This window comes from Pristiophorus japonicus, chromosome 8 (genome assembly GCF_044704955.1).
Source record: "Pristiophorus japonicus isolate sPriJap1 chromosome 8, sPriJap1.hap1, whole genome shotgun sequence".
In the NCBI taxonomy this organism is placed as follows: domain Eukaryota; kingdom Metazoa; phylum Chordata; class Chondrichthyes; family Pristiophoridae; genus Pristiophorus; species Pristiophorus japonicus.
Genome location: NC_091984.1, coordinates 213,319,124 through 213,463,302, shown reverse-complemented (window position 1 = coordinate 213,463,302; position 144,179 = coordinate 213,319,124). Strand labels below are relative to the sequence as shown.

The 144,179-nt window shown below is 46.8% G+C and overlaps 2 protein-coding genes and 2 pseudogenes across 2 annotated transcripts; 3 read left to right on the top strand and 1 right to left on the bottom strand.

Moving 5' to 3' along the window:
- Positions 1–42,554: 42,554 nt before the first annotated feature.
- On the bottom strand, positions 42,555–135,435 carry scarf2 (scavenger receptor class F, member 2). The gene is made up of 11 exons (XM_070886366.1): positions 134,835–135,435; positions 133,501–133,559; positions 133,297–133,398; positions 125,940–126,456; positions 95,108–95,326; positions 93,052–93,180; positions 68,744–68,847; positions 56,433–56,550; positions 53,223–53,347; positions 45,111–45,263; positions 42,555–44,584 (listed from the first exon to the last, which is right to left on the bottom strand). The coding sequence occupies exons 1-11, from the start codon at positions 134,966–134,968 to the stop codon at positions 43,332–43,334; spliced, it is 2,913 nt and encodes a 970-aa protein (XP_070742467.1). The 5' UTR covers positions 134,969–135,435; the 3' UTR covers positions 42,555–43,331.
- LOC139269939 (U2 spliceosomal RNA) lies at positions 98,937–99,174 on the top strand (annotated as a pseudogene).
- Positions 99,821–100,039, top strand: LOC139269931 (U2 spliceosomal RNA; annotated as a pseudogene).
- On the top strand, positions 107,507–117,370 carry LOC139268355 (serine-rich adhesin for platelets-like). The gene is made up of 12 exons (XM_070886429.1): positions 107,507–107,517; positions 110,098–110,337; positions 110,534–110,758; positions 110,819–111,111; positions 112,025–112,122; positions 112,235–112,263; positions 112,310–112,533; positions 112,580–112,865; positions 112,926–113,368; positions 114,240–114,298; positions 116,457–116,622; positions 117,243–117,370. Exons 1-12 carry the CDS (start codon positions 107,507–107,509, stop codon positions 117,368–117,370), a joined length of 2,202 nt encoding a protein of 733 aa, XP_070742530.1.
- Positions 135,436–144,179: the final 8,744 nt, after the last annotated feature.

The following is a 144,179-nucleotide window of genomic DNA, read 5'->3' as shown; positions in this document are numbered from 1 at the left end:
CCAAGTTCGCGTTAGAAACCGACCACAAGCCCCTCACTTGCCTCCTATCCGAGAGCAAGGCAATAAACGCCAACGCCTCGGCGCGAATTCAACGGTGGGCACTCATGCTGGCGTCCTACGACTATACCATAAGGCACAGACCAGGCACAGACAACTGTGCCGACACGCTCAGCAGGCTACCCCTGGCGACCATGGAAGGGTCTGACGAACAGGACTGTGAGATAGTCATGGCAATCAATGCCTTTGAGTCCACAGGTTTGCCCATGACGGCTCGCCAAATCAGAGCCTGGACAGCTAGCGACCCCACGTTATCCTTAGTAAAAAGATGTGTCCTAACCGATGCCTGCCCCGAGGAATTAAAACCCTTTCACAGACGCATGCATGAGCTATCACTACAAGCAGACTGCCTGATGTGGGGCAGCCGAGTAGTCATGCCTCTGCGAGGCAGAGAGGCATTTGTCCGGGAGCTCCACCGTGGGTACCCCAAGATCGTTCTCATGAAGGCCATAGCCAGATCCCACGTCTGGTGGCCTGGTATTGACGCGGACTTGGAGCTCTGCGTCCGAAGGTGCACCATTTGTGCCCAACTCAGCAATGCCCCCAGGGAGACTCCACTGAGCCCCTCGCCTACCAAACCGTGGCTGCGAGTGCACGTAGACTATGCGGGCCCATTCATGGGCAAAATGTTCCTCGTAGTTGTAGATGCATTTTCAAAGTGGATCGAATGCACCATTTTTAACTCGAGCACAATCTCCACCAATGTGGAGAGCCTCGCAACCATGTTTGCAACGCACGGAATCCCTGACATATTGGTCAATGACAATGGTCCGTGTTTCACCAGCGCAGAATTCCAAGACTTTATAATTGACCACTGTATAAATCACATCAAGACGGCACCGTTCAAGCCAGCCTTCAACGGCCAGGCGGAGAGAGCAGTGCAAATCATTAAACAAGGCATGCTTAAAATCCAATGTCTCATGCTGCAGGGTCGCCTGTCGCGACTGCTGCTGGCATTCAGATCTCGTCCACACTCACTGACTGGGATCCCCCCCCCGCGCAACTGTTGATGAAAAGGACTTTAAAAACAAGGCTCTCATTAATCCTCCCAGACATGCACGAAATCATTGAGACAAAGCGCCGTAAGCTGACTGAGTACCATGACAGAAATTCGAGGGGGAGATGGAATAAGATAGGGGATAAAGTGTTTGTACTAAACTATGACAGGGGTCCCAAATGGCTTGCAGGGACAGTAACAGGCAAGGAAGGAAACAGGCTACTGGTAGTACAAATGGACAATGGCAAAACCTGCCGGAGGCATGTCGACCAAGTCAAAAGCAGATTTACCAACAACACTGCGGAACCAGAGGCAGACTACAATGTGGAACTCGCACCACACCTGGTGGACAGACAGAGGGAACAACCTGAGGAAAGGGCAATCCCAACAGACAGCCCAGGCGAGTCAACAACAATCACACCAATCGAAACAGACAGCCCAGGCGAGATACCAACAACCACACCCAAAGAAAAACAGACACCAAGGCAAACAACTGAACCACAACTCAGACGTTCCACGCGAGAGCGTAGACCTGAGAGAGTGAACCTATAAAGACAATAAGACCTTGGGGGAGGGTGATGTCATGTACCTTACATTATTATATATAACTGTATCCTAACATGCTATACATGACTGTAATAAGATATGACCTGTAATCACCAGCATACCTTACCACCAGGGGTGGTATATAAGGACAGAGCTCAGGCAAATGCAGCATTCCAGAGCTGTGAAATAAAGGTGCAGGTCCAGAGTGACCTTGACTTCACTACATGCCTCATGTGAATCTGTACTGAGGGGACAGGACTTTACAGGGTGGAGTTGGAAGGGATGGGCAGATATCCAGCACCGCGGCTACTCTGCTCTGACGAGAAGGACCCTGCCTTGAATCTCTGGAGTAGATACGGTAAATCGTACATGAGCTGAGGAAGGAGTCTGCTTTTTCAGTCATATGGCTTTTTTTTATTGTTCTGAGTTTTATGTATCTGTTCAATCTGGGAATCCGAGAGTTATTACCAATAGTTTCCAAATATGCTTCTACTTTATGAACTGAGATTAAAAAACATGTAAGTAAGCATGCAAAGTGTTTGGTTACAGTGACCTGTGCATGCAAAACACAATTAACAAATGGAAAATATAAAATAGCTAAGCTTTTTAACAAACAATAATCAGTCTGCATGATATTAGCAAAACCACAACAGAGAATTAGTTCATAGCAGACATGACATCACTTCCCTCAAATATCTATTTCTAAATGGCTAACGTCGGCATCCTACATCCCACATGGTACTGATATTGTCGGTTCTTAAAGGTCGCATAACCGAACTCCAACTAAAACCACAATATTCAGAGCAAATTATATTAATCCCTCTGAGCTGTGTGTGTTGGTAAACACTTTAGTGCCTGGTATCTCTGGTCAAGGAATTGGGGTAACCCACTGAGATATGTGCCTGTGATTTCTACTAGATGTGGAGTTGAGCCGTTTATCTAAGTTAGTATTTCAAGCTCCCTTTACAGCACGCCATGAAGCATTCCCAGGTTAGGTACAGCATGGGCTAGATGCAGAGTAATGCTCCTTTTGCACTGTCCTATCAAACACTCACAGGTCAGATCCAGTGCAAATTAGATGCAGGGTGTAGCTGCATTGGTCATGATAAGGGCTGTATTTCTGCAAATTTCCAGCACGCAGCTCTCTTGCAGCCAACTACAATCTAATATCATCCTTGTCGGGATTTGCTAGGCCAGTGTCCGGGAAGAGCCAGTAAAATCAGGTCTTCCCGGTTACAAGCCTCAGTGAATCCCAGGAAGCTAACTTCCAGGTTACAGTCGGTGACATGAGATCCATGTGTCAGAAGCTGGCGCCACTTGCAGAAGGTAAAAGCATCTTAGATGCAGAGTCCAGCTCCATTTATGCTGGGGCAGAAAGTCGTTTAGGGCCTTTTTCCGACCTGAAATGGTTGATGTGCTCGCAGCCCGCACGAGAAGCCAGAGGCTCGAGGCTCATCTGAAATTGAGACCCGGGCCTCATCTGAGTAATTTTGCCAAGCTGCACATGCCTCAGGACTCCTCAGGCAGCTCGTCAACTTCCTCTGCACCAATTTGGGTTGGCTGCGATGCCAGCAGTGGGACTCAGGTAGGTCCTGGGGAGCAGGGACAGGAGTGAACTCGCTTATAAGCAAGGTCCCTTTAAGGGCCGTTGGTTAGGCTGGAGAAAGAACCATGAAAACTGAGAACACATTCTAAAAAGTCTGACGTATATTACGTCGATTATACTGGATACACGCATTTACTCCTGTGCTAATGCATTCTGATGGGCCAAACCTGTATAAAACACAGGTTCGGCCTCAATTGGAGTAATCTGTCCAATCTTGAGTACCGCACTTTAGGAAGTATGTGAAGGCCTTAGAGAGGGTGCAGAAAAGAATTACGAGAATGATTCCAGGAATGAGGGACTTCAGTTACGTTGATAAACTGGAGAAGCTGGGGTTGTTCTCCTTGGAGCAGGGAAGAGTGAGAAGTGATTTGATCGAGGTGTTCAAAATCATGAGGCGGCAAGACAGAGTGGATAGAGAGAAACTGTTCCCATTGGCAGAAGGGTCAAGAAGCAGAGGACACAGATTTAAGGTGAAAGAACCAAAGGCGACATGAGGAATCACTTTTAACGCAGCGAGTGGTTAGGATCTGGAATGCGTTGCCTGAAAGAGTGGTGGAGGTCGACTCAATTGTGGCTTTCAAACGGAAATTGGCTAAGTACCTGAAGGAAAAAAAATTTCAGGGCTATGGGGAAAGGGTGGGTGAATAGGGCGAATGGCCGCTTTTCACACTGTAACCATTCTATGATTCTATGAAGCCTATGCTTTTTCACTCCTGATGAACGAAAGCTCTTTCTATTCATTTCAATGATTTTAACCCGGCTTGCATGTGCGGTGTCTGGGGTGGGTGGAGCGAGGAATGAGCTCCCTCAGTCGTGCCAGGGTGAGATCTGCCCAATGTTAACCCTCGGGCCTCATTACCATTTTCCAGGAGAGTTTGCTGCCCAATCCTGGTGGGATGATGAAGAGGCGGCAGGCAGGAGCGGGATTTCGTGGTCGAAGTGAGGTGGAGAAACCTGGGGTGGGGGGGGGGAGGCCCAAATGTTCTTTCCGGGCCCCAGAGGAGAATTGCTGGTCCTCCTGGTCCACCAGGGAACCTTACTTGGGCCCTCTTCTGGCTCCGGGTCCTTCTGGTGCCAGCTTTTGCCGAGCTCGATCGGCAGTGTGCATGAGCCATGAGCCCAGGGTTGAAATAGTGGAGGGGTCCAAATGTCCTTATTGGTCTCCAACCTCTGAACATTTATGAGTTCCTCGCCTGCCTGCAGAGACTGTTAACCTGCCCCTCCAAAACCCGGGGGTTAAAATAGTGGCTGGCGGGTGTGCAATGCCAATGGGGAGGTAAGCATCCAGCCCCTATTTTAACACCCCATACCCTCGTTCATGTCGGGTGAGGTTAAAATGGGGGCTGTGGTGCACAAATAGCAATACGGACTGTTGGGTTGAACAGCCTGTTTGTGTGTTGTCATTTCTATGTCGTTCAATACCATCACAGTAAGAGAAATGCAATCAATTGGCTGCATGGTTGGGCCTGGAGACAGCAGCTGCCTCGGGGACACTGAGCGCCCTGGTTAAAATGTGCTTGGGTTGAGATGGAGCAGCTGCACAAATGATTTGCTGGGCTCGGGGATGAAAATCTACAAGCTGGAGTTTAGAGAATGTTTGATCCAACCATAATCCTGTTCCCGTATATAATATTTCTTGGAAAACGGCTGGCTTGTTAATCATGGATTAAGTGTGTGGCGACGTTGCCAGCAACGTGCTGATTTAATTAGCATGGAAGTCAATTCCACATGAATGTGATTCCAGGGGGAAATCTGTGGATGCTTGTCCTGCCCCTGGACATGTGCCCCCCATGTGTGTGTATGTAAATATATCAAGCATGTTGACTTAGAAATTCATTGGCGCCATGACCGTTTTACAGGCTTAAAACAGATGCCGAAGCGTCCAATATGGGAGGCCTGGTGTGCCCACATAGGTAACCAAAGCCTGTGCCTAAGTGTATGCTTCTTTGCAATAGGAGCTTCTTGGGACTGAGGTGACCCTCACCTCATGGCAGCTAAGATCTTTTTATATAGGATTACAGAGGATATACGAAACTGACTATTTGGCCCAACCAGTCCATGTCGACGCATATGCTCCTCTCGAGCCTCCTCCCATCTTTTCTCATAAATCTATCAGCATAACCCTCTATTTCCTTCTCCCTCATATGCTTGTCTAGCCTCCCCTTAAATGCATCTATACTATTCGCTTCAACCACTCCCTGTTGTAGTGAGTGCCACACCTGAGATGGACCACATGTACAGACATCAGAGGGGGTTAACATGGGAGTATGCACGTGCTGCTATCTGGAGAAATAGCACCATTATCTGTGCCTATTCCTGCCATGCCATTAGAATTGGGCACTGGCTCAGCAGGGTCACAGAAGTGACTGAACGCAAATTCAATGGTCCCAATGGGCTGGTCTGTAACTCAGCACTAATCCTTTGGAGCCAGAAGAGACATTTGTTCCAATCTGGCAATCAGGCTCCTAGGACAGCAGTCTGAGCATCTATGTCAGAAGCACAAACAGCCCTTAGGGCCTCTGGCATGGGGTCTTTGCTGCAACTGTGCCTTGGGCCAAAACATGCCCCATAGTCGGCTGTCAAGTTATGAATCTACCCTCCAGTGTATTGTGCATGATACGAGTGGACACCTCCTATTTGCACCACTCAGTTTGGCATGCCATCTAATGCCCGCACCAATACTCCATGCTCTGAAGATATCTCTTTTTGAAAAAGCTGGACCTATGCGATCCAGATCCCCAGGTTCTTCAGCTGAGGGGCAAACTGACCCTTCATCGAGCAATGTCTTTCTCCTCATATACCACGCGCAGCTGCTCCTGCTCACTGCCTGGGACGGATTCAGTCACTCACATGGTCTACTGAGTGCTGACAGGGCCAGATGCACTGGAAGAGGAAGAGAGGTTACAATGCGCCCCAAGTTTGCATGTAACTTACAGTAGAGAGTGACATGACCTGCTTCACGATATAGTTTGCTGACAGTTAATGCGCACCACAATAGGATGAGAAGCTAGAGAAGCAGAAGTTCATTACAAACCTCACAGCTGACCTATGCCTTCCTCAGTTCTGGCAGTCTCGATTGTAGTCTATCGCAGGATTTGCATTATTTCTCCTCATAGAGGCTGAGATGTTGGAGGTTTTGGGGGGAACACTACCAGTTATAGCTCTCTCTCTCTCTATATATGGGCTGTCTTGTCCTTGAAAATTAATGGAGAAAGTGAAAATGACTTTTGTTTTCATTGGAAACCCAGGTGGCAACATGTCGAACAATGGTATGGTGACAGGTGTACGCAAGAGGCATTTACATTCCCCTTGAGTCTTTGAGTGAGGTAAAGCCGTGTAGGGTTGTGAATGAAGGAACATGCCTGGGTGAAGGCTGTAACTTCTACATAATGAGCATTGATAGCAAGTGATTCAAGTACTTGAACATGGTGCGAGAGGAGGTAACTAAGTGGCAGACATGCTTAGCTCAAGAATCCTTGGGAGGAGTACCTGGCTCCTCTTAATGGGCCTGACCTGGAATTCTTTACTGCACTGTATAGCCATGTGTGTGTGTGGGGCGCGGGTGGAGGGGGGAGGAGATGTTGAGTTTACATTCATTGCCCTGCCAACCTCTTTCAATTGGCACAAGACAGCTTTCCTTGGGTCTGTGTCAATGAAGGTCTTTCTCTTCAACTCAAGTCCTGAAACAGAATTTCCACTGCTAGGCCTTGGCAGACCTGCCGGACAATCTTTCTCCTCTCGACTTTCTCTGCTGCACCTAAAGAAATTAGGATGACGCTTGCCCATTTAAGCTGTTGAAGGCCTTTAAATCCCGCAGCAGCCCACTATTTCCCATCCCCCGCCCTTGCCGATATACAGGATCCTAATCAGTGACATTTCTGATGCCTAGACTTTGCCCAAAATATCATCATGAAAATTACAGCAGGGTTAGCATTCATTAAGTCAGATGGGAATGTCTGCTGATGATTGCTCAGTGATCAGTTCCATTCGCAACTCCTCAGATAATCAAGCAGTCCATGGGGCGGATTTTCGTGAGGTTTATGCCTGGGTTTTCACCCTGATTTGACTCTCCGCGGCAAAAACCGGTCGCAAAGCCCGGACGGGATCCTCGGTTACCTGTTTGCGGCAGCGCTTCAAAGTACCGCCGGGGTGAGGTGCGCTGACATGCAATGACTCGGATTGCGTTTGTGTCCGAGATTTGGCTCTCTCCCTACCTGTCGCCGTGCCCAGAATACCGATAGGATCAAACCTGTCGGTGCAGCCCTGCCAGCAGCGGTAAGTATGAAAACCTGCCAAAAAGGTAAGTTAAAGTTTTTATTTTTTTATTTTTTTGCAGCGATTCAATTAATAAGGGTCTTGTAAATGTTTTTAGAATGTCTTTTGGAATTTTTTTTCTTTTTTCCCCCCTCCCAAGGCCTCTCTCGCAGCGCTCCCGGCCCCAGAGTAAAGTTGCCGAAACTCACGGTTTGCACCGCAAATGCTTGTGCAACGCCCCCCTTACCTATGCTCCCCGGCACAGACGTAAAGGCCAAAAGTTCAGGCTAAAAACGGTAGCGCAGCGAAAATGGTAAGTTTCACGTATCGCTACCGTTTTCACCGAAAAACCCCGACAATCCAAAATCTGGCCCCATGCCCGCAAGCAGCAAGACCTGGATGACATTCAAATTTGGGCTGATAAGTGGCAAGCAACATTCTGCCACACAAGTGCCAGGCAATGTCTATCTCCAACAAGAAAGAGTCTAACCACCATTCCTTAACATTCAATGGCATTACCATCGCTGAATGCCCCACCGTCAACATCCTGGGGGTCACCATTGACTCAAAAATTAACTGGACCAGCCACACAAATACTGTGACTACAAGAGCAGTGCAGAGGCTGGGTATTCTGTGGCGAGTGTCTCACCTCCTGACTCCCCAAAGCCTTTCTACCATCTAAAAGGCACAAGTCAGGAGTGTGATGTAATACTCACCAGTTGCCCAGATGAATGCATCTCCAACAACACTTAAGAAGCTCCGACACCATCCAGGACAAAGCAGCCCGCTTGATTGGCACCCCACTCAACACCTTAAAGCTTCACTCCCTCCACCACTGGTGCACCGTGGCTGCAGTGTGTATCATTTACAAGATGCACTGAGGCAACTCACCAAGACTTCTTCGGCAGCACCTCCCAAACCCGTGACCTCTACCGCCTAGAAGGTTAAGGGCAGTAGACATATGGGAATGCCACCACCTCCAAGGTCCTCTCCAAGTCACACACCACTGTCATTTGGAAATATTCATCGTCGCTGGGTCAAAATCCTGGAACTTCCTCTCTAGCAGCTCTATGGAAGTACCTTCACCACATGGACTGCAGCGGTTCAAGAAAATGGCTCACCACGAGCTTCTCAAGGGCTATTAGGGATGGGCAATAAATGCTGGCCTAGCCAGTGATAGCCACATCCCAGGAACAAAGTTTTAAAAAAATAGGCGTGAATCACACTCCATCCCAGGTCCAGTCGAGCTTATGGATTAAAAAATCCAGGCTTTCCTCCTATTACAGATGCAGCCAATCATGTTTTAGATTTATGCACCTTTTTTTCTGTCTCATCCTATTACATTGAATACGATTCCACTGTATCTGCATGTGGCTGTTGAGATCTGCTCAGTTCTCTAATGGAAACACCAAAGGCAGTTGAAACAGAAAACAGGTTCACGTTTTGAGTGGAGACTCTTCATCAGAAGGCAGAACTTTTCTGAAGAAGGATCCCATGTACAACATTCTTCAGTGCTAACCCTTTTCAGAAGCTGGGTGACCCTGCTCTCTTATTCCAGCATTTGCTTTTCAGTTCAGATCTATAACTGATCTGTTTTCACTTCTTCTCTGAACCTAACATCAGCTCTGGGATTGTTGATGTGGGTAGGAACCAAGGGGCAGAATTTAGTTGGCTGATTTTCTCTCGAGGTAGTTTTTGTCATTGACCCTCAGGTTTTCTCTTTCTCTGACCATGGTGGATAACTCATCATGTTGCAGTTATTGATGATGTTGGTGAGATGGAGCAGAAGTCAGAAAGTTAGCTCCTCGCAGCAGGGATGTAGGTTGGGCCAGTGCTAGTTTAAATCAATCAGGACCCCTCACTTTGACAGGCCTTGGCTCTCACTCTGCACTAACCATGCAGCCGTCTTGGAGCCAGTCGCACTTAGCTGTGAGTATTTGCCCGTCAGCTGTACGATTTGAAAGTGGGAGCCTCAGGTCTTCGGATTAAATGATTGGTTTTGCGCGTGCAATCAATTACAGAGCATCCAGCGCTACTGGTGTTGGCTCGTGGGGAGAAGGCGATCAACACCCGATCCATCAGCAGCTTCCACTCTGAGCTGAACAAAAATTTGGCCACGGGGATCAGCATTTGCTCACTTGGTGTCGTTCCAGCAATCTCTTTTTGGCTCCAGCTGCAGTTCCGATCGGAAAATAAATTGTCCTTTTGTTTTACCCTCCAGGACTGCACCCAACAAGATCGCTTTTTTAAATTAATGGGCTGGCTGCTCCGATTGTTCAGTGACGTAATAACGTAAGAACTAGGAGCAGGAGCAGGAGTAGGTCCTTTGGCCCCTCGAGCCTGCTCCGCCATTCAATAAGATCATGACTGATCTGAGCTTGGCCTCCAATCCATTTCCCTGCCCGTTCCCCCACAACCCTTGACTCCCTTATCATTCAAAAATCTTTTTTCTCCACCTTAAATATATGCAATGACCCAGCCTCCACAGCTCTCTAGCGTAGAGAATTCCAAAGATTCACGAGCCTCTGAGATAAGAAACTCCTCATTTCCGTTTTAAATGGGCAACCCCTTATTCTGAAACTATGCCCCCGAGATCTAGATTCTCCCACAAGGGGAAACATCCTCTCTGCATCTACCCTGTCAAGCCCCCTCAGAATCTTATACGTTTCAGTTAGTACGTGCACTGTGGTACTCAGCAATATTGACATATGAGATCCCAGGTCCAAAGTGCAATCTATGGCCGAGTCAGCCCTGGTGGCGTGGAGATAGCCTTCGGCTCAGCAGTAGCATTCCCACCTCTGGACCAGAAGGTACCAGGTTCGAAACCCACTCCTGACAGTCCCTGCAAGCGGAGTTGGAGCTCTGACTCTGAATCCTGGATTAACATCCAGCGGGATACTTGTGACCGGTGGGTGTGGGGTGCCTCCCCCCCCACCCGCCCCTCATCGTATGGGTTGTGGGAGCCCATGAAACCCTCCCGCCGTGTAGGACTGACCACCCTATTGGCAAGTAGAAAGATGGTTACAGGCATGGAAGGAGAGCTAAAGCGGCCAATCAGACTGTTAATCAGCCTGCGAATCTTTCCGCTATTTGCAAAGGCAACGGAGAGAAGAAGCATCTCTGGTATCAGTAGGGGTGCTACAGTTAGTCTCAGCAACCTAGAAGGTTGAGAGTAAAACTACTTTAGGGTTCCTGTTGCTGATTGATATCTAGTGACACCTGTTGGAAATTATGTGCGGACATTGGGTGGAGACAGTAATGGCCACAGCTGTGATGCCTTCCACCCCCGTGGTGGGCAATGGTAGCCGACTGAGAGCATCCACACAGTTCTCGGTGCCTGGCCTGTGGCGGATGGTATAGTTATACACTGATAGCGCGAGTGCCCACCTTTGTATGCGGGCTGAGGCATTACTGTTTATCCCCTTGTTTTTTCAGCGAACAAGGATATGCAGAGCTTGTGATCGGTTTCCAGCTCAAATTTGAGGCCAAACAGGTACTGATGCATTTTCTTTACCCCGAACACACATGCTAATGCCTCTTTCTCAATCATGCTGTAGGCCCTCTGCCTGCCTTAGACAAGCTCCTGGTTGCATAGGCAACAGGTTGCAACTTGCCCACAGCGTTAGCTTGTTGTAATACACACCCAACTCCGCACGACGATGCATCACATGCTAGCACAAGTCTTTTACATGGTTTATACAATACAAGCAGCTTGTTGGAGCATAAAATGTTTCTGGCTTTCTCAAAAGCAATTACTTGTTTTTTTCCCCATACCCAGTTCTTACCTTTATGCAATAACACATGTAGGGGCTCTAAAAGGGTGTTCAACCCCGGTAGGAAGTTACCAAAATAGTTGCAGAGTCCCAGGAACGACCGCAGCTCCATGATGTTCTGTGGCCTGGGCACGTTCCTGATAGCTTCTGTCTTGGCGTCTGTGGGCCAAATGCCGTCCGCCGTGATCTTTCTCCCCAAAAACTCGACTTCTGTTGCCATGAAGACACATTTCGACCTCTTCAGTCGCAGCCCTACGCGATCCAGTCGCTGGAGGACCTCCTCCAGGTTTTGTAAGTGCTCGACGATGTCCCGTTCCGTGAACAATATGTCGTCCTGAAAAACCACCGTGTGTGTTACCGACTTGAGTAGGCTCTCCATGTTTCTCTGGAAGATTGCTGCAGCCGACCGAATTCCAACCGGGCTTCTGTTGTAGATGAATAGTCCCTTGTGCGTGTTGATGCAGGTGAGGCCCTTCGAAGACTCCTCCAGCTCCTGCGTCATCTAGGCCGAAGTCAGGTCGAGATTGGAGAATGTCTTGCCTCTTGCCAGCGTCGCAAATAGATCGTCTGTCTTAGATAGCGGGTATTGGTCCTGTAGCGAGAAATGATTAATAGTTACTTTATAATCGCCGCAAATCCTGACCGTGCCATCACTTTTGAGTACAATCAGACTGGCCCACTCGCTGAATTCCACTGGGGAGATGATGCCCTGGTGTTGCAGCCTGTCCAGCTCGATTTCCATTCTCTCCCTCATCAGGTGAGGTACCATTCACGCCTTGTGGTGTATGGGTCGTGCACCGTGCCCTCGTAGGTGACCTTGACCATGGTGCTGCCCAGGACAGTGATAAGCTCGTTGGTGTACATTCTCCGTTTCGTGTGGATGGGGCTCAGGGCTGGTCTGAGTGCCTTGTTGCACCACAGTCTCTCAAACATCTTTTTACTCATGATGGATTGGCTAGCGCCAGTGTCCAGTTCCATGGCTACGGGTAAGCCATTCAATTTTACATTTAGCAATATAGGTGGACATTTTGTCGAAAATGTGTGCGCACCCCATGTACTTCAGCAGCTGCGTCCTCTCTCTGAGGCTCGAATTGCTTTGATCCACCATGGACCGATCTTCCTCTGCCACGTGGTGGTTAGCAGGTTTTGCAGAGCTTGCAGCTCATCTGCAAGCTCGTTGGAGGTGCCCCATTGTTCCACAGCTCTTGCAAACATACCCTTTGAAGCAGCATGCATAGGCTGAATGGAAGCCTCCACAATGCCAACAAGGTGTGAATTGCCTTGCATTCATCCTTTGTTGCGGACTCTGAGTCATCTGGGTTACCTGAGGTCTGCTGGCAGTTGCAGACTCGTGGTTTCTGCCCTGTACATTTCTGCTCGCAAACACAGTTCCAGTTAATTTATGAACATTGCTAGCACTTGTGTGCTAAGAGATTTGTTTGTGTTATCACTGGTGGACATAAACGCCTGTGCTATCGCAATGGCCTTACTGAGAGTCGGTGTCTCTACAGTCAAAAGTTTTTGTAGGATGGTCTCGTAGCCAATGCCCAGTACAAAAAGTCTCTGAGCATTTGCTCCAGGTAGCCATCAAACTCACATTGTTCTGTAAGTCGCCTTAGCTCGGCGATGTAGCTCACCACTTCCTGACCTTCAGATCGCTGGCACGTGTAGAACCGATACCTTGCCATTAGCACGCTCTCCCTCGGGTTAAGATGCTCCTGAACCAGTGTACACAGCTCCTCCTATGACTTATCTGTGGGTTTCACCGGAGCCAGAAGATTCTTCATGAGGCTGTAGGTTGGTGCCCCGCAGACCGTGAGGAGGACCGCTCTCCTTTTTGCAGCGCTTCCTTCTCCGTCCAGCACGTTGGCTACAAAGTATTGGTCTAGCCGTTCAACATAGGCTTCCCAATCCTCACCCTCCGAGAACTTCTCCAGGATGCCCACAGTTCACTGCATCTTTGCGTTGGATTCATATACTCGTCGCCAGTTATTGTGTTCCTAACACAGATGAGGCTACACACAGGGAGGTTAAAGTAACAGTGACCTCAGTCTTTATTAAGACACTCCAGAGTGAGGAACAGGCCTTAGGGGCCGGCTTATATACAGTGCTCCCAAGAGATGTTGGGATCCCTTGGGACTTCAGGGGATGCGCTCCCTGGTGGCTGCACATGGGAGTGCATGCTTTGCAGATACACAACAAATTCAATGCCAGATCAAGCACAGAAGGAAAAATAACGAGAGGGAAACAAAGATTGGATTAAGAGTGAGAGAAACGAGACAGAAAGGAAAAATAAGATTTTTTAAAAGTTTGACATTTTTAAAATCTATTAAAACAATTCGCAATCTGAAGGAATGAGACTCCAAATATTAATTGTTTCCTCAATTAAAGAGATTGATTGGCAGTCATTAACAATGATCATGTCGGTAAAAGGGTATTTACGCTGATAATTACTAGATGTAACTTTCTGTGGTGTGTTTGATGCGTCATCATAGGCAGTCCCTCGAAATCGAGGAAGACTTCCTTCCACTCTAAAAGTGAGTTCTTGACTGAACAGTCCAATACGGGAATTACAGTCTCTGTCACAGGTGGGACAGACAGTCGTTGAAGGAAAGAGTGGGTGGGGAGTCTGGTTTGCTGCACGCTCCTTCCACTGCCTGCACCTATTTTCTGCATGCTCTCGGCGATGAGACTCAAGGTGCTTAGCGCCCTCCCGGATGCACTTCCTCCACTTAGGGCAGTCTTTGGCCAGGGACTCCCAGGTGTCGGTGGGGATGTTGCATTTTATCAAGGAGGCTTTGAGGGTGTCCTTGCAATGTTTCTTCTGCCTACCTTGGGCTCGCTTGCTGTATAGGAGTTCCGAGTAGAAGTATTGTATCCGGCATGCAGACAATGTGGCCTGCCCAACGGAGCTGGTTGAGTGTGGTCAGTACTTCGATGTTGGGAATGTTGGCCTGATCGAGGACGCTAACGTTGGTGCATCTGTTCTCCCAGGGGATTTGCAGAATTTTGCGGAGACATCGTTGGTGGTATTTCTCCAGCGATTTGAGGTATATGGTCCATGTCTCTGAGCCATATAGGAGGGCGGATATCACTACAGCCCTGTAGACCATGAGCTTGGTGGAGGATTTGAGGGCCTGATCTTCGAACACTCTTTTCCTCAAGTGGCCAAAGGCTATGCTAGCGCACTGGAGGTGGTGTTGAAGCTTGTCGTTGATGTGTAATTAACGTGAAAATACAGCAACTTCATGAAAACACCATTGTTTACACGAAGCTAATGGTGGAGTGGCACAAATTGGCCACCAACCTATGGTGTTCCACAATCCACAGGTATCTCTTCCTCACTACAAGTTACTGGCCGATTTGTGCATCAGTGCACCGTTATTTGTTTGAGCAAAATATATTTGAAAATCGATGAAGCTGTTTAGTTGCAGTGAACTTCTGTGCAGAATGTTGGTTGTGAGGGTCTGCTGAAGTTAGTGAGCCCATTTTTATTTCCATATTCCCGGTCTGATGACACGCTGCCCATTCTTTCCTCTGTTAATTTCACGGAGCCTATTTACTTTAAAAGGTTTTGATGCCACCTTTAAAATGGCAGAGAGAGAAATTTGATGGGTGCAGGTTAAGCATTTCCAGACTAATGTCACTCCCAGTAGTTCCTCAGATCCTGGTCTTTTTATGGAAACTGCTGTCAAGCTATAAACACAAGGGAAAGTGTTAGGAAATGTCTGAAACTGTAATGTCTCCTTATCTCCAATCTAGTCTGTTCTAGTTTGTGTATTGAATTGCACCAATAGCCAGACCACACGCTCTATCAGGAACACTCCTAATTCCTTTATACTGGCACTTACAGCCCATCATATACTTGTTGAGATTAACTTATCTCTCGTCTTTCAAATAATCAGAATCGACTGCAAACCATATTGCTTTCATCTGAGTTTAGGACAAAATATAACATACTAGTTATACAGCAAAAACATACGACCGTGATAAATAGTTAATACTGGACCCAATTGGACAGGCGGCTGGCATGTGCGAAGAACTCTTCTTATTCCTTCTCCGTCTTGTCTCACGTGTCTTTCTCGCTCTCTTTTTGAACTATCCAAGAGTGTTAGACCACCGACTCACTCTTGGGATCCCTTCACTTCACTGTTTGTCTAAGGGTTTTTCAGGTCTTCCTTTTATTCTCTTTTTAGGGGTGGCCTAGAGTAAAATATGGACAGTACCATTTAACCGACAGGGGTTCCCCTTAAAACAAGGTGCCTAATGGCATGTCGAGTTCTTTGCTTAAGCCATGGATGAAGAACCTCCCTCAAGGGGTCCTACGTTTTCCCCTCACATGTCTTTCCTGTTTATACATTTTGAAGGCCAATCCATCTTATTTCCTCTTACCTGTCCTGTCCTTCCTGGTTAGAGTCTTTTATCTCGTACTTATTTTCCAGGAAAATGAAAATGATGCAGTGCCAGTAAAACATAACATATACTTTAACCCCTTATTTGTCTTGAGCTCTAATACAATCATTTAAACACAGTATTATTCGCATCACAGTTTCATTCGCATAAACATATATTATGCCCCTAATTTCTAACATGCTATAGCACCGAGTAAAGAATCATTTCTCTGAACGATGACTCTTGCAGCCCCATGTTGGCATTTATTGAACATAAAGTCATACTCTTGGTACTAAGGCTCAGGTAACCTAGCAACACTCGCCCCGCAATTTCTGGGCCAATATGATCCGAGTGATGAATAAAACCAGGCAGACGACCCCCATCTTTGGGGATCAAGTTTCTCTCAGTCTATTCTGCCTCTCTCCTGTCCATTATGTTCTGATGCTCTTTAATCACGATAAACGGGCGGTTCTTAAAATGTTTAAAAAAATTTACTCCAAGGCTGTGGTTGGGCCTAGGGAGGGGAGAAATCTTTAAAAAAAAACTTTCACGAAAAAAAAAGTTAAAAAACATTCCCAAGACAGTTTTAAAGCTAATCGCCGTTTTACAATTAAAAAAAAAGAAATAAAGAACCTTTAATTTACCTTTCTTTGCAGAGTACTCACCTACCATCCTGTTTAAGCAGCTTTCACCAGGTGGTTCACTCGGCGATCTGGACCGGCTTCCGTTGAGGCCAAACTTACACCCTGGCGATTTTCTCAGCGGGGCACGTTGGCGGTTTGATCCTGCCAGGTGCTTCAAGATTTGGCCGATACCATTAAAAAACTAAGGGGGAAACTTTCGCTGGGCTTTTTCTCTCCCACAAACAACTGTATCGCTGAGAAAACCGCCGGAAATGAAGGTGAAAATCTGGCCTATTATTTCTTTCCAAGGAATGATAAAGTCAGATCTGAATGCAGACTGTTTATAAACATTGGCTGGAGAATAATATCTGTACCTCAGTCCCTCTAATCGCTCAGGATGTAACAGAGTCTAAATTAAAAACAAATAATTCAGAGGAGGGACGTGAATAGACCAGCCAGGACAACAGCTTCTTCAGCTCATCCTCTCTATCAAACAATTGTGACGCTGTTTGAACAGCCCATGAAGTATCGCATCACCCTCGTACCTGATGAAAGTTCACAGGTGAGACAGTGGGGGCGAGGGGGTGGGGGGGCTAGGGTCTCGGGTTACCAACCCTCCAAGATTGGCCAGGAATTAAAGATTAATGTCCAGGGCACTGCTGTGAGCAACACTGAAGAAAAATCATAGGGGGCGTTAAAAAAAAGTTTTTCTTTCATTTTCTTTGAACACTTTAGTTTATTAGTTATAAATATATTGGAGAGGGGGAAAAGGCTGTTTGACTGACAGTCAAGAATCATCCTATTTGGTAATGTAGAGTCTTATTGCTTTCCAATTGGCATAGTAAGGCAGTGAGCTGTGAGGATGGACATGTTGGGTGACCAATGGTGGTGGTGGACTGCTTGAAGGCAGGAGATCATGTGATAAAACCTGCAGGAATATGTCCAACCCTACTAGAGGCACCTGTGAGCTTCATACCATGTGCTCGTTCACAAATCTCTTCATCCCTTCCCCCTCCTCAGCTCTGATCAGCTCCCCCTTTCACTGCGAATGCTCTGAAATGCCTTGGCAATGGCCCAATAGCAAACGCACAAAGATCCTGATCAACCAAATGGCCGCCGGTGAGTGTTCCAGTCGTGTCTGTCAGATTCTGAGGCCAATCTCACGGGTTTTTACGGTGCAGGTTGGCTCAGTTAAATTAGTGTTGGGGTCTCAATGACATCATGGGATGCCGATTTGAACCCGCTGGTTTCCGACCTCAATTAGTGGCATCGTTAAAATCGCGATCAAGGTGTTTCCGGCGGTAACAGGGCAGGAACTGTACTTACGCAACTTGAATCGCTCATCTGGCTTGTTCTGCCAGGGTGAGTAGGGTTAAAATCGGGGCCACAATGTCTACTCTAATTACAGAACTTATGAAATTGCAGTGGATTTTACAAATTTCACTTTAAGAAAATCCAAAGAGGAACTGAATGTGCATCAGCTTCATTGGTCGAACAAACGGAATTCGAAACTTTCGGATCATATTGGCCCAGAAATTGCGGTCGGAAGCTTCCCACCACCTGAATAATTTCGATGAGTTTACCTGGTGGTCCTGGAAGTACGGAGACCTGTGGTCCTGGGCCTCTATGCGAAGGCCTGCGTGGAGGCCAAAGTATCCCAGGGACATACGCGTCCTTGGAATCACATGGGCTGGCCCAAACAATCAAAGTAGGGGTATTCCCATCTACGGAACTCACCAGAAGTATGCATGGAAATACCCCCAAAACACACAAACACTTAAAATACATTTTTAAAAACATCACATATTTAAAATTAATCAAAATGGAATTCAGCTAATTATTTAAAACAACAATTTCATTTTTTGAATTTTTTAAAAACATATTTTAATGAGTCTAAAAATAAACGTACCTTATTTAATAGGATTTTACATGTTTAAATTTTTGGAAAATAAATCTTTTTTTGTCCTTTAAAAATCTTATGCTGATAAAAAGCTTTTATCAGTCGTAAGAGTTTCAAGGGCATACGCTGGGCAGGATTGGGCAAAGAACCCATCGCTCTGCACGTGGACACCCTTCACCTTCAGATCTGTGCGATCTGTCAGGAGGATTCTTGACAGATGGCAAGTTGCGGGTTTAGGTGCGTACGCTTCACATACTGGAACTTGCGGGGCCCTACGGGAGCATGTGCACCTCGTACCCACCCGTAGGGGCCGTAAGTTCAGGGCAATTGGCCCCAAGTTTCCACATGATTTTCTCCTGATTTTTAGGAGCAACTGGTGTAGAACGGAGTATCTTAGAAATCGGAATTCTCCACATTTAGTTTGCTCCAGTTCTAGTCAGTTGGAACAGTTTCACTTTGGAACAGAATTTTTTTTTCAAAAGGGGGCGTGTCCGGCCACTTACGCCTGATTTCAAAGTTTCGTGAGTGAAAACTTACTCCAAACTAACTTAGAATGGAGTAAATGAAGATTTTTGTACGCTCGAAAAAACCTTGTCTACACTTTAGAAAATCAGGCGTAGGTTACAAATTAGGCGTAGGGAACGAGGTGGGGGGAGGGGGGAAGGGAAGTCATTAAATTCTACAATCAATCCTTAGTTATACTAATACAAATATTATACAAATAAATCCAACCTGAATAAAAATTTATAAGCAAAGAAAAGATTAAATAAACCATGTTCCTACCTGTGTGAAAGTGCTTCAGGCAGGCCTTTCATGTTGGAGACAGGCAGCGGTGTGGCATCAGTGTCTCGACTGCAGCGGCAGCAAGCTTCGAGCTGAGCTGCAGTGCTTGAGGCAGGCCTTCATTCTCTTCGTGGCTGGCCGCGAAGAAGCAGCACCGGACGGACCCAAGGCCATTCGGCCATGAGATATCAGCGATGTCAGTGGCTGGCCGGCAGCCGAAAAATCAGCAGACCGATGTGAGGCCATTCGGCCATGAGACAGCAGCGGCGTCAGTGGCTGGCCGGCAGCCGAAGAATCAACGCAGGACACACGCAGCTCATTAAGGTTCTTGAGGCCATTTGGCCACGCTTTAGGGGCGGCGTCACTGGCTGGCCGGCAGCCGAAGATACAGCAGCAGCCTTCGAGCTGTGAGGGGGACTGAGGCCATTTGGACAGGGAGAGGCAGCCACATCGACAGTTTTATATTTAAATTTGCAGAATGGGTGCTGCATTGTCAACACCACGTATTATTGCAAAGTTGAATTGGCACTCTTATTTCTCCAAACACACAGTCCTTAATTTGCATGCACCAATGCAGCACCGGTTCTGCAAGTTTAGCAGTGAAAAGCTGAACTCACTGATTTCAGCAGGTGATTTATTCAGCAGTGCTGCTAAAAGCACTCCCTCACACACAGAAATATCAAAAAAAATTAAATTACAAACCTTTGCAGGGGTCCAAGAAACAAATCTTCACTTTTTCTGCAGTATTTTTTAAAATGGCCGAGTGACAATGTTTGTGTGAGACTGCGCGTGCGCGCACGGTCCAACGCGCACGCGCAGGGTTGCCGGCACCACGAAGGCTAATTTAAATTGTACCCGCCCCCTGCTGCTTAGAAAATCGGCGCGAGTGTTAGGCTCCGCCCCCTGCTGCGAAGAGCGCGCCGCGCCAAGCAGACCTTGGAGCTCGAGAATATCGGATTTTTTTTTAGGCGCAGTTTTCGGCGCAAAAAACAGGCGCCCAGTTCGAAGGTGCGCCGTTTTCGCCGCGGCACGAAACTTGGGGCCATTGTGTGTGTGTGTAAATAATTATTCACAGAAGAACTAAGAGGAGAATCAGGCACAAAACAATCCTCATTAGACTTTAAATTACCCATGAATTCAAAGGCAAATATTTTAGCAAATGAACCAACTGCCGGTAAGTGTCCCAGTCGTGTCAGTCAGATTCTGAGGCCAATCCCAAAGTGGAGAGGAGTGAAGTCTGTACTTTATTGGATGGAGTTGCACAGAGCATGATGTAAAAATGCAACTCTGTCTCAAAAAACCTATTCTATCCACAGAACCGTGTGCTTCATTAAACATTGCATGTCACGAACCTGAACCATCAAATATGGCTTCCAATGCTGCGATAATTATCATATTTGCAGCATATTTGATTTCCACTGTGGCTTCAGCACAGGTTCGAAGGTACCAGCTTGCTCCCTGCTCATTTTGGGAGAATGCCAAGCAGGGTTCAGCTCAATTTGAATAGACAACACCAAAGGGCTTGGCTCAGTTAAGAATAATGTCAGTCAGTGTCCAGTTCAGTTTGCAATCACTCAGTCTGGAATTAATTTAGGAGTTGCCTATTTTTTGTTTAGTGATGTCTGGGGGAGTGGGGGTCATTTTAATCAAACTCACTGGGCAGGAAACCCGTGGAATTGGCTGGATTTACATCCCGCCCAATATTATTCTCCATTGACTTCCATGGAGAGTAAATTGTGCGGGGCGTAAAAGCTGAACTGCACCTGATCTCGTCAGTTTTCCGACGAGCGGGTTAAGTTAAAATGACTCCTCTATTCTCTGTCCTTGAGCTACAGAAACCAGATCTGGCATCACTAAATATATTTTTGTTTCCCCAGTGGTTGGGTTGGATGCCTGACCTGCCACCATTACTAATAACATTGGAAGGGTGGAATGGTGGACTCCATTGGCACAGGGTAACAGCGCTCCATACACACAGTACATTGTTCACTCGTGCAAAGAAGACAAGGATTTTTACAAAGCATCATCTTTGCCTTTGGCTCCTCTGTTACCAGGACTCTAAATTAGAGACCAAGACAGCAGAACATTCTGGTTATGGGAATGGTGGCTGGTGTATCGCTAAAAGACAAAGGAGCTGTCCTATGGCAACTGATTGATAATATCTTCCAATTGTTACATTTAAGGATGTGTAACATTTCATGTGGATGATAGTTCTGTATGTAATAAACCAGGTTGATGGCTTACCTTGGTACTAGACATTGCCCTATTCAAAATGGTTTGTGTAATGTATGCACTTGTGAGTATGCTCACAGGTTTGTAGAGCTGTTGCGAGCACGCAGTGTCCACCGGTACGCTCGCGGCCTTCTGCGCGGAGGGACTGGAGTGCATCATCATCACCTGCAACCAAATTTTAATTTGATTTTAATGTCTAAAGTTAAATTTTTTTAAGTTGTCAGTTTTAGTGCCACCCCCCGCCCCCCCCCCCCCCCACCACTCCCTTTTAGCCAGGGGGCACTTGTATAATTTATGTTTTAGTGCCCTCAAAAAAGAATACAAAAAAAAGGGGGGGCACTTGAAAAGTTTATGTGTTCCCCCCACCCCCGCTTTAATCAGGGGGCACTTGATTATTTTCTACAAAATAGTTGTAGAACTGTTGTGAGCTCGCGGTGTCCACCGGTACACTCATGGCCATCTGCGAGAGGTAGGCGCCGGAGGGACTGAAGTGCATTATCAACACCCGCAACTAAATTTTAATTTGATTTTAATGTCCAAAGTTAAAACATTTTAAGTTATCGGTTTTAGTGTCCCCCCCCCCCCCCGCTTTAATCAGTGGGGGCACTTGATTACTGATACAACTAAAATAGTTGTAGAGCGGTTGTATTGTGAGTGGCTCAGCCAGTCACATGATATTCACAAGACTCAATAAAACCCCAGTCAATTGAGTCTAGGTCATCCACGATGAGGTATGCAGTTGTGAGCCTAGTGGATGAACTGGTAATGTGTAGTGCAATTGTTAAACCTTTGTTAATAAACCAACTAGTTCTGAGTAGCAATGTGTTGCTATGAATTCTTAAGCAAAGAATCCATGAAGCAAATACATCACAGTTGCCAATCAGAATGTTCCTATACATCAACACCAAACCTACCGCATCCTCTCATAGCTCAAATAGTTGGAGTCCTTTGCCCTCTGCTGCCTTGGCACTGGTGCATTCCTCATTCAATTCCACCTCTGACTAAAAAACAACGACATCACTTGAAACAGGATGGAAAGTCTGCAATTAAAGATGCTCCCTTTCTCCCGTCTTTTTCTTCCTCCTCACCAGAAGGTGCTGATTCATGTGGGGAAACAATTCCCCAGATTGTGGGCATCCTTTGATATCTTGTCCAAGTGGCTATTCCATATGTGTGGACCTAGACCGTGAGTATCAACAAGATATTCAACCTTGGGGATGTCACAACTGAGCCCATTCTATCCTCACCTGATGCTGACACACACTTAACAGCAGGGTGGGGGTCACTAGGCAATGATCAGAAGTGGGCAACGTACTGCTATAGAAGTTTACAGCACAACAAGGAGGCTATGCTTGTGATGGCTTTACACTAGAGCCAGCTCAAATAGTGGCTAATATGCCCCTTCTTAGCAGAGGGGTGCTGAGGGCATACATGGAATACTACTGCTGCCCTAACTAACATCAATTAACTCAAAAGAGACTGGATCATACCTGGGACTGACCTGCCATGTGGCTTATATACAATACCGCTCATGGTTGACTGTTGAGTTTTAGAAAATGGAAAAAGGGTTTGAAAGGAATGAACTGTCAGTATTCAAAAGGGTAATCTGTAAATATTAATTCTTGCCTCCATTAGTCTCTTCAAACAAAATCCAGGAAGTGAGTGATTGGGGCGAGTTTGGATCTCTGTCTCCGCGTCCTTGCTGGAGGAGCTGTCTGGAGTTCAGCCTAATAATGTTTCATTCTACTGTCGCAGAAACGACAGCCAGAAGTAAGTGGCTGCCAATCGGATATGGGCACATCCTGCATGTAAACGAAAAGTCCCCAAGCTTCAGACACGCCCTAAATGAAAGAATCAGGCCTGAAGTTTCCTTGGCATAACAGAAACGCATCAGGGTGAGACATCCATCAGCTCATGTGATCCCACATGCACCCAACTTCATGTTCCTGTGGCGGCAGGGGGTTACCAATTGGACAGGAAAGGCAGATTAAAGGTCGAATCATCATCATCAGTCCCTCGCAATCGAGGAAGACTTGCTTCCACTCTTAAAATGAGTCCTTAGGTGGCTGAACAGTCCATTACGAGAACCACAGTCCCTGTCACAGGTGGGACAGATAGTCATTGAGGGTAAGGGGAGGGTGGGACAGGTTTGCCGCACGCTTGTTCCGCTGCCTGCGCTTCATTTCTGCATACACTTGACGATGAGGCTCGAGATGCTCAGCGCCCTCCCGGATGCACTTCCTCCACTTAGGCCAGCGACTCCCAGGTGTCAGTGAGAATGATGCACTTTATCAGGGAGGCTTTAAGGGTGTCTGTAAAGTCCTGTCCCCTCAGTACAGATTCACACGAGGCATGTAGTGAAGTCAAGGTCACTCTGGACCTGCACCTTTTATTTCACAGCTCTGGAATGCTGCACTTGCCTGAGACCTGTGCTTATATACCTGTCTCTTGCAAGTGCATCCCCGGTGGTAAGGTATGCTAGTGGTTACAGGTCATATCTTATTACAGTCATGTATAGCATGTTGGGATACAGTTATATATAATAATGTAAGATACATGACATCACCCTCCCCCAAGGTCTTATTGTCTTTATAAGTTCAGTCTCTCAGGTGGTCTACGCTCTCGCGTGGAGTGTCTGAGTTGTGGTTCAGTTGTTTGCCTTGGTGTCTGTTTTTCTTTGGGTGTGGTTGCTGGTATCTCACCTGGGCTGTCTGTTTCGATTGGTGTGATTGTTGTTGACTCGCCTGGGCTGTCTGTTGGGATTGCCCTTTCCTCAGATTGTTCCCTCTGTCTGTCCACCAGGTGTGGTGCGAGTTCCACATTGTAGTCTGCCTCTGGTTCCGCAGTGCTGTTGGTAAATCTGCTTTTGACTTGGTCGACATGCCTCCGGCAGGTTTTGCCATTGTCCATTTGTACTACCAGTAGCCTGTTTCCTTCCTTGCCCGTGACTGTCCCTGCAAGCCATTTGGAACCCCTGCCATAGTTTAGTACAAACACTTTTTCCCCTATCTCATTCCATCTCCCCCTCAAATTTCTGTCATGGTACTCAGCTTACGGCGCTTTTCCTCAACGATTTTGTGCATGTCTGGGAGGATTAATGAGAGCCTTGTTTTTAAAGTCCTTTTCATCAACAGTTGCGCAGGGGGGGGATCCCAGTCAGTGAGTGCGGACGAGATCTGTATGCCAACAGCAGTCGCGACAGGCGACCCTGCAGCGTGGGACCTTGGACTTTGATCATGCCTTGTTTAATGATTTGCACTGCTCTCTCCGCCTGGCCGTTGGAGGCCAGCTTGAACGGTGCCGTCTTGACGTGATTTATGCCGTGGTCAATTATAAAGTCTTGGAATTCTGCGCTGGTGAAGCACGGACCATTGTCACTGACTAATATGTCAGGGATTCGTTGCGTTGCAAACATGGTTGCAAGGCTCTCCACAGTGGTGGAGGTTGTGCTCGAGTTTAAAATGGTGCATTCGATTCACTTTGAAAATGCATCTACAACTACGAGGAACATTTTGCCCATGAATGGGCCCGCATAGTCTACGTGCACCCGCGACCACGGTTTGGTAGGCCAGGGCCAGGGGCTCAGTGGCGCCTCCCTGGGGGCATTGCTGAGTTGGGCACAAATAGTGCACCTTCGGACGCAGAGCTCCAAGTCCGCGTCAATACCAGGCCACCAGATGTGGGATCTGGCTATGGCCTTCATGAGAACGATCCCCGGGTGCTCGCGGTGGAGCTCCCGGACAAATGCCTCTCTGCCTCGCAGAGGCATGACTACTCGGCTGCCCCACATCAGGCAGTCTGTTTGTAGTGATAGCTCATGCATGCGCCTGTGAAAGGGTTTTAATTCCTCGGGTCAGGCATCGCGAGCCTCTGCCCATTCACCGGTTAGGACACATCTTTTTACTAAGGATAACGTGGGGTCGCTGGCCGTCCAGGCTCTGATTTGGAGAGCCGTCATGGGCGAACCTGTGGACTCAAAGGCATTGATTGCCATGACTATCTCATAGTCCTGTTCATCAGACCCTTCCGTGGTCGCCAGGGGTAGCCTGCTGAGCGTGTCGGCAGAGTTGTCTGTGCCTGGTCTGTGCCTTATGGTATAGTCGTAGGACGCCAGCATGAGTGCTCACCGTCGAATTCGCGCCGAGGCGTTGGCGTTTATTGCCTTGCTCTCGCATAGGAGGGATGTGAGGGGCTTGTGGTCAGTTTCTAATGCGAACTTGGCCCCGAAAAGGTATTGGTGCATCTTATTGACACCGTACACGCACGCGAGCGCCTCCTTCTCTACCATTCCGTAGCCGCGCTCCGCCCGCGAAAGTGACCTGGAGGCATAAGCTATGGGTTGTAATTTGCCCGCACTATTGACATGTTGCAAAACGCACCCGACCCCATACGCTGACGCATCGCATGTGAGAACTAGCTTTTTACCTGGGTCAAAGAAAGTCAAAACGCTGTTGGAACACAGAAGGTTGCATGCCTTATTGAAGGTGCGTTCCTGGGCGGCCCCCCAAAACCAATCGCACCCCTTCCTGAGTAGCACGTGGAGAGGCTCCAGCAGCGTGCTTAAGTTCTGCATAAAGTTCCTAAAGTAATTGAGTCGCCCGAGAAAGGCGCGCAGTTCTGAGACATTTCGGGGCCTGGGTGCCAGGCGAATTGCTTCTGTTTTGGACTCTGTTGGGCAGATTCCATCAGCGGCAATCCTTCTGCCCAAAAATTCAACGTCGGGTGCGAGAAACAGGCACTTGGATTTCTAGACTCATAGGCCTACCCAATCCAACCGCTTTAGTACTTCCTCCAAATTACGGAGATGGGAGTCGGTGTCCCTGCCCGTGATAGGTATGTCGTCTTGAAATACAACCGTCTCCGGGATGGACTTGAGCAGACTCTCCATGTTGGGCTGGAATATGGCAGCTGCCGACCTGATGCCGAATGGGCATCGATTGTACATGAAAAGGTCTCGATGTGTGTTGATGGTGGTGAGTAGCTTGGATTCCTCGGTCAATTCTTGCGTCATATACGCAGATGTGAGGTCTAATTTTGAGAAAAGTTTACCTCCAGCCAATGTGGCAAATAAGTCCTCTGCTCTGGGCAGCGGGTACTGCTCCTGTAGGGAGACTCTGTTTATGGTAGATTTGTAGTCCCCACAGATTCGTACGGATCCATCAGACTTCATGACTGGGTCAATGGGACTTGCCCATTCGCTAAATTCCACAGGTGATATAATGCCTTCCCGCAGAAGCCTGTCTAGTTCGTGTTCAATCTTTTCCCTCATCACATAGGGTACAGCTCTGGCCTTGTGATGGACCGGTCTAGCATCCTGTGTGATGTAGATTTTGACTTTGGCCCCTTTGAAAGTGCCCACACCTGGCTGAAAGAGATGTTCAAATCGCTTTATAACTGTTGAGCAGGAGGTCCGTTCCTCTCATGACATGGCATGGACATCATCCCATTTCCAGTTTAGTTTTGCCAGCCAGCTTCTCCCCAGCAGTGCTGGGGGGTCTCCGGGGACAATCCACAGGGGAAGTCGGTTCACTGTCCCTTTGTGTGTGACAGAGAGCATGGCGCTGCCGAGGACTGGTACGATTTCTTTGGTATAGGTCCTTAGTTTGGTGTCGACCCTTGTGAGTTTTGGTCTGTCTCTTTTATGCGGCCACAGTTGTTCAAATTGTTGAGCGCCCATGAGAGATTGACTCGCTCCTGTTGACAGATATCCCTCATCATTATAGGAGGCGTCCTGTCGTAGGAGCAGCGGCCATTGATCGTGTTGACCCGCTGTACATCGGTGTCCCGGGTACTGTCCCCATCATCTTCTGGTCCGCTTTCCGACCCATCCGATTCGTATACCAGCCAAGTTGCCATTCTTTTGCACATGCGGGCCAAATGCCCTGTATATTCACAGTTCCTGCAAACAGCCTGCTGAAATTGACATTTTCTTGACGAGTGCTCACGCTCACACCTCCAGCACAGACTGCTTGCAAAGAATGAGCTGCGTCTGGCTGATCTCTCTTGAACTTCTCTCAGGTTGTAGTTGATTGCTCGCATTGTGAGTTGATGAGGTGTGAACGGCCGTTCCTGTGGTCCTTGATGGCTTCTGTTGCCACTGCTTGCTGTCGAAAGCCTGTTCTGCCAGTTTTGTCTGTGTGTGGGGTTAGCAGCTTTTCTCATGCTGTGAACTCCTTGTCCCATTATTTCGTTAGTTGTCGTACCTGCATTGTAAATCAACCTTGTTTCTTCTTCCCCTACCAAGAATGTCTGTGCAACCAGTGCTGCTGCCTCTCAGGTCAGGTTATTGGTCTCTCTGAGCTTTCGGAATATGCCTGCGTGGCCTATTCCTTCAATGAAAAAGTCTCTCAGCATTTCTCTCCTCAGTTCATCGGAGAACTCACATAAACTAGCCAACCTCCGAAGTTCCGCCACGAAGTCGGGTATGTTCTGGCCCATACAGCGTCTGTAGTTGTAGAACCTGTGTCTGGTCATGTGTAGGCTGCTCGCTGGCTTCAGGTGGTCTCTTACAAGTGTGCTCAATTCTTCAAATGACTTGCTTGCTGGTTTCTTAGGTGCCAACAGATCCTTCATTAAAGTGTATGTTTTCGAGCCACAGCTGGTCAAGAGATGGGCTCTTCTCTTGTCTGCCGTATCGTCGCCTAACCAGTCTTTGGTTACAAAGCTTTGCTGGAGCCTTTCTATAAAGTCCTCCCAATTGTCTCCCACATTGTACTTTTCATCTGATCCGTTGTTCACCATTCTGTGGATACTGTAATCCCGTAACTCGTCGCCACTGTAAAGTCCTGTCCCCTCAGTACAGATTCACATGAGGCATGTAGTGAAGTCAAGGTCAATCTGGACCTGCACCTTTTATTTCACAGCTCTGGAATGCTGCACTTGCCTGAGCCCTGTGCTTATATACCTGTCTCTTGCAAGTGCACCCCCGGTGGTAAGGTATGCTGGTGGTTACAGATCATATCTTATTACAGTCATGTATAGCATGTTAGGATACAGTTATATATAATAATGTAAAATACATGACAGTGTCCTTGTAATGTATCCTCTGCCCACCTTTGGCTCGATTGCCGTGAAGGAGTTCCGAGTAGAGCACTTGCTTTCGGAGTCTCGTATCTGTCATGAGGACAATGTGGCCTGCCCAGTGGAGCTGATCAAGTGTGGTCAGTGCTTCAATGCTGAGGATGTTGGCCTGGTCGAGGACGCTAATGTTGGTGCGTCTGTCCTCCCAGGGGATTTGTAGGATCTTACAGAGACATCGTTCGTGGTATTTCTCCAGCAACTTGAGGTGTCTACTGTACATGGTCCATGTCTCTGAGCCATACAGGAGGGTGGGTATTATTACAGCTGCTGCTGAATGGTTCTCTGCCACACAGAGCAAGGGAAACCCGGTTTAGCTGCAGCAATTAAATGGTTGCAGTAGCGTAAAGGGCCAGAATATTCCCACCACTGTCCATGACCTGAAATTAACTGACACTGATATTACCTGAGGTGGATCTTTCACCAATTTAGCACCTGTGTCATGTTCTTTGTGATTAGTGGTGTGCCTACTGCTGAGATCAGCCAACACACACATACCTGTTCTAAATGGCTTAAGTGTACACGGGCCCTGAAATTCTGTTGGGCTCCCACTGAAACTCTACCATGTTGAAAACAGTCTAATGGAAATGTAAATGTAATGCAGCTATTGCCAGCCGCAAGTGATTTAGACTCAGGAATTGGAGGTATGGTGTCCAAATGTGCAGGTTGCACCAAATTTGGGAGGTAGAACGAATAATGTGGAGGACAGCTTCAAATCTATGAGGGTGAATGGAATAGAGAGATGGAGGGGCAGATTGGGACGAAGTAATCAGAGTAAGGAGGAGGCTCGTTGTGAGTATAAACACCGACATAAATTAACTGGGCTGAATGGTCTGATTCTGTGCACCCGGTACCATGTAATTCTATGTAATATATATCAGAGAGTGTTACATTGAGGGGTGTGAGGTATATCAGAGAGTATTAAGGGAGGGTGTGGGGCATATCAGAGAGTGTTATACTGAGGAGATGTAGATACATCAGAGAGTGTTTATTTTCAAATCCCTCCATGGCCTCGCCCCTCCCTATCTCCAGCCCTGCAACCCCCGAGATATCTGCGCTCCCCTAATTCTGCCCTCTTGAGTATCCCTGATTATAATCACTCAACCATTAGTGGCCGTGCCTTCTGTTGCCTAGGTCCCAAGCTCTGGAATTCCCTCCCTCAACCTTTCTGCCTCTCTACCACTCTTTCCTCCTTTAAGTGCATGCAATAAAGGTGTAGCAGTTATAATGGGTGACTTTAATATGCACATAGATTGGGCTAGCCAAACTGGAAGCAATACGGTGGAGGAGGATTTCCTGGAGTGCATAAGGGATGGTTTTCTAGACCAATATGTTGAGGAACCAACTTGGGGGGAGGCCATCTTAGACTGGGTGTTGTGTAATGAGAGAGGATTAATTAGCAATCTCATTGTGCGAGGCCCCTTGGGGAAGAGTGACCATAATATGGTGGAATTCTGCATTAGGATGGAGAATGAAACAGTAATTTCAGAGACCATGGTCCAGAACTTAAAGAAGGGTAACTTTGAAGGTATGAGGCGTGAATTGGCTAGGATAGATTGGCGAATGATACTTAGGGGGTTGACTGTGGATGGGCAATGGCAGACATTTAGAGACCGCATGGATGAATTACAACAATTGTACATTCCTGTCTGGCGTAAAAATAAAAAAGGGAAGGTGGCTCAACCGTGGCTATCTAGGGAAATCAGGGATAGTATTAAAGCCAAGGAAGTGGCATACAAATTGGCCAGAAATAGCAGCGAACCTGGGGACTGGGAGAAATTTAGAACTCAGCAGAGGAGGACAAAGGGTTTGATTAGGGCAGGGAAAATGGAGTACGAGAAGAAGCTTGCAGGGAACATTAAGGCGGATTGCAAAAGTTTCTATAGGTATGTAAAGAGAAAAAGGTTGGTGAAGACAAACGTAGGTCCCCTGCAGTCAGAATCAGGGGAAGTCATAACGGGGAACAAAGAAATGGCAGACCAATTGAACAAGTACTTTGGTTCGGTATTCACTAAGGAGGATACAAACAACCTTCCGGATATAAAAGGGGTCAGAGGGTCTAGTAAGGAGGGGGAACTGAGGGAAATCTTTATTAGTCGGGAAATTGTGTTGGGGAAATTGATGGGATTGAAGGCCGATAAATCCCCAGGGCCTGATGGACTGCATCCTAGAGTACTTAAGGAGGTGGCCTTGGAAATAGCGGATGCATTGACAGTCATTTTCCAACATTCCATTGACTCTGGATCAGTTCCTATGGAGTGGAGGGTAGCCAATGTAACCCCACTTTTTAAAAAAGAGGGAGAGAGAAAACAGGGAATTATAGACCGGTCAGCCTGACCTCAGTCGTGGGTAAAATGATGGAATCAATTATTAAGGATGTCATAGCAGTGCATCTGGAAAATGGTGACATGATAGGTCCAAGTCAGCATGGATTTGTGAAAGGGAAATCATGCTTGACAAATCTTCTGGAATTTTTTGAGGATGTTTCCAGTAAAGTGGACAAAGGAGAACCAGTTGATGTGGTATATTTGGACTTTCAGAAGGCTTTCGACAAGGTCCCACACAAGAGATTAATGTGCAAAGTTAAAGCACATGGGATTGGGGGTAGTGTGCTGACGTGGATTGAGAACTGGTTGTCAGACAGGAAGCAAAGAGTAGGAGTAAACGGGTACTTTTCAGAATGGCAGGCAGTGACTAGTGGAGTGCCGCAAGGTTCTGTGCTGGGGCCCCAGCTGTTTACATTGTACATTAATGATTTAGACGAGGGGATTAAATGCAGTATCTCCAAATTTGCGGATGATACTAAGTTGGGTGGCAGTGTGAGCTGCGAGGAGGATGCTATTAGGCTGCAGAGTGACTTGGATAGGTTAGGTGAGTGGGCAAATGCATGGCAGATGAAGTATAATGTGGATAAATGTGAGGTTATCCACTTTGGTGGTAAAAACAGAGAGACAGGCTATTATCTGAATGGTGACAGATTAGGAAAAGGGAAGGTGCAACGAGACCTGGGTGTCATGGTACATCAGTCATTGAAGGTTAGCATGCAGGTACAGCAGGCGGTTAAGAAAGCAAATGGCATGTTGGCCTTCATAGCGAGGGGATTTGAATACAGGGGCAGGGAGGTGTTGCTACAGTTGTACAGGGCCTTGGTGAGGCCACACCTGGAGTATTGTGTACAGTTTTGGTCTCCTAACTTGAGGAAGGACATTCTTGCTATTGAGGGAGTGCAGCGAAGGTTCACCAGACTGATTCCCGGGATGGCGGGACTGACCTATCAAGAAAGATTGGATCAACTGGGCTTGTATTCACTGGAGTTCAGAAGAATGAGAGGGGACCTCATAGAAACGTTTAAAATTCTGACGGGTTTAGACAGGTTAGATGCAGAAAGAATGTTCCCAATGTTGGGGAAGTCCAGAACCAGGGGTCACAGTCTGAGGATAAGGGGTAAGCCATTTAGGACCGAGATGAGGAGAAACTTCTTCACCCAGAGAGTGGTGAACCTGTGGAATTCTCTACCACAGAAAGTAGTTGAGGCCAATTCACTAAATATATTCAAAAGGGAGTTAGATGAAGTCCTTACTACTCGGGGGATCAAGGGTTATGGCGAGAAAGCAGGAAGGGGGTACTGAAGTTTCATGTTCAGCCATGAACTCATTGAATGGCGGTGCAGGCTAGAAGGGCTGAATGGCCTGCTCCTGCACCTATTTTCTATGTTTCTATGTTTCTATGTTTCTAAGATGCTTCTTAAAACATACCTCCTTGACCAAGCTTTTGGTACCTGCGCTAATTTGTACTTAGGTGGCTCGGTGTCTAATTTTTTATCTCATAATGCTCCTGTGAAACGCCTTGTGACGTTTCACTATGTTAAAGGTGCTCTATAAATACAAGTTGTTGTTTTTAGTGAGGAGTGTGGAGGATATCAGAGAGTGTTCCATGTTTATGTTACCTCCAGACTCGACAATTCCAATCCTCTCCTGGTTGGCCTCCCATCTGCCCTGCATAAACTTGAGTGTGTCCAAAATTCTGTTGCCCATATCCTAATTCACATCCTCCTGTTCACCCATCACCCCTGTGCTCGCTAACCTACATTGGCTCCCGGTCCTCCAAAACTTGAATTTTAAAATTCTGATCCTCATGCACAAATCCCTCCATGGCCTCGCCTCTCACTATCGTAACCTATTCCAACTCTGGCCTCATGCATCTCCCACATCCATAGCCCTTCCATTGGCAGTTGTGCCTTCAGTTGTCTAAGCCCTCCCCAAACTTCTTCGCCTCTTCATCTCAATCTCCTCTTTTAAGACACTTTGACCAAGTGTTTGGTCACCTGTACTACTCTCTCCTTCTTTGAGTCAGTGCCAATCTTTTGTCTGATTACACTCCTATGTGCCTCGCGACGGTCAGCAACATTCTTCTTCTTCTTTTTCTTAGGCAGTCCCTCGGAGTCGAGGATGACTTGATTCCACACTAATATGAGTTCACTATGTACAGCAGGCACCTCAAAGCGTTGGAGAAAGACTACCAACGCTGCCTCCGCAAGACCCTGCAAATCCATTGGCAGGATAGGCGCACCAACGTCAGTGTTCTAGCTCAGGCCAATATCCCCAGCATCGAAGCATTGACCACACTCGATCAGCTCCGATGGACGGGCCACATCGTCCGCATGCTCGAACCTAGACTCCCAAAACAAGTGCTCTACTTAGAGCTCCGACACAGCAAGCGAGTCCCAGGCGGGCAGAAGAAACGCTTCAAGGACATCTTCAAAGCCTCCTTCAAAAAATGCAACATCCCCACCGACACCTGGGAATCCCTCGCCCAAGACCGCTCAAAGTGGAGGAAGAGCATCCGGGAAGGCTTTGAGGTGCCTGCGACATTAAAGGTGCTATATAAATACAAACTGTTGTGGTTGACTAACACAGGGAGGGGTGTGGGGTACATCAATGGGTGTTACAGGGAGGGGTGTGGGGTACATCAGTGGGTGTTACAGGCAAGAGTGTGGGGTTTATCAGGGAATGTTACAGGGAGGGATGTGGGGTAAATCAGAGAATATGACAGGAAGGGATGTGGGACATATCACGGAGTGTTACAGGGAGGGATGTGTGTTGTAAGAGAGGGTGTTACAGGAAGGGATGTGGAGTAAATCAGAGATTGTTAAAGGGAGGCATGTGGGGTGTATCAGAAAGTGTAACAGGAAGGGGTGTGGGATATATCAGGGAGTGCTACAGGAAGAGGTGTGGGATATATCAGGGAGTGTTACAGGGAGGGATTTGGAGTATATCAGAGAGTATTACAGTGAGGGGTGTGAGGTATACCAGAGAGTGTTACAAGAGGAGTATGAAGTATATCAGAGAGTATTACAGGGAGGGGTGTGAGTTATATCAGAGAGTGTTACAGGGAGGGGTGTGGGGTGTATCAGGGAGCATTACAGGGAGTGGTGTGAGTATATGAGAGTGTTACAGGGAGGGGTGTGGGGTGTATCAGGGAGCGTTACAGGGAGTGGTGTGAGTTATATGAGAGTGTTACAGGGAGGGGTGTGGTGTATATCAGAGAGTGTTACGAGTGAGGAGTATGATCATAGTTGAAGGCCTTCAGAGTTAGGTGGTTGTGGGGCCCACAAAACTGTTCATTAATGAAACGTGGAGGAACAGTTCCATTTGAAGTGCTGACTGCAACTGCCTTCCCTGTGCTGAGCATTCCTGTACTATTCACCACCTTCCCTCCTCATAAATTTCCTGTTTCTCAATAACTACCAGATGTGGGTGACGTGGGTTGCTCAGCTCCCTGGGAAGCTCGTGATCTAGTGTGTTGTCATGGCCCCGCTCCTGGCTCAGGGACAGATTTATGTGAATGCAGTTTTTATTGGAGGTCTGGTGCCGGGGCTGTGAGCAGAGGCTTCTGAATGGTTTGTCTTGGCCGGGTTGAGACAATTAGCATTTCATCTTATTTTTTGTTACTGTTTCAATAAGGCTCTGCTCTCTAGATTTTTTTTTTACTGAGGGGGTTGGTTTGGTTTATATATAGAACAACATATATAGAATATATACAACTGCCAGAAATGCATTGCAGGCTATTAAAATTAAAGTCTTCCCGAGCTTTCTTCGTAGCTGCCACCTCTCCCCACCGGGGAGAAGGGTTTGGATGGTTTAGACATAGTATTGAATGATACCTGGTTATGAGTTACGCGCTAGAATTTAATTGAAGCGTTTGGATGGTTTATATGTAGAACCACCACCTTCGACTGTTGCAGTACTGCTCGATTAACATTAAATTGCATTAAAACCAGAATTTTTTCTTGTTAAACAATGGCAAGACCAAAGTTTAGAAGAATGAGAGGGGATCTCATTGAAACGTATAAAATTCTGACTAGGTTGGATAGACTGGATGCGGGGAGGATGTTTCCCCTGGCTGGGAAGTCTCGAACAAGGGGTCGTAGTCTCAGGATACGGGGTAGGAAATTTAGGACTGAGATGAGGAGAAATGTTTTCACTCAGAGTGTGGTGAACCTGTGGAATTCTCTACCACAGAAGGCTGTGGAGGCCAAGTCACTGAATATATTTAAGAGGGAGATAGATAGATTTCTAGAAACAAAAGGCTTCAAGGGGTATGAAGAAAAAGCGGGAATATGGTGTTGAGATAGAGGATCAGCCATGATCACATTGAATGGTGGTGCAGACTCGAAGGGCCGAATGGCCTACTACTGCTCCTATTTTCTATGTTTCTATGTTTCTATCTTTCTAAATTATCCTGTTCAGCTCCAACCAAATACTCCACACTCTAACATAAGAATATAAGAATTAAGAGCAGGAGTAGGCCATTCGGCCCCTCAAACCTACTCTGCAATTCAATAAGATCATGGCTGATTTTCTACCTCAACTCCACTTTCCTGCACTATCCCCATATCCCTTGATTCCCTTAATATCCAAAAATCTATCGATCTCTGTCTTGAATATACTCAAAGACTGAACCTCCACAGCCCCCTGTGATAGAGAATTCCAAAGATTCACCACCCTCTGAGTGAAGAAGTTTCTCCTCAACTCAGTCCTAAATGGCCAACCCCTTATTCTGAGACTGTGACACTGGTTCTCGACTCCCCAGCCAAGGGAAACATCCTCCCTGCATTTACCCTGTCAAGCCCTGTAAGAATTTTGTATGTTTCAATGAGATCACCTCTCATTCTTCTAGCCCCTGATTTTATTCCCCGACTTCGACATCATAAACATTGATTGAATATCTTATTGGCCCATAATTTGCTGTCAACACAACGGTGTCAAAACAAAAGTAGCAATCTGAGTTGCGTCATACCACTGTGAGCTTTGCCAAAATGGCATCTCGCTGTCTGCCTCACCATCGAAATGCATTGAATGGTATGAATTTGCTGTATTCGTGTGGTAAATACAAATTAAACTCAATACAGAAAGTTAAATCTTGTTCATTTCATTGTAATTTCTCTCTAACAACATGATAGTGTTAATTACAGCCAGTCAACCTCCCTGGCAATGAAAATTAATAGATTGCAAGTGTGGTGTCTAATTCCTTCAGATTTTAATTGTTGTTGGAGATTTTAAAAATGTAAAATTTAAAGTTTTACATTTTCTTTTAACTTCCTCCTTCTGTCTCTTTTGTTTTCTCTCTCTCTAAATCCAATGTTTCTTTCCCTCTCTTTATTTCTCGCTCTGTACCTGTTTTGACATTGAGTTCACCCACTCTAACTTACACTTCCTTCTCAATCCCTGTATTGTATAATTCCAAATCCTTCAATCCGATTGGTTGAGGAGTTACACAGGTGCTTTCCCTGTTCACTCAGGTCTCAGATGCCTGGTTTCCCTCGCTGCGACGTTATCAGCTCGCACTTTCAGCAACTTAACCCAGCAAAAAATTTGAAAACTTAAATGTGCAAGGTCAAGTCTAACTAATGGCAGATGCTGTTAGATGCCCTGCTACAGCAAATTAAGTCCCAACGTTTACAATCAGCTGAAGCTCGTGATTAGAATGCACTCTAATAGTGCACAGTATCAGTTATAGCACAAAACATTAATGGATGGGTGCAGCCAATAAAAAACAGTTCTCTTGATCAGTACCCCTGCCCCTGAACTTAACATTCACCTCCTCCACTGCCGACACAATGTGCTGTCTGTACTATTTGCAGCATGCACTACCGCATCTCACAAAGATTACTTCAACGTTGCCCCCCAACCCCACGACCGCTATCTTCAAGGAAGACGAGAGGAGCAATGTCATGGGAAAACCATCACTTACAAGTTCCACTCCAAGTCACTCACCATCCCGATGTGGACATATGCCGTTGTTCCTTTATTGTCGCTGGGCCAAAATCCTGAAACTCCTTGGCTAGTACATAGGAGCAGCCTCACCAAAAGGAATACACTAGTTCAAGGAGAAGGCCCACCCCCTCACCATCACAGGGCAACTAGGGATAAACAATAATCATGGACTTTCCTACTTCATCCATATCCTGAGAACAACATTAAAAAAGAAAATACTCCAGCTGAATTTAATGTTTTCAAGTTAAAACCATTTAACCTGAGTTGGTCCGGGGAGGGACAAACAGGTGATGGGCCTCTTTCCGTTTGCCCCTCAGTCCTGTACAATTTGTAAGATTGAACTGGGGCAGCTGTGGCTCAGTGCCCCACACTCGCCTCTGAGTCAGAAGTTTGTGAGTTCAAATCCCACTCCAGGAACTTGAGCACATAAATCTAAGCTGACACTCCAGTGCAGTGCTGAGGGAGTGCTGCATTGTCGGAGGTGTCGTCTTTCAGATGAGATGTTAATCTGAGGTCCCGTCTGCTCTCTCAGGTGGATGAAAAAGATCCCATGGCACTATTTCGAAGAAGAACAGGGGAGTTATCCCCAGTGTTCTGGCCAACCGTCAACCACCATAACAAAAACAGATTATCTGGTCATTATCACTTTGCTGTTTGTGGGAGCTTGCTGTGCGCAAATTGGCTGCTGCGTTTCCCACATTACAACAGTGACTACACTCCAAAAATACTTCATTGGCCGTAAAGCGCTTTGAGACGTCTGGTGGTTGTGAAAGGTGCTATATAAATGTAAGTCTTTCTTTTGATATATATTCCAGATTTTGATGACGAGTCCAATTGTCTATATTTCAAATCTCCAGATTTTGTAATTTTCCTTTTTAACATCTGCAAACACACTTTGCATTTGCCTTTCCTTTGCCGTTCTCTCCTGAAAGCAAACACCTCACTTCCTGTCATCCCTCTGTCAACAGCGACGCCAAGAGTTTAATGTTGCTGGCCAGTGATACTTCTCCTGAGGTTTTGTGTTGTCCACCGAAAGGGCCTGGCTGACAGTCTAAATGACAGGCAACTCTGGGGTTGACCTTGTGTACTGCGTCCTGTTGTTGTCAAGCGCTGCCCCAAGAGACTGCCATGTCCAACGGGTCAGTCCCACAGATTCTGTGCATTTTATTTCCCAATTGTCAGTAGCGCAGAGCGATCACTTTGCTTGCCAACACTGAAAAAAAAGCCTGTCACAGTTTTACATCAGCTGTGACCTCTGCCGATACCTCTGTGTATTTTTACACGCTCCAGAGCATGTCATACCGGCCCTTTATCCAAACACTGACTCTGAGCAGCAGAGAAATTGGAGTTGGAGATGCAATACTGCTGTCAGACCGAGACAAGAGACTCATTCAAGGCCTAACAGTCAGGGCTCTGTGAGTGGGGCCTCAGGAAAATACATCAGCAGAGAGGGAGAGGAAGCTGAGAACGGGGATCATGTGGTTTATAATTGATACCATGCGTGCTGAAAACACGCCTGCATTGCATAGCTACCACTGGGAGCCCCACGCAGACACCTTGATGCTGCTCTAACTATGGCTGATTGATAGTCCTGTGAGCTGGGTATACACACACGCACACACAAAATATATCAGAGGATGCAGTGTGTGCAAGAATCTACACTGAGGCTGTTGTGCAGGCTATTGGGTCAGGAGCCTTTACTTTCTCCCTGTAATCAATGTCAGTCCGCACAATTTGGTAAAATTCGGTGTTCATCAGATGTGGGCTGTTAATACTAGGAATAGAATATAATGTTCTTAGATAATGCAGGGGCGTTATCCCCAGTGTCCTGGCCGATATTTATCCCTCAATCAACATCACTAGAAAAACAGATTTTCTGGTCATTATCACATTGCTGTTTGTGGGCGCTTGCTGTACGCAAGTTGGCTGCCGCGTTTCCCACATTACAAGTGACTACACTTCAAAAGTAAAGTGTAAAGCTGTAAAGCGCTTTGAGATGTTGTGAAAGGTGCTGTATAAGTGCAAGTCTTTCAAGTGTTTCTTTCTTTTCTTTCACATTTTTCCCACCCTGTGTCTACCTCATGTACTCCCAGATCAAATGCAGCACAAATAAGGTGCAGAGGCAGCTGCCTACATTACCCCATCGTGCAAACTCAGATCAGGTACAGCACCAGCTAAGTGCTGAGTATGGCTTCCGCTGCATGACTCCAACAACATGTCCGATCCCAAGCTTTATTAGAGCACCGCCTAATCTACCAGTGTGAATCTCCGTGAATCTACATGAAACACAAAAAGTTAGCATGCAGGTACAGCAAGTAATTTGGAAGGCAAATGGAATGTTAGCCTTTATTGAAAGGGGAATGGAGTATAGAATTAGGGAAGTCTTGCTACAATCTACAGGGCGTTGGTGAGACCACACCTAAAGTGCAGTTTTAGACTTCTTATTTAAGGAGGGATATACTTGCATAAGAGGTAGTTCAGAGAATGTTCACGAGGTTGATTCCTGAGATGAAGGGCTTGTCTTATGAGGAAAGGTTGAGCAGGTTGGGCATGTACTCATTGAGTTTAGAAGAATGAGAGGTGATCTTATTAAAACATAGAGGGGCTGAATTTGGTCAAGGCCTCAGCCCGCGCAAGTGCCGCTGATGGCCGCCGAAAGTGGTTTTCATTGTCGAGGTCCCTCGAAGGTCGGCGGGCAGCAAATCAATGATGTACGCCGCCAATCTGGCTGGCAGCGGGCAGGGGGTCTCATTCTCGGCAGCAGAGGCGCTTGCCGTCCAAGTACCGCCGAGGATGGAGTCGGGCCCACGGAGGGTCGAAGAGGTAACAAATAAAAATCATCACCAACAAAAAAAAAACATCTGACGACCTTCAGGGGACCTGCAAAGAAATAATTTAAAAACATTCCATTTACCTTTTGTTACAGGATCTTGACACTCACCATTCAGGACAGAGCAGCCCCCACGCAGTGGTCCACCGCCGTTCTGCCGCCGACTCCTGCCCGCACCAATCTGGCATCTCGGTGGGCGGGAGTCTGCTTATGCGCATCGGCCGTCCACTGACGTCGGCAAGTGCTTCCCGGCGGTTCTCCCCTCCCGCCCGCTCCAGGCCACGTCGAAAGTGGCACTGGGTGGTTCGAGCAGAGGAATTTCGGCGGCAGTGGGCGGCAGTCAGCGGTAAGTTGATCAATTCCGGCCCCATAAAATTCTGAGGGGGCTTGATAGGGTAGATGCTGAGAGGATCTTTCCTTTCTTGTGGAAATCTAGAAATAGGGGGCATAGTTTCAGAATAAGGGCTCGCCCATTTATTACGGAGATGAGGAGGAATTTCTTCTCTCAGAGGGTTGTGAATCTTTGGAATTCTCTATTCCAGAGAGCTGTGGAGGCTGGGTCATTGAATATATTCAAGGCAGAGATAGACAGATTTTTGAACTATAGGGGAGTCAAGGGTTATGGGAAACAGACAGGGAAGTGGAGTTGAGGTCAAGATCAGATCAGCCATGATCTTATTGAATGGTGGAGCAGACTCAAGGGGCCAAATGGCCTACTCCTGCTCCTATTTTTTTATGTACTTATGTTCGTATTTCCCAACACCAGCCATCCTCTGACCTCTCTGAGTGATGACATAATGCCAAATAAAGAGGAAGCTTGTGCTGAGGGCTATACTATGATCTGGGTTGTGATTGTCTGTGAGATCTGCTGCCTGTATTCTAACTTGCACCAAGTCCCGTTCACCCATCACCCCTGTGTTCGCTGACCTACATTGGCTCCCGGTTAAGCAATGTCTTTATTTTAAAGTTCTCATCCTCGTTTTCAAATCATGGCCTCACCCGTCCCTATCTCTGTCATTTCCTCCACCCCGTCGAGAAATCTGTGCTCCTCTAATTCTGGTCTCTTGAGCGACCCCTATTTTAATCGTTCCACCATTGTTGGAATTCCCTCCCTAAACCTTTCCGACTCTCGACCTCACTTTCCTCCTTTAAGACGCTCCTTAAAACTTAGCTCTTTGACAAGTTTTTGGTCATTTGCCTTAATATCTCCTTCTGTGGCTCGGTGTCAAATTTTGTTTTATAATGCTCCTGTGAAGCACCTCAGGACATTTTACTAAATTAAAGGCGCTATATAAATACAAGTTGTTGTTGTTGCGAGAAGAAGCTGTTTTCACGTCAGTTCCGTCTGGTGTGGGTCCAAACCCTCTGGGGTAGGTCTTCCCCTCTGCGGTGCGGACTTTGCTGGCCAGCCAGCAGAGAGCAGCCACTGCTTGCCAAATAGTCCCAGCGCGAAGGGCCGGTATGTTTTCAGGGCTGATCCTCATTAACGCCAGGCTGACTTCTGAGGCGGAAGTGGGGATATGTCTGATCTTGTGGGGGGTTATCCGGTGCCCAAGCTTGCTTTGTGTGGCCTGGAGGAGCACTTCTTCTCATCCCAGTCCCACTAAAATACAGTAATACTTACCTTTGGGCTTCTCTTTGGTTGGCTTGCCCGCTGATAGTGGGCAAAATGGGAAAGGGCTCATTTCCCAGTGCTATTATTCCTCGCATTCGCCACAACATTGGTTAAGGGGAAGTTAGATCAGTACATGAGGGAGAAAAGATTAGAAGCGTATGCTGATAGTTCGATATAGGGTGGAAGGAGGCTCTTGTGAAGCACAGACTGGTTGGGCCGAATGGCCTGTTTCTGGCAGTAAATTCTATAGAATTCTACGCACACCGTTACAAAAACAAAATTGGTGCTTTATTACAGTTTTGCTACTAAATATCAGATTATACATGTCAGAACGCACGTACGGACATTTGTGGTGAAACAGCAATACAACAGCAATTTCTTTGGAGGTGAAACCACACTGTGATGTTAGTGAAGTGTGATTTCAGCTTATGAGAATTCAATATTGCATTTCTGAAACTGCGATGGGAGTCTGAGTGACTCCGGGTACTCAGGACTGTGAATGGCAGAAGCTGAGGTCGTTCTGAAGGAGTTGGCGAGTTTCAGTGGAAAACAAGCCGTTCTAAATTTTAAGCTGCAGCGACGTCACAAAATGACATTCCGTTGGTTTTGCAGCCCCCCCCCACCCCCCAAGTGCTGTAAACTGAAAGATCAAAAGAGAGGCACATTCTCCTCATCCTCAACCCGCTTCCAACAGTGAAGTATTCATCAGTCAATTGTCCGTGAAATATGTTTACTCCATGAGAGAGGAAAAGCACACAATGTAAGTGCTTCAAAGTAATGATGGGTGTGACAAATTTGATGCCAGGCCCAAATTTTCTGAATCCCTCGACATCAGTTCAAACCTTTTCCAGCTCTCCGAGTAAACTCCTGACTTAAAAAATATCACCCTACGTAAGCGGCTTAATACAGCAAGATTGGAGCCAGCGTTAAGGACTGTGATGTACAGTGGGGCATTTCTCATCCTCCACGCGCTGAGCAGATGCCACTGCAGTGGCTTCCCCTTTCCACCCTTCCAAATCCCTCACATTCCTGAAGTCCGGCCCTTGACTTTTCCACACTGTCCACATCTAGTCAAGATAAGACAAGAGAAAAAAAAAAACAACCAGGAGATAGCTGAAGAAAGAAAAACATTTTTATTCTTTTTCTTTGAAATTTTTAATAAAACTTGAAATAAAAAAATATTTTTAAAAACATGATTGTATATGGAAAGCAGCTGGGCCAGAGTGCGCCAGGAGTCCCAGTGTGCTGGCAGCAGCACAGTAACCCGAGCCCGGTAAAGCCCTCTCCTGACCGTTATTCTGGCAAAATGGCAGAATGTTACCGAGTGTCTCGTATGCAACACTGCAAAATACATCAAAAGTATTTGAGAAACTAAAACTATATATGCGAGTTGCCGCAGAATGCTAATACACTTGGTACTGTGGTTGCTGACTATCTCACTGTAGACTCCGGGCTCTGTGCTCCAGTGTTCTGTTAATACAATGAACCTTATAAACTAAACTGACCCCCTTCTGCGACAACCAACTCTGCTCCCGGGGCTCTGTTTTCTCGGACCTCTCCCCAACCACCACCCCCACCCCCGCCCTGCCCCACTCCAAAAGAGATCAAACGTCATATCCCGCCAAAATTGGGTCCTTCCCTGCCATGATCGTTTATTGTTAAGTTCCACTCTCCTCCTCCTGCATTCTGCTCTCTGCCACGTTTCACAGGCAGAGTGCCTGAGTGCTCGTTGCACACATTTAAACGAGGCATGAAGGCAGCCTTCAGCTGTCATCTTTGGTCTTTTAGCATTTTTTTTTTGGTCACGAAGACATCGAGAAAACGGAAAAAGAATAAAATACTAAAGCCGGCAGTCTATTACTGAATAAAATAACAGAAAACGACAAGGAATTGATGGTTTCCTTTTTAGAGAAAGCTTTGCTTATGCAAATTTTACAGAAATATATGTCACAAAATTTCAGATTCTTCTATCCATAGAAAGAAGCCTATCTCTAAAAATAGCGGAAATGCCAAAGGCTCTCTGTACCTTTACTGATCATCAGTCACAGGCAGTAGCAATGGAAAGAAGGCATCACCTTTAGTCATCTGTTAAGGCAGTACCAATCCAACATTTAATTCACTGAGGCGCTTTTGGTTATGTCGAACCATCAGGGAGGGATAAGTTAATGTAAGACACACACACGTATAAATTGCATTAAAAAGTCAATGGTTTTTCTTTTTGCTCCATGTTTGGTGGATGGGCCGCAGCTCTGAGACACAACAGTGGCAGTGCTGCTCCTTGGTTTTACACGAGGTTTACAAGCGCCTTTCTACCCTGCTTTTCTGTCAATGTTATTGAGGTGAACATCAGAAGTGGAAAACATTTTTTGGTTATGACTCCTTAACGGCCATCACCTGAGGCGGCATCACAGCCGTTTTAGGATACGAGTCCAACGTTGCTTCCTTGCTGCGCTTCCTTGGTGGTTTTTTGATTGGGGTCCTTCTGGGTGTCTGGTCACCCGTTTCCTGCCTGGCCTGAGTACAGTTCATTCCATCGTGCTCCTGGTAATTGCAGCTTTGCCTGCCATCCAGGGTTGAGCTTCTGCCGTTGCCTGCCGTGTTTTCGTGGTGTTCTGGAGAAGGACTGATCATTTTTTGAAGATTAGACGACGTCGGGATGACGGCTTTGTTTAGCTTCTGGTTGTTTGCACCGAATGAGCGCTTGGCTTTTTGCGGAGGGGTGGGCTTTTCCCTCTGGGGCTGAGGTGAAATCAGCCCGTTTTGCCTCATGCTGATCTCTGACTTATTCAGGCTCTGAGTCTTTTCTTTGAGTTGTGCAGCCAACATAGTAGCTGTCTCTGAGGATAGGTGGGGGTGAATAACCTCGGGCCTGCCCTTCGCATGTGGTAGACCCCTTGGCGATTCTTTTCCTTCTGCCCCCTTCTTATCATCGGGCAAGGTCCCAATTCTCTTCAAAGCATTTTGGACGGCGCCATTGAGATTTTGCATCTGTTCAGGACTGGCTTTATTTTTCTGCATTTTACTTCCATAACTCGTGTCATTTGGAGTTTGCTCCCTTGACCGGTTGAGACCTCTGTCTTTGTGTCTCAGTTTTACCTCTGTGGAGCACCTCTTCTCATCTTGCCTACCATAAACCCCAGCAGAGGACTCACTCAGATTCCTCCTCCTGTTATTGGCTGACCCATGGTGGCTCTCTATTTGATTGGCCGCTTTATCCAGCGATGGTGATCTTGTAGTTGACAAAGCACTAGATTGACTGGTGTTGAATTTGCCGTGAATCCAAGATAATTTGGGCTTGGTGGAAGGGTCAGGTGGGGGAGGTTTGGTCCTCTCAGGTGAGGGGTGCTTGCCACTAGTGTTTGTGTTTTTGCTGCTGTTGGTATTTACGCTGATATCGCTATCTTTGGACTGCTTAGACAGTCGTGCTACTTTTGCATACACAGCTCCACTGGTCGATCCTGAGCCGTTACTGGAGGCCTCGCTGTCTGATAATTTAAGTAAGAGCGTATCGTTGGGATCACCTTTCAGACACGTGTACTCCCCGGCATCCTCTTCACTGATTGGAGGAGCTAGCTTTTCCACCAGGTTCACCCTCTCCCGGACACTGTTCTCCAGAACACTCTCTGTAAAACCAAACCTTAACGTGAGAATGTTTTCACAGTCAACATCACCACACAGTGGAATTCCGTCACTACATAGCAAAACCCCAAAGAAGCAGTGTTACTACCAGCAGCGGAGGTCAACAAACATAAAGGAAGATTTCTGAATAACGACTATAGTCCTCTTACCTCCTCCCCTCCCCCATAAAATGTTTATATATATTCCCCACCTTGCAAAGGACATAGGAGATATCTTTACCTCCATCTGATTGAAGAGAAGCATCACTATTAGCCATTCAGTTAGTGGCAAGATTGCTTATTTGCTACTCAATTTGTAACAAGGACCCTTACTCTGAATGTAAACAGCAGTAAATAATCCTTACTCTCCGTGATTGGTAACAAGGACCCCTACTCTTCACTCAATTGGTAACAAGGATCTTTACTGTCCCATTTCATTCAAGTGCGCAACTGGTTACCTCAGAAACAGAGCAGGATATCTATAAACTGGAGTTGTACGTCCATATGCAACCACTGACAGTTCTGTACTCACCCTCATGAGGTACGCAGTATACGGGACCATCATCTGCTGTATCGAAAGAGGAAAAAGAACCATGGGAAGACCAAGATGGGGATGGCTGATCCATCATAGATGGGGGCTCAATGAAGCTACAGTTTAAGGTGTTTTCCATGTCATGATGGGCCACTAAAAGAAGAATCACAGGGTTAGCAAAGGTCAATCCAGGCTAAAGAAGCACCTGCTCATCGCAATCACACACTCGCCATTCAATGACATGACTATAACATAACAGCCTCGAGAACATCGCATCGACCCAAGGAATAATACCCAGAACCACACTCCACCCCATTGTAAACATTCCTACTACTTTAGCCTCTCCTATCCTGCCTGGCACATTATTTCAAACATTTAGCACACTTTGCGTAATGTTCCTCCTAAGATCTAAATGTATATTCTTTGGTCCTAATTTTACGGCTCAGTTTCCATGTTTACCCTATCCGTCTATGGCTATTTAATATTTTGCACACTTTGATGATCATCTTGCCCATGGAACACTGTGCAGCCTCACAGAATATTATCCAACACTTCAATAGGTTAGTCGGTGAAGCAATGGCAGGCTGCCTTACCATGGTGTCAGTCAATGCAGACCTATTGCTCCCTGACTACCAGATGGGACTTCTACCTGCTGTTCTGATTGTGCTATGTCTGTGTCTACCATTCCTGATGCTTCCCTCCTGTGGAGGATAATGATTCTAGACTGTGGGTAAAATGTTGTTGATATGAACTGGCATCGGTTTAATGATCACTCCTGCCTCACATAAAAAAACACTTGAAAATGATCTCCCTGACAGCATGAACATGTGATTAGGATGAATTCCCCTCCAGTTCCAGTCTTTAGTTCCTGCAGTGCCTCATGTACTTTGTGCCATCCTCATGCTGACTAACTAAAAGGCGCTTTGCATTGCGAAGTAGCGGGACACTAACTAAACTGTTTACTAACATGGATGTAATACCATGGCGATGCCTCAGGAACATGTAAAGAATTCCTAACCTTTGGAGTTTCAGTGGTGTTCAGCTTTGATGTGGTTATTTCATTAGCTGCAGTAGCAGCTGTGGCTGATTATGGTTGATCTGTGCTAATCGTAGCCTCCACATCTACCTCTTTAATACACACCAACTGATGCAGGAAAGAAAATAATATTTCAGGCAAACTGCCAGGCTGCTGAGACGAAGCCAAGCACTGACTCTCTGTTAGCACAGAGACTAACAGGAGCTTCAGAACTACTAATGATGGGCCAGTCACAGCAATAAAGTCACTGGTGGGGAACCGGGTCCATAATAGGCGGCAGAGTCTCCGGTGATTGGTAACTAAGCTGGCGATAATCAGTTCCTGGGTTACGTAGGTGAAGACCGGTCCTGTGTGAGTGACTTTAGCAGGAACAGTAGCATAGTGGTTAATTTACCGGACTAGTAATCCAAAGTGCCTGGATTAATGATCCAGAGATGTGAGTTCAAATCCCCCCACGTCAGCTGTGGAATTTAAATTCAGTTAATTAAATAAAAATCTGGAATAAAAAGCTAGTAATGGTGACCATGAATCGGATTGTCGTAAAAACCCATCTGGTTCACTAATGTTCTTTAGGGAAATAAATCTGCCGCCCTTACCTATATGTGACTCCAGGCCCACAGCAATGTGTTTGACTCTTAACTACCCTCTGAAATAGTAAGCTACTCACCACCACCATCTCAAGGGCAATTCGGGATGGGCAATAAATGCTGGCCTTGCCAGCAACGCCCACATCTCATGAATAAATTTTTTAAAACTCTGCCTCTCTACCACCCTCTCCTTCTTTAATATCATCCCTAAAATCATTTCTTGACAGGGCTGATAGGCTTAGATATGGAGGAGTGGGAGAAGGCTTGTGTGAAGCATAAATGCCAGCACAGAGCAGTTGTGCCGAATTACCTCATTCTGTGCTACTCTTTGACCAAATTTACGGGACTAGTAATCCAAAGTGCCTGGATTAATGATCCAGAGATGTGAGTTCAAATCATCTTCCCAGTATCATCTTCTTTAACTTAGAATCCATTTATTTCTGAATACACTTCTGTGAAGTGCCTTGGAACATTTTGAACGTTAAAAATCACTATATAAATAAAAGTCATTGTGAATACTGTTACTCCACCTCTCCATCACCCTCTCCTCCTTTAACATCATCCCTAAAGCCACCCCTTGACAGGGCTGATAGGGTTAGATAAAGAGAGTTGGGAGGAGCTCATGTGGAACGTAAACGCCGCACAGACCAGTTGGGTCTATGACAAAAATGGAGTAATTTTGTCCATTGTTTATGAGTCTTCACTACGTGTCTTATGTAATGTATGCACCAATAAGTATGCTCACAGGTTTGTAGAGCTGTTGCATTGTGAGTGGCTTAGTCAGTCAAGTGATGTTCACAAGACTCACTAAAACCCCAGTCAGTTGGGTTTAGGGGATCCACAATGAGGTATGCAGCTGTGAGCCAAGTGGATGAACTGGTAATATGTAGTGTGATTGTTAAACCTTTGTTAATAAACCAACTAGTTCTTAATAGCAATGTGTTGCTATGAATTCTGAAGCAAGAACCTATGAAGCAAACACATTACAGCTTGAAAAACTGGTTATTTTAAGAGATGTACCACTCTCAAAATGGCTGCTGCATTCTCAGGAATTGACTGTCTTTCTGGTCTTGCCTAAAGCATATGAAAATAGTCCAATCGAGCTGTTGATTACTAACAGATATAGCTCTGACACATCTCACAGTATTGGTTTCTTTTTTCTGTCAGCTTCACAGAAAATGGCACATCTTATTTTGATACATGACCAGATCTTATCCTCTGCCTCAAGTGCCTTGTGGGTCTATTTTTTTTACATGTTTGATTGACAGTCCTTTTTGAGATTAAGAAATACACACTTCAATTTGTTTTGTCCCAATTATTTAAAAAATAATATTTCTCAGCTTTTTTTTGTTCAAAGTTGGGAGCACTCCATCTACAGCTATCAGAGAAACAAATAGTCACATAAAAGTGCACACTGTCTCCAGCAGATCACTGGGATTGTGGAGGCATTGCCCCGGGGGCGTGGCAGTGAACATGGAGCATGAACCTGCTGTCCTCGCTCAGGGTGACAGCATTCATCCTCCCACGCCTGCCACTCCGCCAATGTCCTTATTGTCTGCCAGCCAGCCAGCCGAAACTGCTGCCGCCCATGGCGAGATGATGCAGTCCACAGCCGGGCCTTCTAGGCCCAGAGCTGCTCGAGGTCATCCTCCAAGGCCATCTGCAGTCTCCCCCGCTGAAAGTCAGCAGCCTTCCACCAGCCATGCTGCAGTCGCTGGGGAAGCACTGCGTGGGAGCACCAGGACAGGCAAAGACACACAGAAAACAGGCACTAGGGAAATGCACAAGGGTGATTAGTTGATGTTTATATGCAATATGGCATTTAATTTATAAATTTGGTTTGCAATGTTTATTTTGTGGAGGCTTTTATTTTTGCATTGTGGCTAAGTGGACGCTGTGATGGTCAGTGCCAGAGGGAAGGTGAGATGTGGGACTGTTGGTGAACGGAGAATTGGGGTTGCGGTTACTGGTATCGAACTCGAATTAGTTCTTCACGGAGAGCCCAGCCAAAAAGGGGCTGTCTAGGTTGCCTCCTCCCATCCTCCTCTTCTTCCTCCTCCTCCTCCATCTCATGCTCCTGCTCCTCACCTCTGTTCTCTTGCTCCTGCTGCTGTATAACTGGTGGAAAGTGTTGTCCCCTTATGATGGCAAGGTTGTGCAGCATGCAGCAGACCACAATGAATCTTGAGTGCGGCAGAGCTTCTCCAGAGCAGTCCAGGGAGTAGTAGCATTGTTTCAGCTTGCCAATGGTTTGCTTGTGTGGTAGCATGGCTTTCACTGTATGCATGCAGCACACATGTGCGTGGGTTGCATACCAGAGTCATCAGCCATGTCATCAGTGTCGCCCAGTAGCCATCTTTGGTTTGCATGGTGGCGCAAACGCAGATGGCATAGCGGACTGCCACAGAAGGAAGGCACCATGACTGCTGCTAGGATACCGGGCATTGACCTCCATGATTTGCTGCCTATGGTCACACACCAGCTGGATGTTGAGGGAGTGGAATCTCTTTCGGTTCCAGTACATGACAGAGTTGACATGCGGTGCCCGGAAAGCAATGTGATGCAGTCAATGGCACCCTGCACCGTTTAGAAGCCTGCAATCCTAGCAAAGCCGCGTACCTGCTCAGCCTGCTGCTTTTTGGCAAGAGAGAATGAACGGCAGTTAGCTCTCTTCGAATAGAGAGCCTCAGCGACCTCCCTCACACATCAGTGGATGGCAAACTACGAGATGTTGCAAATATCTCCAGCTCCAGGCAGGAAGGAGCCAGGCGCATAAAAGTTCATGACCACGGTCACCTTCACAGCCACTGGCAATGCCGTCCTTGCCTTGCTCTGAGGTTATGTTAGCAGCAAGTAGCAGATTTCAATGGGGGCATCCTTATTGAAGTGCAGATGTCACACACATTGTTCCTTGCTGAAGTTCAGGTAATTGCTCCCTGCGTGGATATAGCCTCCTGTCGGGAGCCTTTCTCCATCTCCTCCTCCTCCTCCCTCTTCTAACAGCTGGTCCTGCTCTGCATGGCCTCTGCTCATTCTCTCGGTTATACCATATTCCAAAGGGAATGCCTATCAGTGCACCTATATCTGGGAGCAACTGGTTTGTGCAGAAACCTTGAAGTCTGAAAAAAGTCCGTCAGCACCTGCTGCACCACTCCCTGTAGACTTTAGCAACTTGAGAGAACTGTGGAAAGCACCAAGCACTCGGAGCAACAGCTGGAAGAAATCAACCAGCAGCTAACCTGTAGGTAGTTGAAGATCCCTTTAACTAGCGCTGATGGGGTTCCTTTGTGCTGTTTAATGCGAGTTCAGATGTGCAAGATTAAGAGAGGGCTTCGGCTGGAGTGTTGAGATCCAAAATGGCACCGCTGGCATCAAATTGGCGCTGCACGCTGATTGATGTCACGATCGGCTTGCTCTGCATCCTTCCGGCGGACGTTAACTGTGCACGCACTAATCCCCCTCACCACGATAGCGTCTGGCACGATACTCGGCAGAATTGTGTGCGTGCGCATCGGATGGCCATTTTGGTTCCTGAAAGGCACCCGTAACACCAAAACAATGGCCGTTACCAAGCCTATTTTGGTGCCCAGTGTCTTCAGTCTTGCCGATGTTGGGATGAAGGAAATCCCACCAGGGAGCAAAGAGTAGGATCAAAGGCCTACAGGGAAAATTTTGAAAGCAGTTTTGAGAGAGAGCAGCCCATCCCAAGGCACAGGGCTGGAAGAACCGTTCCAACTACCCGTGAGTGAGCAGAGTATAGTACAGGCCTGGCAGAGCTCATTGGCGTAGAAATTGGCATGCATTGCAACCATTTTCCAGGCGTAAAATGGACGCTAAACATACCAATTTAGCATTTGGACAATGTGGTAAATTCGCGGGGCCCCTTTTTTAAGCGTCCCAGTTGGAGAGGGGCAGGTGTTGGGGCCTGCCCTCCTGAAGAATCTTCAGCTGGCCAAAAACGGATCCAGACTAATTTGTGCCCCGTCATATCTAAAGTACAGTGGCAAGTGAATACTCAGTGAGAAGTGGCTTGGGAGGTATGAAAGGCACTATAAACATGCATGTTGCTGCTGTTGAGATCACTTCTGGTTAATACAAGCAGCGTGTATGTGCAGTGTCAGAACTTACACTGGGACGGTGCTGACAGCGATTATATTTTTCAAGGGTTAATTTGATTTGCATAGTCTGCAGTTTCAACTGTTTACAGAAAGCTGTAAGAATATTTAGTTTAAATTCAATCCTTAGGAGGTTTTCAGTTTAAAATATTTAACTCGGCAGTTTCCAATAAAATAACCTTGTGTTATATAACAGAAAACAGGCTGTTTAGAACTGGAACCGGAGGCAGTGTCTGAAAAAAGTACGAGAAGTAGAGCCAGTCTCGGGCTTGTCCATTAACAGGGAACTTGTGGTCTGAATGCAATATCACAGGTAAAATTGATTGTAATGGGGGTAAAGTGCTGAGATGGGAATAACTATATAGGTGTGGAGATTTGGACAACGCAACACAATCAGAGCACGTGAGGCAAGAGAACCAGCCAAAATGAAAAGGCCTCAGGATGAGAACATTCCTTTGGAGTGATGTAAGAGCCTCTGTTAAAAGAAAAATCCAACTTTCCTAAGAATTTTCTTTACTGAAATAACAAAGGGAGAGGAGTTCCTCTTGTCTGTAGTGCCTGTTCTTTATAAATGTTATACAAAGGAAACCTTCCCACAGTGTTTTAAGAAAGCATAAAGGAGGCAAAATTGGCCCTTTTTATAGCCCCGGAAGTGCCTCCAGGGGGCGCTGATGGGGAGGAGGAGACTTTTCACCCGGGGCAGGGGGGCGGTATCGCCTCCCAGGAAATTGACCGGGAGTTTGCGTAGGCGCTACCACGGCAGTGTTGCGTCCCGCGGTTAGCCCACCGGCCGGCTTGCATCCGGCGATGAAGTCACCGCCATGTGCAGGGTGACCCCCTCATCGTCCTGCGCCGTTTCCTTAAAGCCCCACGGGAGATATTCCCCTGCGGGCCACGAGGCTGGCGCGAGCGGGTCACAAAGCCGGCCGAGATCCGCTCTCGGGACGCTCCTTAAAGGGGAGTGCACCAGCGCCCGGGACGCCATTTTTTTTGCCTGCCAACTCTCGGGTCGGCTCGAGGATGGAGGCCCTAGTGTGGTCCGGGCCGCCATCGTGCAGCCCGGCACTCAATCTTGGGTGCCGGGCTGCAGATCCGGTCCTACGCTGCACTGGTGGTCTACTGGAGGCCATCAGAGGCCTTGCAGAGTGTGCAGTGGCCCTCCCCTTTACGCTAAGGGGAGGGGCGTTGAAGAGCGTCAGAGATACGCAGAACATCCGGTAAGTGGAGTGAGCGAGATTGCCCTCTGTTCCTTTGAGTGCAAGGGTAAGGGTAATTCTGTGATGGGGGCGGGACTTCTGTGCCGGGCGCAGAAAGTCCCGGCCCCAGAAGGTTCTCGCTCCCAATCAGGATGTAGGGCAATTTTGCCCCCAAAATGTACAGCAGATTCGCCAGCATCCGAAAGAGAAAAGACATATCAACATTGCGAATACAGACCCTTCATCAGACCTCAGTGAAATGTCCGGCCCTTTCATATTAATCTAACTTTCCACATTCAAATGCTGCCTAATCTATGCAATCCAAGATTTTCGGTTGTTACTTCCAGAATTCCTTGGGGGCGAAATTGGGTGCCTTTGCACCACCTGTTTGTGCCCCCGGGGGGGTTAACGGGGTGCAAATGGTTTTGCGACTGGAGTTTTCGGCGGGAGTTTTGCTGCGACGCTATGGCATCGTGCCCCGATCTCCTTCGCCCGTAGATTGTGATGTCATTGCCATGCGCATCGCCCTGATAGCGCCCCGGACCTGAAATTACATCCGGCGCTCCACCCCACCACCACCCCCTCCTCCGCCGGCAGCAGCGCCAGGTGAAAGCACCGACAGCTGCAGGAGGCGTGAATCGGGCGGCCGGCCACTTCGGGGGCGATGCTTAAAGACGAGGTGGCCAAGGTTAGTAAAAAAAACTTTGCTTCTGTCTTACAGCTTTTTTCGCGGGGCCCTGCCCGCGATCGATCAGCCCAGCATGCTGCTTGAGTGCCGGGCTGATTGGGCGGGACCGCGGCTGCCAACGTGGGGAAGATAAGTTTGTTTTCCTTTGCAGAGCCTCCAGCGAGGGACCTTCTCTTCAAGGGAGGGAAGGAACTTTCCAAGGCAGCAGCGTGCACGGCCCAGTGTACACCACTGCTCCACTCACCACCCCGCCTGCTGCCGATTGCGTTCCAGGAAAGAAGTGGAGCACTTGATTTAGCGTCCACTTCCTTCTTGGAGCGCAAACGCCAAACTTTTTAAAAGTTTGAAATGATTAGCTTCAAACTTTTAAAAGTTAACACCCCAAACGGGGCAATATCCAAATTCGCCCCCCTAATGTTTTGCCTTTCTCTAATAAAATATCGGTTGTGTAAATTAAACATTTTTAATTTTGCAAAGAATTTCTACTCACCTACGACTTTTGGGAATTTCTGGCGCTTAATGGGAATTCTGGGCAGCTTGGTGCTGATCTGGCTGAAGGTGCCACGCAAGCGTCTCCGTGCCTGCTTGCCTCTGACAGCGATGACTTGATTGGAACTGGCATGAGATAAAATACAGAATGTTAGTGGATGGCACCTCGAGTCTGCAAACATCATGCAAGGTCCCAGCAACAGGTCTCCCAAAGGTGCATCTCAAATTATACTCTGGACACCACATGCTATGTGAATCTGCTACTGCTAATAACGTTCATGGAGAGGATTCTTCCTTAGTGGTATTGGAAATATTGAGCCACCACATATATTCAATAGCAAGAGAGATAACAGACTGAAAGTCAATGGAAATAACAATTGGGGAAGGTGGAAAACGGGCTGCTGACCTGCTATCACCCATTTTACACGATGGCACAAAGTCTAAACCTACCCCACAAAGTCTTCACAAGGAAACTTAGCTTATTTCTCTGAGGAATGACACAATGCCTCGCTGTTTATTTTTGAGAGCAACCAGTCAAATTCACCTGTTCTAGTGAAGACAGGGTTGGATTGTTAGCAGATATTGCCCACTGATGTGCCAGAACATTAAAAATTGCATGTTGACCCTTAAATGTAAGATAAGTTCTGAAGGTCGCTGATTAGCTGCATGGGAGGTTACATTGGAAACTTGACATGTGTTAATGCAACACGTGTTCACCAAACATGTGTAAACTTAACAGGGCTGAAATTACCTCACGCCCAAAATGGGGTGCATGCAACCCGTTTTGAGTCCTTTCACCGCCGCGATAGTTGAGGTCGCCTCGTGAGCGAAATTCTGCTCTTTGGTTTTTTTTCTCACTCGGATCCGGAAGTCGCTCTTAATGAGGGCGGATATGCGGCAGTGGTAACAATAGAGGGGCGGAATGCAGCGTGGCCGCCGCGATGACGTCATCATGGCGCCGCGTTACCACAGCGCTCCCCTTCACTTAAATGGGAGAGCCAGGGGCGATCTTTAAACTTCGGTCCACTGGCCACCAGGGAGAGTTTCGGCTGGTGGCACCCAAGTGGGGGTGCCAGGCGACCTGTTGGCTGCCTGGCCGAACCAGGGTTGCATAATTGTCGGGCTGACATGGTAGTCGGCCGACAAAAAGGAAAACATGGCGATATCCGCAGTAGGTCCTCCCCTTTAAGGGGAGCCGCACCGCCATTGCAGAAGGCCTCAGCCTCACTGGACCACCGTGAAAAAGCTTCTTTTGTCACAGCCAACGGGCCGAAGATTTTCGTGCCGGAATTTCGCCGTCAGGGGGGTAGATCGGCGGCACCATTTGAAAAACTTCGCACCCCACTCTGCTGTGAACTGGGGAAGGAAGCTTTAGGGTCCTTTTGGAAAGATGAGCTAGGTTGGACGAAATCACCTACCTCATCTATCACCCAGGGACAGTGCTGAGTGAGTTAACCCACCCCTACCCACAGGGCATAACACGGAGTGAGTTAACCTACTCCTACTCACAGGGCACAATGCTGAGTGAGTTAACCCACTCCCGACCACAGGGCACAGTGCTGAGTGAGTTAACCCACTCCTACCAACAAGACATTACACTGAGTGAGTTAATCTAATCCTACCACAGGGCACAATGCTGAGTGAATTAACCCATTCCAACCCACAGGGCATATCGTTGAGTGAGTTAACCCACCCCTACCCACAGGGCACAGTGCTAATTGAACTAACCCACTGCTGCCCACAGGCCACAATGCTGAGTGAGTTAACACGTTCCTATCCACAGGGCACAATGCTGAGTGAGTTAACCCACTCCCGCCCATGGAGCACAGTGCTGAGTGAGTTAACCCACTCCTACCAACAAGACATTACACTGAGTGAGTTAATCTAATCCTACCACAGGGCACAATGCTGAGTGAATTAACCCATTCCAACCCACAGGGCATATCGTTGAGTGAGTTAACCCACCCCTATCCACAGGGCACAGTGCTAATTGAACTAACCCACTGCTGCCCACAGGCCACAATGCTGAGTGAGTTAACACGTTCCTATCCACAGGGCACAATGCTGAGTGAGTTAACCCACTCTCGCCCATGGAGCACAGTGCTGAGTGAGTTAACCCATTCCCACCCACAGGGTACAGTGCTGAGTGAGTTAACCCACTCCTGCCCACAGGGCATATCAGTGAGTGAGCTAACTCACTCCTGCTCACAGGGCACAATGCTGAGTGAGTTAACACGTTCCTACCCACAGGGCACAATGCTGAGTGAGTTAACCCACTCCCGCCCATGGGGCACAGTGCTGAGTGAGTTAACCCACTCCCACCCACAGGGTACAGTGCTGAATGAGTTAACACGTTCCTACCCACAGGGCACAATGCTGAGTGTGTTAACCCACTCTCGCCCATGGGGCATAATGCTGAGTGAACTAACCCACGCCCACCCACAGGGCACAGTATTGCGTGATTTAACCCACTCCCGCCCACAAGGCATTTCGCTGAGTGAGTTACTCTGCTCACACATATTGGGGCCAGTCTTGAGTGTGTTAACCCGCTCACTTATACAATTGGCACTACTGAGTGAGTTAACCTGTTCACACCCATAGGGCAGCAAAGCTGTTAACCCACTCATACTAATATGGGGCAGTGCTGAGTGGGTTAACCTGTTCACACCTGCTTGGGAAAATGCTGAATGAGTTAAGCTAGCCATTTGCACAGGGGGCTGAGATAAATAAGTTAACCCAGTTACACCTACAAGGTTAGGTGAGTCAGTCAACCTGCTTACCCTCGCAAGAGGCAGTGTTGAGAAAGTTAACCCAGTTAAACCTGCGGGGAGTAGTTAGTTAGCTGGATAACACACTCCTATTCACAAATATGATGTCACGACTCAGTCCTCAGCACGTGTTCCTGAGAGTGTATCAGAGTGAGTGATCCTGGAGCATAGTGGGAAGTGAGAGTTCACTTCAACAGCAACAAACTAGGAGCTGACTGCCTAAAGTCATTTCTCACTGGACCCTTTGAGGTCGCAGATGGAGAAGCCATCCATCTCATTATGCATTGGATTCTAACCCCAGTATAGAGGTTGATAAGCCTGAGTTGTCTGATCCATTGCAGTACTCAATCTCCTTTTGAAAAGTGTTTATTGAAATCAGTTGCGAGTTCTCAGTCGTCCAAAACGTTACTGGCTGAGAATCTACCCCTGTGCAGCATACTCACTCAGTCTCCAGATTCTTCTTGTGACAGAGGCAGTAACAGCACAAGAACAGTAGGAGCAGGAGCAGCAGGAACAAAACCAGAGCCCCAGCAGCAATCACACCGACTCGCCCGTTGGAGCCTGGATAGAGAGAGGACAGAAGGGTGAGCAGCCCGGCAACAATCAAATCCCACACACCGGACACTGCTTCACAGAGCCATCTCAGTAGCATGTATCAGATATATTGGTGTATTACAGTGAGGGAGCGAGGTATACTGAAGTGTTACAGTGAGGGGAGCAAGGGATACTGGAGTGTTACAGTGAGGGGTATACTGGAGTGTTACAGTGAGGGGAGCAAGGTATACTGGAGTGTTACAGTGACGGGAGCGAGGTATACTGCAGTGTTACAGTGAGGGGAGCAAGGTATACTGGAGTATTACAGTGAGGGGAGCAAGGTTTACTGCAGTGTTACAGTGAGGGGAGCAAGGTATACTGGAGTATTACAGTGAGGGGAGCAAGGTTTACTGCAGTGTTACAGTGAGGGGAGCGAGGTATACTGGAGTGTTACAGTGAGGGGAGCAAGGTATACTGAAGTGTTACAGTGAGGGGTATACTGAAGTGTTACAGTGAGGGGAGCAAGGGATACTGGAGTGTTACAGTGAGGGGTATACTGGAGTGTTACAGTGAGGGGAGCAAGGTATACTGGAGTGTTACAGTGACGGGAGCGAGGTATACTGCAGTGTTAAAGTGAGGGGTATACTAGAGTATTACAGTGACAGGAGCGAGGTATACTAGAGTGTTACAGTGAGGGGAGCAAGGTTTACTGCAGTGTTACAGTGAGGGGAGCAAGGTATACTGGAGTATTACAGTGAGGGGAGCAAGGTTTACTGCAGTGTTACAGTGAGGGGAGCGAGGTATACTGGAGTGTTACAGTGAGGGGAGCGAGGTATACTGGAGTGTTACAGTGAGGGATATATTGGTGTGTTGCAGTGAGGGGAGCAAGGTATACTGGAGTGTTACAGTGAGGGATATATTGGTGTGTTGCAGTGAGGTACAGTGTGAATATATTGGAGTGTTACAGTGAGGAGAGGGAGATATATTGGAGTGTTACAGTGAGGGTATGTAGGAGTATTACATTGACGTATATATTGGAATGTTAAAGTGAGGGATAAATTGGAGTGTTCCAGTGGGGGGGTATATTGGCGTGTTACAGTGAGGGATATAGTGGAGTGTTACAGTGAGGGATATATTAGAGTGTTACAGTGAAGGATAAATTGGAGGTTACAGTGAGGGATATATTGAAGTTTTACAGTGAGGGATATAGTGGAGTGTAAAAGTGAGGGATATAGTGGAGTGTAAAAGTGAGGGATAAATTGGAGTGTTACAGTGAGTGTATATAGGGGTGATATAGTGAGGGATATATTGGTGTTACAGTGAGGGGTATATTGGAGTGTAACATTGAGGTATATATTGGAGTGTTACAGTGAGGGATATATTGCAATGTTATAGCGATGGATAAATTGGAGTGCTACAGTGAGGGATATATTGTAGTGTTACGGTGAGGGATATATTGGAGTATTACAGTGAGGGGTATTTTGGAGTGTTACAGTGAGAGGCATATTGGACTGTTACAGTGTGGTATATATTGAAATGTTTTAGTGAGGGATATATTGGAGTGTTCTGGTGAGTGATATATTGGAGTGTTACAGTGAGGGATATATTGGAGAGTTACAGTGAGGGGTATATTCGAGTGTTACAGTGAGGGGTATATTGGAGTGTTACAGTGAGGGATATATTGGAGTGTTACAGTGAGGGATATATTGGAGTTTTACAGTGAGGGATAGAGTGGAGTGTTAAAGTCACGGTTAAGTTGGAGTGTTACAGTGACAGGTTTATTGGAGTGTTTCAGTGAGGTATATATTGGAGTGTTACAGTGAGGGATATTGTGGAGAGTTACATTAAGAGGTATATTGGAGTGTTACAGTGAGGGGTATATTGGAGTGCTATAGTGAGGGATATTGTGGAGAGTTACATTAAGAGGTATATTGGAGTGTTACAGTGATGGGCATATTGGAGTGCTATAGTGAGGGATATATTGGAGAGTTACATTAAGAGGTATATTGGAGTGTTACAGTGAGGGACATCTTGGAGTGTTACCGTGATGGATATATTAGAGAGTTACAGTGACGGGTATATTGGGGTGTTACAGTGAGGGATAAAGTGGAGTGTTATAGTGAGGGATAAATTGGAGTGTTACAGTGAGGGATTTCTTGGAGTGTTTCAGTGAGCTTTATTGGAGTGTTACAGTGAGGGCTATATTAGAATGCAATAGTGAGGGATATATTGGAGTGTTACAGTAAGGGTATAATGGTATGTTATAGTAAGGGGTATATTGGAGTGCTACAGTGAAAGTAGCAATATCAGCCCTCCTGTATGGCTCAGAAGCATTGGCCATATACAGCAGACACCTCAAATCGCTGGAGAAATACCACCAACGATGTCTCCGCAAGGTCCTACAAATCCTCTGGGAGTACAGACGCACCAATGTTAGCGTCCTCGTCCAGGCCAACATCGCCAGCATTGAAGCACTGACCACACTTGATCAGCTCCGCTGAGCAGGCCACATGGTTTGCATGCCAGACACGAGACTCCCAAAGCAAGCGCTCTACTCGGAACTCCTTCGCGGCAAATGAACCAATGGTGGGCAGCAGAAACGTTACAAGGGCACCCTCAAAGCCTCCCTGATAAAATGCAACATCCCCACTGACACCTGGGAGGCCCTGGCCAAAGACCGCCCTAAGTGGAGGACGTGCATCCTGGAGGCCGCTGAGCTCCTCGAGTCTTGTCGGTGAGAGCATGCAGAAATCAAGCGCAGGCAGCGGAAAGTGCATGCAGCAAACCAGTCCCACCCACCCCTTTCCTCAACGACTATTTGTCCCACGAGACTGTGGTTCTCGTATTGGACTGTACAGCCACCTTAGGACTCATTTTAGAGTGGAAGCAAGTCTTCCTCGATTTCGAGGGACTGCCTACATGATGACAGTGAGAGGCATATCATGGAAAGTTTCAGTGAGGTATATATTGGGTGTTACAGTGAGGGATACATTGCAATGTTATAGTGACGAATATACTGGAGTGTTACAGTGAGGGTATATTGGAATGTTATAGTGAGGGGTATATTGTAGTGTTACAGTGAGGGATATATTGGAGTGTTACAGTGAGGGGTATATTGGAGTGTAACAGTGAGGAATATATTGGAGCATTACAGTGAGGATATATAGGAGTGTTACAGTGAGGAGTATATTGGAGTGTTACAGTGAGGGATATGTTGCAGTGTTACAGTGAGGATATATTGGAGAGTTACAGTAAGTGGTATATTGGAGTGTTACAGGGAGGGGTATATTGGAGTGTTACAGTGAGTGATATATTGCAATGTTATAGTGAGAGATATATTGGAGTGTTACAGTGCATGATTTATTGGACTGTGTCAGTGAGGGATATATTGGAGTGTTACAGTGAGGAATATATTAGATTGTTACAGTGAGGGTATATAGAAGTGATACAGTGAGGGATATATTGGAGTGTTATATTAAGAGGTATATTGGAGTGTTACAGTGAGGCATATATTAGAGTGTTAAAGTGAGGATATATAGGAGTGTTACAGTGATGGTATATAGGAGTGTTGCAGTGAGGGGTATATTGGCGTTTTACAGTGATGGATATATTGGCGTGTTACAGTGAGGAATATAATGTAGTGTTACAGTGAGTGATATATTGGAGTATTACAGTGAGGGATGTTGGGTGTATCAGCATGTTGGTGAAAGATGTGGGTGTATCAGAATGTTACCCTGCCTGGCAGTATATATATGTGTTACAATAAGGGATAAGTGGTATATCAAAGTTTCACATGAGGAGTACAAGCTTTGCCAGAATGTTTAAATGAAGAGAACAGGGAATATATCAGAATTTTACCATGAGGAATGCAGGCATATTAGAATTTTACTTTCAGGTTGTGAGGTATATCAGAGCGTTCCAGTAAAGGATGTGAACAATACCTGATTATTATAGTGAGCAATGAGAGATATATCAAAGATTGATGCACTCAGAAGTTTAGACTTTATCAGAGTGTATTACCCTGAGTGTTTAGGCGTGACCTGCGATTCACAACTTACTATCCTCGTGACAACATATTCATCTCGTCCTATCTTGATGAACACTGATATGAAGTGCTAGCATAAATTGCAGCAAAATGGTCTGATTAAAGGAATAAAATGCTATGTTCTCTCTAAGAAGATTCAGTATGAAAAGACAACATATCAGGAGAGCGCAGTACTGATCCAGCAATCTCCTCAGAATCATAAGAGACTCGCGATCTTGTCATCTGTGAGTTATTCCACTTGGTCATCTGGTCAGATAAATATAGAGTCTGGCGGGACTCCCACGTGATTCCTCTCTAATACACAGATTCCAGTATTTCCAAACTGGGTGAAACCTCAGACAAAAGCTGCATTCACGATAACTCGTTAATCTGTTGTGATGCTGGAGCTCTTCGGGGCAGCATTTTCGACCCAACCATTTTCAGCTCCTTCATCAATGACTCTCCCTCTGTCATAAGATCGAGAGTGGGACTGTTTGCTGATAATTCTCCAGTGCTCGGCTCCATTCATAATTCCGCCAACAGCGAAACAGCCCACCTGCCTCTCTCCAGTTCTCAGTAGAATTTCCACGTTGGGACAGTTGAGTGTGGAAAGCACTTGGAGCTTATTTCTCTGCCAATGTATGGGGTTGAAATTCAGTACTGCCGTTTTTGAGACGGGGTCACTGCCTGAGTGCTGATTTTAACGGCGGGCGTTTGGTGTAGGCTCAAAATGCCAAATTCAGTTTTACACCCAAAGCTGAGAGAGCAGCGCTAAAAGTGGCATCGCACACTCATCCTCGGGTGCTAATGGAGCGGGAGCTCAGGAAGCCGTCTCAATTTCGCGACGGAAGGCTGCCGGCGTGCGAGCTGGCTAAACGGGGAGAAGAAAACCCACACAAACTTCTCTGACCCACACACACACTTCCCTACTGGTACAACTAGTAAATAAAAGCTGAAAGAAATAAATAAATAAAACTTCTGCCCGAGACCCGTTATGTTGACACCACTTTTTCATGGCTGCATAGACGCCTGGCCGTTAGGCCTCTGTACAAACCAAATATTGCGGGAGAGGCGCCGAGGGGACGTTGCACGCTGGATGACATCATCACGTGGGTGGCGTTAGAGGGCGCAGCATGACCTCTTGGTGCCTCCACCAATAACAAACTCAATTTGCAGGGAGGCGTGGACGCCCCTCACTGCCGCCGGTCAGCCTTTGCCACCCATTAGCTGCCCATTGCCGGCGTTAACGGGTGGCGTTATCAAGGCAAATTTTCCTGCTATATGCTTTTTCTGGGTGATCGGCTTATAAGGTGTTCCATTCAACGCAGGCCGTGCAATGCAAGTCGCACCTGGTTCGCTGCCGCTCAGCCATAATCCTCAGCGATTTGTCCAGTGCACATGGGCACAGTACAAGCTTCCTGCTGCCAGGCCAAAAGTGCTCCTTCTCCCACCTGTCAAATTAAAATTACCAGAAGATCCCCCACCCGGGGGACAGCATGTGAGCAGTTGAGCCATACAGGCCAGAAGTGTCCCAGGTTAGATGATCTCAGCCAGGGGAGCAGCCAGGATGCTACAACCCACCTCAGTGCCCCTGAACTAGTGAAGGGAAAAAAAAATCAGCCAGGGTCTGTACTTGTGATCACTATCTGCCGACTCCTGCTGGAAAGTGCAGATGTGTGGGAAGGATTGGACTCAACTGTGATAATACCCATGGTCGAATATCCTGCTAATGCTCACTGTCTAAGTTCTTGGCCACTTGGGGTACTGGACACAGACTAACAACTTTGGAACGGACTCCAGGAAGTGTAATGGGAGAAAGAAAAAAATTGAATCATTTTTTTTTAATTAATGAAATAAAGTGAGCAGAATGAGAGACTGAGTGATAAGCTTAACCTCTCACCCAGGTTTGTAATAAAAGCATAACCTTCTTGCCAGTGTAAAAAACAGTTTGGTTGATGTGATTTTCAAGAAAAGGAAAGGACATTTATATCGGGCCTTTCATGGCTCAGGACATCCCAAAGCACTTCACAGCCAATGACGTACTTTTGAAGAGAAGTCACTGTTGCACACAATAAGCTTGCACGAACAGCAATGAGATATATGGCCGAATAATCTGTTTATAGTGATGTTGGTTCAAGGATAAATATTGGCATGGACAGCAAGAACACTCCCATGTTCTTCTTCGAAATAGTGCCATTGCTAGAGGGTTGGCATAGATCGAGAAGACCATCATTGAGTGACGGTGTACTGACTGTTTCGAGAGGGCGAGGCACTGAGTGACTGTGTACTGACTGTCTCAGGAGAGCTAGGCACTGAGTGACTGTGTACTGACTGTCTCAGGAGAGCTAGGCACTGAGTGACTGTGTACTGACTGTTTCGAGAGGGCCAGGCACTGAGTGACTGTGTACTGACTGTCTCAGGAGAGCTAGGCACTGAGTGACTGTGTACTGACTGTTTCGAGAGGGCCAGGCACTGAGTGACTGTGTACTGACTGTCTCAGGAGGGCCAGGCATTGAGTGACTGTGTATTGACTGTCTCAGGAGAGCTAGGCACTGAGTGACTGTGTACTGACTGTTTCGAGAGAACCAGGCACTGAGTAACTGTGTATTGACTGTCTTCAGAGGGCCAGAACATAAGAACATAAGAATTTGGAACAGGAGTAGGCCATCTAGCCCCTCGAGCCTGCTCCGCCATTCAACAACATCATGGCTGATCTGGCCGTGGACTCAGCTCCACTTACCCGCCTGCTCCCCGTAACCCTTAATTCCCTGATTGGTTAAAAATCTATCTATCTGTGATTTGAATACATTCAATGAGCTAGCCTCAACTGCTTCCTTGGGCAGAGAATTCCACAGATTCACAACCCTCTGGGAGAAGAAATTCCTTCTCAACTCGGTTTTAAATTGGCTCCCCCATATTTTGAGGCTGTGCCCCCTAGTTCTAGTCTCCCCGAACAGTGGAAACAATCTCTCTGCCTCTATCTTGTCTATCCCTTTCATTATTTTAAATGTTTCTATAAGATCACCCCTCATCCTTCTGAACTCCAACGAGTAAAGACCTTGTCTACTCAATCTATCATCATAAGGTAACCCCCTCATCTCCGGAATCAGCCTACTGAATCGTCTCTGTACCCCTCCAAAGCTAGTATATCCTTCCTTAAGTAAGGTGACCAAAACTGCACGCAGTACTCCAGGTGCGGCCTCACCAATACCCTATACAGTTGCAGCAGGACCTCCCTGCTTTTGTACTCCATCCCTCTTGCAATGAAGGCCAACATTCCATTCGCCTTCCTGATTACCTGCTGCACCTGCAAACTAACTTTTTGGGATTCATGCACAAGGACCCTCAGGTCCCTCTGCACCGCAGCATGTTGTAATTTCTCCCCATTCAAATAATATTCCCTTTTGCTGTTCTTTTTTCCAAGGTGGATGACCTCACATTTTCTGACATTGTATTCCATCTGCCAAACCTTAGCCCACTCGCTTAACCTATCTAAATCCCTCTGCAGCCTCTCTGTGTCCTCTACACAACCTGCTTTCCCACTAATCTTTGTGTCATCTGCAAATTTTGTTACACTACACTCCGTCCCCTCTTCCAGGTCATCTATGTATATTGTAAACAGTTGTGGTCCCTGTGGGACCCCACTAACCACTGATTTCCAACCCGAAAAGGACCCATTTACCCTGACTCTCTGCTTTCTGTTAGCCAGCCAATTCTCGATCCAAGCTAATACATTTCCTCTGACTCCGCGTACCTTTATCTTCTGCAGTAACCTTTTCTGTGGCACCTTATCGAATGCCTTTTGGAAATCTAAATACACCACATCCATCGGTACACCTCTATCCACCATGCTTGTTATATCCTCAAAGAATTCCAGTAATTTAGTTCAACATGATTTCCCCTTCATGAATCCATGTTGCGTCTGCTTGATTGCACTATTCCTATCTAGATGTCCGGCTAATTCTTCCTTAATGATAGCTTCAAGCATTTTCTCCACTACAGATGTTAAACTAACCGGCCTATAGTTACCTGCCTTTTGTCTGCCCCCTTTTTTAAACAGAGGCGTTACATTAGCTGCTTTCCAATCCGCTGGTACCTTCCCAGAGTCCAGAGAATTTTGGTAGATTATAACGAATGCATCTGCTATAACTTCCACCATCTCTTTTAATACCCTGGGATGCATTTCATCAGGACCAGGGGACTTGTCTACCTTGAGTCCCATTAGCCTGTCCAGCACTGCCCCCCTAGTGATAGTGATTGTCTCAAGGTCCTTCCTTCCCACATTCCTGTGACCAGCAATTTCTGGCATGGTTTCTGTGTCTTCCACTGTGAAGACCGAAGCAAAATAATTGTTTAAGGTCTCAGCCATTTCCACATTTCCCATTATTAAATCCCCCTTCTCATCTTCTAAGGGACCAACATTTACGTTAATCACTCTTTTCCGTTTTATATATCTGTAAAAGCTTTTACTATCTGTTTTGATGTTTTGTGCAAGTTTACTTTTGTAATCTATCTTTCCTTTCTTTATTGTTTTCTTAGTCATTCTTTACTGTCGTTTAAAATTTTCCCAATCTGCTAGTTTCCCACTAACCTTGGCCACCTTATATGCATTGGTTTTTAATTTGATACTCTTCTTTATTTCCTTGGTTATCCACGGCTGGTTATCCCTTCTCTTACCGCCCTTCTTTTTCACTGGAATATATTTTTGTTGAGCACTATGAAAGAGCTCCTTAAAAGTCTTCCACTGTTCCTCAATTGTGCCACCATTTAGTCTGTGTTTCCAGTCTACTTTAACCAACTCTGCCCTCATCCCACTTTAGTCCCCTTTGTTTAAGCATAGTATGCTCGTTTGAGACACTACTTCCTCACTCTCAATCTGTATTACAAATTCAACCATACTGTGATCACTCATTCCGAGAGGATCTTTTACTAGGAGATCGTTTATTATTCCTGTCTCATTACACAGGACCAGATCTAAGATCGCTTGCTCCCTTGTAGGCTCTGTAACATACTGTTCTAAGAAACAATCCCGTATGCATTCTATGAATTCCTCCTCAAGGCTACCCCGTGCGATTTGAGTTGACCAATCGATATGTAGGTTAAAATCCCCCATGATTACTGCCGTTCCTTTTTCACATGCCTCCATTATTCCCTTGATTATTGCCCGCCCCACCGTGAAGTTATTATTTGGGGGCCTATAAACTACGCCCACCAGTGACTTTTTCCCCTTACTATCTCTAATCTCCACCCACAATGATTCAACATTTTGTTCACTGGAGCCAATATCGTCTCTCACAACTGCCCTGATATCTTCCTTTATTAACAGAGCTACCCCACCTCCTTTCCCTTCTTGTCTATCCTTCCGAATTGTCAGATACCCCTGTATGTTTAATTCCAAATCTTGGCCACCCTGCAACCACGTTTCTGTAATGGCCACCAAATCATACCCATTTGTAATGATTTGTGCCGTCAACTCATTTACTTTATTTCGAATGCTGCATGCGTTTAGGTAGAGTGTTTTAATACTAGTTTTTAAACCATGATTTTTAGTTTTGACCCCTCCTGCAGCCCCTTTATATTCATACATATTGTCCCTTCCTATCACCTTGTGGTTTACACTTACCCCAGTATTACTCTGCTCTGTTGCCTCCTGCCTTTTGCATTCTTTCTTGGGGTCCTGTTCATCTGAGCTCTCACCCATTCTAACTGGCTCAGAGCCCTCTCCTGGGTTCCGAATACTCCTTGCATTGAGGCACCGAGCTTTCATGCTTGCCTTTTTATTACACTTTGACCCTTTAGAATTTTGCTGTGCAGTGGCCCTCTTTGTTTTTTGCCTTGAGTTTCTCTGCCCTCCAGTTTTACTCATCTACTTTCTGTCTTTTGCTTTTGTCTCCTTTTTGTTTCCCTCTGTCTCCCTGCATTGTTTCCCATCCCCCTGCCATATTATTTTAATTCCTCCCCAACAGCACTAGCAAACACTCCCCCTAGGACATTGGTTCCGGTCCTGCCCAGGTGCAGACCATCCGATTTGTACTGATCCCACCTCCCCCAGAACCGGTTCCAATGCCCCAGGAATTTGAATCCCTCCCTGCTGCACCATTGCTCAAGACATGTATTCATCTGAGCTATCCTGCGATTCCTACTCTGACTAGCACGTGGCACTGGTAGCAATCCCGAGATTACTATTTTTGAGGTCCTACGTTTTAATTTAGCTCCCAGCTCCTTAAATTCGTCTCGTAGGACCTCATCCCTTTTTTACCTATATCGTTGGTACCAATGTGCACCACGACTACTGGCTGTTCACCCTCCCTTTTCAGAATGTCCTGCACCCGCTCCGAGACATCCTTGACCCTTGCACCAGGGAGGCAGCATACCATCCTGGAGTCTCAGTTGCGGCCGCAGAAACGCCTATCTATTCCCCTTACAAATGAATCCCTTATCACTATCGCTCTCCCACTCTTTTTCCTGCCCTCCTGTGCAGCAGAGCCAGCCACGATGCCATGAACTTGGCTGCTGCTGCCCTCCCCTGATGAGTCATCCCCCTCAATAGTACTCAAAGCGGTGTATCTGTTTTGAGGGGGATGACCGCAGGGGACCCCTGCACTACCTTCCTTGCACTGCTTTTCCTGCTGGTCTTCCATTCCCTATCTGGCTGTGGACCCTTCTCCTGCGGTACGACCAACTCGCTACACGTGATACTCACCTCATTCTCAGCTTCGTGGATGCTCCAGAGTGAATTCACCCTCAGCTCCAATTCCGCAACGCGGACCGTCAGGAGCTCGAGGCGGATACACTTCCCGCACACGTAGTCGTCAGGGACACTGGAAGTGTCCCTGAGTTCCCACATGGTACAGGAGGAGCATATCACGTGACCGAGCTCTCCTGCCATGACTTAACCCTTAGATACACTTAAATTGTCAACAACGATGCTAAAGTTTACTGGCTGTTATAGAAGAGAAAAAAGAAAAACTACTCACCAATCCCAGCCAATCACTTACCCCCTTGGCTGTGATGTCACCTTTCTGTTTCTTTCTACTTCTTTTTTGCCTTCTCCCTGTAGCTGCACAAGCTGGGCCTTTATAGGCCTCCGACACCGGAATCGCGCTGCTCCCGGTCTCACTGGCCTTTTGTAAGCCTCTCCGATCCCCGGACCTCCCGCCTCTCGCCGAACTCGCGCTGCTCCTGGTCTCACTGGCCTTTTGTAGGCCTCTCCGATCCCCGGAACTCGGAACTCCCGCCTCTCGCCGAACTCGCGCTGCTTCTGGTCTCGCTGGCCTTTTGTAGGCCTCTCCGATACCTGGAACTCCCGCCTCTCGCCGAACAGGCATTGAGTGACTGTGTACTGACTCTCGAGAGGACCAGGCACTGAGTGAGTTCCCTGGGATGTAATGTATATTTGTGTTTTCACTTTGTTCTGCAGCACATGAATTTCCAGGCAAACTGTGTGCATTTGCCTCTTGAATGCTTGAAGTCTTGTTTAGAGTGTTGGTATGTGAACACCAGCTCTGGTTACCGTAGAAGTGTAAAATGCTGACTTTCTTCAATCGTTTCAGCAATGAAAGAAATAAATGAAAGACTTGGATTTAGACAGCACCTTTCACATCTCAAAGAGCTTTACAGCCAATGATGTACTTTTGCACTGTAGTCACAGTTGTAATATGGGAAAAGCGGCAGCCAATTTGCGCACAGCAAGCTTCCACAAACAGCAAAATGATAATCTGTTTTGGTTTTGTTGATTGAGGAATAAATATTGGCCAGGACACCAGGTATATCTCCCTTGCTCTTCTTCGAAATAATGCTTCAGTTTAACATCTCATCCAAAAGACGGCACCTCTGACAGTGCAGCACCCCCTCAACAAAGCACTGGAGTGTCAGCCTAGATTTATTTGTTCAAGTCCCTGGAGTGGGAGCTGAATGCACAACCTTCTGATTCAGAGGCAAGTGTGCTATCCACTGAGCCACAGCTGGCACAATTATGATTTTTAAACAATGAAGCAAGCCCTGAAACTCTCCCAAAGAGAGGTATTTACAAAAGAAACATTTCATCACAAGTTTGAACCTAATAATTGAAATGTTTTGCTGACACTGCAGTCCCTTCCCCCACGCAGAGGTGCAGCGTTGCTGAGGCTTTGCTGAAACACAAACAATTTCCCTCAAAAGCTTTGCTAAAACTCGCCATTGGCTGGCTTCACTTACCCAGAATGCACGTGCCGTAGACAGGGTCACAGTCTGCCTCGATGCAGGGACAGGGGTGGGCACAGTTGACTCCGTAGTGTCCCGAGGGACAGCTTATGTTGCAGCTGGAAAGGAAAGGGGAGGGGGAAATGAGTTGGAGAGAGAGAGAAGAATTGTTAAAATCTTCAAGCAGCAGCTTTTCAGCAACAACAGAACTCACACCGGCAGGTCGGCCATAATTAAAGATTCCCTTTTTGGTCTGTCTATGACACAATTGTTTCCGTAGAATCACCTCCACCTTTTGTTCACTCTCTCCGAATTGATTTGTTTCTCCAGCTTGCCATCCTTTTTTTGCCAATTCAATAGTTTGTTTCGTTCTATGTGGGAGTTTGCTTCTTACCCCAAACACTACAGTTACAACCCACTGACTGGGGAATGGTGAGGAGACAGTGAAAGCTCTGGATGGTTTCAATGCCCTTGGGTTTGCAGCAATAAGCGGAATGACATTGGGAACGCTGTGTGCTGATTGCTGAATGCAGCAGGTTGTCAGACACACTGGGGGGGGGGGGGGGGGCGGCGGGAGGGGGGGGGGGAGATTTTGACTCATGTGACAGCGAGTCGGCAGCCCATTTTACATCTCTCCCCATTTTTATTTCCATGGAAATGTAAAACGTACAAAGTCAAGGTTCCCCCCACCGTGCAGTAGCAGCTCTAAAATAGCTCTCTAATTCTCATTTTCAGAAAGCAGCTCTCGAGTAGGTAAAAAGAAAGAAAGACTTGCATTGATATAGTGTTTTTCACAGCCACCGGACATCTCAAAGTGCTTTACAGCCGATGAAGAACTTTTGAAGTGTAGTCACTGTTGTAATGTAGGAAACGTGCACAGCAAGTTCCCATTAACAACAATGTGATAATGACCAGGTAATCTGTTTTTGTTATGTTGATTGAGGGATAAATATTGGCCAGGATCCAGGGATCTTCTTCAAAATAGTGCCATGGGATTTTTACATAGACCTGAGGGGGCAACGTCTCATCCAAAAGATGGCACCTTCATCAGTAAAGCACTTCATTGCAGTGTCAGCCTAGAATTTTGTGTTCAAGTCTCTGGAGTGGCATTTGAACCCACAACCTTCTGATCCCCAGGCAAGAGTGCTACCCATTGAGCCACTGAGATAGTGCAAACTTTGTTTCTCTTTCCTCCACAGTCTCTCCCACTATTGCCTTGTGTCTCTGACATGCTCCAATCCAGCCTTAACATGGCAAACTCTGACACGTGGTCACGTCAATAGTCCCATTCCCATCCCAGACCCCTCAGATGCCCGACAGGCAATTCTGTTTACCGCAAATAAAATTCACAAGAGCCAATGGTTTTTCAGGGCATCGGCGCATGTGGCTGTACCTGGGTTTAAGTGTGCTGTCTGGCAAGTCAAAAGGAAATCAGGACACTTTCCACCAACTCTCCGAGTAACTCTCCACTCTGTGCCCAACAGCAGCTGCTCACCATGGACACCTCACAATTGTTCTTTGTAGCCAACTGCTGTACGAAAGGCTTCAGTGGGATCATTCCGTTTATACTGCTGGAAACCGAATTTTCTCAGAAGCCAAGGAATGCAGCAGTCTCCAGGATGTGGCTGAGGGGGGAGATATGGGGGGGGAGCGTTCCAAAACAGCAGATCCATTTATTGTTAAAAATGTCAAAACAAATTTCTGTCAAGAGGGTTTTTTCTCTGGAGTTTAGAAAATGTTTCCATTTTGCATTTCGCAAATCCCTACTTAACTGGCCCTTGACCACAAGGCGCTGAGATGGTATTTTGTATTTTAGTTTGTGACTGAAAAACACAATCCTTTCTCTCCTCCTGCAGCGTCCCCCCCCTCCCACACACACAAAAAAATCACAACTCATAATGTAGGAGCAGAGCAGGAAGTGGCCAGATTCAGGCAATATTCCAGCTGGATTGTACAGCACCACATCCGGTCGAAATCTCTTTGAAGACTCAGACAGTTCTCTCCTGCCAAAGCTAAATTAGACACATGAGCACAGCTTTTACCCGGCCGCCACTCCTCCCTCTCCCTCCCCCCACCCCCCCGCGCCCCCCCAGAGACATGGAGCGGAACAATGTGCTGGCACAGTAACTCCACGCTGCAGCACTTTCTAATATACCTACAGGCCTGATGCAGAGCCAGCTTTAACATAGCAGGCGCTTTTCGTGGCTTCTCCACTAAGCGAAACCACATGAAACGCTATAATTCTGCAGCATTAAACTATGTCTAATTCGGCACTAAATTGTCAGTCTCACTCGGAGGAATGGCTGGGGTGGTAGAAATGTCACATTGGTGCAATCATGCCTGCTCCTCGAACATTAAGGTTAAGTGCCAGTTTAGCTCAGTGATAGCACTCTCGCCTCTGAATCGTGGGTTCAACCTCACTCAAGGACTTCAACACGTAAACTAAGCCGACACTTCAGTGATGTCAGTGTGGCTACTTCCCATGGTATCAACCTTGCATGTATGGTCCAGATAGTGACATGCCCATTACTGCGGGAGTGTTTAAATGTGGACAAAGTTCAACTCCAAGCAAGAGTTCATTATGGGCGGGGATTAATGTTCCCTGTAAGCTGTGCGGCCATGCAGTGCTCCAGGGAAACCGCTCAGCTGACTTGCCAGCTTTTCAATGTAATAACTGCACATGCGTGATATTTTGAATGGCCCGTGCAGCCCCTTAAAGGGGCCAAAAGAAATTACAGGGAACATGAGTGGGGGTAGGAGGTGGTAAGCTTCACTGAGACTTTACACAGTTCTGGACCATGTGATTAGTCATAGGGTGCAAGGCAGGTGGAAGCAAATGATGCTCACGCTGTGCTGAGACGGGAAAAGCTAGATTTAACTAAAATTACCTGACTACCCAGCATCTGGCTAACACCAACATTACAACACTGACTACACTCCACTTGGCTGTAAAACACCTTGAGACATCTGGTGGTCGTAAAAGACGCTATGTAAATGCAAGTCTTTCTTTTTCTTTTAACAGCGAGAGCATCCCCTGCTCTTTCTCTCAAACAAAGGCATACACATGCGTACTCATCCAAATGCACACACGTCAAGCAGTAAGATGACCACCTGTCTGATCTTGAACACAACACTCCAGCATCAGGGGTGGCAGCTGACTGCTATTGATCATTGAAAGTTGGACAGTAAAATCTGTTTTTTGACTGCTCCACTAACAATAATGCTTTGTGCATCTGCAGGCTAGATCTCTTTTAAATGCCAAGCATCATTATAGTTTTGCATTGGGCAAACGTTGGCAACAGATTGAGCCTTAAGCAAGTATCTACTTAGAGCTTGGTAGGTACAATGTCTGGTAGACTGGGCTCATTCAAGGTAAGTGGACCACTCAGTGCGGTGTTAAACCATTCCAGACAAGATGGGTATTATCACTGGAAAAGCCAATAGATTTTTGTACAGGAGCTAAAGGAAACAACAACAACAACTTGTATATATATAGCACCTTTAACATAATGAAACGTCCCAAGGCGCATCACAGGAGTATTATGAGATAAAATTTTGACACTGAGCCACATAAGGAGAAATTAGGGCAGTGATTAAAAGCTTTGTCAAAGAGGTATTAAATAGCGTCTTGAAGGAGGAAAGAGAGGTAGAGAGGCGGAGAGGTTTAGGCAGGGAGTTCCCAAACTTGGGGCCTAGGCAACAGAAGGCAAGGCCACCAAGGGTTGAGCGATTATAATCAGGGATGCTCAAGAGGGCAGAATTATAGGAGTGCTGACATCTCGGGGGGTTGTGGGGCTGGAGGAGATTACAGAGAAATGGAGTGGTGTGGCCATGGAGGGATTTGAAAACAAGGATGAGAATTTTGAAATCGAGGCGTTGCTTAACCGGGAAACTATGGAAGAGGGGCAGGCACCACCTCCACTGCTTCAATTTGGCCATAAACCCACAGGAACCCATTCAACATCGAGATGCAGTAAAGAAAATGGGCTGTGTACTAGCCTCAATCTAACCACTATGAGCCTTGTCTTGCTCCTATGCTGAGCATCCATCCTGTATGAAGTTGTTATATACAACGTTAAATATGTCAGGTTAGCTTTGTTGATGACACCCTAGCCTATAAATCAGAAAGTTGTGGGTATGAGTCCCACTCCAGGGCATCATAGCCTAGGCTGATTCTCCAGTGCAGTACTGAGGGAGTACTGTATTGATAGAGGTGCTGTCCTTCAGATGAGTCATTGAACTGAAGGCCCATCTGACTTTTTAGATGGATGTTAAAGATCCTGTGGTACTATTTGAAGAGCAACAGAGAGTTCTCCTAGTCTCCGAGACAAAGCTTGTCCCTCATTCAACACCACCAAAAATAGATTAACTAGCCATTCATCGCACTGCTGTGCTCAAAATATGTTCTGGGTTTGCCTACGCATACTGCACTTCAATGTATGTGAAACAAAAAGAGAAAGTATTGGAAATACACAGCAATTCAGCCAGCATTTACAAAGAGGAAAGATTGGATAAAGTTTGAAGTTTAATCTCCTTCATCAGGTCACACCCAAAACATTAACTTGTCTTCCCTCTTCGCAGAAGCTGAGTTTAAAAAAAAATTAATTCTCGCTGTTAAGGCTAGTACTTATTTCCCGTCCCTAGTTGCCCTGAGAAGGTGGTGGTGGGCTAGCAGTTTGAGACAACTAAGTGACTTGCTAGGCCACATCAGAGGTGTAATGTATTTGCTTCATAATTTCTTCACTTAAGAATTCATAGCAACACATTGCTATTAAGAATTAGTTGCTTTATTAACAAAGGTTTAACAATCACACTGCACATTACCAGTTCAACCACTAGGCTCACAGCTGCATACTTCATCATGGATGACCTAGACCCAACTGACTGGGGTTTTATTGCCACTCACAATGCAACAGCTCCATAAACTTGTCAGCATCCTCACAGGTGCATACATTATAAGAGGGAAGTTAAGAGTCAACCACGTTGATGTGGGACTGGAATCACATATAGACCAGACCAGGTAAGGACGGCAAGTTTTCTTTTTTAAAGGACATTAGTGTTGGTGAGGCCACATCTGGAACACTGCATACAGTTTTGGTTTTGTAATGGTTACTGTAAACTCACTCAAGTGCAACCTGATCCATCTTTATTCCAGCCCAAGAGTGACAAAGACACCCAGCTTATATACAGGTGACCAAGCACACATGCCACATGCGTGCAGCCCGATGACCTCCGACCGTGATGCCCTCTGGTGTCTGGTGACCCCCAAGCATTAATACATAACAACATCTCCCTTTTAAAATCTTAACAACAGTCTTTTTACAAATTAAGATGGTTTGGGTCTTTCCTCTCACGAGTTGATCATCTCGGTTCAACTTTGGCTCTGGGCCAGCGTTCTGAGTCCGTTGAGACTGAGGGCTGAGTAGCCAATCTGATGGGAGTGGTCATGACCACATCAGAGACTGAAGGTTCAGAGTCAGTAATGTCAGCAGAGTCCCCTGATGAGTGAACAATGGTTGGTTGGTCACTGACTGCATCTTCCTTACTCGGTTTCAGTTCACCCGTGTGCCGCAGTTTAACTTGGTCAAGGTTTTTCCTGCATGTTTGCCCATTCTTGAGCACGACAATAAACACTCTGTTAGCCTCCTTGACTGTGCCGGTGATCCACTTTGGACCTTGACCATAGTTCAATATCGTTGACCGAGATATCACATGACACGGCAACACGATCATGACACCATTGCTGACTTTGACGTCTGTTTTCAACACGATCATTCAAATCCGGATGAACAAGAGAAAGCCTGGTCTTGAGATTTCTCTTCATCAGTAGTTCAGCAGGAGGAACCCAAATAAGCGTATGAGGTCTTGACCTGTAACTGAGCAATATACATGACAACTGTCTCTGCAGTGAGCCCTGAGTTACAAGTTTCATACTTTGCTTGATCGTTTGAATGGCACGTTCTGCTTGACCATTAGAAGCAGGCTTGAATGGAGCTGATCTCACAAGTCTGATGCCATTGAGTTTCATGAACTCCTGGAACTCAAGACTTGTGAAGCAAGATCCATTGTCGCTCATAACAATGTCAGGCAAACCATGAGTAGCAAACATGATACGAAGGCTCTCAATGGTAGCTGTAGACATGCTGGATGACATAATAACACACTCTATCCACTTAGAATATGCATCTACTACGACAAAAAACATCGTTCCTAGGAACGGGCCCGCAAAATCAATGTGGATTCTCGACCATGGTTTGGATGGCCACGACCAAAGACTCAGCGGAGATTCCGCTGGTACTTTACTTAGCTGCATGCAAGTATTGCACTGATGCACGGATGATTCCAGATCAGAGTCAATTCCAGGCCACCACACATGAGACCTAGCAATGGACTTCAGCATGATAATATCAGGCTGAGTGCTATGAAGTTCACGTACAAATCTTTCTCTACCTTTCTTAGGCATGATTACACGATTATCCCACAATAAACAGTCTGACTAAATGGACAGCTCATCCTTGCAACGGTTGTAGGGTTTGGTCTCCTCACACATCTCCATAGGTATGGCAGACCAATTACCACTGAGTACACACCGTTTGACAACTGATAAAATAGGGTCATGGCTGGTCCAGATCCTAACTTGTTGAGCAGTGACAGGGGTTCCTTCACTCTCAAAAGCATCCATTACTAACAGTAGGTCTGCAGGTTGAGGCATCTCCATCTCAGTTGTGGGTAAGGGCTGACGACTCAGTGCATCGGCACAATTCTCAGTACCAGTTCTATGATGGATGACGTAATCATAGGCAGACAATGTCAGCGCCCACCTTTGAATGCGGGATGATGCATTGGTATTAATACCTTTGTTTTACGCAAACAATGAGGGGCTTGTGATCCATTTCTAGTTTAAAACGAAGACCAAACAGGTACTGGTGCATTTTTTTTACCCCAAACACACAGGCCAAAGCTTCTTTCTGCTGTGTTCAGAATAAGTAAGCCATTTCCGCTTTAAACAGACTTCTCCACAGGTTGTAGCATGCCCGATTCATTTGCTTGTTGGAGTACGCAGCCAACCCCATATGATGAAGCATCACAGGCCAATACAAGACACTTACATGGATCATAATGAACAAGCAACTTGTTTGAACCTAGCAGATTCTTGGCTTTCTCAAAGGCTCTATCTTGAGACACACCCCAGTTGTCACCTTTTCTTCGTAACACATGCAGTGGCTCTAGTAAAGTGCTGAATCTGGGTAAGAAATTACCAAAGTAGTTGAGTAGCCCAAGGAACGAACGCAGCTCCGTCACATTCTGAGGCCTGGGTGCATTTTTGATGACCTTGGTTTTCGAATCAGTGGGCCTGATGCCATCAGCAGCAATCTTCCTCCTGAGGAATTTGACTTCAGGTGCCATGAATACACACTTCGATCGTTTCAGCCTGAGTCCCACTTTGTCCAGACGATGTAGGACTGCTTCAAGATTGTTAAGATGTTCAGCAGTGTCGCGACCTGTGACCAGAATGTCATCTTGAAACACGACTGTTCCAGGAACGAAATTCAGTAAACTCTCCATATTCCTCTGAAATATGGCTGCAGCCGAACGAACCCCAAAAGGACACCTGTTGTAGACGAACAGTCCTTTATGGGTGTTGATGCAGGTGAGTTTCTTCAAAGTGTCGACAAGCTCCTGGGTCATATAGGCTGACGTCAGATCCAGTTTCATGAACGACTTTCCACCAGCTAGCATGACGAACAGGTCATCAGCCCTCGGTAACGGATACTGGTCCTGTTTCAAAAATCAGTTAATCGTAACCTTGGAGTCTCCACAATCCTGACAGTGCCATTACTCTTCAACACAGGAACAATGGGACTAGCCCACTCATTAAACTCGACCGGTGATATGATCCCTTCACGGTGGAGTTTGTCAAGCTCAATTTCAACCTTCTCCCTCATGTACAGAACAGACCGAGCTTTATGATAGACAGGCCTTGCATTGGAGTCCAGGTGAATCTGTACCATGGCTCCCGTAAAATTATCAATGCCTGGTTCAAACAAAGAAGGGAACTTTTTCAATACTTGAGCACACGAAGTATCATCCACCGAGGACAACATTTTGACATAATTCCAGTTCAGCTTGATTTTCTTGAGCCAATTCCTGCCAAACAGCATTGGACCATTACCTGGGATGATCCATAATGGTAACTCCTGAACCACACTGTCATATGACACCTCAATTGCTGCACTGCAATGCACTGGTATGAGTTCCTTAGTGTAGGTACGTAACCTGGCATTGACTGGACTCAGCTTCAGTTTTGCAGCCTTAGTGTCCCACAGCTTGTCGAATGTCCTTTGGCTCATTATCGACTGGCTCGCACCCGTGTCCAGCTCCATTGATACAGGCACGCCATTGAGTTTCACATTAACGGCTATCGGCTGGCTCTTGCTCAGGAACGAATACAGTCCATTCATTTCCTCCTCGGGTTGCGTATCCGGGCCATCACTGAACTGGTCCTCATCAACCACGTGGTGAGCCGCACCATGCTTGCTCCGTTTTGGACACATCCTGTGAAGATGCCCCACTTTCGAACATCCATTGCATGAGTATTGTCTAAACCGACACTGATGAGGCAGGTGATTGCCCCCACAATGCCAACAGGCTGAAATCTGGATTGAACCAGTTGGCGGGCTCTGATCGGTGGCAGGTTTCGCGTAAGCAGCTCTGCCCGAAAACGACGCCATCTTGTTTACAGTACTTGCCGTGGAACTCCGACTCGTCGATGATATCTGCCTCAAATTAACATCCATCACCATCCATGCCTGGGCAGTCACGATGTCCTTTTTCAAATCCAGCATCTCTGCAGCCAACAGCTTCCTGAGGATCGCGTCATGGCTGATGCCTATCACGAAGATATCATGCAGCATGTCTTCCAGCATGTTCCCGAACTTACACAGCTCAGCAAGACGTCGCAGGTCGGCGACAAATCCTGACACGTCCTGGCCCTCAGCACGAACATGCGTGTAGAAACGGTAGTGTGATATGATGATCCCCTCTTTTGGCTTCAGATAGTTACCCACCAATGTAGACAATTCCTCCTACCCTTTTTCCATCGGACGTTCAGGCGAGAGAAGATTCTTCATCAGGCCGTAAATTTTCGGACCTGAAACGAGGAGGAGAACTTCCCTGCGCTTAACTGCGTAGGCCTCTGCTTCCATGCCATTGGCCACAAAATACTGATCCAGGTGGATGATAAAATCCACCCAATCCTCAACCTCCATGAATCTCTCCAGGATTCCAACAATGCCCATTGTGCATGCGAAATTTCTTAAATTACCTCGTCGCCAATTGTCTGGTTACTGTAAACTCACTCAGGTGCAACCTGATCTATCTTTATTCCAGCCCAAGAGTGCCAGTATGACAAAGACACCCAGCTTATATACAGATGACCAAGCACACATGCCACATGCATACAGCCAGATGACCTCCACCCGCGGCGCCCTCTGGTATCTGGTGACCCACAAGCATTAATACATAAACAGGTTTCCATATTTAAGAAAGGATATACTTGCTTTGGAGGCAGTACAGAGAAGGTTCACTAGGTTGATTCCGGAGATGCGGGGGTTGACTTATGAGGAAAGGTTGAGTAGGTTGGGCCTCTACTCATTAGAATTCAGAAGAATGAGAGGTGATCTTATTGAAACGTATAAGTATGAGGGGGCTTGACAAGGTGGATGCAGAGAGGATGTTTCCACTGATAGGGAAGACTAGAACTAGGGGTCATAATAGAATAAGGGGCTGTCCATTTAAAACTGGGATGAGGAGGAATTTCTTCTCTCAGAGGGTTGTAAATCTGTGGAATTTACTGCCTCCGAAGCTGTGGAAGCTGGGACATTGAATAAATTTAAGACAGAGAGAGACAGTTCCTTAACCGATAAGGGAGTAAGGGGTTATGGGGAGCGGGCAGGGAAGTGGAGCTGAGTCCATGATTGGATCAGCCATGATCGTATTAAATGGCGGAGCAGACTTGAGGAGTCATTTGGCCTACTCTTGTTTCTATTTCTTATGTTCTTATCTAGTGAACCTGTTGGGTTTTTAAGATAATCTGACAGTTTCATGGTTTGCTGTATTTCCAGCACTTCCTGTTTTATTTCAGATTTCCAGCATTTGCTCGTTTTTTTTTCTTTCTTTTTCCACTGTATTTGGAAGCACTTTGAGAATTTAAGAAATGTGCTGAGACGATGTAGAAATGCAAGCCTTTCTTTATTCTTGCCAGCGTATATTGTTGCCTTGCTGCCCGTCCAACAACAACAGTAACTTGCATTTATAGAATGCTGTTAACATAAATGAGATGTCCCGAGTTATTTCACAAATCGATATTGAGCCAGAAAGGAGGTGACTATGAGGGATGACTTAAATTTTGGTTGAAGGATTTTAATTTTATCGCATTGGGGGATGGGAGCCTGGTGTAAATCATGAGGAGGAGGTAATGGGAGACCAGGATTTATTGCACGAGAGGATATGAGTGGCAGATTTATGGACAAGTTGGAGTTTATGGACAGTGCAAGGTGGAAGATTAGCAACGAGAGCATTGGAATAGAGTCTGAAGGTGACAAAAGTATGCTAATGAATTCAGCATTGGAGGAGCCGAAGTGTGGATGGATGCAGAAGATACTTGGAGTGGTGTAAGTAAGCAGTCTTGGCGATGGCCAGGATGTGAGGTTTAAACCTCAAGGACACCAACATTGCAAATGGCCTTCTTGAACCTTAGAATGTCCGCCAGAGAGGGAAACAAATTTGATGTCAATGGACCAGCGTTTCTAGCAGGACAAAAGGTAATGGCTTTAGTCTTCTTGATGTGGAGCTGTAGGAAGTTGAGATTTATCCATGATTTGGATAAACAGTCTGACAAAACAGAGGTAGTCAAAGATCCAAGAGAAATGGTAGCGAGGTAGACCAGAGTATCCGTGTACATGTGGAAGCTGACCAGCTCTCCATGGACAATGCGCCGTGTAGGTAGCATATTGAAAGTAAAAAGGGGAGAGTGAAGGATAAACTCTCACGGGATCCTGGAGGTGACCATGCACGGAGAGGAGATAAGCCATTGCTTGAGATACTTTGGTTGTGTTTGGAAAGGTAACAGTGGAATCATGCAGGTGCAATGCTGTGTCGCTCACTAACAGAGGGCAGACGTTGCAGGAGAACGGTGCAATCAGATTTAACAAAAGGTGCAGATAATTAGAGGAGGATGCGGGGGGATAATGCACCATGGTCACAGTCACAAAGTGTATCTTTCATGACTTTGGTTAGGATTATTTCTGAGCTGTGAGAAGTGCTGAAGCTTGACTTGAAGAATACGAACAGAGAATTGTAGGAGAGAGATGGTAAGAACATAAGAAATAGGAACAGGAGTAGGCCATACGGCCCCTCGAGGCTGCTCCGCCATTTAATACGATCATGGCTGATCTGATCATGGATTCAGCTCCACTTCCCTGCCCGCTCCCCATAACCCCTTACTCCCTTATCGGTTAAGAAATTGTCTATCTCTGTCTTAAATGTATTCAATGACCCATCTTCCACAGCTCTCTGAGGCTGTGAATTCTACAGATTTACAACCAACTGAGAGAAGAAATTCCTCCTCATCTCAGTTTTAAATGGGCGGCCCCTTATTCTAAGATTATGCCCCCTCGTTCTAGTCTCTCCCACGAGTGGAAACATTCTCTCTGCATCCACCTTGTCAAGCCCCCTCATAACCTTATACATTTTGATAAGATCACCTCTCATTCTTCTGAATTCCAATATGTAGAGGCCCAACCTACTCAACCTTTCCTCATAAGTCAACCCCCTCATCTCTGGAATCAACCTAGTGAACCTTCTCTGAACTGCCTCCAAAGCAAGTATATCCTTTCTTAAATATGGAAACCAAAACTGCACGTAGTATTCTAGGTGTGGCCTCACCAATACCCTGTACAACTGTAGCAAGACTTCCCTGCTTTTATACGCCATCCCCTTTGCAATAAAGGCCAAGATTCTATTGGCCTTCCTGATCACTTGCTGTACTTGCATGCTAAACTTTTGTGTTTCATGCACCAGGAGCCCCAGGTCCCGTTGCGTACTGCAGCACTTTGCAATTTTTCTCCATTTAAATAATAACTTGCTCTTCGATTTTTTTCTGCCAAAGTGCATGACCTCACACTTTCCAACTTAATATTCCAACTGTCAAATTTTTGCCCATATTACACATTCAAGGACCTTAATGAGGAATGGGAGGTTGAAGATAAGCAGTAGTTGGAGAGGACAGATAGGTTGAGGGTGGGTTTTTCTGAGGTGGGTGGTGATGAAGCTAGATTTAAATGTGAGCGGGATGGTGCCTGAGGAAAGGGAACCAGTTTAGCCAGTGAATAGATGAGCCATAAAGACCAGGAATCTCCCAGGCTCCATCCCTGGCCTGTCCTTCGCTAAGTGTATGTAGCAGTTGGAACAGTACAATGAGCCTTGACGCCCATGGGCTAGGAGGGGTAAATCAGCCGAGGTTCCTCTCCAGATTACTATCCAGTGATGCCTACTGGAGATCACTGTGTAGGCATGGGATGATCGGGCTTAGTTGTGACATCCTTCACTTTTGAATAGACTACCGAAACTCAATGTCAAGTTTCACAAGAAAAATGGGCACCTGAGTGAGGTACCTGAGGATGGCTGTTACCTGTATAACCACACCCCTTCAGGGGTGAACATCTTCAGATATTGGGGGGGAAAGATGGAGATGTTTTCAAAAATTCAGAAACAAAACCAAGCCTGTTCCAATCCCTCCACTATAGTTTGCAAGAACCTTGTGCAGTCATTGTCCATCATCAGGAAGGCTTGATTTTGCCTTGCAAGCTCTGCGGCCCTAACAGGAGGTCTATGCAAAAATTGGGGGAGGGGGTACAGCAGCAGGGGGTGGGTTGAGCTGGGGGGGTGGGGGTGGTGAGGGGACAGAGGGGAAAGAATCAGAAGGGGAGAAACAGTAACTGTTATTGTGCAGATCTGCAGCTGCACTTCCTGCAACTGAGAGAGAGAGAGAAGAAAATCACAGCGCTATAAATATCAGTCCACTCTGACCCCTGTCACCTCTGCTCACGTCTGTTTCAGAGGCTCATGGGCAGGAAATGATCAGCAGCCACTTCCTCAGGTCTAGGAGACTGGAGCTCTGAGCTAATCCTGAAGCTGTGTGAAACGCTGATTGTTATTCCGTGATTGCACTCAGCTGCCACTAAATAAGATTCTCATTTACGACAGGATGGGAACATGTCCAGGCACTACCCCAAGAAAGACTTACTGTTCACTAAGCCTCTTAATGTGCAGGTTCTTCCTGTGGCTCTGAAGTGAGCTACAAGTCACAACGCTGCAGACGGATCTAAGGAGCAAAGCCACTTCTGCCGAGGTCTACACCTGCTGAACATAAAACAGATAGATACTCCGAGAGTTCTTGTGCGAGCCAAACTCCTGAACCTTGTACTGAAACAAGAGCGGTGGCTTCAAAGCTGTTCACTCCGCAGTGCTACACTGCCTCTTACACATATTAAGTTTTTTAATTATTCAGTGACTGGGGCCAAAAATCTGACAGCACTGAACTCTACCCTTAACCCAGGATTGTGCCTGTGGGGCACCTCCACTGCTCACTCCGGTGAACTATCTGAGGTCAGAGGGAAGCTCCTTAATGTGCATTTCTATGACAGTTGCCTGCATCACTAGGGATGTAACTAGGGGGCCCGCCATGCTGGATAGGCTGTAAAGTCCATCTGAAGACTGCGTTGTCAGGTAATGTGTCAGCCAGTGGCTCAGTGGGTAGCACACTCGCCTCTGAGTCAGAAGGTTGTGGGTTCAAGAACTTGCACACATAAATCTAGGCTGACACTCTAGTGCAATGCTGAGGGAGTGTTGCACTGCCGTCTTTTGGATGAGTTGTTAAACCGAGGCCCCGTCTGCTCTCTCAGGTGGATGTAAAAGATCCCATGGCACTATTTCGAAGAAGAGCAGCGGAGTTCTACCCAGTGCCCTGGCCAATATTTATCCCTCAATCAACATAACAAAAACAGATTATCTGGTCATTATCACATTGCTGTCTGTGGAAGTTTGCTGTGCACAAGTTGGCTGCTGCGATTCCCACATTACAACAGTGACTGCATTCCAAAAGTACTTCATTAGCTGTATCTGGGTCTTTGGTGCTATATAAATGCAAGTCTTTCTTTTTTTTCTTTAAGGAAGGAATAGGGGAGGGGTTGTGGGCTGCTGGGTCCCTCCCTGGGGCCACCAGAACCACATAAGATTTTTTTTAAAGAATGGAATTTTCTCTTTGGGGATCCAGGGGCCTGGACTCCCAAGGTGGGCCCCATATCAGCTGTTCAGTGGTCCAACTGGCTGGGGCTGCTCTGTTAGGCCTCAGAGAGGCCAGGGCTGTGGGAGCTCATGATGTGGCAGCAAGTTTTACTTTGATACACTGACATCTATTCTGGGCTATCCACATGCATAGAGGGAGAGGACGCGTACTTGAAAATGACCTCAGATCCCAGGAGAGGTTGTGCAACTTAAGTAAAAGCACAGAAGCCAATGATGCAAAGTTACAAAGAGCCAAGAAAAGGCGAGGTCTAAAAAGCAATTGGAGTCATATCTGAAAAACCGGATTGAGTTCTCTGGCCTCGTATCGTGAAATTATTCAAATGGCTGTTAGTTTTGACTTGCTGCTGTTTCAACTGTTAGTCATCAGTGAAAGCAGAAATAAACCTTTCATTTATGCAACTAGCAGACCAACATCTGGAAATACTTTACTCCCAACCCAGTCGTCTATAGCATGTGTACCCAAGCCCCTCGAAGGCTAATATTATTCAGTGTGGACAAGTTTTGTCCAGCTTTCTCAAATATCTGAAAATCTGTGATCTACTCAACAACCAATTTTAGTGTTCAATGTCACATTAAGGCAGGGAGCAGCAGCGATCATATAGCATTGGGACATTAATCTCAAAACTTTTATTTAAATTAATTTTTTTCTTCATCCTCTTTTGAAACTTAGAAACATAGAAAATAGGAGCAGTAGTATTCGGCCCTTCGAGCCTGCACCACCATTCAATATGATCATGACTGATCCTCTATCTCAAGACCATGTTCCCATTTTCTCCCCATGCCCTTTGTGTCTAGAAATCTATCTATCTCCTTCTTAAATATATTCAGTGACTTGGCCTCCACAGCCTTCTGTAGTAGAGAATTCCACAGGTTCAGCACCCTCTGAGTGAAGAAGTTTCTTCTCATCGCAGTCCTAAATTTCCTACCCCATATCCTGAGACTGTGACCCCTTGTGCTAGACTTCCCAGCCAGGGGAAACATCCTCCCCACATCCAGTCTGTCCAGCCTGGTCAGAATTTTATACGTTTCAATGAGATCCCCTCTCATTCTTCTAAACTCTAATGAATACAGGCCTAGTCGACCAATCTCTCCTCATACGGCAGCCCTGCCTTCCCAGGAAGCAGTCTGACGAACCTTTGCTGAACTCCCTCTATGGTATGTATATCCTTTCTTAGGCAAGGAGACCAAAACTGCACACAATACTCCAGGTGTGGTTTCACCAAGGCCCTGTGTAACTGTAGTAAGACATCTTTGCTCCTGTACTCAAATCTTCTTGCAATGAAGGCCAACACACCATTTGCCTTCCTAACTGCTTACTGCACCTGCATGTTTGCTTTCAATGACTGGTGTACAAGGACACCCAGGTCCCTTTGTACCTCGATGGTTTGGATGAGGGTATGTTGGCCTTCATAGCTAGGGGATTTGAGTATAGGAGCAGGGAGGTCTTACTGCAGTTGTTCAGGGCCTTGATGAGGCCTCACCTGGAATATTGTGTTCAGTTTTGGTCCCCTAATCTGAGGAAGGACATTCTTGCTATTGAGGGAGCGCAGCGAAGGTTCACCAGACTGATTCCCGGGATGGCAGGACTGACGTATGAGGAGAGACTGGATCAACTGGGCCTTTATACATTGGAGTTTAGAAGGATGAGAGGGGATCTCATAGAAACATATAATATTCTGACGGGACGGGACAGGATAGATGCGGGTAGAATGTTCCCGATGTTGGGGAAGTCCAGAGCCAGGGGACACAGTCTTAGGATAAGGGGTAGGCCATTTAGGACTGAGATTAGGAGAAAATTCTTCACTCAGAGAGTTGTTAACCTGTGGAATTCCCTGCCGCAGAGAGTTGTTGATGCCCGTTCATTGGATATATTCAAGAGGGAGTTAGATACGGCCCTTACGACTAAAGGGATCAAGGAGTATGGAGAGAAAGCAGGAAAGAGATACTGAGGGAGTGATCAGCCATGATCTTATTGAATGGTGGTGCAGGCTCGCAGGGCCGAATGGCCTACTCCTGCACCTATTTTCTATGTTTCTATGATCTTTCCCAAGCTATCATGATGTAAATAATACTTTGTCTTTATATTTTTCCTACCAAAGTGGATAACTTCACATTTATCCACTTTATACCGCATCTGCCATGTGTTTGCCCAATCACTCAACCTATCTAAATTGCTTTGCAGCATCTTTGCATCCTCCTCACAACTCACAATCCCATCTAGTTTTGTGTCTTCAGTAAATTTGGAAATATTACATTTGGTTCCCTCATCCAAATCATTTATATATATTGTGAATAGCTGGGGCCCAAGCACTGATCCCTGTGGTACCCCACTAGTCATTGCCCGCCACCCCGAAAAAGACACCTTTTTTCCTACTTTCTGTTTCCTGTCAGTTAACCAATTTTCAATCCATGCCAGTATATTATCCCCAATCCTATGTGCTTTAATTTTGCACACTAACCTCTTATATGGGACTTTATGAAAGGCCTTCTGAAAATCCATATACACTACATCCACTGGTTCTCCCTTATCTATTCTATCAGTTACATCCTCAAAAAACTCCAGTAGATTTGTCAAACATGATTTTCCTTTCATAAATCCATGCTAACTTTGTCTAATCCCATTGATATTATCCAACTGTGCCGTTATCATGTCCTTTATAATAGACTCTAGCATTTTCCCTTCTACTGATGTTAGGTGAACTAGTCTTGAAGATATTGGGCTAAATTTCTTCTGCAGCTCAGAGGGCAACCGGCCCCATTTCACTAATGCAGCAGTAACATTCCCTGGCCCATTAGGAGTGCCAACCCTCCACGATTGTCCTGATGTCTAACTCAATGCAGCCCAGGAACTGAATCTGGAACTGTCTTGGTCTGGAATGGTTTAGTACCACACTGGGTGGTCCATTTACCTTGAAAAAGCTTTAAACAAGCCGTGAATAAGTATACTGAAAACAATCCTTTAACTTCCAGAAAGATACATAAATAGCACAAATCTCCATTTTTTCAGGTATTAGTCTTTTCCTTCCATAAAAGAGAAACTGTGATTGTGCCGTCTACAATCCAACAAGTCCTGGAACAGCAATGTACAAATGTGCAATTGGTTAACATTGTCATTTATTCAACTGTCATTGTAACCCATGTATAAGCTGACCTAAGTTGTATACCTTGAGAACACTGACCACAGGGGGCGAACTTGTGGGAGACACTCCTAACCTGGACTTTCCGGTATAAAAGGGGAAGCTCCACCCACCGTCTGTCTCTTGAGGTCTGGGTAATAAAGGTAACTGGTCACAGAGTGATGTTTTCTCAAGTATGGGCCTCATGTGCATTTATACTGTATAGTAAGGACGTCTTATTGGTGACGAGAAACTGGGATTTAAACCACACGAGCATGGCTACTAGCAGCACAGAAGAGAGGTACTGCGTTGGTGATGATTGGGACGACTTTATTGAGAGACTACAGCAAAGTTTTGTCACTAAGGAATGGTTGGGACAGGATTCGGCTGAGAAACGCAGGGCTCATCTCCTGACAGTTTGTGGGTCCAGAATGTACTCCCTGATGAAGGACCTTCTAGCGCCAGAGAAGCCGGCGGACAAGACGTTCGAAGACCTCAGTAAGTTGATCGGGGAACACCTTAAACCGGCGAGCAGCATGCACATGGAGAGATACCGGTTTTACACGCACCGGCGGCGAGAAGGGCAAAGCGTTTCAGACTTCGTGGTAGATCTCCGGCGACTGGCGAACCTATGTAAGTTCCCAGATGCATGCAGAGCGGAGATGCTGTGAGACTTTTTTATTGAGGGCATCGGGCACGCTGGGGTTTTCAGGAAACTGATTGAGACCAAAGACTTGACCTTGGAAGCGGCGGCTATGATAGTCCAGACAATTATCTCAGGGGAGGAAGAGACCAGAATGATTTATGGCAAAAATCTTGGCTCAAATGCGGCAAACGACCAGGGAGTCAACATTGTTAACGCGGCGCACAGTTCTCTAGGCAGACAAGAGCAATCGGACATGCCCCAGCATGCAGTCGAACCCAAAGGGGGAATTCAACAGAGACAATGGCTAGCTGAATGGCGATTCATGCCATCGCAATGGACGATGCGGCCAGTAATGGGGCCATCAACACCTGTTAATGGTGCGCTTAAAGACAGTTACAGAGACAGTCAGAGACGATCGACTGGTAATGAACATTTTGTTTCCAACAACGGAGCCTCCAGCTCATGCTGGAGGTGTGGAGGCAAACACCCAGCCAGAGCTTGCAGGTATCAGCAATATACCTGCAGAAACTGCAACGTCAGCGGTCACTTGGCGCGTATGTGCAGGAAGCCTGCAGCCAGGTTGATGTATGAGGAGGACGGGCCTGATGTAAGCCCTACGAGGCCAAATGAGTACTGGGGGAAATCGCTGGAAGCTGAAGTTCAACGAGTTCATGTGGAGCACATATACAGTTCATACACCAGGGCGCCACCGATAATTATGAAAGTGCTCCTCAATGGCATCCCAGTATTAATGGAGCTAGACACGGGGGCCAGCCAGTCCTTGATGAGTATCAAACAGTTCAAAAGATTGTGGGTGTCCAAGGCCAGGAGGCCAAAATTAATGCCGATTGACGCACTGCTATGGACATATACAAAGGAGATCATTCCGGTGCTAGGCAGCGCCACGGTAGTCGTGACCCACAAAGATTCGGAGAACAGATTTGCACTCTGAATTGTCCCGGGGGATGGTCCTGCACTACTGGGGAGGAGTTGGCTTGCTGTCATGAACTGGAAATGGGGCGATGTCAATGCAATTTCTTCTGTGGAGCGAGTATCATGCTCACAGGTGCTGGACAAATTTGACTCATTATTTCAACCCGGCATCGGCACTTTCATGGTGACCAAGATAGTGATTCACATAAACTCAGACGCCAGGCCAGTACACCACAAGGCCAGAGCGGTGCCGTACATGATGCGAGAAAAGATAGAACGCGAATTAGACTGCCTGCTGAGGGAAGGAATCATCTCGCCAGTCGAATTCAGTGACTGGGCGAGCCCGGTCATGCCGGTGCTCAAGGCGGATGGGTCGGTCAGGATATGTTGAGATTACAAGGCCACCATCAATCGGGTGTCACTCCAAGACCAGTAGCCGCTACCGAGAGCAGAGGACCTCTTTGCAACGCTATCCGGTGGCAAACTTTTTTCAAAATTGGACCTGACCTCAGCTTACATGACCCAGGAGCTGGCGAGTGAGTCGAAGAAGCTGACCACCATCACGACCCACAAGGGATTGTTTGAGTATAACAGATGTCCGTTCGGGATTCGTTCGGCCGCCGCGATCGTTCAGCAAAATATGGAAAGCCTCCTCAAGTCGATTCCGAGGACGGTATTTTTCAAGACGACATCTTCATCACGGGTCGCGATACTGAAGAACGCCTCCACAACCTGGAGGAGGTGCTACGCAGACTGGACCGGGTAGGGCTGCGACTGAAAAAGGCGAAGTGCATTTCTTAGCTCCAGAGGTAGAATTCCTGGGAAGGAGGGTAGCAGCAGACGGGATCAGACCGACTGAATCCAAAACGGAAGCAATCCAGAGAGCACCCAGACCCCGTAACACAACGGAGCTGCGTTCGTTCCTGGAGCTCCTGAACTATTTTGGCAACTTTCTTCCCAAATTGAGCACACTGTTGGAGCCGCTACACGTGCTCCTACGCAGAGGTCGCAATTGGGTCTGGGGGGACAGCCAAGAAAGGGCTTTTTTGATAGAGCACACAATTTATTATGCTCCAACAAACTGTTAACGTTATATGACCCGTGTAAGAAACGAGTTTTAACGTGTGATGCGTCATCCTATGGGGTCGGGTGTGTGTTGCAGCATGTGAATGCCAATGGTCAGTTCCAGCCGATAGCTTATGCCTCCAGAAGTCTGTCCCGGGCAGAAAGGGGCTACGGGATGGTAGAAAAGGAAGCACTAGCATGTGTATATGCAGTAAATAAAAATGCACCAGTACCTGTTTGGCAGGAAATTTGAGCTGGAGACAGATCACAAACCCCGAACGTCCCTTTTGGCCGACAACAAGGCCATAAATGCGAATGCATCAGCCCACATACAGAGGTGGGCACTTACGTTAGCTGCCTATGACTACACAATTCGGCACAGACCGGGCACTGAAAACTGTGCCGATGCACTCAGCAGGCTACCACTAGCCACCACTGAGGGGGCAATTGAGCATGATGCTGAGATGGTCATGGCTGTTGAAGCTTTCGAAAGCAAAGGCTCACCTGTGACAGCCCGTCAGATTAAACTCTGGACAAATAAAGACCTGTGACTGTCTTTAGTTAAGAAATGTGTCCTGAATGGGGTCTGGGCAGCCACATACGGGGCATGCCCTGAGGAGTTTAAACCGTTTCATAGGCACAAGGATGAACTCTCGATTCAGGCCGATTGCCTATTGTGGGGAAACCGAGTAGTCATGCCACAGAAGGGCAGAGAGGTGTTTATCAGAAAACTTCACAATGAGCACTCGGGAATTGTCATGATGAAGACAATTGCCAGGTCACACGTTTGGTAGCCAGGGATAGATGCAGACCTGGAACTTTGTGCTTGCAGGTGCAACACGTGTGCTCAGCTGGGCAATGCACCCAGGGAAGCCTCCCTTTGCCCCTAGTCCTGGCCCGCCAAGCCATGGTCACGCATCCATGTGGTCAACGCAGGTCCTTTCATGGGAAAAATGTTTTTGGTTGTAGTAGACACCTACTCCAAATGGATTGAGTGTGCCATTTTAAATTCAAGCACATCCTCTGCCACGGTAGAAAGTCTACGGGCAATGTTCGCCGCCCATGGTCCACCGGATGTCTTGGTCAGCGACAATGGCCCGTGCTTCACAAGCACTGAATTCCAGGACTTCATGGCAGGCAATGGAATCAACCATGTCAGAACGGCACTGTTCAAGCCGGCCTCAACGGCCAGGCAGAACAAGTAGTGCAGATAATCAAACAGGGGATGCTCAGAATCCAAGGGGGTTCCCTACAAAGTCGCTTATCATGCCTCCTGTTGGCCAATAGATCCAGACCACACTCGCTCACAGGGGTTCCACCCGCTGAGCTGCTAATGAAAAGGATGCTCAAAACCAGGTTATCCCTTATACACCCTACTATGAAAGAAATTGTTGAGAGCAGGCGTCAGTCACAATGTGACTACCATGACAGGAATGCGAGGGCGCGATGTATTGATGTCAATGACCCTGTTTTTGTCCTTAATTACACTGCAGGGCCCAAATGGCTTGCAGGCACTGTGATTGCCAAAGAGGGGAATAGGGTTTTGGTAGTTAAACTTACCAATGGACAAATCTGCCGCAAACACGTGGATCAAACTAAAAGGAGGTTCAGCAACCCCATAGAAGAAGCAGAGGAAGAACACGACGTAGAGTTTTCTCCACCACAGGTGACCGAACACCGGAACCAAGTGGAGGAGAGCCCAGTCACTGTGGGCAGTCCAGACAGGCCTGAGGCACCGCAAACAGCAGACACTCAGGCCAGCGCCCAACAACCGGAGCCCCAACTCAGGTGCTCTACAAGGGAGTGTAAACCACCAGAGTGACTTAACCTGTGATCCCAATAAGACTTTGGGGGGGGAGGTGATGTCATGTATTCAACTGTCATTGTAACCCATGCATAAGCTGACCTAAGTTGTATACCTTGAGAACACTGACCACAGGGGGCGAACTTGTGGGAGACACTCCTAACCTGGACTTTCCAGTATAAAAGGGGAAGCTCCACCCACCGTCTGTCTCTTGAGGTCTGGGTAATAAAGGTAACTGGTCACAGAGTGATCTTTTCTCAAGTATGGACCTCGTGTGAATTTATACTGTATAGTAAGGACATATTAAACGCCTCCACTAAAACAGCATTGAGCATTCGTATGTTGGTATCTCATGGAAAAATATCAAGGCTTTGAATGGTTACCACAAGATTGACCACACCATCCTCCTCTAATGCCTGTCGTCCTTCGCCCAGCTGTGTGTGGCACTCACCTGGTTCCATTCTTATCTATCCAGTCATAGCCAGAGAATCACCTGCAATGGCTTCTCTTCATGCTCCCACATCATTACCTCCGGAGTGCTCCAAGGATCTATCCTTGGCCCCCTTCTATTTCTCATCGACATGCAACCCTTCAGCGACCTCACCCGAAAACATGTTAGCTTCCACAAGTACGTTGATGACACCCAGCTCTGCCTCAAAACCACCTCTCAGCCATGGCATTCTCACCTGAGTCAGTGAGTTGTGGGTTCAAGTCCCACTCCAAAGACTTGAGCACAAAAATCTAGGCTGACACTCCAGTGCAGTACTGAGGGAGTGTTGCATTGCCAGAGGTGCCGACTTTCAGATGAGATGTTAAACCGAGTCCCCGCCTGCTTCCTCAGGTGGATGAAAAAGAACCCATGACACTCTATCGGGCATTATTCCGGGTGTCATTGCTGTTTGTTGGAGCTTACTGTGTGCAAATTGCCATATTTCCTACATTACAACAGTAACTACACTTCAAAAGTATTTCATTGGCTATAGACCACTTTGGGACGTCCTGAGGTTGTGAAAGCTGTAATATAAATCTTTCTTTTATTTTTGACCCCTCCACTGTCTCTAAATTTTCAGACTGCTTGTCTGACATCCAGTACAGGATGAGCAGAAATCTCCTCCAACAAAATAGTGGGAAGTCCGAAACCATTGTTTTCGGTCCACACCACAAACTCTGTTCCCTAGTCACTGACTCCATCCCTCTCCCTGGCAACTGTTGGAGGCCGAACCAAACTGCTCGTAACCTTGGTGTTGTATTTGACCAAGAGATGAGCTTCAGACCATATATCCACACCATAACTAAGAACACCTACTTCCACCTCCGGAACATCGCCTGACGCCATCCCTGCCTTAGCTCATCTGTTGCTGAAAACCTTATCCATGTCTTTGTTACTTCTAGACTTGACTATTCTAATGCATTCCTGGCTGGCCTCCCAACTTCCACCCTCTGTAATCTTGAGGTCATCCAAAACTCGGCTGCCCATGTCCTAACTCACACCAAGTCCCGTTTACCCAGCAATAGCTCAATTTTACAATTCCCATCCTTATTTTCAAATCCCTCCATGGCCTCTCCCCTCCCTATCTCTGTAACCTCCTCCAGCCCCATAACCCTCCGAGATATCTGCGCTTCCCCAATTTTAATCACTCCACCAGTGGTTTCCTCCTTTGAAACGCTCCTCGGTTGTCTGTTTTAATATCTTCTTATGTGGCTTGGTGTCAAATTTTTTTTGATAACGCTTCTGTGAAGTGCTTTGGAACATTTTACTGCATTAAAGGTTCTATATGGGAAAGCTTCCATTTATATAACAACTTTCACAACCACTGGACATCTCAAAGCACTTTACAGCCAATGAAGTACTTTTGGAGTGTAGTCAGTGTTGTAATGTGGGAAATGCAGCAGCCAACTTGCACACAGCACACAGCACACAGCAAACTCCCACAAACAGCAATGTGATAATGAGCAGATAATCTGTTTTTGTTATGTTGATTAAGGGATAAATGTTGTCCACAACAACGGGGATAATTCCCCTGCTCTTCTTCGAAAGAGTGACCTGGGATCTTTTATGTCCAACTGAGAGGGCTGACGGGGCCTCGGTTTAACGTCTCATCCGAACAATGGCACCTCCAACAGTGCAGCACTCCCTCAGTGCAGCATTGGAGTGTCAGTGCTAGATTTATGTGCTCAATTTCCTGGAGTGGGAATTGAACCCACAACCTTCTGACTCAAAGGCGAGTGTGCTACCCACTGAGCCACAGCTGACACTGCAATGCAAGTTGTTGTTATTGCTGTTTTTGTTTTCTGTATATATGGACCACATGTGTATATTTTGTATGGTCACACATCACTGAGCTCACACTGCATCATTACGGAGTGTTGCCCTCTGCTTCCCAGTACTTACAAGGGGCCGTGGAAGCCTTTGTCGCAGATACATTCTCCAGTCGCAAAATGGCACAACCCATTGTAGCAATCCGTGCAGACTGAGTTGCAGTTCTCACCATAGGTACCATTTTGGCATTTTAAGTCACATCTGTTACACAAAGAAAGAAATCATCATTGATGCAAGAAATTACAATGAAAATAACATAATAAGTGCTCTCTGTGGATGTTCCATCAGTCACCCTGAGCAGCATCAACCTCTAGACTATACACAATTACCAGAATTATCAAACATCTCCTTTAATAAGTATCAGATTTGTATTATGGCTGACGGCATTGAGTCAGATCAGTACATGTTTGTACTCCTGTAACGACGTGAGAATAACTCAACAGGTAATATAAACTTACATCTGAAATAAGTCTACAGTTTTGAGTGAACAACTTGCATTTTATGATGCCTTTATAATTGCAAAGCATTCCAAGGCATTTTACATTGGGGAAGGGGAAATGGAAGTAACAGCAAGCAGGAATGCAGAGAAGTGTAATGGGAGGCAACTAGAGGCATTGTCAAGGCAATTGGCTTTGAGGAAGCCTTTGAAGATGAGGAGAGATATAGCAAAGTGGACTGTTTTCGGGAAAGAATTTCAGGACGTGGGGGCATGATTGCTGAAGGCCCTGCAGCCAATGATGGAGTGAAGTCAGGCCATGCCCATGACAGATGGTAGCTAAAGTCAAAAGAGTGCATGGTGTAGGCTGGGATGTAGTGTTGGAGGAGGTTGTTGAAGCGAGGCCACAGAGGAATTTGTGAACAAGGATGAAGATTTTGAAATTGTTGTTTTGGGGTATGAGGAGCCAGTGGGAACTGAGAGCCAGTAGTGGACAGAGAACCAGTAAGGGGCATAGAATCAGTAGAACTTAATGATGACAGAATAAATGAGCGGACGTTAGTATGCAATAGGATGCATGCAGCAGAGTTTTGGATGAGTTGGGGATATGAGTGAAGAATTTTGCAATGAAAGCACCTAGCTTCAAGCATGTTTCCACTTGTTCCGGGCATGCTAGGGTTTTCTACACCTGCTGAAGTGATAAATCATGAAATCTAACTCCCCAATAGCATATTGAGTTTATCCATTGACTAGCTAAGCAACGCAGAGCAGAAGGTTTCCAGATTTTATCCCCCATCTGCACTTAAGTTAATTGAGTTCAGTTGGTAGGCATGCTATAATTGGACTCAGTACTCTTGGGTTACAGAGGGTGAACTGGCCGAGGTCTCCCACTCATAATCACTGTTCAGTGGCCCCTGTGTATATGGCTGTCAGGAAGGACAGTATCAGGCTCGCTGTGATAGCCACATCTTTTAGCATGGGGGCATTCACTGTTTTGACTCAGTCCTGAAGAATTGCTACTTGTGCGATGTACATAAGAACATAAGAAATAGAAACAGGAGTAGGCCATTTAGCCCCTCGAGCCAGCTCCGCCATTTAATAAGATCATGACTGATCTGATCTTGGGCTCAGCTCCCTGCCCGCTCCCCATGACCCTTTACTCCCTTATCATTTAAAAATCTATCTCCACCTTAAATATATTCAATGACCGCCTCCACAGCTCTCGGGCAGAGAAATCCACAGATTACGACACTCTGAGAGAAGAAATTCCTCCTCATCTCAGTTCTAAATGGACGACCCCTTATTCTTAAACTATGCCCCCTAGTTCTAGATTTCCATATGAATGGAAACATCCTCTCTGCATCTACCTTGTCAAGCCCCCTCGGTATCTTATATGTTTCAATAAGATCACCTCTCATTCTTCTAAACTCCAATGAGTACAGGCCTAAGCTGCTAAAACTTTCTTCATAAGTCAATCCCTTCCTAAGTCAACCTCTTCATCTCAGGAATCAACCGAGTGAACCTTCTCTGAACTGCTTCCAATATACTGGAGAGTGATTGGTCCTAGGGTAGACGTACTCCAGCAAACAATCAATGCCTTCAGGAGAAACAAACTAGCAGAGAAAGCTGGAATTAAAGGTTGACAAGACCCTCAGCTTGACAAGGCAATGAGCAGCTGAAGCAAATCCTTACCGAGCTCCAATCCATCCGGGATTGCAGTGCAGGCATTTGCCATTGATATGGTTACAAGCGTGTCCATCTTTGCAACGGGGACATTGTTCTCCACACCCTTCCCCGTAGAAGCCTGCAGAGCATATCCTATCACATCTGGTTCCATTCCATCCAGGCTCACAGGCTAGGCATCGACCATCAGCAATCGTGCAAGGCTGGAGATTCTTACATTGGCCACATCTAATGTTAGAGAAAAGGAAAAGTCTCAGATCTTTTAAATAAAACATTGCTTTTATTACCTATCAAGCCGAGAAATGAGTGTTAGTGTCAACAGCGGACGTATGCTTAATCATTCTTTTGGCATTTCTTCGTCTGCTAGTTTAACATAGACACTAGCCAATTTATTTTCAATGGGCTAAAGCATTTGCTAAAATAATCATTTCTAGGCTTCTATTTTCAGCCCTTTTTCCTTCCGTGTAGGAAACTTGTCATCTTTTCCTGTTAACACCAATAAGGAGAACTGTGTAACACCAATAAGGTTGTGAGGTGGCCTTGCATCCAGTACTTTCAGTTTCAAGTCTTCTGTCACATTGTTTTATCACCTGGGCTCCGATTTTCTTAATTCATGCATCTGAAATGGACAGTGTATGCATTACGAAATATGGCAGAGTTTGAAATTAAGTTAATATTGTGGTTAAATCTAAACTGTAAATTTTAAAATATTGCCACTGGTCACCCTCTGGTACCACACTCCAGTGGACATTCTATAGCTACCTGTTATAGCATTGGATTGTAGGGTTATTTGGAGCTATGTAAGAAGAACCCCGGTCCTTAGTGACCTGTCTACCCTTCCAGATCCCATAAGTGAGGCAAACTGATTGAATCATTGAATCATAGAATGGTTACAGTACAGAAGGAGGCCATTTGGCCCATCGAGCCCATGCCGGCTCTCTGCAAGAGCAATTCAATTAGTCTCACTCCCCCCTCTCTTTCCCCGTAGCTCTGCAATTTTTTTTCCTTCAGATACTTAGCCAACTCCCTTCTGAAAGATAAAATTGAGTCTGCCTCCACCACCCTTTCAGGCAGTGCATTACAGATCCTAATCACTCGTTGCGTAAAAAAGTTTCCCCTCATGTTGCCTTTGGTTTGATTGCAGATCCATCTGGTTCAAGTAACTGGTTACCAAGTCTTCCATAGAGAATTGAGTCTATATCAATCCTCCACCATCAGGCAGATCAGCTTGGAGCCAATTCAACCCTCCCCCAAAGGAGGCTAACCAATAGCTGGTCATTGGAACGGACAGCTGAGGGCTGAGCTCTTAAATAGCTCCCAGAACTCCTCCTTAGTGACCAATGAGCACCACAACCCACCAGAAAATATGTGAGTGCATTGCTAAAAACCTCCTGACCATAGCATGGACACACCTCATAATCCCTTTGGCCAATGGTTAGGTATAGCAAAGTTAAATGCAGAGGAAAAATTCCTCTAAATCGATCATCAAGCACTCCTAGGTCACCTACAGCATGGGCTCTTTCTACACCATCCCAGCAAGCCCTTCCATGCCGGGTATAAAACAGGTTAAATATAGAAACAAGCTGCTGCCACACTGTCACATTAAACACTGTCATGTAAAGTACAGCCAATGTTAGATGCAAATAAAGTTCCCTTTACATTATACCACTGAGCACTTTCAGGTAAAGTGCAATCAGAATAAAGTGCAAATCCTCCTACTCTATTCCAACAATGGGTCTACAAAGCCTGTACCACCCAATAATGGAATATTGTAGATGTGTTAGGTTTGCTGTATACTAATTCAAGGACACCCTTAAAGCTTCCTTGAAAAAATGTAACATCCCCACTGACACCTGGGAATCCCTGGCCCAAAACCGCCCAAAGTGGAGGAAAAGCATCCGGGAAGGTGCTGATCACCTCGAGTCTCTTCGCCGGGAGCAAGCTGAAGTCAAGTGTCGACAGTGGAAGGAGCGCACGGCAACGCAGGCTCCCCACCCACCCGTTCCTTCAACCACCATTTGCCCCAGCTGTGACAGAGACTGTAGGTCCCGTATCGGACTCTTCAGTCACCTGAGAATTCATTTCTAGTGTGGAAGCAAGTTATCCGCGACTCCGAGGGATAATGATACTACTAATCTCTCCCTGTTGGACTTGGTCTAGTCCAAAGCTGCACAGATCTGTAGACCAGATGAGGTTAGCCTACTCGATGTGATTTTGCTCTCCATAAAAATGGAAGGAAATGTGTTCAGGTTGTCAGCTGATCCTGTCATAGTCAAATGCAAGGCAGGACAATAACAGTTGCTAGACATCTTTTTTTTTTTGAAAAGCTTCAGTGAAGAGCCAAGGTCCATAGTGCAAGACACCAAAAAGGTCGAAAGCAGGAGAAAATAAGACATGGTAGATCAGGGAATAGAGATAAAGAGATTTTAAAGTTTGTAGATTGCAGTATGCAGAAATGACAGAGGGAGATGAGGAGTTCCACCAAGTTGCGAACCAGGGAAAGAATGAGATAGAGCAAAACACTGTGAAAAGAGTCTTGTTTTCAACCGACTGTGGACACAGGGAGAAGGAAAACTGCTGTGTTTTATGGAATAGACTTTGGCTGAACTCTGTTTTTGTTGGATCTTTTGGCTGTGGGGTTGTTCCGAAATGTTTTTTTCATTTATGGGCTGTGGGCGTCGCTGACAAGGCCAGTATTTATTGCCCGTCGCTAATTGGCCTTGAGAAGATGGTGGTGAGCCGCCTTCTTGAACCGCTGCAGTCCATGTGGTGAAGGTAGTCCCACGGTGCTGTTAGGGAGAGAGCTCCAGGATTTTGACCCAGCGACGATGAAGGAACGGCGATATATTTCTAAGTCAGTGTGTGTGACTTGGCGAAGAACTTGGAGGTCATGGTGTTCCCATGCGCCTGCTGCACTTGTCCTTCCAGGCAGCAGAGATCGTGGATTTGGGAGGTGCTGTCGAAGAAGTCTTGGCGAGTTGCTGCAATGCATCTTGTAGATGGTATGACACACCACTATGTTCTCTACCACAGAGTTAAACACGATTGCCTTTTCTGTGAGGGAAAACCCACCCACATAGTTGTCTGGAGTTAGGTACACTTGGGAACAGCGAAAGGCACAGATATGTTTTCTCATGAGTGATTATTGAAATTTGGCTACAGTCTCTTTCTCCCTTCTCCCTCCCCACCAAATGCCACAAACTACAGCAATTAGCATTAAATGAGAAGCACACTATTGGAAATTAATGACAAGGCAATTTCAATAGGACAGAGAACGAGAGCACTAATACGCTCAAAAGATTAGATCCAGCAATACCTCAACTACATCAAACACTCAATACTCCAAAGCTTGAGACACACCACATATCCCAGATACAGACACTCCATGTACACAACACCTCGAATACAGCAGAAACACCAATACCGCAGAGACTCTGGGATGCCCTATGTATGCTACATACCCCAAATTTACCAGTTTCCAATGTGACATACCCCAGATTTACCAAGTACCAATGTATAAGATACCACAGACACATCCAATATCCCCAAATACTTAACGCTTCACATATAACTGAATTTCAAATATACCCATATCCCTAATGCACCAATAAGCTGGGTACATCAGAGCCCAAAATATACCTGATACCTCTCATTACCAATATTTTGAGTCTATCATTATTCCAAATACACCAGATGTCTCAAATCCACTGGCTACTTCTGTCCTGACAATGAACTTTTTCAGAATGTTTTTAGGACATGCAAAATTGACCGCAATTATGCAGAATCTGGAAGGCTCTGTTGGCAACGAATAAAAAATAAATAAATAAATAAAAATATCATCGCTTCTCGGCCTTTTGGCTAAGATCATGCGTAACTGACCTGACAGGGGAGTAACCATGACCCCAAAGTGGTTCTCCCTGGATCAGGAAGGTGGTTCTCCTATACTTTTTGGAAATAGGAGGTGGGTGGGGTGGTTTGACCCATCCAACTCCATGGAGGTGTGTGGGGGGCCTGACCCATCCACCTCCATGGCACGAACCTGGTATTGCAGTACTTCCAGGAACGGTGCAGTGGCTCTAGGCATTTTGGCTAAGAGCATTGGCGCAGAGTGATCCTTGATGTGTGCAAGGTGACCTCTGGTGTTTGTGATCTGACAAAGAATTGGAAAGATTGGCTACGATTTAAAAACAAAAAATTACACCAAGTGTGGGGTGGCTTGACCCATCCACCTCCACGGAGGTGTGTGGGGGGCCTGACCCATCCACCTCCATGGCACGAACCTGGTATTGCAGTACTTCCAGGAACGGTGCAGTGGCTCTAGGCCTTTTGGCTAAGAGCATTGGCGCAGAGTGATGCTTGATGTGTGCAAGGTGACCTCTGGCGTTTGTAATCTGACAAGATGATCTGACAAAGAATTGGAAAGATTGGCAACGAATAAATAAATAAATAAATAAAAAATAAAAATAAAAAATAAAAATATCATTACACCTTTCGGAAATAGGAGGTGTGTGGGGGGCCTGACCCATCCACCTCCATGGCACGAACCTGGTATTGCAGTACTTCCAGGAACGGTGCAGTGGCTCTAGGCCTTTTGGCTAAGAGCATTGGCGCAGAGTGATCCTTGACAGGTGCAAGGTGACCTCTGGCGTTTGTGATCTGACAAAGAATTGGAAAGATTGGCAACGAATTAAAAAAATTTTTTTTTTTTAAATTACACCTTTCATCGCTTCTCGGCCTTTTGGCTAAGATCATGCGTAACTGACCTGACAGGGGAGTAACCATGACCAGAAAGTGGTTCTCCCTGGATCAGGAAGGTGGTTCTCCTATGTTTTTTGGAAATAGGAGGTGGGTGGGGTGGCTTGACCCATCCACCTCCACCTCCACCTCCACCTCCATGGCACGCCTGGTATTGCAGTACTTCCAGGAACGGTGCTTTGGCTCTAGGCCTTTTGGCTAAGAGCAAAATCATTGGCGCAGAGTGATCCTTGATGGGTGCAAGGTGACCTTTGGCGTTTATGATCTGACAAAGAATTGGAAAGATTGGCAATGAATAAAACATTTAAAAAAAAATTACACCTTTCCTTTTGGCTAAGATCATGCATAACTGACCTGACAGGGGAATAACCATGACCAGAAAGTGGTTCTCCCTGGATCAGGAAGGTGGTTCTTCTATGCTTTTTGGAAATAGGAGGTGGGTGGGTGGCTTGCTCCGTCCACCTCCATGGAGATGGGTGGGGGACACCTCATCCAACTCCATGCACGAACCCTGGTATTGCAGTACTTCCAGGAACAGTGCAGCCTTGGCTCTAGGCCTTTTGGCTAAGAGCAAAATCATTGGCGCAGAGTGATCTTTGTTTGGGCGCAAGGTGACCTTTGGCGTTTATGATCTGACAAGTTGATCTGACAAAGAATTGGAAAGATTGGCAACGAATAAAATATATATTTTTTTAAATTACACCTTTCCTTTCATAAGAAACAAAATGAATTAAAGTGAGCCTCAATATAAACCGGTAATTAACTTCTTATGAATAAACAACTACTAGTTTAACAAACAATAACACAAACCTTGTCTTATTGTTTCTTTATCCAAGTGTTGCATGTTTGACACTTTGAAACATAGTCTGTTATGTCACTGTTCAGTCCTGGCCAGTAAACGGATTGTCTGGCATGTCGAAGAGTGCTCTCGACGCCAGTGTGAGAGTCGCTGATGGATGTCGGATCTCAGGGTTTTTGGTTTGACACAGAGATAGCCTTTGAAGACTATGCCATCCTGTGTTGTGAGTTCGTCACGGACTTTGAAGTATGCATGCGTTTCAGGCCAGCATTCACGTGTCGTTTCTGGTAATCCTGTTGTGATTTGTTGTATGACCAGTTGTAGTGTGGAGTCACTTGCATTTATGTGTTATATGTTAGTCAGTCCTTATTTGGAGAGTGGAAAAAGTCCACCATTTGGATGCATTCCACTGCAATTTCTGTCGATGATCTCTCCACGTTTTTGAGGTATGTGCGTGAGAGGGTGTCTGCGAGACACATTTTTTTATCCTGGTTCGTATTTTATTTCATCGTCATATTGGTTGAGCTGAATGAGCAGATGTAGTAGCCACTTGGGTGCTACAGATAATGGCTTGCGTTGTATGGCAACCAAAGGCTTATGGTCTGTCCATAGCATGATCTTGCGACCGTATACATATTGATTGTTTTGTTCTATTCCGAAGACTTGAGCAAGCAGCTCCTTTTCGATTTGAAAGCATCATATTTCTGCTGGAGTGAGCGCTCGGCTCGTATATGCGTGATTGTCCCTGTTGCAGAAGGACAAACCCAAGACCCTTGCTCGAAGCATCTCCTCGACCTTCAGTTGCAAGTTTGAGGTCAAAGTACTTGAGCACCGGAGAAGCTGTCACGCATTGTTTGAGAGCTTCAAATGCTTTGTCTTGTTCTTCAGTCCATTTCCAGACCGTGTCTTTATGAGTAAGCCATCGCAGAGGCTCGCTGAGGTCTGAAAGATTTGGCAAGAATTTTGTGGGGTACTTTGCCATGCCAACAAATCGTTGTACACCTGTGACATCCTGCGGTTTCTGCATTTTGTTGACTGCGACCACTTTGCTTGGGTCGGCTTTGAGTCCATCACTAAACAGTATGTGTCCCATGTATTTCACATGGGAGCTCTTGTATTCGGACTTATCAAAGTTTAGTTTGATATTTCGCTCTCTGCACCTCTTAATGAATTTGCGTAAGTTTGCATTATCATCATGATTGGCCTCTTTAAGTGTCTCGCCGCATCCAGTGATCAAGATATCATCTACAATCTTGGAGACTCCATCTAGACCCTCAAGGTTCTGGTCTAGCTTCTGCTGGAAGTCTGCTGGCAGGACTGATGCCAAATGGCATTCTATTATATCGATATCGTCCCCATGGAGTCTGGAAGGTCGTAACGTAGGATGACGCTGTGTCTAGTTCACATTGCAAGAAACCCTCCTTGCAGTCTGCTTCAGTGAAGACTTTTCCATTTGACATCTGCGGCAAGATGTTATCGATCACAGGAAGTGGATAGTGTCCAGCTTTCAGGGCATTGTTCAGATGTTGAGGGTCAATACATACTCGTATCTTTCCATTTGGTTTTTGTAATAGATTGGATACCCAGTCCATCGGTTCAACAGCTTTCGTGATTAGTCATTTTTCCAAACGATCGAGTTCCTCTCTCAGTGTTTATTTGATTGCAATTAGCACCTGTCTGGGTGGCATTACAGCTGGTGTCGCTGATTCATTCTTCAAGGTGAACTGTCCCTAGCATGTGTCCAAGTCACTTAAACACATCTAGATACACATTGTTGATATCAGTTTTTGACGCTAGCGAGATGTTTGCCTTCTTTGTAGTTTGCAACTCGCGTGGTTCATTTATCACCGCGATATTCTGATACTGCACTTGTATCAGTTGTAACTGTTGTAACTGTTGAGCAATGCATGAGCCAATCAGTGGTGCACTTTAGACCTCAATGATCATAAAGGGCACAATGTACTTTTGCTTGTTCTTTGTATTTTCCAGTGACACATTACAAGCCCCTACCACTGGAATGGTTGCATGGCTGTAATATAGTGACAGTGCTGTCTTAGATTCTTTAGGTGAGTATCTAAGAGGTAGCACATTGCACATGGCCCCACTATCTATATGCATTTTACCATTTCACTTTTAATGGAGAAGGTAGCCATAATCTTGTTAGGATACTTTCCTCAAGTCGCTGGAGAAATACCACCAGCGATGTCTCCGCAAGATCCTGAAAATCCCCTGGGAGGACAGACGCATAAACATTAGCGTCCTCATCCAGGCCAACATCCCCAACATTGAAGCACTGACCACACTTGATCAGCTCTGCTGGGCAGGCCACATAGTTCGCATGCCAGATATGAGACTCCCAAAGCAAGCGCTCTACTCGGAACTCGTCCATGGCAAACGAGCCAAGGGTGGGCAGCGGAAACGTTACAAGGACACTCTCAAAGCCTCGCTGATAAAGTGCGACATCCCCACTGACATCTGGGAGTCCTTGGCCATAGACCACCCTAAGTGGAGGAAGTGCATTCGGGTTAGCGCTGAGCTCCTTGAGTATGATCGCCGAGAGCATGCAGAAATCAAGCGCAGGCAGCGGAAGGAGCGTGTGGCAAACCAGGCTCCCTGCCCACCCTTTTCCTCAATGATTATTTGTCCCACCTGTGACAGAGACTGTGGTTCTCGTATTGGACTATACAACCACCTAAGAACTCATGCTAAGAGTGGAAGCAAGTCTTCCTCGATTCCGAGGGACTGCCTATGAGGATACTTTCTGTCAGCTTTGTCCTTGATTGTGCGATCAACTTTACCAAGCATCTTTATCGTCATGGCTTCAAAATTAGAATCATCACTGTCTTCATATAGTATATGAACTTTTATGCTTATGTGTAGACTTCTGCCTCGATCCACTCAGCCTGCACTTTAGATAAAGGTGATGTTGTTTTCCGCAACTTGTGAAGATCTTCCCATCTGCTGGGCATTTAGTTTTTGACAGCTTATGTCTTTTGCCACAATATCTACAATTGTTCATGAACTCTTTGTCTGTGAATTCTTTCTTTGTGGGTCGGGGTTTCTGTTATGTATTGATGTGTGTATCGTCCTGGTACCTTAAATGTAATGTAAGCACAATGCCACACCACAGAGGGCGCTGTGGTGGGAAACCTGGAAGTGCCTGCAACAGGCGCTATAAAAGGCTGACCACCACACCTGAGAGGCACTCTGGAGCTGAACAATAAAGGACGAAGGTCACAGCAGTTAGACTTACACCAGACCGTGTGGAGTCAGTGATTTGTGTGCTAGATACACCACAGTTTCTGTTTGACAGCTTTGACATCTTCAGAATCGAAATCTGTTTTCGTGAGCTTCATGGATTTCATTTGCGCAACTGTGGCCTCTGCAGCTTTACAGAGCATCACACATTTATCGAGTGTTAGGCTTGATTCTTGCACCAGCCTCTTACCCAGAGTGTTCTCAGATATTCCGCAGACTATGGGGTCTCTGATGAAATCATCCCTCAAATTGCAGAAATCACATGATGATGCTAGCTCCCTCACTTTCACAAGATATCTGTCAAACCGCTCGTCCCCTTGTACACAGTTGTTGAACTGATACCGTTCATAGATGATGTTGGTTTTATCTTTACAGTGCTCTTCCCAGAGCTTCAAAATAATCTCAATTTCCTGCTTATCTTTCTCTGATTTGTAGGGAAGATTATTGTGGACATCTAGGGCATCTCTGCCAATAGCAATGATAAACGTTGCAACCTTAATTCTATCTGGTTTTTCCACAATATTCATGATAATTTCAGAGCTGTCCCACAGCTGTTGAATTTTTTCCAGTTGGCTTTCAAATTGCCAGTCACTTGCAATGGAGGTTGGAGAGGAATGTGCGTGGGAGTTGGCACCATGGTGGTCATGATAGCTCACTAAAGTTTAGGACTTTGAGTTTGTCACATACATGTATACAGTTCAAATAACCAGAGGACTAGAACAAGTCTAATAGTAAAATATTGTGGGCATGTATTTGTAGAATTACTTTTTCAATCAAGGCTCTACAATAGCTTCCGCTACCTTAAGTTTACTTTACTAATACCTCTAGATTATTTACAAACGTATGACTATTTACCACCCTTCACGGATCCACACACGATGTGTAGAAAGCATTGCTTAACGTCGATTTCGATCGGCACGAAAAAGTCTTATAGTTCGATGCGTTCAACGAAAGATCGGAAGTCTCCGCTTCTGACACCATGTTTTATAAAATTTCTTGAACACTCTTAGTTCAAATTAACACTACTTATTTGGGAGATCTCAGACAGCCATGTGCAGTTTAAAATGGAGTTCCTCATCAGACAAGCAGGTTTCTTAAAACAGATTCAGGACTCTAGACCTCCTAGATAGTGGGTGCTATACATTACATTGTTACAAACATCACCAACACTTGCAGCAGCACCGACACCTACAGCATCACCGACACCTACAGCATCACCGACACCTACAGCATCACCAAAACCTGCAGCATCACCGACACCTACAGCATCACCGACACCTGCAGCATCACCGACACCTACAGCATCACCGACACCTGCAGCATCACCAACACCTGCAGCATCACCGACACCTGCAGCATCACCGACACCTGCAGCATCACCGACACCTACAGCATCACCAACACCTACAGCATCACCGACACCTACAGCATCACCGACACCTACAGCATCACCGACACCTGCAGCATTACCAACACCTACAGCATCACCGACACCTACAGCATCACCAACACCTACAGCATCACCGACACCTACAACATCACCGATACCTACAGCATCACCAACACCTACAGCATCACCGACACCTATGCAATTTACACCATCCAAAGGGAACTGGACTGTTCACATACAAAAATGTTTGAAGGTGGCGTGACAAATAAATAAGGCTGTTAGAAAATCTCCCGCAATTTACTAAAATGGTACCAGGGTTGAGGGACTTTAGTTAGGTGGAGAGGCTAGAGAAGCTGGGATTGTTCTTCTTAGAGCAGAGAAGCTAAAGGCGGGATATGACAGGGGTGTTCAAAAATGTTGATGGGTTTTGATAGAATCAGTGTGGTGTAGCTGTTACCACGGGCAGGAGAGTTGGTAATCAGAGGACACAGATTTAAGATGATTGGCAAAAAATTCAGGGGGGAAATTAGGAGAACTTTTTTACACAGCGAATTGTACTGATCTGGAATGAACTGCCTGAAAGGGTGGTGGAAGTAACTTTCAAAAGGCAATTGGATAAAAATTTTAAAAGGAGAAATTTACTAGACATGTGGAGATAGCGCAGGGGAGTAGAAACTAATTGGATAGCTCTTTCAAAGAGCGGACAAGGATGATGGTCTGAATGGCTTCATCCTGTGCTGTGTGCTTCTGTGATACTCTCAACACCAAACAGTAGCACCAGCATTAACAGCAGTACTGGCAGCACACATCAGCATCAGCACCAACAGAGGCACTAGCATCAATTCCAGACAGAATTACCAACACTGAACAGAGGTTGTAGCACCAAGTGAGGCATGAGGATCAGTGACAGCAGCACCATCTCTTACAACACCACCTCCCACAGCAACACCCACTCCTACATCACCAACACCAATACCACCATCACTAACACCTACAGCATCACCAGCATCACCAACACCAACACCAGCATTACCAATACCTACAGCATCACCGACACCAGCATCACCGACACCACCATCACCAACACCAGCATCACCAACACCAGCCTCACCAACATCAGCATCACCGACACCAGCATCACCGACACCAACACCAGCATTACCAATACCTACAGCATCACCGACACCAGCATCACCGACACCAGCCTCACCGACACCAGCATCACCGACACCAGCCTCACCGACACCAGCCTCACCGACATCAGCATCATCGACACCAGCATCACCGACACCAGCCTCACCAACATCAGCATCACCGACACCTACAGCATCACCGATACCTACAGCATCACCAACACCTACAGCATCACCGACACCTACAGCATCACCGACACCTACAGCATCACCGACACCTACAGCATCAGCAAAACCTGCAGCATCACCGATACCTACAGCATCACCAACACCTACAGCATCACCGACACCTACAGCATCACCGACACCTACAGCATCACCAACACCTGCAGCATCACCAACACCTGCAGCATCACCGACACCTGCAGCATCACCAACACCTACAGCATCACCGACACCTACAGCATCACCGACACCTACAGCATCACCGACACCTACAGCATCACCGACACCTGCAGCATCACCTACACCTGCAGCATCACCGACACCTACAGCATCACCGACACCTGCAGCATCACCGACACCTGCAGCATCATCAACACCTACAGCATCACCGACACCTACAGCATCACCGACACCTACAGCATCACCGACACCTACAGCATCACCGATACCTACAGCATCACCAACACCTACAGCTTCACCGACACCTACAGCATCACCGACACCTACAGCATCACCAACACCTACAGCATCACCGACACCTGCAGCATCACCAACACCTACAGCATCACCGACACCTAAGGCATCACCAACACCTACAGCATCACCGACACCTACAGCATCACCGACACCTGCAGCATCACCGACACCTACAGCATCACCAACACCTACAGCATCACCGACACCTACAGCATCACCGACACCTACAGCATCACCGACACCTACAGCATCACCGACACCTATGCAATTTACACCATCCAAAGGGAACTGGACTGTTCACATACAAAAATGTTTGAAGGTGGCGTGACAAATAAATAAGGCTGTTAGAAAATCTCCCGCAATTTACTAAAATGGTACCAGGGTTGAGGGACTTTAGTTAGGTGGAGAGGCTAGAGAAGCTGGGATTGTTCTTCTTAGAGCAGAGAAGCTAAAGGCGGGATATGACAGGGGTGTTCAAAAATGTTGATGGGTTTTGATAGAATCAGTGTGGTGTAGCTGTTACCACGGGCAGGAGAGTTGGTAATCAGAGGACACAGATTTAAGATGATTGGCAAAAAATTCAGGGGGGAAATTAGGAGAACTTTTTTACACAGCGAATTGTACTGATCTGGAATGAACTGCCTGAAAGGGTGGTGGAAGTAACTTTCAAAAGGCAATTGGATAAAAATTTTAAAAGGAGAAATTTACTAGACATGTGGAGATAGCGCAGGGGAGTAGAAACTAATTGGATAGCTCTTTCAAAGAGCCGACAAGGATGATGGTCTGAATGGCTTCATCCTGTGCTGTGTGCTTCTGTGATACTCTCAACACCAAACAGTAGCACCAGCATTAACAGCAGTACTGGCAGCACACATCAGCATCAGCACCAACAGAGGCACTAGCATCAATTCCAGACAGAATTACCAACACTGAACAGAGGTTGTAGCACCAAGTGAGGCATGAGGATCAGTGACAGCAGCACCATCTCTTACAACACCACCTCCCACAGCAACACCCCCTCCTACATCACCAACATCAATACCACCATCACTAACACCTACAGCATCACCAGCATCACCAACACCAACACCAGCATTACCAATACCTACAGCATCACCGACACCAGCATCACCGACACCAGCCTCACCGACATCAGCATCGCCGACACCAGCATCACCGACACCAGCCTCACCGACACCAGCCTCACCGACACCAGCCTCACCGACATCAGCATCATCGACACCAGCATCACCGACACCAGCCTCACCGACATCAGCATCACCGACACCAGCCTCACCGACAACAGCCTCACCGATACCAGCCTCACTGACATCAGCATCATCGAAACCAGCATCACCAACATCAGCATCACCGACACCAGCCTCACCGACATCAGCATCATCGACACCAGCATCACCGACACCAGCCTCACCGACATCAGCATCATCGACACCAGCATCACCGACACCAGCATCACCGACATCAGCATCACCGACACCAGCCTCACCGACACCAGCATCACCAACACCAGCCTCACCGACACCAGCATCACCAACACCAGCATCACCGACATCAGCATCACCGACACCAACACCAGCATTACCAATACCTACAGCATCACCGACACCAGCATCACCGACACAAGCCTCACCGACATCAGCATCACCGACACCAGCATCACCGACACCAGCCTCACCGACATCAGCATCACCGACACCAGCCTCACCGACACCAGCCTCACCGACACCAGCCTCACCGACACCAGCCTCACCGACATCAGCATCACCGACACCAGCCTCACCGACATCAGCATCACCGACACCACCATCACCGACACCAGCATCACCAACACCAGCCTCACCGACACCAGCCTCACCGACATCAGCATCACCGACACCACCATCACCGACACCAGCATCACCAACATCAGCATCACCGACACCAGCATCACCGACACCAACACCAGCATTACCAATACCTACAGCCTCTCCGACATCAGCATCACTGACACCACCATCACCGACACCAGCCTCACCGACATCAGCCTCACCGACATCAGCATCATCGACACCAGCCTCACCGACATCAGCATCACCGACACCAGCCTCACCGGCATCAGCATCACCGACACCAGCCTCACCGACACCAGCATCACCGACACCAGCCTCACCGACACCAGCATCATCGACACCAGCATCACCGACACCAGCATCACCAACATCAGCATCACCGATACCAGCATCACCGACACCAACACCAGCATTACCAATACCTACAGCATCACCGACACCAGCATCACCGACACCAGCCTCACCGACATCAGCATCACCGACACCAGCATCACCGACACCAGCCTCACCGACACCAGCATCACCGACACCAGCCTCACCGACATCAGCATCACCGACACCAGCCTCACCGACATCAGCATCACCGACACCACCATCACCGACACCAGCATCACCAACACCAGCCTCACCGACACCAGCCTCACCGACATCAGCATCACCGACACCACCATCACCGACACCAGCATCACCAACATCAGCATCACCGACACCAGCATCACCGACACCAACACCAGCATTACCAATACCTACAGCCTCACCGACATCAGCATCACCGACACCACCATCACCAACACCAGCCTCACCGACATCAGCATCACCGACATCAGCATCACCGACACCAGCATCACCGACACCAGCCTCACCGACACCAGCCTCACCGACACCAGCATCACCGACACCAGCCTCACCGACACCAGCATCATCGACACCACCATCACCGACACCAGCATCACCGACACCAGCCTCACCAACATCAGCATCACCGACACCAGCATCACCGACACCAGCCTCACCGACACCAGCATCATCGACACCACCATCACCGACAGCAGCATCACCGACACCAGCCTCACCAACATCAGCATCACCGACACCACCATCACCAACACCAGCATCACCGACACCACCATCACCGACATCACCATCACCGACACCAGCATCATCGACACCAGCATCATCGACACCAGCATCACCAACACCAGCATCACCTACACCAGCATCACCGACATCACCATCACCGACACCAGCATCATCGACACCAGCATCATCGACACCAGCATCACCAACACCAGCATCACCTACACCAGCCTCACCGACATCAGCATCACCCGACACCAGCCTCACCGACACCGGCATCATCGACACCACCATCACCGACACCAGCATCACCGACACCAGCCTCACCAACATCAGCATCACCGACACCACCATCACCAACACCAGCATCACCGACACCACCATCACCGACATCACCATCACCGACACCAGCATCACCGACACCAGCCTCACCGACACCAGCATCATCGACACCACCATCACCGACAGCAGCATCACCGACACCAGCCTCACCAACATCAGCATCACCGACACCACCATCACCAACACCAGCATCACCGACACCGGCATCATCGACACCACCATCACCGACACCAGCATCATCGACACCAGCATCACCTACACCAGCATCACCGACACCAGCATCACCGACACCAGCCTCTCCGGCATCAGCCTCACCGACACCAGCCTCACCGACACCAGCATCACCGACACCAGGTTCACCGACACCAGCCTCACCGACATCAGCATCATCGACACCAGCATCACCAACATCAGCATCACCGACACCAGCCTCACCGACATCAGCATCATCGACACCAGCATCACCGACACCAGCCTCACCGACATCAGCATCATCGACACCAGTATCACTGACACCAGCCTCACCGACACCAACATCATCGACACCAGCATCACCGACACCAGCATCACCGACACCAGCATCACCAACATCAGCATCACCGATACCAGCATCACCGACACCAACACCAGCATTACCAATACCTGCAGCATCACCGACACCAGCATCACCGACACCAGCCTCACCGACATCAGCATCACCGACACCAGCATCACCGACACCAGCCTCACCGACATCAGCATCACCGACACCACCATCACCGACACCAGCCTCACCGACATCAGCCTCACCGACACCAGCCTCACCGACATCAGCATCACCGACACCACCATCACCGACACCAGCATCACCAACATCAGCATCACCGACACCAGCATCACCGACACCAACACCAGCATTACCAATACCTACAGCCTCTCCGACATCAGCATCACCGACACCACCATCACCGACACCAGCCTCACCGACATCAGCATCACCGACACCAGCATCACCGACATCAGCCTCACCGACATCAGCATCATCGACACCAGCCTCACCGACATCTGCATCACCGACACCAGCCTCACCGGCATCAGCATCACCGACACCAGCCTCACCAACACCAGCATCACCGACACCAGCCTCACCGACACCAGCATCATCGACACCAGCATCACCGACACCAGCATCACCAACATCAGCATCACCGATACCAGCATCACCGACACCAACACCAGCATTACCAATACCTACAGCATCACCGACACCAGCATCACCGACACCAGCCTCACCGACATCAGCATCACCGACACCAGCATCACCGACACCAGCCTCACCGACACCAGCATCACCGACACCAGCCTCACCGACATCAGCATCACCGACACCAGCCTCACCGACATCAGCATCACCGACACCAGCATCACCGACACCAGCCTCACCGACACCAGCATCACCGACACCAGCCTCACCGACATCAGCATCACCGACACCAGCCTCACCGACATCAGCATCACCGACACCACCATCACCGACACCAGCATCACCAACACCAGCCTCACCGACACCAGCCTCACCGACATCAGCATCACCGACACCACCATCACCGACACCAACACCAGCATTACCAATACCTACAGCCTCACCGACATCAGCATCACCGACACCACCATCACCAACACCAGCCTCACCGACATCAGCATCACCGACACCAGCATCACCGACACCAGCATCACCGACACCAGCCTCACCGACACCAGCCTCACCGACACCAGCATCACCGACACCAGCATCACCGACACCAGCCTCACCGACACCAGCATCATCGACACCACCATCACCGACACCAGCATCACCGACACCAGCCTCACCAACATCAGCATCACCGACACCAGCATCACCGACACCAGCCTCAATGACACCAGCATCATCGACACCACCATCACCGACAGCAGCATCACCGACACCAGCCTCACCAACATCAGCATCACCGACACCACCATCACCAACACCAGCATCACCGACACCACCATCACCGACATCACCATCACCGACACCAGCATCATCGACACCAGCATCATCGACACCAGCATCACCAACACCAGCATCACCTACACCAGCATCACCGACATCACCATCACCGACACCAGCATCACCGACACCAGCCTCACCGACACCAGCCTCACCGACATCAGCATCACCCGACACCAGCCTCACCGACACCGGCATCATCGACACCACCATCACCGACACCAGCATCACCGACACCAGCCTCACCAACATCAGCATCACCGACACCACCATCACCAACACCAGCATCACCGACACCACCATCACCGACATCACCATCACCGACACCAGCATCATCGACACCAGCATCACCTACACCAGCATCACCGACACCAGCATCACCGACACCAGCCTCTCCGGCATCAGCCTCACCGACACCAGCCTCACCGACACCAGCATCACCGACACCAGGTTCACCGACACCAGCCTCACCGACATCAGCATCATCGACACCAGCATCACCAACATCAGCATCACCGACACCAGCCTCACCGACATCAGCATCATCGACACCAGCATCACCGACACCAGCCTCACCGACATCAGCATCATCGACACCAGTATCACTGACACCAGCCTCACCGACACCAACATCATCGACACCAGCATCACCGACACCAGCATCACCGACACCAGCATCACCAACATCAGCATCACCGATACCAGCATCACCGACACCAACACCAGCATTACCAATACCTGCAGCATCACCGACACCAGCATCACCGACACCAGCCTCACCGACATCAGCATCACCGACACCAGCATCACCGACACCAGCCTCACCGACATCAGCATCACCGACACCACCATCACCGACACCAGCCTCCCCGACATCAGCCTCACCGACATCAGCATCATCGACACCAGCCTCACCGACATCAGCATCACCAACACCAGCCTCACCGACACCAGCATCACCGACACCAGCCTCACCGACACCAGCCTCACCGACATCAGCATCACCGACACCAGCCTCACCGACATCAGCATCACCGACACCACCATCACCGACACCAGCGTCACCGACACCAGCCTCACCGACACCAGCCTCACCGACACCACCATCACCGACACCAGCATCACCAACATCAGCATCACCGACACCAGCATCACCGACATCACCATCACCGACACCAGCATCACCGACACCAGCATCACCGACACCAGCCTCACCGACACCAGCATCACCGACACCAGGTTCACCGACACCAGCCTCACCGACATCAGCCTCACCAACATCAGCATCACCAACACCAGCCTCACCGACATCAGCATCACCGACACCAGCCTCACCGACACCAGCATCACCGACACCAGCCTCACCGACACCAGCATCACCGACACCAGCCTCACCGACACCAGCCTCACCGACACCAGCATCACCGACACCAGCATCACCGACACCAGCCTCACCGACACCAGCATCACCGACACCAGCATCACCGACACCAGCATCACTGACACCAGCCTCACCGACACCAGCATCATCGACACCAGCATCACCGACACCAGCATCACCGACACCAGCATCATCGACACCACCATCACCGACAGCAGCATCACCGACACCAGCCTCACCAACATCAGCATCACCGACACCACCATCACCAATACCAGCATCACCGACACCACCATCACCGATATCACCATCACCGACACCAGCATCATCGACACCAGCATCACCAACACCAGCATCACCGACACCAGCATCACCGACATCACCATCACCGACACCAGCATCACCGACACCAGCATCACCGACACCAGCCTCACCGACACCAGCATCACCGACACCAGGTTCACCGGCACCAGCCTCACCGACATCAGCATCATCAACACCAGCATCACCGACACCAGCCTCACCAACATCAGCATCACCAACATCAGCATCACCGACACCAGCCTCACCGACACCAGTCTCACCGATACCAGCCTCCCCGACATCAGCATCATCGACACCAGCATCACCAACATCAGCATCACCGACACCAGCCTCACCGACATCAGCATCATCGACACCAGCATCACCGACACCAGCCTCACCGACATCAGCATCATCGACACCAGCATCACCGACACCAGCATCACCAACATCAGCATCACCGACACCAGCCTCACCGACACCAGCATCACCGACACCAGCCTCACCGACACCAGCATCACCGACACCAGCATCACCGACATCAGCATCACCGACACCAGCATCACCGACACCAACACCAGCATTACCAATACCTACAGCATCACCGACACCAGCATCACCGACACCAGCCTCACCGACATCAGCATCACCAACACCAGCATCACCGACACCAGCATCACCGACACCAGCATCACCGACACCAGTATCACCGACACCAGCCTCACCGACACCAGCATCATCGACACCAGCATCACCGACACCAGCATCACCGACACCAACACCAGCATTACCAATACCTACAGCATCACCGACACCAGCATCACCGACACCAGCCTCACCGACATCAGCATCACCGACACCAGCATCACCGACACCAGCCTCACCGACATCAGCATCACCGACACCAGCCTCACCGACACCAGCATCACCGACACCAGCCTCACCGACACCAGCCTCACCGACACCAGCCTCACCGACATCAGCATCACCGACACCAGCCTCACCGACACCAGCCTCACCGACACCAGCCTCACCGACATCAGCATCACCGACACCACCATCACCGACACCAGCATCACCAACATCAGCATCACCGACACCAGCATCACCGACACCAACACCAGCATTACCAATACCTACAGCCTCACCGACATCAGCATCACCGACACCACCGTCACCGACACCAGCCTCACCGACATCAGCCTCACCAACATCAGCATCACCGACACCAGCCTCACCGACATCAGCATCACCAACACCAGCCTCACCGACATCAGCATCACCGACACCAGCCTCACCGACACCAGCATCACCGACACCAGCCTCACCGACACCAGCATCATCGACACCAGCATCACCGACACCAGCATCACCGACACCAGCCTCACCGACACCAGCCTCACCGACACCAGCCTCACCGACACCAGCATCATCGACACCAGCATCACCGACACCAGCATCACCGACACCAGCCTCACCGACACCACCATCACCGACACCAGCATCACCGACACCAGCCTCACCGACACCACCATCACCAACACCAGCATCACCAACACCAGCATCACCGACACCACCATCACCGACATCACCATCACCGACACCAGCATCACCGACACCAGCATCACCGACATCACCATCACCGACACCAGCATCACCGACACCAGCATCACCGACACCAGCATCACTAACACCAGCAGCATCCTGGAAACCTACAGCAGTGCCAGAGGGAACTGGGCTGTTCACATACAAAAATGTTTGAAGGTGGCATGACAAGTTCAGACTCAGCTAGACTTTGCATCCAATTCTGGGTGCCACACTTTAGGAAGGACATCATGGTCTTGAAGAGGGTTGAGGGACTTCAGTTATGTGCAGAGGCTAGAGAAGCTGGGATTGTTCTTCTTAGAGCAGAGAAAGTAAAGGGGGGATTTCATAGGGGTGTTCAAAATGTTGCTGGATTTTGATAAGAGTCGGTGTGGTGTAGCTGTTACCACAGGCAAGAGGGTTGGTAACCAAAGGACACAGATTTAAGATGATTGGCAAAAGATTCTGAGGGGAAATGAGGAGAACTTTTTTATGCAGCGAGTTGTACTGATCTGGAATGCACTGCCTGAAAGGGCAGTGAAAGCAGATTCAATAGTAACTTTCAAAAGCAAATTGGATAAAAACTTGAAAAGGAGAAATTTCCAGTGCATGTGGAGATAGTGCAGGGGGGTAGAAACTAATTGGATAGCTCTTTCAAAGAGCTGACAGGCACAATGGTGTGAATGGCTTTATCCTATGTTATATGCTGCTATGATACTCTCAACACCAAACAGTAGCACCAGCATCAGCAGATGCACTAGCACAAATTCCAGGCAAAATTACCAACAGCGAACAGAAGTTCTAGTACCAACAGAGGCACAAGGATCAGTGACAGCAGCACCATCTTTTACAGCAATACCACCTACCACAGCAACACCCCCTCCCACAGCAGCACCCCATCCTACAGCAACACCGCCTATAGCAACACCCCCTCCTACAGTAACACCCCCTCCCACAGCAGCACCCCATCCTACAGCAACACCGCCTATAGCAACACCCCCTCCTACATCACTGACACCAGCATCACCGACACCAGCCTCACCAACACCTACAGCATCACCAAATATGTTTGAAGGTGGCATGAGAAGTTGATAATGCTGTTAGAAAATCTCATGGGGTCTTTAACTTTATAAATAAAGGCATGGAGTATAAAATCAAAGAAGTTATAGTAAGCCTTTCTCAACTACTGGTTCAGCCTCAGCTAGGGTATTGTATCCAATTCTGGGTGCCACATTTTGGAAAGGAGAAACTTGAAAAGGAGAAATTTCCAGGCTATGTGGGGATTGTGCACGGAAGTAGAAACTAATTGGATAGCTCCGACAGGCACGATGGTGCGAATGGCTTCCTTCTGTGCTGTGTGCTTCTGTGATACTCTCAACACCAAACAGTAGCACCAGCATTAACAGCAGTACTGGCAGCACACATCACCATCAGCACCAACAGATGCACTAGCATCAATTCCAGACAGAATTACCAACACTGAACAGAAGTTCTAGCACCAACTGAGGAACGAGGATCAGTGACAGCAGCACCATCTTTTACAACACCGCCTCCCACAGCAACCAACATCTACAGCATTACCGTCACCAGCATCACCAAGGCCAGCATTACCAACAGCATCGTCACCAACATCAGCATCACCGACACCTACAGCATCACCAACACCTACAGCAACACCGACACCTAAAGCATCACCGACACCTACAGCACCACGGACACCTACAGCACTACGGACACCTAAAGCATCACCGACACCTACAGCATCACCGACACCTACAGCATCACCGACACCTACAGCATCACCGACACCTGCAGCATCACCGATACCTAAAGCATCACCGACACCTAAAGCATTACCAACACCTACAGCACCACGGACACCTAAAGCATCACCGACACCTATAGCATCACCAACACCTACAGCAACACCGACACCTAAAGCATCACCGACACCTACAGCACCACGGACACCTACAGCATTATGGACACCTAAAGCATCACCGACACCTACAGCATCACCGACACCTACAGCATCACCGACACCTACAGCATCACCGACACCTGCAGCATCACCGATACCTAAAGCATCACCGACACCTGCAGCATCACCAACACTATCATCATCATAGGCAGTCCTTCGGGATTGAGGATGACTAGCTTCCAAACTAAAAATGAGTTCTCATGTGACTGATGAACTCGTTTTAAACAGTGGAAGATGCCTGTGCTTGATTTCTTTTAACATGGGGTGGCCGATGCACACCTGCCACCACAGGGAGGAAGGTCTGGGTCCAGCGGCAAGGGGATCCAAGCCAACTGGAGACCAGGCTCCACCACATGTGCCAATACTTACACACAAACTCAAACATACTCCTACTGTCCTCCTTCCTTCCTCCTTCCCACAGGACCTCACGAACTCACAGCTTCGCTATTGGCCCGTGCTGTGTCTTCCCTTGGTCTTGACCACGCTGTCCACCTCTGGGCTCTGACCTCTCTGTGCCTCTTCCGTGCCTCCTCCGTCCTCCCCTCTTCACTTCCGATCTCAGGACCTCGCCTGTTCGGACCTCCGGACCTCACCGATGCCAGCATCACCAATCCCTACAGCAACACCTCCTACAGCACCATCCTCTCCCACAGCAACACCTCATCCTACAACACCACCACCTGCTGCAGCACTACACAACTGCAGCAGCTTTAACAGAAACATGCGTTTCAACAGCAGCACCAGCATCAGAAAGAATTACTAACACCAAATAGAAGCTTCAGCACCAAGCAGTATCACTTACACCAAAAACAGCACCAATAATAATTGCAACAGCACCAACAGAACCAAACAGAATCACCAGATTCAACAGCAGCACCAACACCAAACAGCAGCATCAGTACCTCGGGCCACACAAACACCAACACCAACTGCAGCACCTACATCAACTGTAGCAGGAGAGAACAAAACAATCAAATAAACTCCAGAAATACGGATGGCTTTGGAATCACTGCGGACATAAATACTTTATTTCCATCTTTCTTCGGGATGTCAGCATCACTGGCAAGGCCCGCATTTATTGCCCAACCCTACTTGCACTTGAGAAAGTAATGGTGAGCCTTCTTCTTGAACCGCTGTAGTCCACATGGTGAGGGTACTCTCGCAATGCTGTTAGTTAGGGAGTGCCAGGATTTTGACTCAGCGACAATGAAGGACTGCCAATATATGTCCAAGTCAGGTTGTTGTGAGATGATGGAGCCCAACCCTTGAAATGGAGCAGGCTACCCTGCTGGGACTACTGCTCGGGGTGAACATCTACCCCACTGTGTCTCATCGGGCCTGAGATAATCTCGTTCCACACCCACCCTGTAAACGCTGGTCTCGTTCCCAACTCCTCTATGAAGAAGTTATTTGACATAGCAATAACTGCTTTCAGCTGGGACTCTGTTCCACATAACCACTACACTGTGAGAGATAGAAAATCTTTAACCTCTAGCATTGCTCATGGCTTGTTAATTTCAAGCCTGCTTCCTCTATTTCTGGGCTCAGTTCAAATCATGACCTCACTTAAACCTCCATCATGTATTCCTCTCAGTACTTTAAAGACTTTCAGTTTGCTATTTTATAAGGTAAACAAGTTCAGCCTCTTGAGTCTTTCCTCATAACTTAGAGCCCCGAATTAATGACTGTAGTTCATGTTTATCTCTTGACCTCTATCCAGCACGTGATGCAGAAATTATAAAAGGAAAATGGTTATGTGTAACATACGCACACTTTGGAGCGCCAACTGTGAGTTAAACCAACGTGAATTAGGAGAGTGGCATTGGATTTCTCAATGCTGGATCGAGTTCTCACCCAGCGTCTTCATGTGGGGATCAGAATCAGTTACCATATAAACAAGAAATCATTGTCCTGCACTCGTATCAAGCTGCCCATCTGTGGCGGCAGTATGTACGCAGTGTGGCAGAGACAGGAGTGTGGGGAAGGGAAGCGGGGGGGGAGTCACAAATTCCCGATAGCCTTGCCTCATCTGATTAATATTCTGTACGCCTGCCCACAAACTGCTGCTCCCTGCGTGTTTTGATTTGGCCTTCCTGTTGTCTAGACTGCGTTCCAGATTGTTTTACATCTTTCTCTGCCTTATTCTGGGATCCTGTTTGAGAAGTTCCACATGTGTTTTTAAAATGTTCACAGCTGTGTCACTTGAGTGACCTCAGCCTGCTCCCACCTTCACCCCAGGAACCCTGTCAGCCTTTTCTAGGAACTGTGCAGGATCATTTCAGTTTTAGACTTTTATTTTGCCCACAACCGAAACAGTCCACAGGTGCAGTCATACTTCGAGTACTAATGCTTTACCTAAACAAGGCTAGTTTGATTCTATTGGTTTATTTTGCAATTTTCTCCCGTTCTCTCCTGAAGGGACCAACTCCTCTGGGGCACATGTTCCCTAGTGCCAGCTGCCCTCTCTTATCTTCTTGCATGAGCTTAGACGGTGCTATTCAACTGTGGAGGGCATGACCATTAAGCCTAATCTTTAACCTTGATGTCCACACCAATGCATTGTCTAACAGGGGACACTGGATTGGAAGCAGGAATTCTGCCTTATCCTAGTCCAGGGACATTGAGGCCAATTACATGTGCTGCAATTATCACAACGGCCATGATCAGCTACCTAGCACAGGCTGGCGATGGAACTTTGCTCCTTCCTAGTTTATGTAGCATAGTACCATGCTGGGCCAAAAGAACATAAGAAATAGGAGCAGGAGTAGGCCATTTGGCCCCTCGAGCCTGTTCCACCATTCAACAAGATCTTGGCCTCAACTCCACTTCCCTGCCCGCTCTCCATAACCCTTGACTCCCTTATCGTTCAAAAATCTGTCTACCTCCACCTTAAATATATTCAATGACCCAGTCTCAAAAGCTCTCTGGGGCAGAGAATTCCAGAGATTCATGACCCTCTGAAAGAAGAAATTCCTTCTCATCTCCATTTTAAATGTGCGACCCCTTATTGCCCCCACGAGTGGAAACATCCTCTCTGCATCTACCCTGTCAAGCCCCCTCAGAATCATGCATTTCAATACGATCACCTCTCATTCTTCTAAACTCCAATGAGTATAGTTCCAACCTGCTCAACCTTTCTTCATAAGACAACCCTTAGAGGTACTTGTTTTTATTTTCTCATGTTTTTAAGTTATCTGATGATCCCTGTGCCATGTCCTATTCTCTATTCGAACAACTGGGATACCGGACCACATCAGTGGATGTTAGCTCCTCATTAAATGTCTCTTCCCTTCAGGGTTAGGATTAGGGTTAGGATTAGCAACAATAGCCCAGCAGTCAGAGATTAGCAACTCACCCCTGCTATAACGTGGCATAGCACATGGGTCAGTACTCAGAAGAGGCCTCTGACAATGAGCACACCTCAGCAAGATTCACAGTGAATGTTTCACTGCTGGAATGGGGTCACATCAAGATACCATTTCTCGGGTCTTTGATCTGGTCTGAATCATCCTATTATTGTGAATATCTATAATATATTAAACTTCTTATGTGCGCACTTCCTATCTGCAAAATCTTACTTGCATTTGTCACTTCTTTGTCCACCTTTTCCATTATGAATACCTGTGTCCGGAGCTAGCCATGTAAATTTGTCACATTTAAATTACACTCTCTTGCCAGCAGTTATGCATCTCCCAGCTCCTCGGCCTGTACTGCAGGAGAATAACTTTACTCCAACCAACTCTACCGTTCTCTTCCCACTGAATTAAGTCTGTGCGCACTGGTCCGATTATCCCTCACCCTCTAGGTCCCCCCTTGGCCTGAAAACGATATTGAGCCTTGACTTCACCTGTACAAGAGACCGCCTGGCAGGATATAATTTCTATTCATAGACAGAAGATGAATGACTGTCGCTTCCAGCTTTAGGTGCATTTTATTGAGAAACAGCCCACTCCCGCAGTAAAGAGCCTCAGCTCCCACGGAGATGACATTGTAAACATACTCGAAAGGAATGTGTTTATAGTTTCACTAGAAATACCAAAAGAAATCTTAACAAACGTATTTACGATATGGCTCCACATACTGCTCAGGGGGATTCTTATTCCATTGAGTTAATGAGACATTTGGGCTTCACCACTCCAGCAGCACCAACATAAAATGGAACTAACAGAAGGGTACTGAAGCCCACTGAACCAGGTTATCATTTTGTGAACCGGTGCAGGGAGTTGAACCCTAGTTTTGTATTTGTCATTTCAGATACAAGGTGCTGGAATCCGACAGGCAGCAACGGCCCAAGAAATTATGTTCCTTTCATTGAACCTGCTTGTTATAATTTTGGTGGTGGTGGGGGGGGAGGGGGGAGTGGGGGGGAAGAGATGGTGCCTGTATGCTCTGCCCAGTTAAGCAGTGAGGCACCAAGGATGTATATTTTCTAGGTACTTATGCATCTGTATACAAGGTCTGACTACAAGGAGGAAAATCAGGTGGGCAATTCTCTGAATTCAATTTTGCTCCACACGCTCTTCCCAGGCAATCCGTTAGGTGTCAGCTGACGCTCAGTTGGTCGCACTCTCACTTCTGAGTCAGAAGGTTGTGGGCTCATAATTCCACTCCAGAAGCTTGAGCAGATAATCCAGGCTGACACCCCAGTGCAGTACTGGGAGAATGCTGCACTGTGGGAGGAAGGCCCACCAGAAACCTGGCGCACTTACCGTTTTTTAAGTGTTTTCACCGCCAGGTAGGATGAGGTCGACTCTTGATCGATATTCAGCTCTTTGTCATCTTTTTTTAATCGCCCAGGAAATCGGTCATAATAGGGGCAGAAGTGTGGTGGTAAGTGCTAGTGAGACAGAAGTGGAGGTGGGACGGATTCTCCGCCACTGTCAGTTAGCAGCGGAGCGGTAATTACGTCATTGTGTGTCTGCGGCGCCACGCTTTCCCCTTAACTTAAAGGGGAGAGAAGCAGCGAATAATTAGGATCGACCACTGGGAGGGTTTCAGCCGGGCCTGCGGCCTGGCACCCAAGAGGGGTTGCCAGGCTGTCTGTTGGTGGCCTTTGGTGGCCCGGCCGAACCAGGGGTCATAATAGCTCAGCCGACATGGAAGCCGGCCGGCAAAAAAAAAAAAATGGCAGCCGTGGCAGTGGGCACTTGCCTTTAATGGCCGCCGCACAGCCATGGCTCACAGACAGAATGCAAGGTGCACCGAAAGAAAAAGCTGTTGGGGGCACCACTCGGCGGGCATTACCTTTTTGGGCCTGAATTCTGCTGAGGTGGGGTGTCCCGGCAGTGCGAGTATTGATGACGCACTTAAAGTCGCTCGGAGTGGGGACTGCAAGAAAACCCCCATGTTGAATTTTGCTGACAGCGGCCATTCAACCACAAATGGGCGGCCATTTGATTCCGTCATCTTATTGGGAGGCTGAATTTCGGCTCCAGTGTCTTTTGGATGAGAAATTACCTGAGGCCCGTCTGCTCTCTGAGGTGGATGTAAAGATACCATGCCACTATTTTGAAGCAGAGCAGGGGAGTTCTCCCCAGTGTTCTGGTCAATATTTATCAATCAACATCACTAAAACAGATTATCTGGTCATTAACTCATTGCTGTTAGTGGGACCTTGCTGCTGTGTTGTCTGCACTTCAAAGGTTCATTGGTTGTAAAGTACTTTGCGATGTCCTGAAGTCATTAAGGGCACTATATAAATGCAAGTCTTTCTTTCCTCCTTTACACCATAGCACAATGAAAGGAAGATCTGCTCTGACAAGGTTAGCATTGGTGTAGAGCTACATCAGTTTTGTCACATTGCTAACCTTGCAGAGGGTAAATCAGGTGCCAAGGGCCTTCCAGGAGCCTCACTGCATTTTGCTCCTGTGTCATGTCAGACCCTTACTCTGGACCCAAGCTCCTAGGTAAAACCGCTTTGCACTGATGCTACAATTTATGTGAATGTACCCTTCATCCAGACCGCCCCTGTTCAACTTCTGACATGGGAATTATACTTTATCCAGAACAATGCTTCAAATTAAATCATAACAGTATATCAAAGAGACACAGGTTCCAACTGACGGAAGACTAAGTTATGATTGATACAGGGAGAACATATTTATACAAAGAGAATAGACCTTTTGGGTACAATAAAGGAGGTAAAAGCACTGAAATCATTTAACAAACAGCTGTGTGCTGTGATGGGAGGGACCTATTCTGGATGAATGATGTAGGATGAGCTAAATGCCATTCCTCATCTGTATCTGACTTGTGATTTTCTGAATGCCATTACATAATCACTCATTTTTAGCACCATCATCAACTTCTCCTTTCAAGATGATCCGAGACATATTGTGGTCAATTTTTGGCGAATTCGCTTCTATCAGGCTGGTGGAGGGGTGGATGGAACTTGTTACCCGCTTGATGGAAGCGCTCAGAGGCCAGAACCACTTATGCAGTCGGGCCCCGTTTTGAATTTGCGCACACTCTGAGCAGCTCGCCAATTGGACGGGGCGGGAAATCAGCCAGCTCCCCAGGTTAAAGGGGAGATGGAGGCGATCCCAGCACAGGGCTGTGGATGATCGGGGGTGGGAGGAGTTCCATTTTGTGGGACTCGGAGGGGCATTAATGTTCCACCTTGCTCCACAAAAATAATTTTAAAACCTTTTTTTTTAAGAGTTTTTTAGATCCGATTACAGCAATCTCCTGAAGGACATCGGTTCGGCCATTTTGCATCCAGCACCACTGGGTGGAGTGTACCCAGACCACACCATCCATTGGTACTTCAAAATCTCCTCAGCTCCTATTGATGACGTAGGATCCCCATTTGTGTGGGATAATGAAACCTGTCTGTGGGTAGTAGGTTATGCACCCCTCATTTTCACCGTACGACCGTCCATTTCCTCCCAAAAACAAAGAGGAAAATCACCCCTATTATCTTTGCTTTAAGCTCCCTAAGATCTGATCCACAGATAAAATCTCCTGCAACCTACATGACAAAACAATTAATCTGCTCGCAATTGATGGTTTTAGCCAAAACACTTCAGTCAAGGGTTTTTGAGTGAGTCCCCAAACCTGAAACAAAAGTTTGGGCGATACTATCCATTCACGGCGCGAGTTCACTCTGCCGCTGTACGCTGCAGTCAGCCTGCGTTGTACCACAATCACCTTACATTACTTTTTAAAACGGGGTGCATTGTTAAATTCTTTTTTTCCACATGACGTTGCTCATGGGCTATCATTTCAATGTGCAAACTGGCTGCTTTCACTGAATATCAAATCCTGACTGAGTCAATTAGTGGCAGTTGTGGAAAAAAAACATTCTCACTAGTGTTCGGTTTTGGCCGGTGTGAGGGGATGCAGGTCAGTCTAACCGGTGTCTGTATCAGTGAGTCTGTCTGTCTCTATGTGTCAATAGGGGTCATTTTAACTTTGGGCGATGGTGCATCAAGTTGACAAACCAGTATACACATTGCCTGAATTTCCCTTTCCTTGGCTCCAATGGAAAGGAAAGTTGGGCGTGGTGAATAGTGATCGGTTAATTCGGTAATGCCCATTTTACACCTTAACCCGAAGTTAATGTTACCCTCAATGTGTCTGGAGCCGTGTGTCTGTGACTACAAGCTTGTGTGAGCTGATCTGTTGATGTGACATCTACACTCATTGGATGATGGATGAGCTGTGCTGCTCTCCATGCTTCTCAGGAGTTCCTGGCATCTGCTGCCCATCTAGCAAGATTTAAACCCGCTCTTGTAACCATCTAATGACCAACTAGTGACTATCTTCCCAGGGGAAGTAGGCCTCTCTGATTTGAGTTGGCCCCTGGTGATGGGAGATTAGAACTGACTTGATCAAACTTGTTAATCCACTACCTAAGCCACTACTGTTGGGTGATGTTGATGACTGACTAATTTAGCCAGGCTCATTGATGGGACTGAGAGCAGTAGTCCTTAAGTGGGGATGGGATTCTTCCCACTCGGCTCCAGATTACCCTGTAAGACAATGCCCGAGCTGGACAAGTAGTGCAAAGCTTACCTGTGAGCTCAGTTTTATCTGGTTAACTCCAGCATTACCCAAGTGCACACTTGGGGGTCCTTAAGCTTAACCTTCTCTCTGCGGAGGTAACTGGGGTGTGGCCCAGTGGGGAGAGCGTGTGCACCCCATCGTAGGCAAACCAAAACTACTTATGTCGCTCTCTCGTGTTGTGACTCTCAACCACAATGATTGGCCTCCACATGTGTCAGGCACCCAGCTGACCACAGCAATGGAATCCAGATAGTTCTGTAAAGCATACCTCCTTCTACATCCAAGGCCGAAAAATCCAGCTGGACAGGGCTCCCTGCAGTACTTCCCTCTGTATCCAGGATAGCAGGCACATGATCCGTCGACAGGGTTACATTTCCCATGCCCACACTGGCAGCGCTCACATCTCTGCCCCCAGTACTTCTCCTTACACTGGCACCGCCCCATCAGTTGGTCACAGGGTGAGCTGTTACAGGAGCACTGGTTGTGGCAGCTGCGGCCCCACCAGCCCGGCTGGCAGAGGCACTTGCCCGTTTTCGGGTCGCACTGAGAGTTGGAGCTGCAATAGCAGATGTTGGAGCAGGTGGTGCCCCACCGGTGCGGCTCGCACTTGCACTTTCCAGTGTCCTGGTCACACTTCCCGTAGTGGCACAGGCAAAGTTTATTGCAGGTTGGCCCCCAGCGGTTGGGGTTACAGGTACATTTACCGGTGGCATCTGCGCAGCGCCCGTTCGGGTGACACAGGCACATCTCCTTGCAGTCCGGGCCCCAGAACCGTTCAGGACACTCTGAAAAGATAAAAGATCACAGCTTAGACAATTCTTAAGAAGTGACATCCCAGCTGTGCTCTCTGTCGCACGGAAGTTTTTCTGAATGATCTTTTACAAGCGGCTGCAGTTTGATTCTCACTGTACAAACGTAAGAAAAAATCGAGGGCATGAAAGGGCCATTCAGTCCATTGAATCTCAAATCCTAACATGCTAATTCTCCCATTATAACATCCTGTATTCTGAACATCTCAGATGTTTTTGACTCCGTTATCTTAGATGTTAGATTATTCCAAATATTATCATCCTTCAGTAAATAAATATTTTCTATGATGTGATTTAAACTTATTTTTAAGAACATAAAAACATAAGAAATAGGAGCAGGAGTAGGCCATTTGGCCCCTCAAACCTGCTCCATCATTCAATAAGATCATGGCTGATCTGATCCTGGCCTCAACTTCACTTCCCTGTCCCGCTCCCCATAACCCTTGACTCCCTTATCATTCAAAAATCTGTCTATCCATCTTAAATATATTCAAAGACCCTGCCTCCACAGCTCTTTGAGGTAGAGAATTCCAAAGATTCACGACTCTCTGAGAGAAGAAATTCCTCCTCATTTCCGATTTAAATAGGAGACTCATTATTCTGAAACTATGCCCTCTAGTTCTAGATTCCCCCATGAGAGAAAACATCATCTCTGCATCTACCCTGTTAAGCCCCCCCAGAATCTTATATGTTTCAATAAGATCAGCTCTCATTCTTCTAAACTTCAATGAATATAGGCCCAACCTGCTCAACCTTTCTTCATATGACAACCCCTTCATCTCAGGAATTAACCTTAAGAACCTTCTCTGAACTGCCTCCAATGCAAGTATATCCTTCCTTAAATATGGAGACCAAAACTGTATGCCAGGTGTGGTCTTACCAATGCCATGTGCAGTTGGAGCAGGACTTCCCTACTTTTATACTCCATCCGCCCTGCAATAAAGGCCAACATTCCATTTGCCTTCCTGATTACTTGCTGTACCTGCATGCTAACTTTTTGCATTTCATGTACATGAACCTCCAGATCCCTCTGTACAACAGCATTTTGTAATCGCTCCCCATTTAAATAATTAGTTGCTTTTTTATTTTTCCTAACAAAATGGATAGCCTCACATTTTCCCACATCACAGTCCATTTGCCAAATGTTTGCCCACTCATTGAGCCTATCTATATCTCTTTGTAGATTCTTTGCGCCCTCCTCACAACTTGCTTTCCCACCTATTTTTGTATCATCAGCAAAGTTTGCTACGTTACACTCGGTCCCTTCATCCAAGTCATTAATATAAATTGTAAATAGTTGAGGCCCCAGCACTGATCCCTGTGGCACCCCATTGTTACAGTTTGCCAACCTGAAAATGACCCATTTATCCCAACTCTCTGTTTTCTGTTAGTTAGCCAATCCTCTATCCATTACCCCCAACCCCATGAGCTCTTATCTTGTGCAGTAATCTTTTGTGTGGCACCTTATCGAATGCCTTCTGGAAATCCAAATATACGACATCAACTGGTTCTCCTTTATCCACTCTGCTCGGTGCATCCTCAAAGAACTCCAGCAAATTTGTCAAACATGATTTCCCTTTCATAAAACCATGCTGACTCTGCTTGACTACATTATGATTTTCTAAATGTCCTGCTACTACTTCCTTCATGATGGACTTCAGCATTTTCCCAATGACAGATGTTAGGCTAACTGTTCTATAGTTTCCTGCTTTCTGTCTCCCTCCTTTCTTAAATAGGGGTGTTACATTTGCGGTTTTCCAGTCCGCTGGGACCTCTCCAGAATTCAAGGAATTTTGCTAGATTATAACCAATGCATCCACTATCTCTGCAGCCACTTCTTTTGAGACCCTAGGATGCATGCCATCAGGTCCAGGGGACTTGTCCACCTTTAGTCCCATTAGTTTGCCTAGTACTTTATCTCTAGTGATAGTGATTGTTTTAAGTCCCCCCCACCCCCCACCTCTGCAATAGCTCCTTGATTATCAATTATTGAGATGTTTTTAGAGTCCTCTACTGTGAAGACCAATACAAAATATTTGTTCAAAATCTCTGCCATTTCTCTGTTTCCCATTATTAAATCTCCAGTCTTATCCTCTAAGGGACCAATGTTTACTTTAGCTACTCACTTCATTTTTATATACCTGTAGAAGCTCTTACTGTCTGTCTTTATATTTCTCGCTAGTTTACTCTCATATGCTATCTTTATCATTTTTTTTCGTCATCCTTTGCTGGTTTCTAAAAAATTCCCAATCCTCCGGTCTTCCACTGTCCTTCGCAATATTAGGCTATCTTTATTCGCAAAGGGATATAGATAGGCTAAGTGAGTGGGCAAAACTTTGGCAGATGGAGTATAGTGTGGGAAAATGTGTGGTTATCCACTTTGGTAGGAGAAATAATAAAGCAAATTATTATTTAAATGGGGAGAGAATACAAAATGTCGTGTATAGCAGGATCTGGGGATCCTTGTACATGAAACAAAAATTTAGCATGCTGTTACTGCAATTAATTAGGAAGGCAAATGGAATGCTGGCCTTTATTGCAAGGGGGGTGGAGTATAAAAGTAGGGAAGTCCTGCTGCAACTGTATATAGCATTCGTAAGACCACTACGTACAGTTTTGGTCTCCTTATTTAAGGAAGGATATACTTGCACTGGAGGCAGTTCAGAGAAGGTACACGAGGTTGATTGCTGAGATGAAAGGTTGAGCTGGTTAGCCTTATACTCATTGGAGTTTAGAAGACTTAGAGGTGATCTTATTGAAACATAAAAGATTTTGAGGGGGCTTGACAGGGTAGATGCAGAGAGCATGTTTCCCTTCGTGGGGGAATCTCAAACTAGGGAGCATAGTTTCAGGATAAGGGGTCGCTCATTTAAAATGGAAATGAGGAGGAATTTCTCCAGGAGGGACGTAAATGTTTGGAATTTTCTACCTTAGAGAGCTGTGGCAGCTGGGTCATTGAATGTATTTAAAGTGGGGATAGTCAGATTTTTGAAAGATAAGGGAGTCAAGGGTGATGAGGAGCGGGCAGGGAAGTGGAGTTGAGGCCTGGATCTGATCAGCCATGATCTTATTGAATGGCGGAGCAGGCTCGAGGGGCCAAATGGCCTACTCCTGCTCCTAATTCTTATATTGTATGCCTTTGTTTTCACTTTGATACCATCCTTTACTTCCTTAGTTAGCCAGGAATGGTTCATCCTTCTCTTAGCATCTTTATTTCTCACTGGAATAAAACTTTGCTGAGAGTTATGAAAGATCTCCTTAAATGTTTGCCACTGTGTTTCACTCATTTAAATATATGTTTTCTATTCCTACTGGCCTGCCTCAACTTCAATTAACAATCTGAGTTCACCCCTTCTATGCCAATCAATCCATCATCTACCTTGATAAGATCTCTAGATTGTACAGAACCAGCTCTCTGTCGTTACTCAAAGCACATCCCCTTTATACTTGGGATCAATCTTGTTGCTCCTCTTTGCATATTTTTACTTTATGCATATACGTTTTGAAATTTGCCAACCATAGGAACATTAAGAACAGAAGTAAGCCACTCAACCCCTCGAGACTTCTCTGCCATTCAATCAGATCATGGCTAATTTGCACCTTAACTCCATTTACCCGCCTTATCCTTATCCCTTGATTCAATTACCTAGCAAAAATGTATTGATCTCAGTCTTGAAAGCTCCAATTGTCCTAGCTTTCACAGCCTTTTGGGGGAGAGAGTTTCCAGATTTCTCCTAAACTTTGTGTGAAAAAGTGCTTTGTGATTTCGCTCCTGAATGGCCTAGCTCTAAACTTAAGCTTATGTCCCCTTGTGCTTGATTATGCTGAGGCTTTATAATGCACTAGCCAGACCGGACTTGGAATACTGTATACAATTTTGATATTTCTCTCTCAATTTCTAAGCCCAGATTATCTATGTATATAATAAATAACTGCAGCCCCAACACAGACTGTGATGCACCACTCATCGCAACTTTCCAGTCTGAGAAACTTCCGTTTGCTCCCACCCTACTATCCTGGTAATGCATCCCAACATTCTAATTGCTTTTATAATTGCATCTCCGCATTGTCTCCACAGTGAAAGTGCTGAACCTACTGTAACTCCCAGGTCACTTTAGACTTCACCTACGCTAACTCTATTCCCTTTGTTGGTCAACTATTTTTTTTTCCAGAGTGCAATACTTTATATTTTATTGGTATTAAATTTCAATTATGGTTTATCTACCCAATTCCATAATAGATCTAAGTCCTCCTGAGAAACATTGGCTGCATCCTCTATTCCTACTGCATTTCCTATTTTACTGCTCTCTGCTGCGTGAAAATGGCAGTAAAGTGCTTGTATCAGTCTGCATTTATACAGCAGGGCAAAGATCACACATTGTGGAACTGTACAAAATTACTGTTTATTCAACGGGGTAAGGATCACTTACTATGTGACTACAAAATTACAGTATATTCAGCAGGGTAAGGAGCACTCACTGTAACGGTACAAAAGTACTGTTTATTCAGCAGGGTAAGGATTACTCACTATGTAACTGTACAAAATTACAGGTGTGTTAGTGTACAGATTTCTCCGCAATCAATACTGGTGTTCGTCCCACAAGATATTAATGGAGATCTGAGCACACTGACTCTAGTATAATAGCTGGACATGATGTAATATGAATAGAGTGTAGTCAAACTCATTTTTAGGGTCAATCTAACCTTGTGGACCACCAAACTGGCATTGGTAGCAAGGTTAATGCACACACAGCTGGGAGAAGCTGGACGCTCATGCTCAGTGCGCTGGTTTAGGATGATACAGGCTCAAAACACACACTACAAATGAAATAGTATATGAAAACTGCAGGGTTAATAAAAATGAAAGGCATATTTTCTAAGAAAACATGATAGATTCTGAAGTTACACTGCTGTTAATTCTGCCAAATGAGCAGGGTGTTACTTTGAGCTGCAATTGTAGGTACAGGGCAACACAACCTGCCCCCCAACGACCCCAGAAACTATGACAGGCAAAGAACCCTACACCCCAGCAGTATTCTGCAGCAGCAGCAGCAGGTTCTGCCAGGTGGGTCCCTTTCCCAGATGCATTGGCCTGTTGGTCGGGGGTTTCTCCTCGTGTTGCCAAATGGCCTCCTTCTGTGCTGTTCCCATTGCAGCGCATCAGGTGCATATCCAGGTGCTTTTTGGATGTGGTGAGGGTTTCTGCCTCTGTCACCCTTTCAGAAAAAAAATTCCTCTGCTATCCCCTCTAAACCTCCTAGGTCCTATAAAAGATCATACAACTATAACTTCCAGCGTGAGCCGTTTTAAGTTTGCGACGATTCCGAGGTGGGCATCTGGGTGACATCATCAAAACCTCAGGAGCGTGAGCAGGAACATCGGCGGGGCCCAGGTATAGTGAAGGGGCGGGAAGGTCGGGGCAGATGAGCGCCAAGACATCGTGGCGGAGGTGCGGCGAGTGATTGAGGCGGAGGAACGATGGGAGATGGTGGCCGAGATTCGGCGAATGTTTGGTGCGGAGGAGCGGTGAGGGATTGTGGCAGAGGTGTAAATGTTTGTGGCGGAGGAGCGGCGAGAGATCGTGGCGGAGGTGCAGCGAATGAGTGTACGGGGCCCAGAAGAGCTGAGGGCCCAGGGGCAGCACGGGCCAGCCCACACTGCGGTATGTGTGTGCGTTAGATCCGTGCAACAGAGCAGGTCTCCAGTCGTCCTGGTTAACCTTTGCCACTGGCTAAAGGCCGAGTTCTGTCAAGCCCGTGTGGTGACTGATGTGCAACGGTCACCTTATATTAAAAGAAATCCACGCACAGGCATCTTCCACCCTTCAATTGGAGTTCAGGACTGGAACATCGGGTTCTTCATTGAAACATCTGTGAACTCATGTGGAAGCAAGTCATCCTCGTTCGAGGGACCGCCTATGATGACTTTGAGCTCTTGTACTGGATGGTTGTATTAAATCTATTACCATTACATGGGATAGTGAAGAACATTGGAGCTGAACCACACTTGTTTGGGAAATAGAAGGTGCAGGTTTGCATTCCTTTAGCGCATGGTGAGCTCTTGACTTCAGCCATACTGTCACTTGGAGTGGAGGCTTACTGCCTCTCTACAATCAGGGCCCAATTCCAAGTACCTCCCTGGGTTGGTCAGATAACAACATCAAAGATGGCGAGAAATTGATCATCTATTCACCTCTCCCACTGAATATGATGCATTGTGCACAGAAATACAGAAAGGGGATCTTAAAAATTCCTGTATAACAGGAAATGAATTTTAATGTTCCGAATTATCATGAATATTTCACAGTGCAACCCACAAATCCCATATTGCAAATTCTCATGTTGATGTTGTTAAAACAGCCATTTATATAATAAAATGAATGGTGCAAAGGGACAGCTAGATAATAAGTTCACACCCAGATCACATCAATCAAAAGGAGCAGTAAATTAACATTGTTGATCTCTGAGCTATACAGGATTTTTTATTTATTCAGCAGGGCAAGGATCACTCATTTTGTAATTGTACACAATTACAGTTTATTCAGCAGTGTAAGGGTAACTCACTGTGTAACTGTATGGAGTGTTTATTTAACAGGGTAAGGATCACTCACAGTATAACTGTACAAAATTAGAGTTTATTCAGCAGAGTAAGGATAACTCACTATGTAACTGTATGGAGTGTTTATTTAACAGGGTAAGGGTCACTCACTGTGCAACTGTACAAAATTGCTTTTTATTCAGAAGGGTAAGGATCACTCATTGTGTAACTGTAGGGAGTTACCATTTGGTTCACAGTAATGGCTAAGACTTTACTCACTGGTCTCGCAGTTGGCTCCGAAGTATCCGTGCCTACAGCGGCATTCGTTAGGTCTGACACAGATTTCATTTGCTTTGCAGGTGAAGTTTCCCTGACAGAGAGCTAGAGAGAGAGAGAAGCATAGGAGGGGGTCAGGCTGGCATAGGTCACATTGAATTATTAACAATCAGAGTAAAGCTGATGAATATTTGAAAGGTTACTGACCTATTGGACATTCATTGCCTTGCTGTTTCCACCCAGGACAACACACAACTCCAGGAGAGCTTTGAGGGGAGAGAAAAAGAGAGAAAAAAATCTTATCACTATATATAAATGTATTAATTTATATAAAGACTTACATTTATATAGCACCTTTCACAACCACCGGACGTCCCAAAGCGCTTTACAGCTAATAAAGTACTTTGGAGTGTAGTCACTATTGTAATGTGGGAAATGCAGCAGCCAATTTGTGCACAGCAAGCTCCCACAAACAGCAATGTGATAATGACCAGATAATCTGTTTTAGTGATTTTGATTGAGGGATAAATATTGGCCAGGACACTGGGGATAACTGCCCTGCTCTTCTTCGAAATAGTGCCATGGGGTCTTTTATATCTATCCGAAAGAGCAAACGGGGCCTCAGTTTAATGTCTCATATCTCTGACAGTACAGCACTCACTCAGCACTGCACTGGAGTGTCAGCCCAGATGTATGTGCTCTAGTCCCTGGCGTGGGGTTTAAACCCACAACCCTCTCACCAAGAGGCAAGTGTGCTACCCACTGAGCCACAGCTGACACAGATATATATGTGTGTGTGTGTGTATGAACTGATTTTTTAATTCTTCTGTATATATACAAGAACTGATTTTTAAAATTCTTCTGATATTGCCCTGATCCAACAAAGCTAACAATTCTTTCATTGCGAATAAAACATTAAAACTCCTCTCCCATCCGTTGCTTTACCAGCTCTCCACTAGTTTACAGACCACACCCCAGTCCCCGTAGTTTCCAGCCATTGCAATAATAATTGGATTGCGTCTGAGATATGTTGAGATTCAGACTCATTGTATCTCAGGGCGGGGGCCTTCAGTGCAGGACAGAGCGGGCTCCTGGTCCCATTCCCTGCTCTGACCCTGGTATCATTTTACAGCTGGAGTTTGACGCCTTGCCTGGCGAAGGAGAAAATTAAAACAAATATTCGGAAGAGACAGAAAGTATTTGACCTGATCTCCAGTTGTAGGTTAGAGGGGATCTAAAGTTAAGGGTTTGGTGTGAGTCTTGATTTGGGGAGGGGGGCAGACAAACGTTAATAATAGCCAACCGTTAAATCACAGCAAAATATTTAACCAAATTGCTCAGAAAATAGTTTGAGGTTGTGGCTGACAGGTTGGAGCTGGCAAGGTGATATTCCCAGTTCAAGATGCTCCTGAATATTGCTCCTGAGCATCGCCAGTGGTGCTTTGGGGTACTCGGGGGTGGGGGGGGGGTCTCAGGATTCCCCCCCCCCCCCAATTCCCCACCCCCTCAACCCCTTGCTCTCCCAATTCCCAGCTTCTTACCCCTGTGTCCTACACACATTCCTGCCGCTAGAACTGAGCTCCTGGCTCCGGCTCAGAGCCGCCAGAGCGACCAGAGCAGCCCACAGGCAGCAGCCCGTGCTCGGATCCATTGTACACACAGCCCGGCTCAGCATCCCTCCGACCAAGTCAAGCTTTCACCCAGCGTCATCAATCCAGCGAGCGCGTCCCGGGGGCAGCCCCGTGTCATCCCGGGGTAAAGGCGCACAGTGTCCCGATCCAGGAGGTTCAGGCTGGGAGCATCCTTTAATAAACTTTAATCCCAGAGAAACAGGTCCCCAAAAAAATCCACCAAGTGAATGAATAACAGAGAACTGCGCCTTTCAGAACGTCATCCCTTCCTCTCCGATTACTGCTCCATTCTTGAAATTTATTTTTTTGTTGTTAAAAGAAAAACTTCATTCCAGTTATGTCTGTGATCTCTTTTTGTGTTCTTTAAATTACTCCACTGCCGTCAGATCCCCAGGGCTCCCAGTAACCCTGCTCCGAGGTCGCTCCTTCATTCTCTCGCAACTAAATGAATTTCACACACTCCCGGAGTTGGATGAAGTTGTCCACTTTGTCCTCGACTGTGTCCTGGACGGGGAGCTTGGCACCGTAACAGCAGTCGGGAGGGCAGCTGTTCTGCCACTGGGACTTCCAGCAGGCGGAGCTCAAGGAAGGCACATTCCTGATTCGTTACCGTATTTCTTGCTCAGGGTTTGAGAACTTAAAGAGAGGCTGTGTGTGTGTGTGTGTGTGATTCGCGGTGTGTGTAAAAAAAACACGCACACAATCAGTTCAAGTATTTTTTTATATACATAGAAATTTTACAAACTCTCGCTGACGTGACCTCCCCGACTGCTGATGCCAGGCCAGTTCCCAAAGGTGTTGAAGAATTGGTCTCCCCTTACACATAACCCAGACCTTGCAGTGTAGTCTCCGGAACAGAAAATGTTACAGCCTCCAATCCGAAGGCTACAAATTAAAGCAGCCTCCTGCCAAAATAGTCCCTGGAAAATGCTGGCGACTCCTGAGAGAGAAAACGGGCTAACTACTGGGGGACAGTGAAAAGTAGTTTGAGTGCCAGTTCTGAAAAAAGGGTTATTGAATACCCATTAAAACAAAGTTACCCTGCCATCTCTATCCCAGCTGCCGAGGGAACTGATGTGCATCTCCAGCCTTTTTTTCTTTCAGATTTGTGATATCTTGAGACATTGCTAATACACACAACTGCACAACATGGCCCCCAGGTAGAACTGGAACAGCACATGGCTTTATTGTTATTACATCAGTAGCCCACCAGGTGGCTCTACAACACTTCTCCCTCCTTATTGAAGAAGTTAATCGTAAACAAATAATCATTGTACATGACATGCATAGTAGACACAACTCTAGGTATACATTTCTCAAATCGAACACATTTTATATTTACAAATTCTGTAAAATTCTGTAACACAAATAAAAGATATAGGGCCTGAAATTCCAATTCTGGGCTTCCCGTGGTCGCTCACCTAAAAATAAGAAAAAAGATCCGCACCTACCTTTTGCTGCTGCGCCCTCCAGCGATTCCGGTCGGAGGCCTCATCTCCCTGCGCATCGGAGCGCTTTCATGTCTTGGAGATGCGGAGGGAGAAGCTGGAGTCATGTGGCTCTGGATAGCCAATCAAGGTACAGTATTCTCATTCATAATAATGGGAACTCTGTAAGTACGAGTTCTCATTATTATGAATGAGAACCCCCCTCCCCACCGCCCAAACACCCAATTATAAAAAATAAAAAAAACACCTCACATACTTAACATTAATTTAAATTAAAGTTAATGAAATGTGTGTTAGAAAAAATATATAATTTTTGGATTTTTTTTTAAGTGTTGTAATTAGGGTTTAAAATAAACTTATCTTAGTGGACAGGGCTTTTAACATAAAAATGAGTCTTCAAATTTTATTTTTATATTTTTTTATATGTTTTAAAACTCTTACACTGGTAAAAGTAGGCTATGCGCCTGCTTTTACCAAGCGCAAGAGTTTGAAGGACATTCGCTGGGCACGAGATGGGCAAATAGCGCAACCTCGCCCACGTGAATGTCCTTCTCCCGAAGATGCGGAAGATCTGTCAAGCTAAACCTTGACATCGGAAAAGCCAGTTTTCAGCGCATGCACAATGCACACCGAAAATCAGCATTTGCGATGCCTTCCCGGATCCGTACCCATTCCGTAATGACCCGGTGAGGCTGCAATTTAAGGGCCATTAACTCATTTTCCATTTTTAACCTAACCACTGATTTTCTGTTTTGAAGAGGCTACTTTCTTGAACAGAACTTTCCAATCTTGTTGTCGGAATTTGACTCATTTTTGGCTGAGCCTGAGGAAAGTTTTTCTGCAAGGGCTGACCTTGATCTACATTTGGACTCTCTACACTTTCAGACTATTTGCCTGACTCGAACTCAGACTTATATTCTGACTTTCTCTTGGATTTATTTCTGGTACATCTGATGTAAGATTTGCTACTGGTACTCTACTGTAATAAATCTGGCATCAGAATAAATGGAATCGTCCCAACTTTCAACTCCTTCAACATCTGTAGGTAAGATATGATCAATGTGAATGAACCTAACCTTTCCATGATCAAATGTCTTGATCAAATTTGTGCGAGGACACATATCTTCACTACTCTTCCTGATAATCACTTTAACCAGTTATGGTGATGGTTCTTCACTCTAACCTTCTGGTTCAACTTCACATCTCTCTCTCTTACTCTACCTTCATTATGTCTCTCTGCCTTGATTGTTTTTCTTCTACGAAGTTTGGCTTCAACAACGAGAACCTGGTTCATGGCTGTCGTTTGAGAAACAACTCTGTTGGATTTCTACCAGTAGTGGTAAGAGGAGTATTCTGATAAATAATCAGAAAATATGCCAGTTTGTGGTCCAACGACAACTGACGTTTCTTTGGATTTGGATCCAATATTTGCTTGATGACGGTACGCTTGACAATTGTATTGTGCGATCTGCTGCACCATTTGAAGCAGGGTAATACGGTGGAACTTTGCTCATGAACTGTGTGAACTCTTATGAACAAAATTGCAGCCATTATCAGGCACAATTTCTTCTGGAAAGCCATATGAAGAAAACAATCTTCACAAATTGTCCAGTCATAAAATCATAGAATCATAGAAATTTGCAGCATGGAAGGAGGCCGTTTCGGTCCATTGTGTCCGCGCCAGCGAAAAAAAGGCTATCCAGCCTAATCTCACTTTCCAGCCCTTGGTCTGTAACTCTGTAGGTTATGGCACTTCAAGTGCACATCCAAGTACTTTTTAAAATATGGTGAGGGTTTCTGCCTATACCACCCTTTAAGGCAGTGAGTTCCAAACCCTCACCACCCTCTGGATGAAGAAATTTCCCCTTAAGTCCCCTCTAAAGCTCCTATCAATTACTTTAAATCTGTGCCCCTGGTTCTTGACCCCACTGCTAAAGAAATAGATCTGCCCTATCCACTCTATCTAGGCCCCTCATAATGTTATACTCCTCAATAAGGTCTTCCCTCAGCCTCCTCTGTTCAAATGAAAACAAACCCAGCCTATCCAATCTTTCCTCATAGCTAAAATTTTCTATTCCAGACCACATCATCGTAAATCTCCTCTGTACCTTCTCTAGTGCAATCACATCTTTCCTATAATGTGGTGACCAGAACTGCACGCAGTACTCTAGCTGTGGCCTAACTAATGTTTTATACAGTTCAAGCAATTCTGTACCCTCTCTGGTGTAATCACATCTTTTCTGTAATGTGGTGATGAATACTGCATGCAATTATCTAGTTGTGGCCTAACTAGTGTTTTACACAGTTCAACCATAACTTTCTTGCTCTTGTATTCCATGTCTCGGCTAATAAAGGCAAGTATTCATAGGCCTTCTTCACCACCTTATCTACCTGGCCTGCTACCTTCAGGGATCTGTGGACATGCACTCCAAGGTCCCTTTGTTCCTCTATACTTCTCAGTGTCCTACCATTTAATGTGTATTCCCTTGCCTTGTTAGCCCTCCCCAACTGCATTACCTCACACTTCTCCAGATTGAATTCCATTCGCCACTGTTCTGCCCACCTGACCAGTTCATTGATATCTTCCTACAATCTACAGCTTTCTTCTTCATTATCAACCTCACAGCCGATTTTAGTATCATCTACAAACTTCTTAATCACACCCCCTACATTCCCGTCTAAATCATACACTTCTCAGTGTCCTACCATTTAATGTGAATTCCTTGCCTTGTTAGCCCTCCCCAAATGCATTACCTCACACTTCTCTGGATTGAATTCTATTTGCCATTGTTCTGCCCACCTGACCAGTTCGTTGATATCTTCCTGCAGCCTACAACTTTTTTCTTCATTATCCACCACACAGCCGATTTTTGTATCATCTGCAAACTTCTTAATCATACCCACTACATTCAAGTCTAAATCATTGATATATACCACAAAAAGCAAGGGACCCAGCACTGAGCCCTGTGGAACCCCACTGGAAATAGCTTTCCAGTCACAAAAAACACTCATCAACCATGACCCTTTGCTTCCTGCCTCTGAACCAATTTTGGATCCAACTTGCCACTTTCCTTTGGATCCCATGGGCTTTTACTTTTGTGACCCATCTGCCATGTGGAACTTTATCAAAAGCCTTGCTAAAATCCATATACTCTACATCAAATGCTCTGCCCTCATTGACCCTCCCTGTTACCTCCACAAAAAAATTTCCTCTCTCACTATGTCTATTTCGTCTAATATTTCACACTCCTCCTCCCTGATGGCAATGTCTGTATCATCCCTCTCTTTTGCGAAAACAAAGTATTCATTAAGAATCATATACACATCTTGCGCCTCCACAAACAGATTACCTTTAATGAACTAGATTTTCCATTATTTTGGCTTGTATAACAGCCACTCAATGTCCATTTTAATGCTGAAATGAGGTGTAATGACCAGATATCACCCATTTAGCCACAAAATGGAAACAGACGCCCATTTTTCAGACACTTATCGCCGACCTCGGGCCAGACAATCAGGCTGACTATGCAACCATGCCCACCCCCTCCAGACCACAGGAAAGGGCCCGTGGTGGCTACATAGCTGCAAGACTCTTACGTCAGGAACTCATAAATGAGCGATTTGCCTGAAAGAACGTTGCTGTTATTGACAAAGCTGCTGTGTGTGTGCACCTCAGACATCAATAGTGGGCATCACCTTGGTGCCAGTTAAAGTTTAAGTTGATTCATTAAGTGTAATTATAACCTTTCATGTTAATGAATCACCAGTGTGTAACAGTCCAGCTTTCTGAAACAATGCGCAACAAGGTTATGTTGAATAAAAAACATTTAATACGACCATTGGTCTGAAATCATAAGCATCATGGGCAAAAACACCCCATCCCCACCAAACTTTTTCGACCATTGACATCAATCAAATGGTCAACATGTCCAGCAAAACAGAACACAAATGCAAACCAACAGGGTGGCCCCCTCCCCCCATACGTTACAACAAATTGCATACACTGAGATGGAGATATAACAAAGCCATCACCTGTGCACATGCACCTCACTTTCCTTGTCCACTCCCCTTCTTCCCCCCACCTCTACCCTTCCCCTCCTCACTCCACGCCGCCTGGCCGAAGAGCTCCTCAGGCGGTGCTTCATGGGGAAATGAAGGCAGAGCCAGTGGTTGCACGGGTACGGGAGCGGGGGGGTACCGAGGTGGGAACACTCTTGGATTCAGAAGCAGGATCTTGCTCCTGCCTCTCATCTGTTGTTGGCACTGGGGGTGCGGAACCTAGTGGTGGAGTCCCATGCTCCGGGACCACTGGGAGGCCTGTGCCATGAGTGTTCCTGGCTATCGCCTCCAGGGCCTCCGCCATCCGTGGAACATACTCCGCAATGGTGCCGGAGATGCTGGCCAGCTGTTGGGATATGCCTCCCCCCAATGTATTTAGGATTTGGTCACCTATGTCTATAGTTTTCTTGGACAACTTTACCATCTCTCCGCTTTCATCTGGCGCTCGTGGATCAGATCTGCTGCGGAGTCGGTGCCGTCCTTGGGACAAATGGGGTGCCCTATGGTGAGGTGCTTGGGCCCAGTACCTGCAGAGTGGAGGTGGGAATGGCTGGAGCAGCACTAGATGGCCTTGGGGTGGAATGCCTTCTGGAGCCTGACAATGCAGACTTCGCAAAGTCCGCGCTCTCATCCATGGAGACCCAGCTGATTGACGGGCGAGAATCGGAGCTCCTCAGCACCAAATGTAGGATCGTCCGCCGAGTCCAGCCCCGCGCCCTCATCTTCTGGCCTCTGTGGTCTTGCCTTGGGACGCGCTGCTGGCTGAGCTGCAAAACACAAATGAGGTTATTAGAGGAGAAGGGGGTACTATGGTCACAAGGTGAGTCCAGTGCTACACACAGCATATGCATGACAAAAGCACCACCTCTATCAAAATCATCACAGGCATCACATTTCATGACCATCAACACATTCTGCATTGAAATGATTCTCATGAGGCCAGCATTATTTATAGGACAATTTTAGAAATCATCTATCATATATTATTGTTCGGATATGAGTGGTTGTGGCATCTATTGACTTTAGATCACGCAATTGTGCATACTTTACTCACGTGGCATCACTTCAGGGTCTGCAGCTGCCTACGTGGCCGTCCGGGGGTGCCTCCCCACGAGTGTGAGCACCTGTTCCTCCATGTCAGTGATTCGCTGGTGACTGGTGGCCCCCCATCCGTTCGCCTCTGCTCGGACCTATTCATCGGGAGCTTCTTCTGTAAAAGGTAACAGGACGACATGGCAGGAGGTCATTGCATGATATCATTACTAGGTACTGTCACAGAGACTGATACAACACATAACCGACAGATGTAATCATGATTATTATGGGAATGATCATTCTTTACCTAAAGACGTGCACCGTCACCGTAGGCTTTGAGTACAACATACCCGGTAAAAGTGAAAGACCTCACATCTGATGATAGTCACTCAAGACTCTTAAAATCAAATTATATAAATACATAAGTACATGTAAATAAATGTAATACTCTTGCGGATCCCACAAGGTCGTTCCATCATTTGCAGCATTGGTTGCCCTCACACACCTCGTTGGTCGCCGTCGAGACCACCTCTGCTATCTCGGTCCATATCCTCTGGTAGGCCTTTGGGGTGGGCTTCCCACGCCCTCCCTGTGTCAAATCACTTCAGCGTGACTGGACCTCCTGCAGGGGGGAGGCATTAGCCTTGTCCGAGAACCTCCTCGGTCTTTTGTGTCCTCCAATGTGTTCCTCTCCCAGTTCACTGCTCTCGCCAGCGTCAGTCTCCACAGCATGCTATGTCGCCTCCTCCTCTCCTTCCATTATAGGCACCAAATTTGGGAAAATATCTTGCTGATAACAGCTAATTTTTTTTGTCACAATTTGCTATAAAGCTCGAAACACTCCCTCCTTCCTCCCAAAGCAGCCACACCACACCCACACACACCTTCACTCCCTCTCAGCTCCCTCTCTCTGTCTCCTCTTACGCGCATGTAATGATGACTTTTGACCTCCTGAATCGCGGGAATCGAGCGTTGCTATGCTGTTGCTGAGGACGGTGACACTTTACGGCAGAAGGTTAGAGAGGTTTAATGCTAACGCCCATTTCATATCGCTCACGGTAATGCCCAATTTTTAAAATGGAGACTAGGGGCTTTGAAAATGGGCGACAAGCCAATGACCTGAAAACCCATTTTAACCACCCATGCTGGAAATAACGGCCATTTTTGGACGATCTGCACAAAAGTGTAAAATCTAGCCCATAGTCTTTAATAGGCCCCACTCTTTCTTTAGTTATCCTCTTGCTCTTAATGTATTCATAAAGCATCTTTGGGTTTTCTTTTATTTTACTTGCCAAACTTTTTTCATGCACTCTCTTTGCTTTTCTAATTTCCTTTTTAATTTCATCACTGCACTTTCTATATTCCTCTAGGATTTCTGCAGTATTGAGTCCTTGGTATCAGTCATAAGCCTCCCTTTTTTTCTTTAGCCTATCCTGTATGCTCCTTGACATCGAAAGGGTTCTAGATTCGTTAGTCCCACCCATTTTCCTTAAGTGAGCATACTTGCTCTGAACCCTCAGGATCTCCCCCTTGAATGCCTCCCACTGCTCTGACACTGATTTACCTTCCAGTAGCTGTTTCCAGTCCACGTTGGCTAAATTACATCTCAACTTAGTAAAATTGGCTTTTCCCCAATTGAGAACTTTTATTCCTGGTCTATCTTTATCCTTTTCCATAACTCCCTAAATCTAACTGAATTATGATCACTAGCACCAAAATACTCTCTCACTGATACCCCTTCCACCTGCCCAGCTTCATTGCCTAAAACTACATCCAGAACTGCCCCGTCTCTTGTTGGGCTTGCTATGTACTGGCTAAAAGAGTTCTCCTGCATGCATTTTAGTAATTCTGCACCCTCTATACCTTTCACACTAATTTTATCCCAGGTAATATGAGGGTGATTGAAATCCCCTACTTTACTGCCCTATAGTTTTTGCAATTCTCAGAATTTGCCTACCTATTTGCTCTTCTATCTCCCTCAGACTCTTTGGGGGGTCTATACTACACTTCCAGCAGTGTGATCACCTCATTTTTGTTCTTCAATTCAACCCATATGGCCTCATTTGATGATCCTTCTAACATATCACCCCTCCTTACAGCTGTAATTGTTTCTTTAATTAATATTGCTGGGGTGATTTTTACAATCCTAGTCCCTTTGGGGCTATCCCGGATCAGGCATATTTCTCATGTACTTCTGAAGGCAAACTAATGGGATTAATGATGGACAAGTCCCCTGGACCCGATAGCCTGCATCATGTCTTAAAATAAGTGGCTGCAGAGATAGTGGAAGCATTGGTTGTAATCTACCAAAATTCCCTGGATTCTGGAGCGGTCCCAGCAGATTGGAAAAGCGCAAATGTAACGCCCCTATTTAAGAAAGGAGGGAGACAGAAAGCAGGAAACTATAGACCAGTTAGCCTAACATCTGTCATTGGGAAAATGTTGGAGTCCATTATTAAGGAACTAGTAGCAGGACATTTAGATAATCATAATACTGTCAAGCCGAGTCAGCATGTTCTTATTAAAGGAAAATCACGTTTGACAAATTTGCTGGAGTTCTTTGAGGCTGTACCGAGCAGGGTGGATAAAGGGGAACCAGTAGATGTCGTGTATTTGGATTTCCAGAAGGCATTCGATAAATTGCCACATAAAAGGTTACTGCACAAGATAAAAGCTCACGGGGGTTGGGGTAATATATTGGCATGGATAGACG

What these genes read in the sequence shown, in the direction of transcription:
- LOC139268355 (XM_070886429.1), top strand. An exon ending in CACCAGCCTCACCGACACCG is followed by an intron (nt 110,338 to 110,533) that starts GCATCATCGACA and finishes CACCGACAGCAG; the next exon opens with CATCACCGACACCAGCCTCA. An exon ending in TAGCAACACCCCCTCCTACA is followed by an intron (nt 116,623 to 117,242) that starts GTAACACCCCCT and finishes CGCCTCCCACAG; the next exon opens with CAACCAACATCTACAGCATT.
- scarf2 (XM_070886366.1), bottom strand. Translation starts at nt 134,968, where the DNA reads ATGCTGAGCCGGGCTGTGTGTACAATGGATCCGAGCACGGGCTGCTGC. An exon ending in AATGTGTGTAGGACACAGGG is followed by an intron (nt 133,560 to 134,834) that starts GTAAGAAGCTGG and finishes CTCCCCTCAAAG; the next exon opens with CTCTCCTGGAGTTGTGTGTT. An exon ending in ATACTGCGTACCTCATGAGG is followed by an intron (nt 44,585 to 45,110) that starts GTGAGTACAGAA and finishes TTGGTTTTACAG; the next exon opens with AGAGTGTTCTGGAGAACAGT.